Source organism: Agelaius tricolor, unplaced genomic scaffold, assembly GCF_023055355.1.
Source record: "Agelaius tricolor isolate 1412-34295 unplaced genomic scaffold, bAgeTri1.0.p SCAF_1, whole genome shotgun sequence".
Classification (NCBI taxonomy): Eukaryota; Metazoa; Chordata; class Aves; order Passeriformes; family Icteridae; genus Agelaius; species Agelaius tricolor.
The window spans coordinates 15,353,628-15,456,139 of NW_027269261.1; the positions used below are offsets into that span (position 1 = coordinate 15,353,628).

General features: G+C 44.0%; 2 protein-coding genes across 6 annotated transcripts; one reads left to right on the forward strand and one right to left on the reverse strand.

Annotated features, from left to right (window-relative positions):
* Positions 1-21,714: 21,714 nt before the first annotated feature.
* UGP2 (UDP-glucose pyrophosphorylase 2) lies at positions 21,715-42,781 on the forward strand. 4 transcript variants are annotated; one of them, XM_071424607.1, is made up of 10 exons: positions 21,715-21,845; positions 27,926-28,053; positions 28,582-28,689; positions 35,959-36,144; positions 37,609-37,742; positions 38,355-38,652; positions 39,648-39,845; positions 40,009-40,251; positions 40,658-40,762; positions 41,697-42,781. In XM_071424607.1, the coding sequence occupies exons 2-10, from the start codon at positions 27,940-27,942 to the stop codon at positions 41,802-41,804; spliced, it is 1,494 nt and encodes a 497-aa protein (XP_071280708.1). In that variant the 5' UTR covers positions 21,715-21,845; positions 27,926-27,939; the 3' UTR covers positions 41,805-42,781. The 4 variants fall into 4 exon arrangements, with proteins under 4 accessions (XP_071280708.1, XP_071280715.1, XP_071280693.1 ...); XM_071424614.1 differs by lacking the exon at positions 21,715-21,845 and adding an exon at positions 21,935-22,077; XM_071424592.1 differs by lacking the exon at positions 21,715-21,845 and adding an exon at positions 22,163-22,424.
* A 1-nt stretch (position 42,782) lies between these two features.
* Positions 42,783-91,332, reverse strand: VPS54 (VPS54 subunit of GARP complex). Of its 2 annotated transcripts, XM_071424580.1 has the most exons (25): positions 91,180-91,332; positions 90,752-90,835; positions 82,259-82,420; positions 81,311-81,416; positions 81,175-81,219; positions 79,650-79,728; positions 76,327-76,361; positions 74,860-74,917; positions 72,037-72,422; positions 68,076-68,202; positions 66,937-67,044; positions 64,526-64,581; positions 62,927-63,023; positions 62,149-62,486; positions 60,154-60,283; positions 59,541-59,722; positions 58,732-58,844; positions 57,371-57,434; positions 55,317-55,422; positions 51,491-51,578; positions 50,466-50,587; positions 50,281-50,361; positions 46,907-47,014; positions 45,952-46,046; positions 42,783-43,988 (listed from the first exon to the last, which is right to left on the reverse strand). In XM_071424580.1, exons 3-25 carry the CDS (start codon positions 82,392-82,394, stop codon positions 43,883-43,885), a joined length of 2,766 nt encoding a protein of 921 aa, XP_071280681.1. In that variant the 5' UTR covers positions 82,395-82,420; positions 90,752-90,835; positions 91,180-91,332; the 3' UTR covers positions 42,783-43,882. The 2 variants fall into 2 exon arrangements, with proteins under 2 accessions (XP_071280681.1, XP_071280673.1); XM_071424572.1 differs by having other exon boundaries at positions 74,860-74,991; positions 81,175-81,416.
* Between the last annotated feature and the right edge of the window lie 11,180 nt (positions 91,333-102,512).

Here is a 102,512-nt window from a genome sequence, read left to right on the forward strand (position 1 = left end):
AAGATACTGGTGACTGAAGTGCACAAAAACACTGGCAGAACCCCAAAGAGAGGTGACAGAAAAAGGAAATGTGTGACACTGTTAGAAAGACAACCTGGCCAGGAGGATGAGGACATTACTTCAACTTAGAAGGAGCTGGTTAAGTGGAAATGAGAGGACCCAGGCTGGAAAGAGAGCCAGGCTGGTCTGAGGGATAATCCCAAAAGCTACTGAATCTGGGAGAAGGGGTATAGTGGCAGAAATAGAGAGAATTTAGAGGAATGGAGGAAGAGGATGAATTAGCCCTGTGCTGAGGAGAAAGCAGATGATGAGATAGGACAGAAGGTGTTGGTGGGAGGTGGAAGTAGGACAGACAAGAGGTCAGGATGTGGACATGTCAGCTGCATGATGCCCCTCTCAGGAGCCGGCCCGCTGCTCAGGCAGGTGTGAGATGAGCAGCAGCAGTGTCACACCCAGCATGTCTCTGAGGGAGGCTGGCAGTCACCAAGCCCCAGCAAAGGCCACAAGGGCACAGCTGTGGAGCACGTGGCAGGGGAAGTGTCCGTGTCCATGTCCGTGTCGTGCAGTGCCTGCGCTGTGTTTGCTTTGGCGTTGGCAAGGCAAACGAGATCAAGCAGGAGAGAAGCAGAGTGCAGATGGCAGCCAGCATGGCTGGGGGTGGGCTGGGGGTGGACCTGTGAGTCCAGGTGGGCCTGCCTCACTGGACTCACAGCATGAGAGCAGAGACAGAGGGAAAAGTGTTGCTTGGACAACTCCAATCGACACTCCCAGGGAGAGGTCTGGGCAAAAGCCAACAACAAAAGTTGCTGGGAAGGCTGAGGAGGAAATTGTGCAGGTTAAAAAGTAAGACTCAAGCAGTGACAGCAAGAGAGCCCACAGTTGGAAATGTCCCTGGGTACAGAGGTGGGGCAGGGCTTATGAAATTTTCCCAAAATTCCATGAAAGAGGATATTCCTCTTGTCCCCACCAAGCCAGCTATTTCACAAAGCTATGTGCTTTGTAAGGAGCACATGGGATCTGTAAGGCTCTTGTCCTTATTCCCACGCAGACCTTTCTGTAGCAGGATCTGGACCTAACAGGAGTCCAGCACAGCTCAAGGTGAGAGTCTGGAGGGCAGAGGACAGGAATTTCTTCCCTTTTTGGGCACAGTTTCAGCAGCCAGCCAGCCATACCTCATGCCCGGTCCCACCCAGGTGTGCAGGTGCTGGAGGCGAGCGGGTGCCAGCTGGCTCCTTCTCTGAGATGTGAATGCCTGGCATGTCCTGCAGCAACCCTGGGGCTGTGGCTTGCTTGGAAATGCAGCCAAACCCCCCAGCAAATCTGCAGCAAAAAGAAAATGCAAGAAGAGGCAAGAGTCCGAGCTGGAGAAATTAGCATCAAGCCATCCATGCTGTTCCCATGTGATATTCTACCTTGCTTTTCTAAGGCAGACCCCAAGCACCCAAGTTAGGTGCTCTTGAGCACCTAACTAACATGGAGCAATCAGGAAGTGCTTCACCTTTTCTCCTGACTCATATCCTGCTGTGGTACACTGGGTACACAGAAGCAAAAGTTTGAGATATCTTTCAGGCCACCATCCTTTAGTCAGGTTCATCCGAGCCCATGAGTTGAGCTTCCAGAAGACTGGGAAGGAGGCAGCTCCCAGGGTACCACAGTTCCAGAAAACATATGCTCATTACATCAAATGGAGGCTGCACTTTGGTACTCAGACTTAAAGGCTTCTCTTCCATTTATGCCACTTTGACTGAATCAATATTATACAAAGACAAATTGCTTGGCCAAACCACTGTTTCCCTTCCAGACTCCCTGGGGTGAACACATTTGTGTTAGATTTTATACACAGGAACAAGTTTTTCAGAGATTTGTCACATTTACATGAGGGGCAGAAGGAAAAAGCAAATTATTAATCCACACCATTCCCATCTCTCTCTTGTCATGTCATGGAAAATATGATGGGGTTCTGAGAAGCATTTCCGCAATCCAGGTCTGTTTGTTCTCCCTCAATAACTATTTTAACACCCCCTCTCTTCATAGCTGTATAATTGCTACTAGATTGGAGCACTTGAAGTGGTCTTCAATTTTCATCCAAGCAGAAGAATGGGAAGAAGATCATAAGATAGAAAGGCCTTAACTATGTTTGCATCCAGTATCTACCAGCCCTTCTTTTTGTGTGGTTTCCTCCTGTTTTTTATTATTTGATTCCAAATTGGTATCATTTAAGTGACCATTTCACAGGTGAATCCAGATTATATTTGCTACATATAAAACTGGAAGTGATACTCCAATTAAGCGCTTTGTAAGAGTTTTAAGAGAAATTTTGTCAGCTTGGGAGAAAGGAATGGTTTGGGTCTCTCTCCCTGGAGAGTTTTATTCAAACAACTTTTCCCAAGCAGTTGTAGAGCAGACAGAAAAGAACTGTGATTAAAAAGAGCTTACAAATCAATCTCAAGGTTGAATCAGAGCTGGAAGGGTAGATTAGATGTTGTTATGTTATTTATGTAGCTATTCACCCTTCCCAAAATGGCAGGATGGATTCAGCTCTGCTGAAGGCTTTATTCATGGTCAGTACTGTGCATAATAACTGAGCTCCCACATTGCTCAGCTCACCATAACCACCACATTCCTGGGAGAAAGAGCATGTGTTAGATCCAGAACAAAGTGGAGGCACTGCAATAACTGTTAATATTTAATCACCAGGAGTTTTCCAGCCCTCTGGCAGAAGCCAGAGCTGGGGAGCACGTCCTCTGTTCACAGTGAACACACACTGCCCTGGTAACACAGAGGACGAAACCTTAAACTTCTCAAAGTCCCTTTGATAAGAGAAACTGAGTCAACCTGGGAGCTGTTGTTCCTAGAAAAAACACTAAAAAACACTAATAAAAGTGAGTTCTGCTTTCTCTGCAGTTGTCCCTCTTGATAATGAGCTGGATTTGAAGGAAAACCAGGGATTTCCATGGTTACAAAGAGAAAAAATCCCACTTTTTCTAACCACCTAATGAATTTCTAAAGCAATATTTAAGCTGAGTTGTGTTTATTTCACCTGGTCTCCCACTCTGCAGGGCTGCCAGGTGATGGGCAGACATGGTCATCCATGGCCATCTGGGAGAGGCAGATCAGCTGGAGCCAAGCCAGCCTTGGTTTCCAGCACTGGCATTTGCCCAGCCCTCGTCAGCTCTCACCTTCAGGAGAGACGTGCGATGGTGTCATGGGTCTTGTCTGCTGTCATGACAGCCAAAAATATGGGTCCTGACTTCCAATGATTTAGAGAAGGAGTAGACAACAGGTGGAAGACATAACGTTAGAAAGGAGAGGGTATTTTTATAGCTTCTTCTCCAAGGAAGCTGTTGAGCCAACAGGGATACATGATGAGATAAAAAAGAGGAGATTGGAGACACTTGGACAACTTCAGGCAATGAGGTCTGGACAATGGCAAATGTCACATCCCTGTCAGGAGCCTACCCAAGTCAGAGTGATATTTGGTAAAAAAGCATCTATGGAGAAGAGTGGCAATGAAGTCTGTCTTTTAAATTTACAGCCTAGGAACAACCCACTTTACAATGTGGAACACATCCTGGATTGTTGCTTTTAGGGAATCTATGTCGTTTTTCCATCTCTAATTCAGCAAATAGCTGAAGTTTCTTACAGAGCTTTTTCAAGAAGATGGTAAGTCACTAAATCATGTTGTCACATTTTCCCCTGCAAAACTCCTGTCCTCTCTGCCTTGTCTCTGCCAGCATGTGAGCATCTTCAAGGTCCCAGTGTCCCACACGACAAATGCCACAGCTGCTCCACCTCATCCTGTTTGTTCCGTTTGAAAAAGTGACGTTGGAAAATCGTTTGCCTTCCAGCATTACCTCTGAGAACCCACTCTGACAGGGCAGCTCCACATGCCTGTCTCACCCTGGGGCCAGTGATTAGCAGGTGTTGTATTAGAGCTGCTTAAGTGGGCTCAGCCTCAGAGGCTCAGCTCTATTTATAGCTGAGTTCACCACCAGGGCTGTGCCAAGTAATGGACACGCTGTGGGACGTCATGCTCTGAGGTTCCTTACAAATCCTTGCAGTCCCCCAAAAGACGTTGAAGTGCGTAAGCACAAAAAAAGACACCCCTTAGGACCCCAAATTATTGCTCTTGGTGCTCCCACAGAACCACTGCACTTGGCCTTGGGTGGTACCAGGTCCTTAGGTTTGCCCCCAGAGGGTGGAAGGGCCAACCCATGGGAGACTCCTGCCTGCAGCCTGTGGAATGAAAAGGTGGAAAGGTGGTTGCAGGGGATTGCCATCCCAAACAGTGAGTGCAAACAAGGGCACATTGGAAGAGAGCCTCCAGCAGGGTGTTATATGTGCCTCCATCTGGGTCATCTCTCATTTTGGGAGAGGTGGCAGGGCTCACTGCCACATCTCCCAGGAGCTGAAGAAAAGTCACACCAACAAACAAGGATCTATTTTAATCATAGCCCTGACAACTGTCCCTTCTCCACAGGGGTTTGAAATGTCACCTTAAAGACAGGGGACTTGGTACATGCTGTACAGCTTAATGAAAAAAGTCATGTGGAGCCTCGTGGATAGAAGTTTGCTGAAATATACTGGGAAAATTAAGCACAAGTCACCCTCTGTTTGGGTTTGGCATCAACACATTTATCATACTAAAGTCGTTTTCCATGTGGTGGTAGTGAAAGGCCAAATTCTGTCTCTGCGTAGTCAAACACATGTGCTGTCATTGAACTGGGACCCAGGACACTACAGATGGATTTATTTACTTCATCAGGAATTGCTGCCCCTTGGTAGCAGCACACAGTTCTTTAATACCAGCTGGATGTGAGCCCCGGTGGAGCAGATTTTGGTTAGTGTCCCTTGCAGTTTTCTGTGGGTACTTTAAAGCCCAGACATGCTTAGCCCCATTATTTCCCATTAAAATGGTGAATCTCTTAGTAGGTCTCATTAAAGTCCAAATTTACAGTTCAGTCTTGAAAAAAAATTATTTAACAGGAAAAATTCCTGTTAGAATTATTGGAAGGAAGCACTGGACTCTGTGATCCTTGTGGGTTCCTTCCAACACATAGAATATCCAATAGGATATTCTATGATTGTACAATTCAGAGAGGCAATGTAGAGTTTTAATCATCACAGCAGTTTAAAACTTAAATTCCTCTTGGTGTTCATTTTTTTCCTTGCATTTTGCCAGTTAACACATAGGAGCAGAATTAATTACAAAGGATCAACTTTTACAGGTTCAGTCCAAGTGCTGCTCATATGAGTACAATTGCCTGCTTATAGCCTTCTTCAGAGGATTAGGAAATTAAATCTCTTTAACTGAATAGCACTGGCTATCTAATTTCCACTTCTCATTTCATTGACAGCAACTGCAGAATATCAAAAGAACAATATATGATGGTACATATTTGGCATCTGCTCCCAATAAAGCATTTGGGGAAAATTGGATAAAAAAGGAGGTCAGGGACCACAAATAAGAATAGCATTTCTTAAGGACTGATGACAATAGATGCTCTGTCTCCTGCACTAGGAAAATGTACTGGTGTTTTACTGCTGTGTTTGTTATTTAACCACAGAGCAACTCACAGCCACTGAAAATATTCCACTGAAGACCTAGCATGCTGCTGAGTCCAACAAGTGTGTATTTTTAACGGGGAAAAAAAGCAGAATTGTCTTCTCCTCCCCACCTGAAAGGGGTACAAGAAGACCAACGCTGCAGGAGCCGGTGGGACTGGGGTGAGGAATGGCTCAGTAACCCTTCCCTGTCTCCCCTCGCAGCAGCCAGCGATGAAAGGCACACTCAGCAGCAGGGGCCATCAATGCCAGGATTGTAATGCAGCTTTCCCTCCCTTCCCGAGGTCCGTCTGCAGCCTTCCCGGCACAGAGCTGCCTTTTCAGCAGCCCCCGCTATTTCTGGTGCTTTTTAACCATCTCCTCATGGGACCGGCCTGGCTTCAAAACCCCGCAGCCAGAGCCTCTCCGGGAAAGCAAAATGGGAGTGCTGGATTGACCTGGAAGATGTGGAAAGCTGTGCATGAAGAATTACAAGCCATTACCTTATTACATTACCTTGAAAAAAGGTACAGAGAAGCCCAGCTAGCTGCAGCTCCACCCAAAACATGTGTGGGAAAGGTTTAATGGGAGCCATGAAGTGCCAAACTCCTCCCATGCCAGAATCCCTCCTTCCCAGCCCCGTTTTTCTAGCAACAAGCATTGCTGCCTTGCCTAGTGTTTAGCTCTGAAACATCCAATGCCCCCACAAAGGCTGTTATGAGCCTAATTTATATTTGCTGTTTGTGCTGGAGCATTAATTTGCCTGGCAACCATGGATATTTTTCCCATGCTGGTTTACTATTATTTATGTGCATTCACAGTGGCAACTCTGCTTTGTACGGGGTTTCTTGGGGAAGAGATTTGCTTGGTTTTCCTCCATGCTGGCTCCTCCATGGCAGCTCAGCTGGGTGCTGATGCACTTGTGGGACCAAATGCAGAGGTTCACCTAAGCCAGGGAGAAAAATGCCTCTATTCCCACTTTGCTTTTGCTCCACCTTGGCACTTGCAGATGGCTGTTTCCAAAGCACATTGAAAGAACCCTGTGGCAGATCCAGTCTGCCTTTCTCTCTAGGTGCCTGCCCAATAGCACCAGGGATCTCTTCTCTATGCAAAACACTCTCTCTACTCAGACACCCCTTTTCCCATCACAGAGCTAGAAGAGGTGCTGGGAATGGTTTGGGATAGGGGGGTGGCTTGGCCAAAACTGTTGTAGCACTGGTACAATATGACTACAGAGATGATAATTTGGGAATATCCCTGACTCCCTTTGCAGTGTTAGTACATGCTGCTGTGAAAACAGCCTGCGGGTCCAGGGTAGAGGTTTTGGACTTTTCCTCTTGGGATTTTGGGTCCAGACTGGGTTGATGGAGTGGTTTCTCCTGCAAAGACATTTCCTTTTCAAGGGGAACTGACAGCTTGCATCTCCTTGCCTTGGGAAACATGAAGCTGCAGAATATTTCTGGGGGCCAAGTGGCAAAGAGCAAGTTGTAAGCACATCCATTCCTTAGCCCCCAGGCACATCCCAGCTGCCTTGGAGGAAGGTCACCAGGCAAGCTGAGGGCTGGGATGCTTTGAAGGGCTGTGCTGAAGTCATGAGTGATCCACACCCCGTGCTGCTGACGTGACCACAGCAGAACTGCAGGATTCACAACAGTGGAAGATACAGCCCTGATAATTGAAATTCTGTTCTCGTGTTCTCTGCTTGCCAACTCACACATTGCTGGATGTCTCCGGGTCTGGTTTGGTTGGAGTCTCCACCTGAGCCCTCCTAAGCTTCAGAGGAGCTGGATCACAAAGAAGCAGCTGGGTCCCTACTTTAGAAGAAACCCTGGATCAGGCTCTAAGCACTTAATGGGAGAATTTAGACACACTGCTGATCATAAAGCAGAGAAGCAGAGAGCTGAGCTGAGGTCCAGCTTGCTAGGAACAGCCTTCCTGCAAAGGTACAGCTCACCTGGAAGTGCTCCCTGAGCTGCTCATGGTCCAATATTATCCTCTTGCATCTGGGACAAGGAGGGGATTCAGGACAGTGTCCTCCTAGCTGGTTCAGAGGAAATAGAGAGAGAAGAGGCATTGCAGCTGAAAAAAATGAAGCTACCTGGGGGAAACAGAAGGAGGGAGAGGGAAAAACATCATGGCAGAAGACAGTGGCTAGGGAAAAATTAGGTTTACAGTGGGAAATATCTGCAGATAGAAGTCATAGGAAGAAAAGTGAGGGATGAATGTGAGAAAATAAGAAACCACAGGTCACCAAAGTGATTGCAGGAAGGTCTGTAAATGTGCTTCTGTTGTGTTGGCTTCTGTGTCGGGAGATGATCCAAAAATGTTCCAAGATCCAACTGTGCTTACCCTTGGGTCTACTCTGACTCTCTCTCCCAGAACAGCATTTCTTCTGGACCAAATATTTGGGCAGGTGAGGGTAACATGAACGTTTCAGGACATGAAGAAATCTTTACATCTTTTTATTTGTTTTAATTTGAGATTGTTAAGTCCCATAAACATGTATTTTTATTTACATTGAAAAATGCTCATACACATACCTAATTGTATTTATATACAAGCATCTCTTCTCCCCATGCAGGTTTGCTTCTCAGCTCTTCATCCTACTTAACCATAATTTTTCCTTTGAGTGCCCTGACAGCAATAAAGCTCTATGGAATCTCCCTCTGCTTATGGAGAGAATGAGGCTGATCCCATCCCTCCACTAACCCACTGGGTGTGGGGCTGGCACTCTGTTATCCCACAGCTCATATCTGTTCCCCAGCAAAACCTCCCACTGCAGGAGAAAAGTCCTTCCTAAGATCTCTAATCTGCTGTTGAGCAAAAGTGGCCACAGAGTTTCCCTTTGCCCGAAGCGCTGGTGCTGGAAAGGGCAGGACACCTGGTGTGATGGAATTGGAGCCCCAGTTTCCCCAGCCATTCCACAGGGTCCAGGTCCCCGATACTGCCAGCTGGGCATACTGGTTTGGCTGGATTTTCATGTTCCTTTACCTATCACAGGTTACTGCTGAGCAGCACAGGACAGGGCTGATATGCCCTGGGAAGTGAGTGGGAGGGAATGCAGTGTTTTGGCTCCTCTCTCTAAGCTCCTGTGCCACCCCAATGATAGTACCCAGGACCTGGAGGTGCCTGGGGTGAATAGAGGTGTCATTCCCATGTGTTCAGAGACCCCAGCTCCCTCCTTCCCTCCCTCCCTCCTGCCCCACAGGCTCAGGGAGGCTGGGATGGGATGGTGCACACTTGCCAGCAAAACACTTTTCCTGCATTATTTTACTGGCAGGGAAATGTAAACCTTTGGCTGCACTTCTTTGCTGACTCAAAACTGTGATAGATGATGCTGTAATCCAAATGTCACCAGAGCTGTGACCTTACATCAGGTGACTGGGGTCGCAGGTCTCATGACTTCTGTCATATTTTTGGAGCTGTGCTTAGCCCAGGGATAAGGCTTCCCTTGCAGCTTCCTTTCTCTGCAAAGATCATGGCCTTTCTCTGCAAAGATCATGGTGTGTGCAGTCCTCTGCCCTGGGACACACCACTGGCAGCTTCTGGGAGATCCTGAGGTGTGAGGAAGGGGCAGCTCTTGGGCTGCTGGGGATGGTGGGATCCTCTCTGTTTGAAGAGGGCTCGTCCCTCTTAAAAAGCCAAGCACTGGCACCTTGTGCCCAAATGGTCACTTCCAGGCCACAAGTGCATGCCTGGCACTTTGGCTTCAAATGTTGTTCTGTGGAAAATCTATTGCTTTGAGTCATTTGAAAACACTATAGAAAGATTCTTTCCTTTCTCAGTACTACTAATACAGAAAAGTGAGCTCTTCTTTTCAGGTTTGTATGTTCAAAATATGTCTGAAGTTTAGGGAGTGTTCAGTGATGGAAGTTTGTCAGAGCCCACATTGAGGGGAGTTTTACTGGCTTGTTAAGGTTAAGGCACCCCTGGAGGGCACCTGCAAATGGACTCAGCAACATTTTTATTCTGCTTTTATTGAATCGATATCAGCCAGCTCTTCAGGTAGTTGCCTGAATATATTTTGTTTTGTTTTTATTTGTTGTGAAAGACCTGACTCTCTTTGACCAGAAAGATGCTTTCATTTCACCTGGGGGCAGATGAGGCCTTTGAGAGCTCCATCAGCCTCATCTGCTGGTGGTCTGTGATGTGTGCCAGTCCCTCCAAATGTGTATAGAGATCCCATTTGCTTTAAGAGCATTTTACATCCTCCCAGGGTATTTTAAGGCTGGGTCAGTGTAAAGTGGCTTTTGTATTAAGGAGTATCAGGCCCAGGGATTTTGTAACTCCACTTACTGCAATTCTCATAATCAGCTTGAAGTCTCTAATTAGCTGCATTAATGACTCAGCCCTGCAGACAACTCTTGAAGGTGAAGGGTGACATGCTGGAGCTGCTCTCTTATCTGTTAAAGGCTGAGATGTATTGTGTCTTTTTTTAAAAGGAGAGTTGAGCAGCCAAGAAATTCACCCTCTCCCCAGGTTTCATTAAAGGCATTAAAAGCCATTTGATATGTTCAAAAGCCATATCCACCTCTCTTCTGCTCAGATCAGGTGTCCTTCCAGATTAGCTTTAAAAGATACAATTGCCCATCATTTGAGCTTCCTGGAGGCCACTGGTTACATCATCATTTCAGATCCATCAGGTGAGGCCCGGGTTTGTTCAGGATCGTGGTTTTCCCCAGGGAATTGTGGCACCTGGAGTGTAGTGGGTGATATGCCTGGCTGGATCCAGCTCCAGGCTGGTACATGGAGCAGGAGCTTGGGAGAAGAAATGAGTCCATTCTGCACAAATTTAATTAAAGCCTGACAAGAGAATGGAGGAAGTTCTTGACAAAAGGGATGATGGAATTTGAAAGGAAAGCTGCTTTGCCGGCTCTCGTTGAGTGAATATCTGCTGGAGTTTCTTGGGTCCCCATAAATGGCTATAATTTGCTTTTCAACAGCTTCTACTAATGGTTTTGCAGAAGTATCTCATTAAAGTTTATGGGAGCTTCTAATCTTCCTGGACTCTAAAAAATGCAGAAGTTGCTCTGTGCCTTCACATGAATTGGTGAGCTGATCTCATCAAACTTCCATCTCCGGAAAAAAGTCCTGTGCTTATTTCCTGACAAGCTGTCGTGTTTCCAGCTCGGTGGCTTTGTGTCCCCTCTTCACAGACAGCCAGATGACATCCACTGTCCCACGGGGCTGCAACCAACACATGGTAGGGGGGACCCAAGAAGCTACAGCCTGATCCTGGAGGTGTCATTACTTGAGAATTCAGGATTTTAATGCCTGTTGCAGGGTTCTCTGCTGCTGGGCCAGTAAAAAATCATCTGTAGCAGCAAGGGTGCTGCTGTGCCCAGCCCTGCAGTGCAGACATTGCAGCTTTGGGCTGGCAGCACTGTGTGGAGCGTGTGGGGCTGTGCAGGGCTGCTGGGGGGTGGTGGGGGCTGCAGCCCCTTTCTGCCCATAAATCCTGGCTGTGATAACTGCATTCCTCATGGGAAGCCCCTGAAAGAGGGACCCTGGGCAAGCAGGGGCAGGGGGTGGTGCTCCCACAGCCCTGCAGGCTGCCTTAACCAGCTCTTGCTTTGCCATGCCAGCTTTTGGGATGTCTATCCCTCAGGGATGAGCTCTCCAAAGGGTCTGGCAGGTGGATTCTTTGCATGCTGGGGGACCGCAGCACCCCACTGCATTCCCGAGGGGCTGGAGCCACCTGGGGGCAGGGAGAGGTGGCTGTGACGAGGGAGGGTGGTGGCTCTGCAGCTGGAGGCAGGGTTGGGTGATGCCATGCAGCTGCTGGAGCACAGCCACCTCAGCACTGACACTGGGACAGAGGGCAAGGAGGACAGCTGGCACCTGGGCTGGGCAGGGCAGGGCTGCCACCAGCTGAGGACCAGCCTCTTGAGCTCCAGGCTCAGCAGGAACAGCACCAAGCAAAAATGCCACGTCCCCTGGAGATGTCATACCTGCCAGCTTAACCTCTAACACGGCTGCTTGACTTTCTGGTCTTGATTTTTACAGCCTATTTCCCTTTGCAAAAAAAAAAAAAAAAAAAAAAAAAAAAAAAAAAAAAAAGTGGTTTTTTTTTTTTGTTTTAAACTTTCTTCTCAGCCCCAAACTTCCCAAAGAGGCAGAATGACAAACCCTGTCTCAAAGCTCAATGTGGCCATATAGAACCCTATAGGGGCCCATATATATCCCTATAGGGGCCATAGGGACCCCAGGCATCTATAGGGGCTCTATAGGGGACCCCAGGAACCTATAGGGGCCCATATAAAATCCCTGTAGGGGCCATATAGATCCCCATAGGGGCCATAGGGACCCCAGGGCCCTATAGGGGCCATATAAAATCCCTATAGGGGCCGTACAGATCCCGGGGCTCTACAGGGGCCCCCAGGGCTCGATAGGTGTCCATATGGATCCCTATAGGGGCCATATGGAGCCTTGGGGCTGCATAGAGGCTACAGGGGCCCCTAGGGCCCTATAGGGGTCCATATAGACCCCTATAGGGGCTATACAGACCCCAGGGTGGATGAGAGCTGCCCAAGCTCGGGCTAGCTTGGTCACTTTATACATCTAGCTGTATATACACATACACACAGAGCATTTCCAGCTGCTGCCTGGCCCAGCACTGGGTCAAATCCATGTGGCTGACAAAGCCAACAGCATCGTCCCCTCACACACCGGAACACTGGCCATCACAGTAAATCAACTTGTTCCTTGCCTTATTTGAGGCTTCCAGCTGGCAACACTGCAGCTCCCTCGGCGTGCCCTTCCTAACAAATCGTTTCCCAAAGTCTTCTGCTGGAAGCTGCAGGATTTGGCTCCTCGGTGGTGTTTGTGTTGAGTGGGAGCCCCCTGCTCGGGCCGGCTCCTCGCACCTGCGATGTGGCGGTGCCGGCTCCGCGCAGCCCCAGCCTGGCAGCGTGCGAGGGCATTTCCCACAGCTCCGGACAAAGCTGGGGAGCCTGCCTGTGCTGCGGAGCTAGCTCCCCGTCAGTACAGCCAGACTCCGGGGAAAGCCTCTCCACTCAAGCAGAGAACTTTTATTGCCTTTGATAAGCTTGGAAAACATTTCTGGCTGCTTCTGGATTTCTCCGGCAAAGACATGTAGCAGAAGATTAAACTTGCTCGTGTTTTACCCCAGAGCTTAACAAAACTAGGGAAAAAAATTAAAAAAGGGGGAAAATGCTCTTGAATAGGTCAGGTGTGGTTTAGCTGTGGAGAAAAGCCTGACTTTAAAGCAGCCACCTTCATACAAAATCACACAATCACAGGTTGGAAAAGGTCATCGAGTCCCTAAGGTCATTGAGATATTAGATATTTTTTGGAGGAATTGGATCAGGACCCATTTGCAGAATGGGAAATGCTGTTGGCTTTCAGGAGTTGTTGATGGGGCAAAATGCAGCTCTTGGAGCACATGGGAATATGCTCCTGGGAATAAGCACAGCCCAAGGCAGTGGAGGCACCCCAGGTCTCCTGTCCCTCAGTAGCTGTGGCTCTTTCTGCTGCTGGAATGAAGCTGTTTGCTCCGGCTCCTCACTGGCCTCATCTTGTCATTCAGAGATCTGGTTTCCTATCCTGACCTCTATTTTTGAGGTGTTGAGCAATGATCCTTAAAAATCATTCTCTGTGCTTCCCTTGACAAGGGCTTTTTGAGTGAGGACCTTCAGGGCTCATCATATACCAACCCCAGTCGAAAGTTTATCAGGGTTGAAAATTTTAGGACACCTCCTCCGTGAAAATGTACCCAGGACAGAAAGGTCTGGCTTTATATCTGTGATGTTTCACCCTTCATGGCTGCACTCAAAGCACAGTTTCACTGTATGGGCTGCACTTTCAATAAGCATGTCCTTGGAAATGGATAAAACATTAAACATGTTTCACAGTTAACAGATTTATCATCCAACATTCAAAGAACAGTACTGGGGGCAAACTTCAACCCCCTCCACCCCGAGCTTGGTTGGAAAGGATGGCAGCTGATAGTGCCCCGGGAGGATTTGTCCTGCCACCAGCAAAGCCTGGACAGCTGTGAAGTCATCCAAAAGCATCCAAGATTCTGACTTTGCCATCAAAAAGGGATTTTGGTGGCAGTATCATGGAATCCTAGAATATTTGGCATTGGAAGGGACCTTAAAGTTCCAAACCACCCCCCCACTTGGCAGGGACACTGATGTGCAGTGGTGTGGACACAAGAAATAAATTGTTTTCTGATGTTTCATCTGGCTTCTCCATGACTATTTAGTAGCACGAAGAAAACATTTTAGCAGGGGTTCCAGCTGAAGTCTTTTGTCTCTCTAACTAAGGAAGGGAAACAAATATGGCCTTAAATAAAAGGATTTACTATGTGGGAGAAACCGTGAAAAAGGTCGTTTCACAGAGATGGGACTGGGAAGTCCAGTGTGGAGCAGGCAAGAACTAAAGGGATGAAATCCACTCATTTCCATTGGAGAAGGGGTAAAAAAGCAGGGCAGGCTTTGTGGGGAGTCACTGTCCTACCACAAAAGTCCTTGAGAACATTTCCAAGAGGCTCCTGGCAGTGGATGACTTGGCTAGAAGATGGAAGAGGTGAAAAACATGTCCATTTGTGGCAATAAATGCATCATCTTTCCCATTCTATTGTAAACTGTATTTTCAGAGAATGCTCCCAAAATGAGCAAGTCTAAAATTAAACCAAAGTGAAGGCAATGAGTTATAGATGACAACTCTCTGTTTTGAAATCGGTTAGCAGCTGGCACTCCCTGATTTAGGAATCTCTCTAACCATGAGCACCTGAAGGGACATGGGGGGTTCAACAGGACCACAGGTTCTTTGCAGTTTTGTCCCAGGGGCAGGACAGCTCCATGGAGCCAGGGCAACCAGGCTTGAGGCCATCCTGAATTTGGTCCAGCAAGAGCCTGCCAAATCCCACGAGGACTCCTCATCCCTGCTCCATGAAATGACTGCAGTGTGGCCTCAGGAAGGCTCTCACACCATGAGTTGTGTCTGGGAGAAGCAGCTGTGGAGAGCATTCAGCTGTTGGGAAGCCCCGCGTCACCGATGGAGTTTTGGGATGCAGCAGCTTCAGTCGTGGCTTTCCATTGGATCTTCCCAATCCTGCCACCCCAGCCTGCAGCCCACTAACACAAAGCAAAGCAGTGAGTCCCATTTGATCCTGCTGGCCCCCTCAACAGCAGCACTGAGGATGTTGTGCAGGGGAAAACCGGGAGGTCAGCACTGGCTCTTTGGGCTGCTCCACCCTCAGGGTGCTTGGCAGCACCACCATCATGGGATAGGCTTCTGCCAGCTGAACTACAGGCCCAGAAAAGATCTGGCGGCCTTGAGAGTTTTTTATATGCTTGAAACAGGTGATATTTTGTTCCTTACTCCAGCAGTGGTGCATATAATCCTCCATGTGACAGGGAAGGAGGCTGGTGCTCTGCTAGTAAGGGCTGCAAAAATTGCAAGAAATAAAACAGAAATTAATTTATTTTATGCTTTTCAGGGGGAGAAAAAGGATCACGTGGACACACTGGGGTTGGTCTTCTGCTTGGTTTTGCAGCATTGCAGGACTAGGAGTTGGCTGAAGAGCACCATTCCCTATCTGGGACAAACTCTTCTGCTGTTGCACACAGGCTTGTGAGCACAGGTTTAATTTTCCCTCAGAAACCAACTGGTTGGGTAACTGTTCAAGAAAAAATATTCAGAAATGTGGTGAATAGGAAAAAAAAAGTCATCTCTCTGGAGGGGACATTGGTGGGAAGAGAGTTTTGCAAAGCTGGGGCTGCTGCAGAAGCCTGGGCATGATCCCAGCACATGGGAGGGAAGGGCTACTGAACAAACAGAGCATTGAATGATGCCAGTAGGTCTTTCCTGTGCATTTCTGCTCCTTGTTTGCCTCAGGGATTCCTCTGTGTGTGTGTTAATAAACTCAGTAGCATTTAGAAGGAAGCTTAGATTTTGTTTCATTCTTGTTTTATTCTCTTTGATAGCACATGGTTAATACAGAATTGCAGGTGGAAGAAGTAGATATAGAGGTAGTTGTTAAGTAAGTATGCAGCCAAATTATTATTTGTGATATGTGGGGATAGGAGACAGACATTTTTAGTACAGATAAATTTGCTGTTCTAATTTGTGGATAAATTACCTTATAACCCTTATAACTAAGGGTTAACCCTTCTCTTTCACCTTAAGCCTCTGCTGCTGTTCAGTTCCATGAGAATATTACATATTTTCCTTCTCATCCAGATTCTAATGTTACCTTAAATTAATCTTGCTTTAAAACTTACTATTAAAGGTCAAAACAAAAACTAAAATTCTCTGCATCTTGTTGTATGAAGCATAAACTAGTGCCTTTAGGTATGTGTCTTTTAACTGCCTGAAGATATTCCCTGTTTTTATAATCTGAGACTTTGTATTAGGATGTGTCAGTAGTTTAAATTTCTCCCACATGATCAAGAACAGGAGCTATCCAGAGAGGATAACCAGAAATTTCAGCCCTAGAAAGGGTCCATCAGGAACCTCACCAAGCCCAGCAAAGGCAAATGCCAGAGCAGATGCAGGGTTGGAGGCAGGCTCTTCTCAGAGGTTATACAAGGGGCAGTGGGCACAAGGTGGAAGAAGAGAAATTTCAGTTTGATACCAGGAAAAAAAGTGGTTTCCGTGAGAGTGATCCAACAATGGAGCCCAATGAGGCTGTGGAATATCTGTCCTGGGATATGAAAACCTTGGCCCTAAGCAACCTGATCCAGCAGGAGTTGGAGGAGGGGCCTCCAGAGCTCCAGAGCTCCTTCCTGGCCTCTGTTTTTTTGCAGATCTATGACTCATTAGGAAAACCCCATGGTCTATTGGTAGAGAAACCTGAAAAATTACAGTAACTCTTTTAGTCTTGCTCTTAACTCACCTGTTTGGTGCTTTTCATAGCCAGGTTCACCATGCCCCAGTGCATGTCCTTTCTTTCTGCATGTCCAACATTTAAGACCCAATAACTGGCTGGTCAAACACCTCTTCATGCTCTGCTTGGCCAAGTGGAGTGACCTGGAAACCATCTCTCTCCCCTTGACTCCAGCTGCCAGGCAGGCACCAAAATCCTACTGAGCTGTTTCACCAAACCCACAGGAGGAGCCACCAGCAGTGTTAGTCCCTAATCCTCTGGGCTAGGAAGCTTTGGTGTCACCAACCCCAGCCAGCCTCGGCGGGGCAGCGAGGGAGGCTTATCACCCAGTGGCTGAGCCCCATCCCTTGCAGACCTCCAGGCCAGGCCCTCAGCACCAGCACGCCAAGGTCCACCACCATGGTCCTGGCTGCAGGGAACCTGCCTGACCACGGGTGCAAACCTTGAGAGGTGGATGAGCCAGGCTTGGTACTGCTAGGCTCTCCCTGCCTGGGATTGCTGAGTGGGCACACAGAAATCCAGTCATGGTCACTGGGTCTGAACTAGGTCCTGGATCCAGCCCTGGGAGCGCAGAGGAGGAAGGGGAAGGCTCTCAGCCCGCTGCAGGCGTAATGAGCCGTTTTTCTCCCATGTCTCCAGCACTTGGCTTCCAGCCCCTAAAGGAAGAGCACTGTGCCAAGAATTTCCACGGCTGTGTCCAACAGAGCAAGCTGACACCTGATTTGCCGTTAATTATAGCGGTGGGAATAGGTCCAGGGGCAAATGTGAAGGGGTGACAACGGGGTGGCGATAAGGACAAGACTCATCTGTCCTTCGTCATAAGGGCTTGTCAGGAGGGTTTTGTTTTCCGTGAAAAACCAGTAGGAAGACTTCCAGCATGCAGAGAAGCAGCTGGGCAGGACAGGACCTATAGGAACCCTGCCTTCCCCTTGGGCTGTCTTCCCCCCAGCACCTCAGAGCAGAGGGGGCTGCGTTGTTCCCAAACCCCCTCCCAGCCCCTCAGCGTGGTTTGTGTGCCGGCATGCCACCAGATGCCAGCCACCACAAAATTCCTGCAAGAAGAGAGGTAAAAATAGACCCTGTATTATTCCAGACCTTTTGTCCAGCCTATCTGTGGGCGAAATAATCCCCATTCCCTTGTGAGGCCTGAGCAGCTCCAGCCATTCCCAGCACGACCAAACTCCCTCCAAACCAGGATACCCTGTCCTTGCAGCCTCTGTTCTGTTCCTCTTTGGATAAGTTACTACTCAAGAGTGCTACTGCTCCAAGGGGGAGCACCCAAAACCTGTAGATAGTCCCTCCTGAGGTTGTTAACAGGAGATTTTTAGGTGCAACCAGGCTTTTGTGATTCAGTGGCTTTCAGCTGTTGCCCCAAAGGTGTGCTGTGTGTCCTTGCTTTAAGTGTGGAAAAGAGACAAAGACATAGAATTAAAAATATTCTCTTATTTTAATTTAATTTAATATTTTATTTTGTTCCAACATTGAACCATGTGGAGTTGAACAATGGCTATGTGAGCACAGCATGGGCAGGGAGAACCCTGTTTCTTAAACTAAGCTAAACTAAAATGAAATGAAATGTGGATTTTTATAATTTTTTTAACATTTGGGAAGGATTTCAGAAGGCAGTCACTGGTTTCTGCACCTCATGTTGAAGCCCTGGGGTATCACAGCCCGGTGCCACAGGGATATTTTTTAATGATGCACTTTGAAACCTTTTATCTGTTTGGTGCTATTAAACTCGTTAATGCTTCACGTCCTGCCCAGCCGATGCCCGAGCATGGACTGTTTGAACTCGGCTGCACCCCAGCCCTTAGAGATAATTGGAAGGGGAAGAGGAAGTGGGAGCGATGGTGATGAGCCTCGCTTGTTTGGGAAATACTGCAAATGGGTGTTGGTCAGGAAACAGAGCTCTGGAGCAACTGGGAATGTGTGGGGCAGCAGCTGCACTTGCTGGACAAACAGGAGCCGGAAGAGCTCAGGTGCAGCCGTGGCCGTGTGCCCCACCCAAGGGGCCCAGGGATGGCCTTTCACTGCTCTGCTGCCAGTCACTCACTGTCCTGTTCGGCCAAAATTCAGATTTAAAAAAGAAAAAATGAAAAGAAAAATTACAACATATAACTATATATATTATACGGGTTTTATAGACTGTGCAAATACATACATCCATGATATAAATGTATATAGATAAAATATATATAAATCTTTAAGTAATAAATATTTATGTTATATACACACACACACATCCTTGGGGATCTGTGTGTATCATGTCTACTTTGCTGGATGCCTGAATGCACCTGGAATCATATGTTATAATATAAATTCCTGAATTTATATTGTAGATAAAGTAGTAAATATGTATTTATATAATACAGAAAAATATATCATAAGTGTATAATACACATAAGATGTAGAAATCATATATACATATTACTACATATATGCATATCACTACATATATATTTATTATTGCATATATACATGTTGCAATATTATATCTTGAATATTTTGTATTATGTACTGATATCATATGTATATTATACATACATCTCTATTTATAGTATATATTACTATTAAATATATATAATTTAGAAAGAAATGGCCATAAAGCAGCTGTGTTACCATTTATATTTTTTGGACAACAACAATAACAAAGATTTTTCTATTCTTCCCTGTCAGTAAATTAAAATGTTCACACCTTGGCTTTCCAGCTGCCTCCCAGCCATATTTCCTAGGCATTTGCACTGTCTTTTCCCCATAAACACACAGATTTCTTTTATCTGTTGATCCTTCTCAGCTCAAACAAGTCAGTTCATTGGCAATAAATGAGGCGGCTGAAAAACAAAGGAGAGAGGGAAAATAAATATCCTCAGTGGGAAACTTAGTAAGGAGAGCTAAGGAAGAAATAAATGAGTGAGATAAAAGGGTGATGCTGGGTCTTCAGAAGGGCTTTTCCACCTCCCCTTATCACCACCCACCTGCAAGCCAGGAATGAGCCCATCCAAAAGCCAACTCTCCCAGCCAAAACCTGCCAGTGCTGAGCCAAAACTGGCATGGGGAGAAGGGCTGCAGTAAGGCAGGGGACAAGACCAGTACTTTTGGCAGCATCTTGCACTGGTGTAAACTTCTCAGTTCACGAGAACAAAAGAAATCACTACTCCTGTATTTATTTTATTTATGAGGCATATTTACAAGGCAGTTTATTTATGAGACATAAAACCAGGCAGTGCTTTGGGTTCGGTGCCTCTGTCCTGCTGTTCCTTTGTGATGCAGCCCCGGGTTCCTGGAAGATGCTGAACCCCCTGGCTGAGATGGTGACATCAGGCACTGGGGGAGCAAAAGGTTCTTTGTCATTTGGGGCATTTAGACCTCTCTTTGGCGTTCCTGTGTCCTCTTAAGCCAGAATGTTGGTGCAGGTGGATAGGCTGCCAGGACACTGCTCCCTGAGCATCCATGGCTGCTGTTGCAGGAGCAGCAGCACCAGGAACTGCATGAGCAGCTTGCCTGTGTGATGTGAGATAAAACCTTCCTGAGTTTAATCCAGCTCAAGAGCTTCACCAAACTTTGCTGGTTTTGGACAGATTGGTTCTGGTTACCTCCTTAGTGACACTGACTGACACCACCAGTGCTCAGTCTTGCCTATTCCCTTCCTTCCATAAAATGCAGTGAAGGAGGGAGTGTTTTCCCCTGGTTCCACTGCAGTGAGACAGGTTACTGGAATTAGTTTTATTGCTGGCAGATAAAAAGTTATCTCTGCTTATTACCCTGAAAGTCATGCCTGCAATTTTCCTTTCAAAGGACAGCTGTACAAAAGTTGACGCAATCCTATCCAGAAATTATCTAGGTTGTGTTTGGCTTGCAGGTGTTGCATGTGGCATCATAGGAAGAGAGAGGCAGGTTTAAATTAAAGCATTTTAATTAACAGTGGAAGGACAGGAATGGGGCTGATCTTGCATTTAAGATAACTCCCATCAATGTTTAGAGAAAAAGGATCAGGATTTTGCTGAAGTTCTGGAGTGAATCCAGGACTTTTTCCCTGGTGGACCCAGGGCATAAAGAGGAGGATCTTCCCTGATGTCAAGAAGGCAGCATGCAGAGAGCCCTGTACTGTCTGGTGGTACAAAATAAATAGGGATGCTCCCAGGTCCAGTGGATTGGGATGCAAAATTCACAGGGTCTTTGCATTTTTGGTTTTCTTAAAAGCCAAAGAACAGGCAGATGCAGAGGTGAGCCATCCCACCCCAAAATGGACTGGCTCATCCTGGTGGTTATCTGGTTTATCCCAGAGAACTTACAGGGAGCTTGAGCCAGGAGGGATGAAGATGAAAACCACCCTGCCCATCACAGGCAAGGCTGCACCCATCCACCTCTTGAGGCTGGAATTCAGCAGCACCCTGCCAATTCCCACAGCCCTCTCCTCATGGCAACAGGGCACTGTCTGTTTGACTGGCCTGCAGTTTGACTCTCTGTGGGTGTAGGGATTCAGTGATGCATTACATACGATTTATATACAAGCATGTGTTGCAAGGCCATATAGAACTGATTTAAAAACAAAAGAGAAAGTAAAAACCAGGGTGGTGATTTACCTGCAGGGATCTGGAGGGTATTTATGGCAGGCAGGGTCACTAGGGTTTCTACCATGACTGGCATCACCCCAGCACACAGGGAAGCCCCAGCACGGCTGGGATGTGTCTGCAGGAAAAAATAGGGAAAATAGCTGACAAAGAGAGAAATCACAGCCCAGCTGAGGCTTGGCCTCGGGCACCTGCGTGCTTCCCAGGGCCCCGGCACCTCCCCAGACCCGAATGTGGCCATGAACCCGGGGTGGAAAGCCATGGGTGGAGATGCTTTAACTCACGTACACTCCACAAATCAGAAATACTTAACAGAATCACAGAATCAGTCAGGTTGGGAAAGACCTCTGGGATCACCGAATCCAACCTATGACCGAGCACCGGGTCAGTCAGACCGTGGCACCGAGTGCCACCTCCAGGTGACTCCACCGCCTCCCCGGGCAGCCCATGCCAATGTCAAACCACCCTGTCTGGGAAGAAATTCCTCTTACTGGCCAACCTAAACCTCCTGTGGCGCAGCTCGAGGCCACGTCCTCTCCCAGGCGGACAGCGGCAGGATGAGAAGAGACCGAGTCCCACCGGGCTACAGCCCGGAGCTGTGGGGCGAGGAGGCCGCCCCGAGCCCCCTTTCAGCGGCGGCAGCATGCACACCCGGCCACCGCTCCCGCCCCGCTTCCCGCGGCCGCCGCTCGGGGCCGGGGGGCGGCTCCGGGGCCCCGCCCACTTCCGGCGACGGCGGCGGCGGCAGCGGCGCGCGCGAGGGGCCCGCCGGGATGGGCGCGGGCCCCGCCCCCGCCGCGGGGGGAGGGGGTGGGCGGGGGCGCGCGCGGCAGGCGGGTCCCCGCCCCCCGCCCGCGGTGCCGCAGGACGAGGTGGGTTCGGCGCGGCCGCCGCCGGCACCGCCCGGCCCGGGCGGGGGGAAGGGGCCCCGCGGCGCGGCCCGGCCCGGGGCGGCGGTGGGGCGGGGCGGGGCCGCCCCCGGCCTGGCGGCCGCGCGGGGCGGGCGGAGCGCGGGGCGGCCGCGCCGGCCCGGCCCGGCCTGGCCTGTCCCGTCCCATCGCGTCCCGGAGCGGGGAGGAGCCGCGCCGGGAGCTCCCCGGGGAGGTGGGCGGCCCGGCCCGGCGGGGAGGGGAGGGGAGGGTCGGGGGTGGCGAAACCCGGGGCGCGGCGGGTCCGCCTCTTCCATTGATGAAATTTAAATTGCTCGGGGTTCGCCGCCCGCCCGCCGGCCCGGGAGGGACTGCTCGGCGGAGGGGCAGTGCGGCGGGCGGGCGGGAGCTCCCAGCGAGGCCGGGGTCGCCGCCTCTCCCGCCGCAGCCTCCGCAGGGGCGGCAGCCGCGCTCCGGCCCTTCGCTGCCCACCGCGGGGCGGAACCTCCGAGCGAGGCGCTCCGCGTTGACCCAAGTGCTTGTTTATTTATTAAAGCGCGAAAATGTCGGCTCTCCTGAAAGGTAAGCTGACGCGCTGTGTTTTTCCCGGCCCCTCCGCCGTGCGTACGCGGGGCTGCGCTGTGTTTTGGGTCCGCGCTCCGGTGCCTCGGGGGCAGCCGCCGGGCTGCGATGTGCCCGGGCTGCTCCGGAGCCCTGCCTGTGACCCGGCTCGGCTCGGTTCGGTTCGGCCGTGCGGGCGCACGGGGGACCGGGCGGCGGGGCTGCGCCCAGGGCTGTGCGTGGCGAGGGGCTGGGGGATCCTGCGGGACCTCGCCAGCACAAATCTCCCCTGTCCGCTGAGCCGTCTGGTAAAGTTGTAGGAGGATGCATGCCGAGGTTGAACGTCTTCGCTTTTCTTCTCTTTCTTCTTTCGTTTCCTTTTTTTTTTTTTCTTTTTTTTTTTTTTTTCTTTTTTTTTCCCTGAGGCTTGAGTGTGGTTTTGGCGTTTTTTGATCCCGGTAGGCTCCGGCGCTCTCCTTTACTCCTCTCCGCGTGTGTGAGTGTTTGTGTGTACGTGGTCTGAGTTTCGGATTCCCTGTGAAACGGGGAACCAGCCCGCAAGAGGTCATTTTGGGAAGAAAAATTACTTTGGTGCATTGCCGTTGCAGTTTTCTTCCCCTGTTTTCCTATGTTCCTCGTGGTGCGGGTGTGCTTTTTTTTTTGTAATGAAATACGTGCCTATAGGGTTCCTTAATATAAATCCATGCAGGCCTATCAACAAATGGCATGCTGCCTGCAGAAGGAACACGAGTAGGTCGTTTGCTATACAGACTTGGGTGTTGCAGGCAACTGAGGGCCTTGGCAGGCTCTGGGAAATCACTGTTCATCACAGAGTGGATGTCCGGGGCTGGACAATTCTGGCTGTGTGGAGGCATCACCTGTCTACAAATGCCCTGTGACACCTGGGCAGAAAGCAGGCAGCTGGAGGAGGAAAGTGTTGCCAGCACGTTGCTCAACCGGCCACTGAAAGTCATCAAGATAAGCCCTTGTGAAGTTGATTAGGAAAATATATTGCTAATTGTTCTTTTAAAATAGAATTGGCTTATCTCAGACTACTGCTGAAGGTAGCCATGTTGCAGAGAAGTGCTGTTATTTCTGGAATAGAAAGCTGTCGAAACCTATGTAATGATCGCAATTGGTTTTTAAAATATTACCAGAGATTTGACAATCCTGAAAGCCTTAAAAAAAACCCCAAAACCATCCACTGTTTAGATACTCTTTTGTCAGGCCAATAGTACTAAAATGTGTTGTCATGTCAAATGATATTTTTAGCATGAGGATCATCTGCTAAACTGGGAAATTCAGCTGTGTCTGACTGTAACACCTAAATTCTTGGTGTGCGCAGCTGGCAGAGCAGCTTCCCAGGTTGCAAATTTCTGAGTTAGCTCAGGCTAATGTGCTCATCTGTCAAGAAGAGTCAGGGCATAAAGGTTTCACTTCACGTATGCTTCAGTCCAGCATGTGTTGGCAAATTTTGCCTCTGGTAGTAGGAAAATGTTTGTAGAGGCTGAGTGGATATGTTCAGTTCTAAAATTCAAAGTAGTGTTTGTTAGCATGCACATTATAGTGTGGGTATTTAAAGAGACAGACTTTTATCCCTGCCAGAGATAAAAATTGCCTTGAACTTTAAGTGGAATCATTGGAAGTTAAGGCATTCACTCTCTACCCTGAGCACAGAGTTCAAGGGTAGAGCATTTAAAGTTTAGCTGAGTGTTGTAACTTACTGGCCACCCTTCTTGGTTTTTATGCATTACTCTGGCTCCAGGGAGACCTAAATAATTTTCTGCTGTAGGTCTTTCTGTATACTTACTTGGATTGTAAAAGTAATCACAATTCATAACCCTCAGCTCAAGAGATTCCCTACTTTTTCATGAGAGAAGTTCTTGCTTGGCTTGTCCCACAACTCCCTCCTGTGCTGCCTCTTTGTAGTACCAAGGCAGTGAAGTTCTCTTCTGTGTGGATTAATGAACAAAATTAATCAATCTTAACATTTTTCTCTGCCTTTAATGTGGAATAAGAGGAAGGACAGCAGAAAGGAAATATGTGCAAGCCCCTCAGTAAGAGGTGACCACTGTTCTCTTCTTGTGCAGTTTTCCTGAGGAGATCTGCCCCTTGTATTGTTTCTGGTAGTGTACAAACTCCTCCTTTCTATTAGCTTGCTCTGATATACCATGATTTGTTTTTATTACATGTCAGTTATAAAATTAGGCATCATAAACCTGCCAGTACTGTTCTGTGTGCTGTAGCTTGTGCTGTGAGGGCAGGGGCCAGAGAGCAGAGCACAAAAGCCTGCTAGAAATAACAGTGGGTGGGGGCAGGAGGGTTGGAGTGAAATTCTCCATGCATCAAACACCACCATGAACTTGACTGAAGTGCCGTCCTGTCTCTGCTGCTTGGGGGAACACTTTCTACCAAAGGCATTAATGTGAGATATCTTGTGTGGTTGTTTTTGCAAAGCCCAGTGTTCTCCGAAGTCTCAGCTATTTAGTCATGCTCTTCTGGTCTGTGCTCATTTCCTGTGTGGGCAGGTCCCCCAAGAGTTTTCCACTACCTTATCCCACCCTTTTCTTACGTCTGATGAGTGTTCAAGAACACTGGTTTCATAAAAGTGTGCTTAGGCTGAAATATGAGGCATTGATTGTGAAATAGTTTGGAAGACGCATTTCTTTTTAACATTATTTGGGATTTTATAGCCACGTGTATCCTTGGAAATCTCTTCCTGTGGTTATCCAACCCCCCAGCCTCCATCTGATTATTAAAGGCACAGTAACTACTTTTCATTATGGCCTTAGGAAATTTTAGTTACCTGCAGGGAAGAATTGCTTTCAGATATGCAGTTGCACTGGCCTTTCAACTTCCTTGTTGCTGCTGGGTGGGAAGGGAAATCAGTCTTCACTCAGGCTGTGAAATTCAGCTGTAGTTTGTGTTAAAGGACTTCAGTTGTCTTTCTGCCAGCCATAGGCTGGGGTGTGTGAATACCACCTCCTTCCCAAAAGCTCTGAGGGGCAGCAGGAACAATGAGAGCCATGTTCACTCATATCATGCACCAATAATGCTTTGGGGAGCATATACAGAGTGCAGCCCAAGTCCTGGTGGTCAATTCCAAGATAAATGTTCAGAGCTCCTCAAACCTTCTGCCTCACAGTGGCATGTTAAGAGTAGAAGAGCTGTCACTTCTCTTAGTTACAATATTCTCATTCTTAGCTATGCAGAATAGATACTTTTCTTGCACCAGGCAAGCACGTGCTTTTATGGACTCCAGCCATATCCTTCCTCTCTCTCTTTCCCTGTAATAATAATAATTGGACTAACAGCACTAGCAATGCTCTGCCTGAGCAGCTGTGTCCTGACACACTGGGTCTGGATGAGGCTGAGAGGTCACAGTAGTTGATAAATGTTAAATGCAAAGCCTAAATATCCCTCACTGCTGATGAAGGGTATGGCAGTGGCAGCTTTGGCAGGTTGGGGTTCAGTAAGAGCTGTCCCATCCAGCTGCTGCTCAGCGTGCCTGATGCCTGGTATTGGAAAAAGCATCAGGTCTGCTTTGCTTTCCTGTGAGGATGTTGGTGATCAAACGTGTTTAGCATTTACTCATTCAGTTTGTGAAGAACTTAGAATATTCCAGAAAAAAAAAAAAGACCCCTTAACCAGGACATTGACATATATTTACTTTTATGATGCCTTTTTATTTCTATTTGTTTCTGATGTTGCTTAGTCTCTAAGTGCTTTTTTCTGCTAGACACGAGTTTTTGGCTAATGTGAGCAGAACAATCTTTTCCTACTTCCTTGGCAGCCCAGGGAGGCTGGCTGTGCCTCCCTCAGCCCCAGTGTGTTCCACAGCATGACTGAAGGTCTCTGCTGAGACTCGGGGTGTGCAGAGTTCCTTATAAGATGTGTTGCATCACACTGGGAAGTTCAGATGTTTGTCAGGCCGGCCAGAAATGAGACATGGCCACTGTTGTTGTTGTAGCAGCAGAAGTGGTGTATTGTAACATGTTGCAGGGAGGATTGGAAACATGTGAAAGCTTCTCCTTGGCAGTTGTTTCCGTGTGCATCACCCCAAAGGGAGGGAATGAAGAGAGTACTTGTAGCAGTTTGGTATTAAGCATGAAGCCAGTACAGACCTCCTTGTTTTTCTGTAGGAAAAAGTGCTTCCTGGTGGAGAGCTGCCTGTGTTTTCACACATTTGACCCGGAAAGATACGCCTAACAGGCTTTCAACTCTTACCTGCTTTTACTACTAAATGAAGCATTTGATTTAAAAAAGGACCTATTGTTCAGTGTACTGTTCATCTTGAGCTGGCGTTTTCCCGTGTTGCACCACACATACTATGTGCACTGCAGCACTTGTCTGTCTTTTTTTTTTTTCTCTCCCTCCCCTACCTGCAAAACAGTGCAGTCAGGAAAATGGCTTCTGTGGGCTTCAAAGCAAGGATTAGATACTGTCGCTGAGGCTGTGGAATACTTTGCTTAGAAAAATAAAATAAAATCAAAATTGCATTAAAATGAACCATTTCTGGTTTTCTTAGACATTCTCAGTAGAAGAGCCTTTTAATGCATGTTCTCAATAAGTAGACTTTAAATGCAGGTTCCTCTTCTAACAATGTTTTCTGTCAGTGTTGCTCTGTTCACTTGTGAAGTTCCCTCCTGTCCCTCTTTTGCACTAGTATTCAGGGTGTTTCCAAAATCCAGCTATATTTGGCAATGCATCACTCTCTGTGTTACAGGGAAGTGATCACTCAAGGGATTTGGCAGAAATTAAATTAACTGAGGTCTTTAGAGAACATACTCAGAATGTCTTTTGAGAATACACTCGCTTCCAATGCTTTCTGCTGGAAAATAAAGTCGTGTTCTCTCCTGGTTCTTTCTGCAGGGTGGACTTTATAGCATATTTGTGTATTTAGTCTTTTTCACATTTGTGGAGTTTATCACTCTCAAAAACAAAACAAATGCTGAAGTGATAGACAGCCCAATTTTCTAGGTTGCTTAGTAACTGAAATGCATGCTGTAGTGTGAAAATACTCATGACAAAGTAAGGGAATGTTTACTGGAACAAACAGAAGATCCTGTGAAAGTGCACTGTGTAAATAATTAAAGCTTATGTTTATATTTGCTTGTGGAGCAGAGGGATACCTTCAATCACAGTATTCTACATAACTTTTCAGTGAGAAAATTCTTACTTTTCACACTTCTACTAAAGTGTGTTGGTGTGGTGGGATGTGACTTCTCTAGTAAAAAGTGCAATGCTGCAGATTTTTGGATACTTCTTGAGATGGACCATTGGTCCTTTAGGGTACTTTTGAGTTTTGAAAGAAGGGTCATTATTCTTTGGCCCAGTTTAAGATCTGTTCCCCAAGTAACTAGGAACAAAAACTTTAGATTCCTGGAATGCTAACACAGTGGTAAAGCAAGACTGGATTTTATGAGTTTATCAGTCTTTTTAAAGAAAATTGAAGGCTGTTTGTAGTCTAAATAAGTTAGTTTGGGTTTTTTAAAAATAATTTTCTTTTATTTTTATTCAAGATTTCAGCCAAGCAATGTCTCAAGCTGGCTCCTCACAGTTTCAGGAAGTCATTCGGCAGGAGCTGGAGTATTCAATGAAAGTAGAACTTGATAAGATCCTTGCGACCGCGCACTCAAATGAGATAGAGGTAAGGAGCATGGAGTGGGTGCTGCTCAGAGCATGAGAAATGGGATGCAGGACACTGAGGCAAATCTCAGAAAGGAGATAAATCACAGATTTTCAGGTCCTTGTTTTTAGGATGTGTTCTGATCCTGTATGGAAGAGTAGCCAGGATACAATGTCAGTAGGAGACTTTCGGTTCCCTCTAGACTGGGTGACGGAGTTATTAAGTGTTTAATCATCTTTAGTTATTAAAGGTTCTGTGTAATCTTCAATGGATTACAGAAAGGGGGGGTAAAGCTGTTATCTTAAATGTTGGGCCAAACTGTAATGACAAAAGACTTGTTGTGTATCCAAGTTGGTTTTGTACTCTGAGTTTTAGTGAAAATGAGCTTTTGGTAACTTCTGGAATTCTACCTAAAGTTTAGCATGTCTACTTGAGTGCTAATGAAATTAATCTCATGAAGAGACTGTACATCAATTTGTAGAAATGCTTCTGTGATTGAGTAGGTGTGCATTGAATGCCAGCATTAACTAATGCATTTCTTCTATGTAGCACACTAAAAAGGACCTGGAAGGATTTAAGAAGCTATTTCATAGATTTCTACAAGAAAAGGGACCATCTGTGGACTGGGGGAAGATCCAGAGACCTCCAGAAGATTCTGTAAGTTGTGATTAAGCGACAGTGTGTAAGGAAAATAAAACTGATAATTGCTACTTAAGGCAAATGATGTATTCACCATTGAATGGGTCTGTCTGCTATGGTTCTATAAAACCATGTAGGACAACACTTTGGGTTCTAACTGAGAAATAATTATTTGTTGACATATGTTGTATGTCTTCCTGAACATCAGGTTCTGCTTACCATATGTGTCAAGTTCTTCGGTATTATTTTGTTAGCTGTTCTGGGAGCAGGGGAACGAAATGGGACAGATGCCATCTCACCATTTGGTGCCTTCTCTGGAGGAAACCTGTGTTAGAGGGGAAGTAGGGAGGACCTTTGTTGTTCCCATTTCCCTCCTGCCTGTAGAAGAGGGTTGCATCTCAGATGAGACTGTTTCCAGCAATCCTTTATGTTTAATAATTTGAAAGGGACATATGGCAAGTGGGCTGGGTAATAGAGCTCATTTAGCAACTTCTGTAACCTGCAGCAGCTCAGCAAAAGTGAGGGATCTGGAACAAGGAGTTGACTGTACGGGGTTTTGGAGCCTGATTTTCTAATGTTGTCTATGTTGTTGTAACTTATAACCTGTAATTTGAGCTGCTGCTGAAAAAACACTATGTATTTTTTCAGCGCTGTTTAGTACTGAAATAAATACTTCCTATTAAACCTAACCTCATTTTACTGATTCATCAGTGGCCTTAGGCTGTCCTTTGACTCTTGTGTAACGAATGGTGTAGTTGTGCTACGAATTCTTGCTTTTCCCAGCCTAGTGATCTTGGCATATTGCAGGAGCTCTGTGTGCTCCCAGGCCTGTGGTTTCTCTGAGGCTCTCTGTGTGCCTCAATCGAGGCTCTGTTCCCTGTGAAAGGCAGGCTGTCCAGTCACTTCCAGAACAGATGCAGGGCTGCTCTGTAAAGCGTTGAAGAATGATGCTGTTTTAGAGCAAGTCTAGGGTTTTTCCAAGGTTGAGTGTTTTCTTTTAACTTCAAAAACATGTGATGTCTCTCTTTTCTGTACTGTAACAGTGAATGAAGTGTTGCTCTGGAGAGAGAAGTCTGCCCTTAATGAAGAGGCCAGGGTGGGAAACTGGAGTTCTAGATAAGATGACTTACAAGGAAGGCTGAGGAAAAGGGAATTTCTTTCAGTGTAGGGGGGCTGAGACTCTGGGGGGATGATAGGTCTTTTAAATATGTAAGAAGGTAGTTAGGACAATTAAAGGAATAAACTATTCCCTGTGCCAAGAGAAGGGATTAAATTACAGAAGTTTGATGTGAGTGAATGGGTGCTTTGTGGAGAGGAAGAGCTGCTGTCTATTTTTCAAGTTTTGCACACCTTCAGTGGAAAAACTTACAAGTTTTGTAAAGGTCTGAAAACCCAGGTAGGACATCTGGAGCAGATGTCAAACTGGAGGTTGTGGCAAGGCTCTGAAATAGATTGGGGGCATATTCCCAGGCATGGGGTATTCCCAAGCATGGCAAGCTGCTGAAAAAGAACTAACTTAAGGTCACAGAGGGCTGAGTGGTGAAGGGCAGAATTAGAAAGAATATCTCTTATTTCCATATGGCCTGTAATGCTCATTCTCAAATGTGTCCCTGTGCTAGGTAGCAAAATAGCTTTTGATGAGAGAGAGAAAGGGAAGAATTCTGCAAAATCAGTGACCTGCAAAATCAGGTGACTTCTGGTCTGATAAGATGCATGCATGATGGGAAGTGAAATTTTGCTTCCTAGCATGAACTCTAAATCATGTAATCATGCTTGTTGGTAAGTGCCACAGAAGAGAGCTGGGGCAGAATATCTGCTAACAAACTTCCTTCTATGCCTTCTTCACTTCATAGTAAATACCCCTTTCTCTAGGGATACTTGGACTTCCTGATCTGACAGGATGTGGGTTTGAGTGCTTATGAAAACAGAGCAAAGATAAATTTCTTTATTTTTTTCTTTTTTCCTTTTCGCTGACCATATGATTTCTATCTCTCCCTGCTGTATCCACTCCCTCCTTTTTAATGCATCAGTCATGTTAGGGACATACTGTGGAAAATGAAAAGGGTTCCTCATAAGACACATTCCAAGGGACCTTCTCCCAAATTGCTCCTTACTGAGGAGTATGAAATATGGAATTATTAAATAAAAGTTGATTTCATAAAGACCAGAATTTCAGAATTACTGGTCTAGCTAGTATGGGTAAGAACAGTATGAGCTTTTAGAAGGGCTAAAGAGGGATAACTTCTGAAGGGCTACAGAACTGAGTTCTTTGGGACAGGTATCCATCTGTGAACACATATTTAGTTTGAGTGCTTCAGTTCCAATTGAGTTTTCTTTTCCCATAACACCTCAGAGCATATTCTCCTCCTGCTCTTGTTACAACATCACAGGGGTTGGTGCATAGAAAAAGTGTTTGCTGGTAATCTTGCAAGTCCTTTATAATTGCAAATGATTTATAATTGCCTGTAGGGATGACCTTGTTTTATGAGGTGGTGGGATGCTTGGCTGCTTGGACAATTTCACACTGCAAGGATCATGGCCTAGAAAGCACCAAATTCTTTGCAGTGTGTATTTATTTGCCTGTGATTGTTTTGGAGACTTGCTTTGCTGCTGGGAATTCTGGAAGGTCTAATCTTCAGCTGATCCCTAGTAGAGCAAAAGGAAAATGTTGAGGTATCTATGTGCCTCTGTGTGTATCTGTAAACAGAGGCACACAAATAATCTGCCAAAGTGTGGGTTTGTTGCTTTTTCATTTATTTAGCAGCTTAAAAAAGTTCATGAATGTTGTGCAACTCCCCAAAGGGTGACAATTAGCATTGACTCCATGATTGCAGAAGGCTGATCAATTGCTTTATTGTTCTATCTTCTACTATACTGTACTTAGTAAGAAGCTCCTAACCCTTACAGACAGTGCCATACAGCTTTGACCTAATTGGTCAATCAATCCAAACACCATCCAGTGTCCAATTAAGAAACCCCCCTTTGGTGACAATCTCCATAAGACATTTCACATGTGCACAACAACAGGTGCAGCAAGTGGAGATAAGAATTGTTTCTCATTCTTTTCTCTGATCTCACAGCCCTCCCCAGGACAATGCCTGGGGAAGTCTGTGCCTGCTCTCTGTGGCCCGAGAGCTGCTGCCACACATGAATAGTTTATTGGATATATGGCTTTGTCCTTTGGGTGGGGAAGAGTGTTTCAGGCTTTTGCCCAGTACCAAGGGACAGTGCTGTGAGTGCTGTGCAGAAGCAGAATTTCTGATGAGACTTCTATAGGCCATCTAGTGTGTTATCTGTTGTATTTGTTCTCTGAATGTAGCTTCTGCTTCTTCCTGAAGACAAGTAAAGTCTCCTGTCAGTAATTTGAAACAGAAATTATTGCTCTGTAGTATTCCTGTTTTTCTCTGCAATGGGAGATTCCATCCCTGACCTCCATGTTTTCAGTGTAACAGCTTATACTGATGATAGTAACAGAAGATTGAACCCATTTCACACTATATTGGTAAACCTCTGACTTGTTTTTTCCTTCCAGATGCTTTGCTTTCATATGTCCAAAGGCTTACAGTGATAGCTCGCATAGTTAGCACCCATTACTGTTACAGTCTCCAGAGAAGAAAGTTCACTGAGAGTGCCAGTTAACAGGGAGAGGAGGTAAAGAATGTGGACATGGCAAGTGTAACTTAATCCCCTCGATGTAGATTACAGCCATCTGTTTGTTTGAATTGGAAGCAATAGCAAAGTCCTGCTGGGAGGCCTCTGAGAGAACTGCAGTGATCAAGTTAACCTCAGAACAGCAATGCAGAACCTCATCTGGGATGTAAAGAGAGCATCTGAAGCAATGTGAGTGTGAAAGGAGCTTGTCTATTAGAGCCTTTGTTTTTTTCTTCCCCAGAGGTTGGATTCTTGTCTGCAGCTCAGGTTGTCACCTCAGTGAGCTATATCATGAAGGAAAAGAATGAATGTTATGCCCTTACTCAAAAGCTAAATATCTTCTTAATCTTGAGTTTTGGAAACAAGTTTTAAGGGTTCATAGAATTGTGGAATGGTTTGGAAGGGATCTTAAAAATTGTCTTGTTCCACCCCCCTTCCCTGCACAGGGACATCTTCCACTAGACCAGACTGCTCCAAGCCCTATTGAACTTGGCCTTGAACACCTCCAGGGATGAGGCAGCCACAGCTTCTCTGGCTGAGCTTTTCCTCTGCTTTACCACCCTCAGAGTAAAGAACTTCTTCCTAAGATCTGATATAAACCTCACCTCTTGTAGTTGGAAAGTATTCCCCTTCTCCTGCCCATATCAGCCTGTGTAAGGAGTCTCTCTTCCTCTGCAAGCCCCCCCTAGGTGCTGGAAGGCTGCTGTAAGGCCTCCCAAAGCCTCCTCTTCTCCAGGCTGACCACCCCCAGCTCTCCTCACCCTGACCTCACAGGAGGACTTTTCTCTCTCTGATCACCTTTGTGGCTCTCCTCTGCACTGCTCTAACAGGTCTGCAGATTTCCTGTGCTGAGGACTCCATATCTGGGTGCAGCACTGCAGGTGGGGTCTCATGAGGCCAGAGACCTCTTAACGTGGTGCTATTTCTAGGACTGTCCCTTGGTGCTGAGTAAATGTTTCCTCAAGCTGTAAGTACATATTAACTAATAGGGGCGTCCTCCTTTCCGGTCTGCCCACGATGACAGCCCTGATGCTCATTTTGTCTGTCTCTGACAAACTCTTGCAAGCCTCCTTGCAGTAGGAGTAGGCTGCTGGAATCTGTTAGTCAAGCTCCCAACATTGCCTCATCCAGGCTGTTCCAAGAAATCACTTCTGTGACATTGGCTGAGAAACAAAAGAAGCTGCATGTGTCATCTTAGAGCAGTCCCAAACCAGGGCTGCCAGACTGTCTCAAGCGAGTGACACTGCAGCCATGCATCTGGAAGGCATGGCATTCCTGCCCCTGGCTTTTACTGAAGAATTTCCCCACCAGCACTTACTTGTCAAGCACACAGTTCCAAACCCTTAGAGCAAGAATTGATTTTTATTGCTGTGGAGCACTTTTCCAGTTGTGTATAAGCTTGCAGGCGATGAGGTATTTGTGCATATTAGTGCCTGCACATGGCTGGAACTACTGGATTGATAGCACCGGAATCCAGCAGTCCTGGTGCTGCAACGTTCCTACTGGAACTTGACTTTTTGACATTTGTTATTCTCTGAATTAAAGACCCTTCAAGATCCAGGGCTTTATTGCCAAGTTGATGTTTCCAATGCCTGTGCCAGAAGAAACTGAAACATTTAGTGAGGCTGAGTAATAAATTTTGTGTTGCAACTGGTGAAACATCCAGTGAACTGAGTCCTTGATGGAACTGTTACCTTCTTCAGGAATTCTACTCTGAATGTTCTGCAAAAGCTGGTTTCAGGGCATGATATTGAAAGCATCAAAAAGTAGTTGGCACTTTAGCAAAAGCAAATGATTTTTGAGGCAGTCTGGCCCTGAACTGAGTGTCAGACTTTCTGCTTTTTGTGAGTGATGCAAGAAGAACATAGTGAGACTTAAAAGTTGAGATAATTTTTTTGGATGTTCAGACAGTGTCAGAACATCATGGATGTGACTCACATCCCACCCAGCTAAAGCTTGAGATGAGATGTTTTTAATCCATGTACAAGTCCAATGCAGGGTGTTCCTGACCTTGGAGTGGATGGGAAGCAGTAAATCTCAGCGTAAGTCTCTGTATGTCTTGCTGGTAGCAGCGTGTTCATTGAGCTTCCCGATGCACCTCCAAGACATTAAACCCAGGATTTATCATCTCATTGTTAATGAGAAGAGCAGTTGTTTTTCTGGGTGCTTCAGCCTGAGCATAATCTCTGTTGACAAAGCACAGCAAGAGTCCACTTTCTGTGCACTTCTGTTCCTGAAAAGTTCTTGGTGATTTGGAAGGAAGCTCCTGCCTGTGTCCTCATGAAATGACAGTGATTGTGGTGCTGTTTCTGTCCCAGCCACGAGACCTCCATGTGGAGTTATCTTCTCTTGCAATGCATCCTATAGGTTTTCCAGATGCCATGGGCAGAATTTCCCTCCTGTGAGGGATCTGCCCTGCTCTGCTGCCCATGGTGTCCCGGAATGCTGGAATTGCGCAAGGCGTCCTCTCTACCCCTGTGTATCCCAGTGAGAAACATGACTCTTGTTCCAGGGCAGTGTGAATTTCCATTTAAACCCCAGCCCTTGCCCAAAGCAAACACAGCTCTGAAAACTACTCTGTATGGATTTGGTTTTGGAAACCAGCTGTGGATCTTACACACCCCTTATCAGAATTAAAATAATGTTCTAGCAGCTAGAATGCTACAGCACTGGAACACCAGGGCTTTTCTTCAAAAGAAAATCTCTAAAAGGGCAGGCTAAAAGATAATTGTATTGATTCTGGTCTAACAGTTTTGCAATGATTCTTACTGTGGCATTGTTACCATTATTTCTTTGACTTAGGTGCTTTTAGTAAGGGGGCAACAGTACCTAATGGGAGGCACACTGTTATTATGAGTCTGATTTTGCTCTCCATCACGAGCCCCAAATGCAGCCTAGACTCTGTTCTTAAGACTGTAGGAAACAGCTGTCAATGAGGTAGAAGACTTCCTGTAAGATCTGTTATGAGCTGGATGAACACATTCTGAAAAGAGCAGAATAAGAACTAGGAACTCTCTTTCACTCTGTATCATGCTGTCAGGAGAAATGAATTGTATCAGAGTAGTGGCTGGAGTAAGAATCAGTGTAGACTGAGTTAAAGAACCAACATTTTCCCATTTTCCCAAGAATGTTGCCTTTGACAGCCTCAGAAAAAAAAAAATCTATGAGTTTAAGCTGCTCAGGGAAGGAAAGTTATATGCCTTGCATATAGAGCCTGGTTCTTAAATTGTGGCCTGACTGGAGGAGGAGAGGGGCCATCCTATGGAGCAGTGAGTTAGATGGTCCCCAAGAAAACCCCCTGCCCTTCTGCAGGGCAGGAACAGGGTTGTGACAAGTGGTGTAACTGGCCTGACTTCTCATCTGAATGAAGCTAATGTTGCCTGGTGTCACAAAGTCTTTAGAATCTCTTGAGAAAAGAGGTTATTATAGTAACAAACCAGGTTATTTGTATCATAACAAAACAGTTACTGTAGACTCACTTTGCAGATGTTCTTTAGTGTCATAAGACGTGAATAAATGTGGGTTTTGTCACCATATTGTAAGTTTTGAAAGTTTTTCGAGAAAGCAATTTCTTTCCAAATATCTGACTGCCGGGTTTGGGGGTTTTTTTCTTTCTTTGTTCATTTGTTTTCCCAGATCCAGCCCTATGAGAAGATCAAGGCCAGAGGCCTGCCTGATAACATTGCTTCTGTCTTGAACAAGCTGGTGGTGGTGAAGCTCAATGGTGGCTTGGGCACAAGCATGGGCTGCAAAGGCCCCAAGAGCCTCATCGGGGTGCGGAACGAGAACACCTTCCTGGACCTGACAGTGCAGCAGATCGAGGTAACGCTGGATGAGCTGTGCTCACTGCCTTGCAGGAGGCAGCACACACTGAGCTGCTCCTGCATGGCTTGTTAAGAGGGATCGAGTGGAGGCTTGCCAAAAGAAAGAGGAGAGGGAGACGAGGTCTGGTGCTGGGGTGAAGCAGAGAATTCTGTTGAGAGAACAGACACGAGAGGGGCGGTGTGGTCAGCGACTGAACTCTGTGCCCCTCACATGTGTTAGCACAAGTGTGATCCAGGCTGTGCACAGCAGCCTGGACAGGGGGATCGTGCCCAGGAACACAAGCAGTCACACTGTAGAGCTTGTCTGGCTTGGATAACTCCTGGGCTTGTTTCTGACTCCTCCAGCTGCAAGTTTATCTTTTCAAAAAAGGGATTTTTTAATGTGCGTTAGAACAAAGCTTTTCACAGCAGCTCCAAGTTCCTTCATGCATTTAAACTCTTGCACTGGAAAAGATTGTTGGCATTTTCCTCTGAAGAAAGAGGAGCAGAAGAAAATAACAGCTGCTGGTGTTGGGAGAGGACATTTTGGCTTATGTTTTTAATGCTGAATATTCCTCTTAGAGCAGATAAGGAAGACAGACAGTTATTAGAGTGGGAGGTGGGGTGTGCCTGCTCCCTGGTTTCTGGAGTGCCAACAGTTTTTGCCTCAGTGTGATGTTGTTTGGAGTGGCTCTCCCATGTGTTAGATGGTTCTATGACAAACTCAAATTTACATCCAGCTGATGCAGCCCTTTCTCCAAAGCATCACTGTGGAAGTCTCTGACTCCACCAAAGTGTAATGACCCCAAATGCTCCAGCAGAGGAGGGTGAGCTGATACACAAAGCTTAAAATTCACTCAAGGGTCTTTCTCTTTTCCCCCTGCCCCTTCTGTTTTCAGTGGAACTGCTGTGATCTCCGATTTTTTTTTTTTTTTTTGCATTTATTGCGCACATGGAAATGTTCTTATGTATTTCAGCTCCATGCTATAGATTCCCAAATAATTAACATGGTGACATTTGATTTATTATGTGCTCTTGATACAATTTCCCATCTCTGTCTGCTAAGAAAATGTGGAAGTGCTTCCTGTGCAGAGACAGTGTGGAAATGTCACCTTGACAGACTGCAATGATTCGATGGAAAATAAACCTTTTGTAATCAACAGTAGCTATATCTTAAAGTGATCATTTTGTGGCATCGTGGTTTCAAATTTTAGACCTCAGTGCAGGTTTAAAAACAAAGATTCACTAATTAAAGATACATTAATTAGTGTGGGTCTTATCTTTACAACTAACAAAGATTTATTTTCCTTTACCTGATTGATTATTCTTTTTGTAGCATAAGTGCATCTCTTTTTTTTTTTTTTTTCTTCATGCATTCATTATTTCCAGTCTGTTTCACCTAATTTCTTTCTCCTAAAATCTCAGGTGTCAGGAGTTAAAGCTAGTAATACATGCTGAATTTACCATTTATTTTCCATCTCAGCATTTAAACAAATCCTACAACACCGATGTTCCTCTGGTTCTCATGAATTCCTTCAACACAGATGATGACACAAAGAAAATCCTGCAGAAATACAGTCACAGCCGTGTGAAGATATATACTTTTAATCAAAGCAGGTATCAAAAAACTTCTCCACTTTGGGTAGAAGAAAACAGCTTGATTCTTCATAGTCCAGATGGGGTGGATTTGAGTTTGAGGTGTCTTCTGTACCTGTGTTCAGTCTCTTTTGGGCCTCGTGCTGAGACTGAAACACCAGGGGTTGGGCAGAGTCAAGGGCAATGTATTAAAACTGGGGAGAGGGGGTGTGTGGGCCCCAGTTTCTAAGAAATGTACAAATAGTGGTGTACTGGCTGCTGGCCCCTTGATTCCTGAATTTGCTGTTAGTATCCTTGGGCTCTGGAGGGAGACAGACCATGGTTCCTTATGAAGAACAAACTCTAGTCCAGGTGGCTGTTGGGGTCAGAGGAGTGTTTGATATGCTCTGGACCTGCCTGTCAGAGGAAAGCTGGTTTGCAGTGTGGCCTGAGAACTGTGCCTTTACATCCTTGAGTAGATTGCATTCTGTAGCTTCTCAGTGACAGCTCAGAATGTGGGAGGGTCTTTCAGTTCAGAATACTCAGGAAAAGCACACCTCCAGAAGCCCAGGGAGCTGCACCTTAACTGTAATATTTTTATTTTATGCTATTCTGACGCTGGTGAGGATGTAACAAGACCCATTGTCCTCACAGGTACCCCAGAATTAACAAGGAAACTCTGCTGCCAATAGCCAAGGATGTCTCTTACTCAGGAGAGAACACGGAGTGCTGGTACCCTCCAGGCCATGGAGACATCTATGCCAGCTTCTACAACTCTGGGCTGCTGGACAACCTCATTGCAGAGGGGAAGGAATATATTTTTGTGTCCAATATAGATAATTTGGGTGCCACTGTGGACCTTTACATTCTTAACCACCTCATGAACCCACCCAATGGAAAACGCTGTGAATTTGTCATGGAAGTCACAAACAAAACCCGGGCGGATGTGAAGGTAAAGGGAGATGGGTGAGAGTCTGAGTGTGTTGGTGGCCATCTCCAGCCTCCTCTGAATCCATGGATTCAGGCATACACCCAGTCTCCTCATAGCTATTTTAGGCACCATTTAACACATCAGCTCAGATCTAATTTGAGATGCACAAAATCAGCAAGTTTAGAAAGTTGTAATTCATGGAACAGATTTGATCTGTGCTCTGGGCAGCAGCAGATGAGGACAGTCTGGGCTGGCCTGGAAGCACAAGGGATGTGCAGGGTGCAGGTCACAACCTCTGCACCTTCTCCAAACTGTCACATACACTGGGGGCAGAAGCTTGAAGCTGGAAGCTTGAAAACAGCATTGAGGGCTGGGATGCAGCAGTTGTGTCTCACAGAAAACTGCCTGAGCCACTTCCCAACCCTGCATTGCACAGCTCTGTGTGGCACAGCTGCCCACCTGCTCCTGCCCTAGCCCCTGGCTTTGTACCAAGTCCAGAAGTGGCATTTCTCAGAGGTTTATGACATGTATCAAATACTTGTAGCCTGCAGTAATTTGTCCTGCTACTGTGCTCTGCTTCTCTTCTTTTGTATGTGAGAATGAGGATTTGTATTTTCTCTGTATTCATTTGGGAAGCTCTGACTTAGCCCTATAAAAGCACAGCAATGCACTGTAAGAATACCTAGATTTAATTTACCTTTTGCTCCATCATCTGACAAAGTACTGCTGAGGGTGATTTTTGACAACAGCAGCATTTGCAAAATATTCTCAACAACCTTCGTTAAAGGAATGAACGATCTTGGAGTGCTGAAAGATGATTGTTGGGCAGTCCTGACTGTACTTTAAACATGCTCTATAATTAGTAACCTGGTAGCTGGTTACTAAAAACAAGGAATGTGTTTTCTCTGGGGTTCAACTTCAAATGCCAACAGACCAGTGCATCTGCCTGTGTTGAGGGGAAGATTTCTCTGGCTTCTCATGAACAGGACTTACACCCTCTCACTTGCCCCTTGCAGGGTGGCACGCTGACACAGTATGAGAACAAGCTGAGGCTGGTGGAGATAGCTCAGGTCCCTAAAGCACATGTGGATGAATTCAAGTCTGTGTCGAAGTTCAAAATATTCAATACCAACAATTTGTGGATAGCTCTGTCTGCAATTAAAAGGCTGCAAGAGAAGAACGCCATTGACATGGAGATCATTGTTAACCCAAAGGTAATCAGCTGGCAAGGGTTTAGAGAACACTGACCCAAACAAACTTTTAGTTTCTGGGTGGGTAACAGGCACTGCTGCCTCACAGAGCCAGGCTGGGGATGTTGGGCTCCAGTTCTGAGTGCCAGGACCTGCTCCATGTGTTCACGTGAGTTTTCTCTTCCAGACTCTGGATGGAGGCTTGAATGTTATCCAGCTGGAGACCGCAGTTGGTGCTGCTATCAAGAGTTTTGAGAACTCTCTGGGGATAAACGTCCCTCGTAGTCGTTTCCTGCCTGTGAAGACCACCTCGGATCTCTTGCTTGTGATGTCCAATTTGTACAGCCTTAACGCGGGGTCTCTAACCATGAGCGAGAAGCGTGAATTCCCAACAGTGCCTCTTGTCAAACTGGGAAGCTCCTTCACAAAGGTAAACACCTGGTGTTCAGCTCTGAATAAAGACACAGCTCATAACAATAACTGAATGAAAAGTGAGGTTTGCTTTATCTACCTCTGCCCACCTGGGCCTTCCCTTTTGCTCTTTGTGAAGGCTGTGAGAATACAGATACTGGCGGTGCATGCTGGGTGCTCCTGCAGTCCTCAGATGAGCTGGCTGTGTGAGCTCCCCAGAGCTCGCCCAGCCTTGGTGGGCAGCCCCCCTACTGTTCTCACACTTGTTTCTAAAAGAAATCACAATTACAAAGTAGCAACTTTTATATTGATGCAGATGTAGGTTATGGGAAGGTTCCCGAAGAGTATTCAAGAGGCTTCTCCCATACTTGTCTTAATCCAGAGATGACTTTAATACTGTTTCTTTTATTTTCCCTTTCCAAAAGGTTCAAGATTACCTGCGGAGGTTTGAAAGTATTCCAGATATGCTGGAGCTGGATCATCTCACGGTTTCAGGTGATGTTACATTTGGGAAGAATGTTTCACTAAAGGTGAGTGTGCAGTGGGGATGCTGCTGCAATAAACCTGACTGATCTCTGCTCCTTGGCAATTGATACTGAGGCAGTGCCTGTACACAGAGTCCATAGGAGCACTCCTGGGAGTTGGGTAACTGGCCCAAAGATGGCAGAGGCCATGGCTGGACAGTGACCCTTGTGATGGAGTGCAGGATGTTGCTGCCAGAGCTGATGCTCCAAGCAGGCCCAGGCTGAGAGGAGGTTTATTTATGAACCTTGAAAGCACCACAGACGTCACATCTCTGTTCAAACACTGCTGCCACCTCTGCCCTTTGGCTCAGTCCCAACTCCCTTCCCAGGCTGGCCTTACCAGCCCTTTTCAGGCCCTTTTGCATCGCTTTGGGGTTCTTGATTTATTAGTAAATGTTGGAGCTGAGCAAGTTTGTTTCTCTCAAATTCTTCCTTAGGATCTTGCCAGTCCTGGCAGCACTTGCAGTTTTCTAGGGCAGTTTGGCAGCTGCCAGGGGTGGAAGGTGGTGCTGCATCACCTGGCACAGGCTTAGGCTGTGGGCTCTGAGCTGTCCCTCTGTCCCCACATTTGCTGTTCAGCTGGAATAGGAGCCTTCCTGGGACACACCCAGGGTGGGGGAAACATTTTTCCACTTCAAGCAAACAGAAAAGACAAGAACCCTTAAAGCAACCATGTCTTCAACTAAGTTACCAGTTCTGCTTGTAAGCCAATAGGCTCTAGCATGGTAATTACAGAGGTTCCAGTAATGCTTGTTTAAAACCTTTGTTCTGGGGAGAAAAGACCCCCAAATGTGTATGCAGAAACAATACAACTAAAAGCATTCAGGCTCTGGCTGTGGTACAGCTGCCACTTGACTGCTCCTCCAGGCAACCTATGCCCTCCTTCCACGTCAACATATAACAGGTTTCTGAACCCTTGTTTTTTATTCTGTCTCCCCAGGGAACAGTCATCATCATTGCAAACCATGGTGACAGGATTGACATCCCAGCTGGAGCTCTACTAGAGAACAAAATCGTATCTGGCAACCTGCGGATCCTGGACCACTGAGTCCAGGAGAGGGCACGGTCAGGGCTGGGGCTGCTGTGCCCGACCAGCCTCGTCGTGGAAGAACCTTTTAAGCATTAGAAATCTAAGTACACAGAGGGCCTATGCTTTGTCATCTTCACAGTACCCTGCAGTATTAATTTAAAATTAATTTCTCTTGCTTATCTTTAAGCAGCCACATAAGCGCCATGGATGTGCGTAAGTAATGCTTCAGTCCTAAAGAGATTCTGTAACTCAGTTAATTTAACCTTGAAGTGCAATACTGTTTGTCTTGCGGGAAGATGGACAGATCCTCTTTGATAAGAAGTTCAGAGGCTCGCCCTCGACCATTCAGTAGTTTTGAATTGCTTGTAACTGCAGAAATAAAGCTGTGAAGCAATACTGGTGGGACAACATGGTTGGCAACTCCTGTGACATTTTAGAAAGGCACAGTTGAAAACCAAAAGTTTCACTACTGCTAAACAGGCTCTTAAAACCCTGTATTTCATGTGCTCACAACCTGTAGCCCTCTTCAACCCCCCCAAGCTACAAGTGGGATGTCCTATCCCAGTTGTACGTCGAGGTACTGGGGAAAGGCTGTCAATACCTCCATTTCCGTATCGTGAGAGTGGGAATCATCCGTGTTCCAAACTTGCCCAAAGAATCCAATACTTGAGAAAAATGCCTCAGTAGCCACGTGTGGTGTTTGCTTTTTCACATCCCATTTAAGACTGGATCTCCTGTTAATATCCTAATCTTTGATCTGCCCTCTTTTTTCAATAAATGGATCACGTTGACTACACCTATGTTCATATTGTCACAGCCATGTATGTTAATTTATCTTCTCTTGAGTTTCTAAATTTGTACAGGAATTGAAATCCCTGTCCTGATCACTATTGATTTCTTAATGTTTCTCTTGTATTTACATGCAGACAACTTTATTTTATAAGCTTAGTATAACACTGGTATGTATCATTAAAGAAGTTGGTCTTTAAAAACAACTGTGATTTTAGAGCTTTATTTTGACTGACAATGAATGACACATGTTATGCTACCAGGTCAGCATGCCTGGCTGAGGGCACCACAGGCACACACACACTGCAGCAGAGACCATTCCATCAGACATGATCATCTCAGGGTTAGGCACTCGACTGGGGTCAGGTACAGAGGGGTGAGGTGAGAATCACAGGCACTTGTACTGAGTACTGGCAGCCTCCAGTCTGTTAAAGGTAGGATTAAAAATTCCAAAAGAGATGGATTTCAGCTGCACTCTCCTTAATGGTGCAGCCTTTTATAAGCAGCCTAAAAACTTAAAAATTCGTCCTGCCCCGTTCTTTGTGTCCCTGTCCCTCCCCTCTGGCAGAGGCATTGGGCAGCTGGAGGTGGCTATCCTTACACCAGCTTTTTTCCCCACCTCCCAGTTTCCCCAGGAACCCCACTGCTACCCTGTCACTGCCAACCAGGGTCAGGTCACTCCTCTCCCCCACAGGAACAGCTTTGAGGAACTGGCCCTTGCTTAGAAAATCTTGTCTTCAGATTTTAGGTCCTGAGAAATCCCCTGGAACAGGACTGCTCCCTAACAAAGCTGAATCCTATATGCGAGCAATCAAAAGACATTTATTTATATAAAGTTCTGTAAAAAAATAAATTTTAGAACAGCATAGTTTCATAGAGAAAAACATTTTCTACAGAGTTCCAACTGCAAGATTTTTATATTGTACCATCATTAAATAAGGTGGGACACCATGTGAATTTCATTGCACTAGAAGAAATGCAAAGCATCTTTTTAATATAAAGATATACAGAGCATTCTAGACAACTACAGCTGTGTTACAGCTATGTGTTCTTTTGGATTTGGTCCAAAGAAACCTGAGTCTGTTTCCAGAGAGAATGAAAAAACATTGCACAGACAGCTGATCACATGTTTCTTGCTGAGGACACTGGAAGGATCTCTCCCTGCAGCTCCCTCTGAGTCTAAGCTCCCCCAACTCTCAATCCTGCCCTTTCTGGGGCTCTGGGCTCAAGTATTCACCTCACCGTCGTCACACTGCTTAGAAGAGTCAGTCTGTTGTCAGAGCCAAGTGACTGCTCCCAGCGGATTATCACCTCTTCTGCTCCCAGATTTCAGCCATGTTTAGATCTAAGTTGTTAAGGCCTTTCAGAGCTTGAAGGTTTCCAGTGTAAAAAGCCACATCTGAAGTAACCAACCTGCAGTGAAACACACAACAAGATTAGAATGTGACCCCATCACATCCACCTGGAGTGCCTGGACAAGCAGACAGAGTTTGTCGAGGACTTTGGCACACAATTGCTACAATACATGTTCAAATCCTATGCCTGGATTAGATATTTTAACTATCAGTTCAAAACTCAATGCTATGGATGTGGTTTATTTTACAGCAGTGATCATCCATAACAGGATTACTGCTGGGTGTAAAACTAGTTCTAGGGAAGGGAGATCAAACCATGAGTTCAGAAAACTCAGCAGGAATTAGGCATTTAAAACTTCTATTCTCTTGCTGTAATCCCAGGCTTATCTAGACTTAAACCCCCCATTCCATTCCAACTAAGAATATTAATTATTGCAACATTAACTTCTGTATTCTAGAGGGTAATAATTCTATGATTCTAGCATTAATGTAAAAAGCAACTGAACAGCACAACAGCTGTATTAACAGTTTATACAGAATTAAAATCCCTCAGATACTGTTGAAACATGTCAGGGATCATGATGCTTCTTGCTAGTAAGATGTAGGAACAGAAGCTGCATTTACATAGCAAAAAAGTTAACCAGGATTCACAGACCTGGATTTTTACTATTATTACAAAAACAAGCAGTTTAAAGAGAATGAGGATCAGAAAGCCATGTTAAAAACCTGGTCAGTGAAGACTGCTGGAACAACAGCAAGTGCCATCCAGGGTTTGATGTTCCTCTTGTCAAACAGCCCCAGCTCCCTAGGAGATGTGTCTGAAGTACAAAACTGCTGCCATCAGACAGTCCTGGGCCAGCTGAGACCTCCTGACTGCTGGGAAACACCCTCAGCAGGTCACCAGGAACACCTGCCCCAACCCTTCTAATCCAAAAGGGATCCAGGCCATGCAGCCACAAGGACAGAACAAAACCAGCAGCACAGGATGAAGACAGCACAGCACCGTGTGGGACTGGAAATGCCAGTGAGAGAGACCCTGAGCACAGCCAGGGCCTCACTTCAGCTGGGGCTGCAGTGGATACTCTGTGAGCTTGGTTACAAACACCTTTATAAATACCAAAGGCAATGGAATGTCACACCACGAGTACACAGAACCAGTTCAGATAAACTCTTGCACAAAGTACAAGGAGGAATGCACATAAACAGGAGAAGCAACAATAAAATGGAAAGGAACAAAACTTTCATTCCAGTGACACTTGAAGCATTATCAACTTTCTTCTCTGACTTCTGCAACCTAAGACAATCTCTTCATGCATGTGGGTAGGCCCATGAGTTTCATTCACCCTTGCTACACTGCAAACACATCATAGCCCCCAGGTCATCAGGAACAATTAAAAACTCCACTATTTCAGGGGACAATCCATCTGACAACAGAATTCAGCCTGCAAGAGGCTTTTCCTGTGAGGTGGGGACAGCAGGCACAGCCAGGCACCCTCTCTCAGGACAGGTACCACTGACCTGTTTGGGGATGGAGTGGGATGTGGTAGGGAAGGGGAAAAGCTCTGTGAGCATAATCTGTTTCAGATCTAGCTCTGCTCTAAATACCATTCCTGCAGAGCTGCCCACTGCACAGATGAAATGCTGCTTTCTCCTATTTTTACTTTGCCAGCACCATGAGTCACCATCCACGTTTCAAAACTGCTTCAAGAATCACACAATTCCTGCTAATTAAACTGTGGCTGCTGTTTTCACACAAAGGGAGAGAAAGCAATCCATGAGCTGAGGACAGCTACCAGCAGGTTTCCAGTCGGACAATGTCCAGTTCCCAGTCTGTTACCAAGTGGATTGCACTCCTAGTAACTGTGGAATGGCACAAGTAATGCCCTTTACTGTAAGCAAGCTCCAAATGGGACATACTAAAACATGGAGCTGTGATTCTGGAATCATGACTTCCTTGCAGAAGATGCCCTCTCAGTGCCTGCTTATTTAATCAGTGAAAGGAGAGAAGAGCCCCAGCTCACCCGTTCAGAGGTCCTCCATCATTGACCACATTGAGGTGGGCCAGCTGCCTCTTCAGGTGGAGTTTGTAGCTTGCATTAATTCGTAAAAACAGCATCTGGAAGAAAGCACAGCAGCAGAGTAAGGAACTGTGCCCATGCTCACATCGCTGCCTCCAAAGGCCAAACACACTGCCTCAGTCACTGACTTTTGGTTTTGTTTCTGCAGCTCACATGGTTCCTCCTTCTGCCAGTGCTTCAATCTCACTCTTGGCCACACACAGTGCGTACCACACAGGACATCCTCACCTACTCACTGCGTGTGGCACTTGCAGGACATGTTCTTTGGAATGTGAACTTTTCTCCTTTGATGTCTGAAGTATCTAGGAACTTGTACTAAGCCTAGAAGATAACAAATCTCTTTCCTGTGCTAGAAGGGACCATTAAATTCAATGTGAAAGAGAAATGACAACTTGTATTTGATGACTAAATCTGTCCTTCCTGTCCTTAAGGTTTGCAACTCTGCAGTAGCAATGACTGCAGCAAACTTCTGCAAAAGCACATCTGGTAAAATTTGGGCGTGTAATACATTTCGGGACTTTTGGAAGCCACTGATTCTGAGCAGTGTTATAGAATAATCCTCTCAGAGGGCTGCACTCAAGCCCAAAGTGTTGCCATTTGCATAGCATTTCAGCACTAATTCCTGGATTGCTATCTCTAGACATTAAAAAGCAGCTCAAAATCCTGAAATCCATTCTTTTTGTGTACCTCATTGGTCTCCCTACAGATTGGAACACTTCCTTGTATTCTTTGTAGTTCGTTGTAAGCTGTCCGTGTGACTGCTGCCAAGCCCTTTAATGTGTGGGTTTCACCAGGACTCAAAAAAGAGTTCCCTCTCCCCAGATAAAGTCTCTCTTGTTCCCAAGGCCATGTGCATTTGCAAGCGAGCTGTGAGATGAAGCTCAAAAATAACATTCACCTGAGTTTGCTCCTCAGGAAGGAGATCATATATAGCTTCATGCATCTTTGCCATTTGCTTGCAGATATTCCTGAAGCATGCTGAAGGAACAGGGGCTTTCACTTCATACTGGAAATAAACACACAACCAGTTAACTCCTTTCTGCCACTTTAAAATGGTTTATGTAGGAGAGCTCCCAACAGCCACCTGGGGCTCTGCTTTGCTAATAACATCAGGAATCAAGATCCATTTAGCACACCACAAATTAAAAGGGTGGCTGGCCATGATCTGATCCAGCCAGGAACTGCAGATGCAGGTCCTGTGGATGTGAGCTGGCCCTCTCCTTCAGACTGGTACGAACCAAGGACAGACAAGCACTTCTGCCTCTGAGAAATGTGCCCCTTGATACTTCCCCAGAGAAAACTGCTTGTCTAGGATCATACATATCCAAATTTCTGAAGAATCAAGGAAACCATAAAGAAATGGAAGCTCCTGAAATCTCATCTATCTGCCATTAAAAAAAAAAAACAAACCCAACCACATCACATCACAACCCCACAAGAATATTGCAGAAATACCTTGGAAAGCAGAGTAAAAAAAAAAAAAAATCCCTCCTCCCAGTGCCTGAAATCCAAGAAACAAGGCACTGGAAAACATCAGATGGCAAGAGATTTGCTACAAAGGGAACAAAATTCTTATGTTCCCACTCTGGATAGGGAGGATCTGAACAGGATTTCAGAAACACTGAAAACCCGTCCCAGGAACAGTGAAGCCAGCTCTGCAGTTCCAGGTGGAGAGGCTGTGCTATCCACAGGCCTGGGTGACACACTGGCAGGTCACCTTTGGGACGGTGACACTTCCCCAGGGAGCACTGCACACTTCAGGAAAGAACCAAATCATTGTAACTACATCATTTACAAACAGACTGGAGGAGATGTCTGCTTTCATGCAGGCCTGAATTGCAAAAGAGAACAAAGCTTGTCTGAGCACAAGAGAAAAAAAGAAATGTTGAGTTTTGAGAAAGTCTTTACAGAAAATCCAAACCAACGACCTAATTCTGACAGGAGAAGTAGCAGAAAAATAATGCTTTCTGTTCCAGGGAACAACCACCCAGCATGAGGGATCAAGCATACCTCAACACAAGGAAGTTAAGCAAGAAATTGTTTCCAATTTCCCAGCATGTTGTTAAACCAGAGGGAACTGGAAGGCTGCAGCAGCGGCTCTTGCATAATTACAGCCACACCCAACTCTTCACTGTCAGGGGGAAAAGCAACAGCCCCGGGAAGAACCCCAAGATCTCCTGGCCATTTTTATGTGCAGCTGAGGTCAACAGCTTTAAAACCACAAGGGATCAGAAAGAACCTCACTGCTCTTCTGCCCAAACAGTCACAAGCCAGCAAGTTCCAAGAGAAGCTCAGAACTCATACTGGATTTTTTCATTTATGGTAATGAATGAGCCTTTCCCATTTGCTGAATTTATTATTTCCATTGTTCAATATCCCCATTCCTGTTGTATTTCCCTGACAAAGACAGCTGTTGGGAAGTGTCCATGCTGCTGTGAACTGCCTTGTCTCAGTGGCACTAGGTGAGGACACCTCCCATGCCATGGAGCTGCCAGGGGAAGCACAGCCTAGAAATGCAGGAGTAACTTGCTTGCATTACCCAGTGCCAGGTCAACATCCTGTCCACTGCACCAACTGTTCATCTCCTACAGAGCAGGAATTTCTGGGTTTGAGGTGTGCCAGGCACTCACTGCTATGGAACTCACTTGTGCAGATTTACACACCTCATAGCAGGTGACCACTTCAACCACAGGACACTGAAACAGCTGGACTCAGAAAAACACCTAAATCCAGAACACACTGGCATGGTTGTACTGACATGCCTATTTGCAAAAGTCCTGGGTTTATGCCCTCCACAGCCTTCAGTACCAAGATTTCATTTTTTTGGAACATGATGAGCCAAATGATGGCATGTGCTAGGAATGGAAGCAAATCAACCACCCTTTGGTCCTGGGCTCTGTGGACTGCATTCATGTGGAGCAAGCACTGCCCCTCAGCCTTCAAGAACTCTAAAGTCCCAGTTTACATCCTGTGTCAGCTCCCAAAGGAACAGTGGGCTGTGAAGATGGAGGGACAATAAGAGATGAGCTCTTACTAACTGCCATCAAGAACATAAATTGTATTCCTGCTTTGTTGTGGGCTACACTTGATTAATATCAATAAGGTAAATTCTTGCATTTGTCTTTTATTCTCAAGAGAGACTGTGGCCAAACAGCCATGTTACTTCACATAGCAGTTACTTTTATGTGGGACAAAACCCCCAAAAACCAGCAGACCATTTTGGTCTTTAGAGAAGAGCATAAACACATTTTTTTTTAAAGTAAACACAATAGGAGTGGGAAATCCCAATTTAAATGCTTTTGCTTTTTTTTTCCCCCACCCTAAGTTTAGGCAGCACTACTTGACAGACCAAACAAACAGATGAAATGAAAAAGCACAACATAAAGTAGCAATAAAATAACAGAAACAGCAAGGAAGACAGAAATGGTGCCTGTTGCAACTGCTCCACTACAGCTCTCATCAGCCTGTCCCCAGCCTGTGCTCCCGTGCTTCTCATGAGCTCCTTGAAGGAAGATGTAGGCCCAGGCCAATCAATCAAATTTGTCACTAAAAAATGAATTCATGCCTGTCATGAAACAGCTTATTTTTTTCTCCAAAACCCCAAGATCAAAGCACAACACTAAGCTTTAAAAGGTCATGTACTTTATGTATCTGTGGGTCAAGGATGTGTGTTCTACCCTGAAGTGACCCAGAGTAGATCCAGCCCAAGACCACACTGTAGCACTGTTTAAACACCAAAGCACACCAGGAGTACTAATGCTGCTCCAGAGCAGGAACTGCTGAGCACAGACCTCCAGTCCCCAGGCCTGCAGCCCAACAGATGGGCTGGTCCTTCCTCTCCAAAACTCTTCCTCCTCAGCACTTTCCTGCTGTTTCCTCAGGTGCTGCGAATGCCGCCCTCGCCATTGGAAAGAGCAGGAAACGGGATCTGCTGAGCCTGGCTGCACACAAGAGCTGTCAGTGGTAGGAGAGCACTTCAGCTCCTGAACACTTGAGCATCTGTGCCAGCTACAGCATTGCCATTCCTGCTGAAACAGCCAATGAAACACTTCATTTTCCTGGGAGTGAAGGTGACTGACACCCAGGTGGCAAATGTGAACACAAGACACATTCATGAGAACAGCACAGAGCTTTCCATCTATATAATTCAAAGAAGTTCAAACAAGGCCTCGTTAGGAAAGTTTAAGGCTCCATTTGAAACATCTAGACTGTATACAATGAGACCTCCAGTTGCAATTTAGAGAGTGTATAATTATTTCCATAAATCATTACCTTGGATAATAGTTTGTCAAATAAGCTATCCATTATGGCAACGAGCTTTGCTGAAATTTCAGCTATGTGGTCGTGATAATCCTGTAAGGGAAGAAAGCAGGTTTCATTTTCTAGTGGCATTCATGTTCTTCAGAGTACAGTTGAAAAGCAGAACTCTGTGTTTCAGGAAATGCCAGAAGAGTTACCTTTGTGATGTGGTCAAAATGCCTGAGCATGCTGAACTGCTTCGGCTGCAGCCGAGCTTCAAAGTGAGCCCTGATAATGGGAATGTAGTGTACGATGAGCTGGAGGCAACGTGAAGAAAGGGCTGTGAACCCAGGAGGAGAAATAACAGTTATTACACAGAAGAGTCCCTTCTGTATGGACTGTGTCTCCTGTGACATACGTAACAGATCTGACACAATTTCACATGGTGGGCTTTGGTCTGTTCTGAAAGCATGGAGGTACATGTTTGTTTCCCTGGGAGCCCCCACCCCATGAAGATGCCAGGCTGGTACCTCGCAGCTCACACCCAGCCTGGTAAGATGGGATAAGGGACTGATTTTCCAAGAGGCTCCTTGAGTGTTTACTCGACATTTTGAGCCCTGAGCACATGCAGACATCGGAGAGATCTCTAAAGACCTGACTCATCAGCTACTTAACCTCAGCAACCACATTCTAAAGGCAGCAGTGTTTCTGCTGCAGTGCTGTACAAAACACCCTGCTCTGCCATCACTGACCTGCCCTGAACCTGCTCCTGCTGCAGTGCCAGCAAGATCCCAAAAACCAGGCTTCTCCCAACTCCAACAGGGCCTGAGCCAGCAGCAGGACACACACTGGTGCCAGTGTGGTCACCACACTGGCCTAACATTCTGCAGCAAAAACCTGACCCAGCTGCGGCCCACTGGCTTCTCAACCCATTCTTATCAGGCTGTTCCCTTTCCAAAAGGGAAATGCAGACTGGTCATTTCACCAGTTTCTCAGCCTGAATCATGGGAATTTTAAGTTTAAATGCCTGCCCCAACCCATCAGTCAAAGGCTCTTAATTCCAGGAGAAAGTTTAAAACTACACTCCAGGCAGGTAACTGGCAAGGTCTTACCACCCTCTGTGCCCACGCACAGCCCCACAACTCAAACACAGCTTATCACAGATATTTAGGGCTTTTCTGCACTTGGGTTTTTTAATAGACAGGGCAACAAGCTTTGACATTTTAAATACAGAAATCCATACCTAAGTTTTTTGTAGTGATTGTTTTCAAGCCAACAACTTGTAATGCACCGGCTCCAAGCACTAATTGGCAACTTCTAGAGTTGAAATACTGTGAGAAAAAGAAGGACAGTGAAAATGCATGTTGACTTTTTATCATCTACACAAACCCACAGTTTAGAAACACCATCAATAGAATTTTGCAAGATTAACTAAGTCATTATGAAGGCCAGTTCCAGAGTTTCACTAGTTTTCCTCAACAGAGTAGCCACATAATATCAGAGTGGAAAACATCAAGGTAAAAAATTTCTGCTCAGGCTCTTGGCCTTCTCCACTGCTGATGTTAAAGGAAACTTGAAGGCACTGAAACTCCCTCCTGCTGAGGTGACTGAATCTATGTTTGTAACACTATGAAATACTGGATTTAACAAACAATGCACAGAAGATGAAAAGCCAACTCTGTAAGAATTCCAGGTATAGTGGACAACTCATGCTGAGACTTTCCTAACTTCCAGGAGAAAAGAAGTTATCATTAAAAGCACACAGGCCAACAAAGCCTCTGGACAGTAAGACAGTTGCTATCAGCAGGTTCTCTCTTACACTGGAATTCTGCTTCCTCACCCAGCTTGAGACACCAGATATTCCAGACTGGGCCTGGGTGATGCAGCAGAAAAGACACTGCTGCTGTCCCAACTCCTGCACTGAATGTAGAGCAGAAATCCCAGGGCTCATATTTGAACAGAACTGTCTGTTGACATTGAGAGGCAAAACTTTAGAGAGACCTGACCCTTTCTCATACACCTGAAGATGCAGAAGGAATTGTGACAAGGCTGCCCTGCAGCTTGTGTCTGCAACACAGAGAATTGCCCTCACAAAGACCTCCTTTTTGAGGGCAGGGGCATTATTCTGCTTCACAGGTCTTTCTTCACAATAACACAAGAACAAAGCCAAAATTTCAACCCTACTTGTGTAAAAAGGGGAAATAATTTTCTGCCTGTTGCCTGGTGTCAGTCACAACATGCAGGCCCACAGAGAGAGGCACCATGAACCACCCCCCAACTCTGGGCTGCCAGAATGGTGCATCCAGGGCTGGAAAAGCAACCCAGACCTCATGCCACAACTGACCCAGAGCCACGTGTGGCCCCTGATCTGAGAGAGGCAAAACCTCCACTGCCCTTGGACAGGGCAGGGCTGAAACTGCCTCACATCCTCTTCATCTTCTCCAGAAAGCAACAACTTTTCTTATGCCTCTGTTTGGACTTTAAATAGAACCACTGGGCCAAAGGTTCAAATTTTGGGAGATTTTTTTTCATTAAGATTCTGGGGATTTTTCCTAGATTTTAAAAAAATATTTTCCCTCAAATATTGTGTGGTTTTCCTGGATTTCTTTGGAGATTTTCCCTAGAATTTTGGGGCTTTTTTTCTAGCAGATTTTTAAGGCTTTTCCCTGGAATTTTAACCAGATTTTTCCTAGATTTTTTTGGTGGTTTTCTGGAATTTTTGGAGTTTTTAGTGGGATTTGGGGATTTTTGCTGAAGGTTATTTTGGGATGTTTTTCCTGGAATTTTGGCCCTTTTTCCTTGATTTTTTCAATGTTTTTCTGGAATTTTCAGGGTTTTTTCCCCTAAAATTTGGAGGATTTTTGGTCAAACTTCAGGGGTTTTCCTGTAATTCTGGGGAATTTTCCCTCAAATTTTGAGAGGTTTTCCTGGAATTTTTTGGAGATTTCCTCTCCACACATTTCACACAGGCTAAGCTCCTCTGAGGCATTTAGCTCAGGTTAGTGTTGCCTGTGAGGCAAACCATCAAAAACATGGTCTGTAAAGGGTGCTGGCCACATGTACTGTCCCTTGCCTTTTGTGGCAATGACTGCTCCCAGATGGCCTGGTGCAGACAGAGCAGGGAGGGAGCCTGGAACAGAGCAACATCTCCTCCTTGTGCCTGCTGGGAGGAAAGCATTCCCGCACCCAGTAGGAGCCTTCTCTTGTCTGCACCACCTGAGCAACCCCAGTAATTCCAGCCACGTGTGCCTCTCACAACACTGAGGGGCTGGACTGTGCCCAGAGAAGGATCTGGAGCACAAGTCTGATGAGGAGCAGCTGAGGGAGCCAGGGGTGCTCAGCCTGGAGAAAAGGAGGCTCAGGGAGACCTTTCTGCTCTCTACAACTCCCTGACAGGAAGGTGTAGTCAGGCAGGGGTCAGTCTCTTCTTCCACAAGCAACAGGATGAGAGGAAACAGCCTCAAGCTGGATAGTAGGGATAATCTCTTCACTGAAAGGGTTGTCAAACATTGGAACAGGCTGCCTAGGAGAGTGCTGGAGTCACCATCCCTAGAGGTATTTAAAAGATGTGTAGATGTGGCCTTGGCAGTGTTGGGTAAACAACTGGACTGGACTGATCTTAGAAGTCTTTTCCAATGTAAAGGATTCCATGATTTCTCCCATACACAGGTGTCATTTCACTCAGGCTGCAGTCACAGCTCAGAACCAGGAATTTCATTACCTGGGAATGCTTTCCATTTTCCATTACAATCAAGTCTAACTCTTGCTACTCTCAAAGTTCACTGGCTCTGACAGCTGTCAAACAAAAAGTACAGTGCCAGGACACCTGGAGTAGCTCTATTTTGTTCAAAGTGTAATAAATGAGCTTTTGTTTTTTCTAGCTGTTCTTGACATCTCTCCAATTGATGGCACCTTGCTGACAGATAAAAAATACAGCAATTAAACTGCACATGATGCTTGAATACCAAGAAATAAATCACAAATGACAGAGCTAAAATGAGATAAGGTGAGGGAATTAACACAGATATGCAAATCTGGCCAAGTTTGATGCATCCACTGCTATTCTACCTGTGAAAAGGTCCTGCAATTCCTGAGGGAAGCAGCAGCTGGAGAAGGAGACTTGAATAGGGGCAGGCTCAGACAGACTGATTTGCCTTGGATAGTGTTTTTAAAATGGAAAATTTGTAGATGAATGAAAGACAACTGCAGGGAGCAGTCTTCCTGCATCTGGTTATTCAAATACCAGCTACCAATAGGACAAATATTTAAAGGTCCATCTCCTAGAGTTTCCCCTCCCCTGCCCCACACCTTATGTAAAATATCCTTTTGGAGAGTGAATCTGTTTAGCTTTCATTGATTATGCTCATGTTCAGAACTCAAATACCTGATACGACCTTTGTGGGCAAAGGTACAAATGAACACCTTGACATAAATTAGCTGCTAAGCTTTGGAGCCTGTACAGACACATATCTATGTGTGTATGTATGTGTATATATATATATCTGACAGTTTTAAGGTGCATTAATGTACTCCTTTTATTATTGATTATTTATTTTACCTTGCAGTGCCTGGGCTTTACCAGCTTTCCTCTTCTCTAGGACCAAGAGGTCCTGGTGTTTCATCACCTTTACATTTTACTACAGAACCTTTATCCCATACTATTTTTCATGCTTCTACTGACTATACCTCTACTGATTTGTAAAAACCAAGGGACTTGTTTCCTTCCTCAATACACATATATATTTCTGTGGCATCTGGGATCAAACTGCTTTTTTTTCAGCAGCATTAATTCTACACCCAGCCTGAAGGACAGGCAGCTATGTTAAATGCTACTAGATAGGATTTCCAATATTCCAAGTGAACAGCCAGAGTTAATTCCCACAACAAATTACATCTTTAATGCCTTTGGCTTGAAGGCTTTCCTTATGGCACAGTGGCAAACACAATGATTCTAGATAATTTTTATAATTTATATGAAATCCCAAAAACACATGCGCATTACTGAGAGGAAGACGTTCTCTGCAGCCTGGCTGCCCCTGCTGGGCACTGGGGCACATCTGGAGCCATACCTTCAGTAAATCTGACAGGCGGGTCAGCATGTCAGTGGTGATGGAAGGAATGTTATCCACACACTGGCAGTACTCCAGGATTATTCTTATTAGCAGCAATACTGTCCTGAAAGAGAGGAAACAGCCAAGTACGTCATCTCAGTGCACAAAAGAAGCTGAAAAGTCAAACACAGGCCAGTCATGTTGATAGAAAGCTACCCAATGCTAGAGACTATAGCATTGAATAAATTCACTAACTGATGTGGAGCAGAAGTGCAACATAAAAGGAGATTTACATAGAGATAGTTACAACCAATACCCACTCCACAGGGTGGTGTGTGGAAGAAGTATTTTATATGAAAGAAAATCTCTGAAAAATACATAAAAAATGCTAAGGAGTCACAAACAGAGAAGGCAGCTGTGAAGAAACAGCACCAAATATTCAAAGATGCTCAACACCTGTAATTTCTCCTGAAGTCAGCAGGCACTGGAGAATTTGGGAGCTACTGGATGGAATTAAGAAGGCTCCCCATAGAGCAAGCATGCCTCCTTAGAATTCAAATTCACAAAAGGCAGGAAAACTGATGAAAGATCAAATATTCAGAGTAGATATTTTAAAATTTTGAAAAGTTAACACTTTCTTGTTTAAGGCAGTAGAGTGCAAAAAGATGACGACAAGTCAACTGAAAATAAACACCTGGAGAATGTTTTGTGAACATGAGGCATTTGTAATGAATGCATTTTATTTGATTAGATGCAGTGAAACTGGATGTAGAAGTGTGTAGGAATGAAACAAATATTTGCACTGTGAAGCTCTCACTTGCTTCACAGAGCTAAATATAACAAGCTTCAAGTGAGCAGAGGAATATTATCAAACACATCATATATTAAGCAAATTTTATCCTTTAGAGCAATGCTCCTACTCGACCTGAAATGCTCTTCAGCAGTGATATCATTTGACTGGCACAGAAGTTCTCAGCCATCAGATTCTGTTTCCAATTGAAAAATGACACATAATCATGAAGCAACTCATAAAATGACAGCTGGTCCAAGACATCCTGTACATCACACCTTTTAAGTTTGGTGCAAATTGATGTTAGAACTCTGGGGAGTGAGATCTTCCAGGCTTTACTCCCTCTCCAAAAACACTGTCATACATAATTAATGCTCAAGCCTCACAGTCTCTGGAAACACAGCATGCTTTTAAATGAAAGAAATAAGTGAATATCATACATTTTAAAATGTCTCTGATATAACCAGCTTTAAGAAACCACTTTCCAATTCAAATCAGCCAGGATACTAAGAAATAGCATATGCAGCTTCTGAGAGGGCCCATATCTTATTCTGAATAAGATAAGCAACCATTCAGTGCTGGACTCAGGTCTTTTGGTGCTGTCCAGCCTGGAAAGAAGAGGGCTCTGGGGAAACCTTATTGCAGCCTTTCAGTACTTACAGGGGCTTATAGGAAAGATAAGGACAAACTGTGAAAGGACAAGGAGCAACAGACAGTTTTAAAGTAAAGCAGGGTAGATTCATACTAGACACAAGGAAGAAATTTTTTACAATGAGAATGGTGGAACATTGGTACAGGCAGCCCAGAGAGGTGGTGGATGTCCCAGCCCTGGAAACATTCAAGGTTGAGTTGGTCGGGTCCTGAGCAAGTGCAAGGTGCCCCTGCTCACTGCAGGACGAGATGATCTTTAGAAGTCTCTCTCATCCCAAACCATTCTGAGAGCCTACAATTTTTGCCAGAGATAACCTAGATTGCAAGAAATAACAATGTGCTCAGAAGACAAACCTGTATTTTCAGGTATGTGTTTTCATGAAATAATTGGAAAAACCATTGAAATAAAATTATAAATTAGAACCTAGCCACTCAGAGAAAAAATGGCATTTTAATGTAGCTAAGAGCTTGTAGTGTTTTATAACTGTTGGGATTCAAAGAGCAACTAGTCTGTAAAAGAAGAGGGATTTTAAATTTAAATATGATTGCTAAAGCTGTTAGCATTCATCACAGTTCTACTCCAAAGTTCTTGCCAACTAACCCACTGCTAAAAGAAAAGAGTGCATCTTACCCAACTGTTGCATATTTTTGTCCTTCAACAATAAGGAATTCAGCTGGCTTTCTTTCTTCAGTAGCTAGATATTTTAGTAAGACAGGAAAAAGAGTGAGTTGAACTAAAAACAAGTGCAAAAAATGCTGTTTATAAAAATTCAGTGTTCACTTGATAAGGTTTGAAAAAACCCACAATTTTTGTAGCAAGCACTTCTGTCTTTTACAGTATTTATTAAATAGTTGATCACCCATCAAAATTGTTATGACCCACAAAATTACTTCATTATCTGCTATGATTTTAGATCAAAAAAATCTTATAGTCCCACAGTCATTATGGACTTAAAAACTCCAAATACAACAGGTTACAAATAGAAAAAAGGCAGAAAAAGCCACTAGGTTTTCTACTATACGTTCTCAAGTGATTTGCTGTGTATATTAATATTTTAGCTTCAAATCACTTTTTCCTCAGGCTTCATAACAGAAGCTCTTACTGATGCAGTTTTTCATGCTAAATTATCTGCTCAAAGGAGGCTGCAGGAGGTTATTTTACGAGCACTGCGTGACAAACATATTTTGGTGTCATGTTCCATAACTGGAGTGATTATTGCTTTAATACACTCTCTGTTATCTGCTATGTTCCTTCTGGGAGATCAGGGTTTCTCCACCATGACATCACTGTATTTTCTTCCTTCTAATCTCTTGCCATTTTTCTCCCCCTCTCTGCATGCTTTCTTACTCTTCTGGTTATTCACTTCCCCTCCACCCCTGCAATACTGGATAAGTATCCCCACAAGGTAAGAACACATTAAGCATTCCCACTGTGCACATGTGGAAGTGGGGAAGAAGGAGGAAAAAGTGACTTTTCTGAGGTCAAATGAGGTTTCTGTGGCAAGGTAAATAATTGAATGAACATGAGTTTTCCTTCCATGAGCAGCCACATGGCATGCTGCCTTTCATTTGAACTGGCAGATGAAGTAGTGGGAAGGAGCAGGCTTTGTTTCACGCAAGGAGGGCTGAGCACATGCACGTGCTCCTCAGTCCCTTGCAATTCATTAGTGGTACCTTGTGGGAAAAGACTGAATTTGTGCAGAGGCTGCAAGCCTCTACACTGGGAATATTTGTATAAAAAGGGCAGCTCTCTCCCTGTGCTAACTCTTCTGGTGTTTCCAAAAAATAAACAGATAATCTTTCAGCACAAGATATTTCAACACCAGTAACAGAAAAAAATAAAAAGATAAGAGAACAGCTATCAACTTCCCATCCCCCAAAAGGACAGAGAGCAAACACAGATCCAGCGTGTCATCAGAATATGTCCATCAACATTCAACAGCAGAATTTGCAGATAATAAATTCATTTCACAGCAGGACTGCAAGACACACCTGTAGGTTTTTTTTCAGGGAGAGAAATTCTGCCATCTGACACTGAATCAACGAGGTCCTGGAACTCGGCAGGAACTTCAGCTTGCTTCCAGCGCTCATTGTCCAAAAGCAGGCTGGGACAAACACAAAAGAGAGGAGGCTGAGAAAGAAATACCTTGTCCTGACAATTCTGTTGGCTGAAAAACAACTTTAACAAAAACCACTGGCCCAAGATGTCATGCCAGTCATCTTCATGAGAAGGAGGCGCCCAACAATTGTCAGCAGCAAAACAGAACAACACTGTGCTGGTCTAGAGATCTCACAATTCATTCATTCAATCTGTGACAGGGGACCAAAAACTACACCAGGCAAAAAAGGTATTTATGAGATCACTGCCAATAAAATAATGGATAAATACTGGAATTTTAACAGCTTTTGAGGGATGAAGAGCAAACAGACTTGATGGATGTTACTGGCCAGGCTGTTTCTCTGAGAGGTTTGTTTTAGAAAACAGCTGAAAGTGAATTATTCTTAAACCCCTGAAAGAGAGCAATCCTGCTCTTCAAAGCTAGTTTTGTGTAATTTCTGTAGCCATTACTGCTCTTATTTAGGTAAGTGTAGAACAATCCAGTTTGAAGAAACCAAGTTATGAAAACAGTAAAAGTCTAAACCAACTGGAAATAATTGGGGTTTAACACAGTTTTTTCACCCCCTGCTTTTAAGTATAACAAGCTTACTGATGTTCTAGGCAACAAAAGACTGTGTTCAGCTGGCATATGATACAGAAAATTATTCATGGAAGAACACAAATATTGTCTACCCAGAGGTACCTTAGTTTTGTCTTCCTCTCCTCATGAAACCTATTCACAAATCTATTGGCTTGACTCTGAAGAGCTCCTCTCAAAGACATGCTTTTCCTGCCACAGATCTGCTCAGTATCCAAGATAAAGCCTTCCATCAAGCGAGAAAGAGTAACGAACTCGTTGGAATTCAGCTTCTCTAGGAAGCCATCCTGCATGCAAAGAAAACCACTGTAAGGAGACATACCACCACAAAAATCCAGAGACATAGAGAAATAACTAGTCAGCATGTCTGAGGCCTACTACAGTTTGAAGAGGCACATTATTTAACCCTACATGTGACAGAGTAGACTGCAGTGCAAGCTGCTACCTTGTCACAGACACACATTCTCTGCATGAAGCATCAAAGACAGCAAATCAAAATATTAAAAAGAGAAAGAAATAGGTAGAAGAAACCAACACTGCCTTGCAATGATTTATGTTAACACTGGTGTGCTCTGAGCATCACCATACAGAGCCTGTGGCAGCAGGAACAGCTTCCTTTCACTGATGCCACTTCAGAACCCTCATCAAAGCAGTAACCTGGAAGCAAATGCTCACCAAGCATGAGGCACCACCAGCAGTTCTGACTCAAGCTCCTCACCTTTGCTCTTGCCATGAGGAACTTGACTGAGCGATCGTGGCAGACATCAGAGGCGTTATAAAGTAACTCCTGGATATTGTTTGCCAGCCTGACCAGCTCCAGGTCAGTCAGTTTCATGTCCTCGCCGATCCTACAAATGACAGAACCAGCTGGCTGAGCATCAGTTTATGGAGCAAACAGTATTTTTGCACACAGAAAGAAAAAGCCTTGCAGCAACTGTCAAATGCAGTCAGTTAATCACCAAAGTCACTTTATACAGATGAGATCTTCTAAGCTGCTGTCAAGGTCCTGTCAGCCCCTCGTAGCAAGGAAATGCATAACAGCACATCCTTTTCCTTTTTTTTTTTTGATTTTGCATTCTAATTGCTATTAATGGTCTAAGAGTAAACATGATATAGCCATTACTGACACAATAAATGTAATTAACAATTTACTGAGTTAAAATTGACCCAGCTCCTGTGAGACTTCAGCATCACAAGCATATGACAAATAAAACACAGCACTTTTCTTCCGATGCAAGTGTAAGGCCTAAAATAGATACTCTGCACTCCCCACAGCCTAAATCTACAGGCTGTCATTCTATTACCTCTTTAGACTACAGGCTCTTGATACTTTTTAAAAGACCTTGTATGGCTTGTCTACTTTTCTGAGGCCAGCACTTAGCACAGCTCTGCTGCTCATGGTTCATGTCATTAGTGAAGATCACAATCTTCTGGGCCAGCCCAAGGACTGACAGCACGACAGAAGAGAACTCAGAACACTACAGAGCAACAACTGGGCCAACATTGTTCTGTGTATTTTTACTAGCCTGCTCCAAACACAGAGCAAAGGTGCAAACAAAACCAGAAGAGTGATGAAGTAAGTTCATTTTAGAACAAAGTTATGCAACCAGCCTCAAAACAACTTTACTCCTCAGAAGCTCTAGCTGGATGGTGTATTTTTAGTAAACTTGGCAAAGTGCTTCAGACTAGCTTGGATTCAACCCCCTTCCCTTTTCCTGCTCTTCCATGTAACCCTGGACTCCTCTTCACATTCCATTTCTCTTCCAGCACACGACAGATGTTCAGACATACAAAGGCCTGTGTTTTATGCACAGCATAACTATTTAAAATCTATCTCCTTCAGCCAGCATTGTCGTTGGTGGGGAAGGTCTCCATCAAAACTAACACCTGTTTCAACACCTAAATACAGATACTCAAGGACCAAGCAGCAAGAGCAGGCCACTTGCTGTCTTCCATCTCTCAGAAGGGTAACAAGTGGTATTTTCAGTTTTGCTTCATATAACTCTGTATCCAGACATGCTGGTTTTTGAAGTGGTTCATGCCTGAGTCCCACACACATTATGCCCGGTTCTTTTCAAAAGATAGCTCTGACTTGCAGCCACAAGTAAGGGGTGCATAAAAGGATGCCAGAAGGTTGGAACTTTGGAGACTGGAGCACCTCAGGGCAGCACTGCCTATGTAACCAAAGCACTGAGATGGATTTATTTATTTATTTATGCAAGTCAAATAGGTGATGACAAACAGAAGATTATTCTCTAGAATTTATCAAGGTGTATTCTATGAAGCCATCTTAACAAACCAAGCAAACAAAAAAAAAAAAACCCCAGGAAAAATAAGCATAGGAAACATGGACAGGGAACAGAAATGCTTCTGCCTGCTAAAGGCATGACAAACAATCTGTCTTCCAGGGACTCATATCTCTCCTGCTTTCTACACAAGCCACCTCCCAAAAAAAACTAACGGAGAAGGGGCTCTTTTCTGGAAGAAGTGACTAAATCAGTCCCTGTACCACTACATATGGAGGTGAAAAAAAGGCAAATGTAACAGTGCACTCTGATGGCAGTCTCTAGGGGGAGAGCCACTACACTTCACCTACCTAAAAAGCACATTCCTCCAAAGTAATTTTTTTAATGTGTGACCAGAAACAATCGCCTGCACCTCACCCTGGTTCTGGCCACGCTGCCAGGCGGAGACAGGCAGGGAGTTCACTCACATCATCTCCACTCCTCCTGGAGTGACAGAGGAGGACATGTGCTCCTTGCTGGACGAGGAGTCGGTGGTGCACTCGGGCTCCGAGACGGAGTCGCTGCTGCAGGGCTCGCTGTTGGGGGACGTGTTCCTTTGGGAGGCCGAGTCGGCCGCTCCAGCCGGGAGCTCCCCGTCACCGAAGGCGTCGCTGATGAACATCCCCTCGTGGGTCAGGTAGGCCACCTCGCTGTCCACCAGGCTCTCCTTAGCAGAGTTCTTCTGCAGCGTGTCCTCCAGGTCTCTGGTTTTTTGGTTCTTGTCTAGAACCAAGAAAACCACGCTACGGATAGTATTTAACGTTGCCTAGAATGAAATATAATTTTTATTACAAAAAAACACCCCAAAACCCAGTGCCACAAGTTTGTGCTAGAAAGAGATTTTCTTTGTTGTGTAATTAGTATTTAGAGGCAGATCCATTTGTCTGATGGCAACCAATATCTGATGTTTCTGAGATAGGTGAAAGAAACCTCATTTGGAGCAAACTAACACATACAAAAGTCCTGTCCTAATCCCTAGCAGCTTAGAATAGAAGTAACAGAGCAAAAGAGGTATTATCTCTTTGTCACTGCTCTCTTTGTTAGCACTAATCTTTTTTGCCCTGGATGCCAATATGCACATCTCCTTTCAATCAGAAGTTTGAACTCTACAAGCAAAACCAACATCTTAAGACTTCAAATGGAAAAACAACTTCATTCCCTTTAATGGCTGAACTGAATGAAGTTCTTTGTAGATGAATGTCTTACCTTTACTCTCTTGAGGAAGATAGTGAATTTTGAAAAAATATTCTTCAGTAAATCAAACCACTGAGGAAAATTCATCATCCTCATCTGGTCTGCAAGCCTAAAAAAAGAGCAGTATTCAGCAAACAGCAATTGTTTGCCGGCCATGATGCCTACTGGCACATAAAGGAAAAGAAAACATGCTTTAAATGGAATTGCAAATATAAGGAAAATTGACTTTTATATAAGGAATATAAGGAAATAGACTTGTACCTGGCAAGCGACAGACACCAACTAAACAACAGTCATGATCAACACAATGCAAGTGGAGAGGGGAAGGAGGGATATAGCATTAGATCATACTATCAGAAAATGAAAGCTTCACATTTACCCTTTAGCTCTTTCCTGGGCATAATGTTCTCTTCCCTAGGATAAATATGTGTTACCTACAAGGGGTGAGGTTAATAACACTTTCACAAACCATGTGGGAGGAAAAAAAAATTTACAAAAAATCTACATGAAAATACTTTTCTAGTGTTAAAAAGCTGTGTTATTAAGCCCATATAAAGGCTCTATTTGCAAGGCATTGCAATGAGACCATGTCTGCTATTAAAGTACAAGTCAGCAGTTTGTGGCAAAAGAGCAGAAAAATCATTGACAGAACAAAAATTAAACCCTGTAATACACAATTAGGACTCAAGAGCAGAAGACTAAACACTAAAGAATGGTGACCAAATATCCAATGTGTAAAAATGACCCTGTGCCCAGTCATTTCTCAATCTGGGTATGAATTCCATGCAGGTTTTGCAACTCACTTTGCTTTATCAGCTGGACTATTTTTATTATCTTAGGGTAACACTTTGCTGAGTCAAGTGAATCATAAAGCCATAGAAAAAACAGAAGCTGGCAGGGGCCCCTGGAGCTGGGGCCTCTGGAGCTGCCTTGGCCAAGCCCTGCTCAAGGCAGATCCAACTGCACAGGGTTGCTCTGGGTCAGTCAAAGCCTGACCATGTCCCAGAACACAGATTGCACAGCTTCTCTGGGCTGTGTTCCAGTGTCTGACCAGCCTTCTGGGAAACTGATTCTCCCTACCATTCAACTGGAATTTCTCTTCTTCCACATTGCCCTTGGGGCAAACTCTGAGAAGAGTCAGGCTCCATCTCCATCTCTGCTCTGGCATTTGCCTTTGATGGGCTTGGTGAGCTTCCTGATGGACCATTTCTAGGGCTGAAGTTGTCTGGTCTCCCCTCTGGATAGCTCCTGCTCTTGATTATGGGGAACTTAAACTCATGACATGTTTTAGTACAAAGTCCCAGATTATGGCAACAGGGAACACTTTCAAGTAGAGATGTATTCAAGAAATATATGCTTCATGTAGTGAGATTCACAGAATTTTAGTATTTATTTCAAGGGTAAATTTAAGGTGACATTAGAATATGAATGAGAAGTAAAACAATATCCACCCAGAGGTGGACAAAAGCAGTGTCTTAGGATGCAAGAGAAGAATAATCCTTAATTATAGGGAAATTTAAGCAAAAATTAGAACAGTAAATTTATCTATGCTCAAAATCATACTATCCCCACCCACCAGCACCACAAAAAAAAATCTGGCTGCATACTTACTTAACAACCACTTCTGTGTCTATTTCTTCTATCTGCGATACTGTATTAACCACACACTGGCAAATTTTAAGGGGGGAAAAAAAAACAAAACAAAAGAAGATCTTAGCTTCTTTCTAACCACTGCTGAGTGTCATAATAAACACATTAATCCTTAAGTTAAATAAGGAAAAGTAAAAGAAGAAAAGAAAGAGATACTTGTATCACTTAACAACTTATTTCTCTAAAAACACACCAAAAAAAAAAAAAAAACCCCTCAAAAAACAATCAAACCCCACCCCCTCAAAAAAACCAAAAGAAACCCCCAAAACAACCAGTGCATACAAAACTGGCCAGCTTCTTCAGGTCTCCAGTACAATCAATTTTCATTCCAAACACATCTACAGTTCTACAGCCATTTCATTCATCTCTTTTTCCTTTACTTGTAGGCCTAAGGTACAAATCAACTCCACTCAGACTGAAAAAAGGCTTTTCCCCCAAATGCCAGTCAATAAACTGAACAAATGAGTAGCAGAGTGTGAACTCATCTTGCCTTTAAGCAAGTTTGTACAATCCCAATGGTGACTGAGGGCTGCCATCTCAAGTTACACAGGTTTTACCTCTGTTCTGAATAATAGTGGTCAGTACCGAAGCTTCTGAAGAAGAACACAGCCTTGTTCTTGAACCATGCAGTGTGCTCAGTGCTTACAAACCTCTGCTCTTACACTTGCCTGGCAACAAAAACCTACTAAAATTCACTGACCAAAACAGCCCAGCAATGCATTTGAAGAGGAAGCACATTTGAGGTGTGGCAAGAAAAGAGTTTCCTTTATTAAGGAAAAGTACCCCTAAGAGTTGAGACAATGGGCCACCATACAAAAGCATTGCACAAACCACACCGGAATTACACAAATCCTGCCTATTTTCCTTAATGAACAGAAATTTACACTGGAATTTGATTAAACATTATCTACTATTAAGCAGAGGGGAAACCTGAAAAATCAAACTTAAATTTTCCCAGCAGAATGGGAAAAGCATTTTGAGACTGAGAATGAGCAGAAAAACAGGGAGTGCTACCTGTCTATTATAAGATCAAACAAAGAATCTGAAGGGAAAAAGAAGTCTCCTAATGACTGCTGACAGAGGCAAGTGAAAAGCCAGTGGAGACTGCCAGGCAGATGAACAGCTTTATCCTGGTGTTATCCATTAATTCCTTTTTTTTTAAATTTACTAGCAATATGGGCCTATCCACCCTGTACAACCAGAACAACAGAACCATGGGGCTGCAATGTGAAAGGGATTGGAACAGCCAAGTCTGGCTAAAAACAAAAACCTTCAATTAAGAGTATTAAAAAACCAAATCCAAACTTTTGAAAACTAGATTCCCAACCCAGCTCACAATACAACTGTGAACTGCAGACTATGCTATGAGGACAGGAGATGCCCAACGCAGCACCTATCTCCCAGCCTTTGAGATACAAATCAGAGGGAGTTCATAGCATATCAGAACATAACTCTAAAAAATCACCTGGCTCTAGGAAAAAAGAACCCCATTCTTACACAGTATTCTTACATATGTGGGAAAACAAACAAGATGAGTAAAACTGAAAGTACCACACACACCCCCTAAGTTCAGCCTGAGATCTGTTTGCAAACAAGTCTTCATGTCACTATCCAAATTACCCAATGTATTTCCCCCAAAGCAAGAATCTGAATTTTGTTCAATTATTCATTTTAGCTGGTTTTATCAATAAGGTTTTTTGTCTTGAAATACTCTGCCCTAAACGGCAAACCACCACACCAATGCAGAAAAGGATTTGGGGCTTAATTTAAGTTTTTTTTAAAGGTAAGCACTTCTACCTTCTCCATTACTTCACCTTGCTCTCTCAGAAATAGGCAAGGATATTTTCCAACCTTTTATCATGTGCCTGTGCTAGGTCTGTGTTAACATAAAGGCAAGAAGTATTTTCTGTACCATTTGCTGGGAATTCATTTGTTTAAACTGGCAAGTTCTTTGATTCTCCTTTATGTGTTTACACCAAGAACTCCCGGGTTTTGCTTTACAGTGTGTTGGGAAGGAGAGGTTTTTAGTGTGGTTTTGGAATGTTTGTTTTGTTGTGGGTTTTAATGAAATGTAGTGCTATGACACAACTCTACTATTTCAGAGAGCCACATGTTAAGAGAAAGGGAAGTTCACAACAATGTTAATTTTACACAGAAAACAGGGAGCTTATGTTACCTGCACCTCCCAAAAATTATTCTGTAAAGACCTCTGTGCTTCAGGGAGCCCTTTAAGTGTCTGCAAGCTCAGCTGCTCTAACTGAGAGACCATCAGCCACCCAAAAACTTAATCAGACCTGTTATTAATGACTAAAAAAAATATTTGCAAGGGGTAGAAAAAAGCTTGTCAGGTACATTAGAAATATTTGTCTTACCTGTTTAATTATATTCTTTGCAGTATTAATCATTTCATCTCCATATATTTCATAAAAATTTAGTTTCCTTTGTTTTAGAAGTCCAAATACTAGAGATACAAGTCTCTCCTATCAAGCAAAAAGAAAATTAAAAAAAACACACATGAAAAATATCAAAGTGAAGGCAAGAAACAATTTTAAGAAATTGCACAGCAGTAAGAAAGTTCATGTATCAAGCACACAGTGAACAGCATTTAGGTCAATCCAATTCCTCCAGACAACTGCCAAGCTTTGCCTATACACAAAAGTTCCCTGTGGCAATACCAGCTGAGTCTCTTCCTCCCACCCCTTTTCCTGCCAATTCCTCAACTGGGCTGACTCACAAGTACTTAAACCTGTGGATATTTCTAACCATGAGTGAGTTTCCTGAGCCTGAGCAAGGCTGACAGTAAGCACAGCCCAAGTGAGAGGCTGCAGCACAGAGGGCAAGGAACCACAGGGCAGAAAGGGGAGCACTGCAGTGCTACTGCCACCCACTACATCTCATAAATGGATTAAACAAGGCTGAACAGGTCATAGGCTCTAGCAATTAATAAAGAGCCCTACAGGCAAAATCCAGAAAAATCTTTTCTGGGCTAGAAAGCAACCACAATAGCCTAATCTTTGTATGTTTATGATCTTCAGAGGAATGAGGAATATATATCTATATATACTGGGAATGAAGCATTCATTCAGGGCAAGCATATGCTTGGTATAAGCACCCATAAAAGCATGGGGAGACAGAATGAGAACAACATGCAAATATCAGCTTTCATTGCAAAACTTAAATTTTTACAACCAAGTAGATCAGAGTCCATGTTCTTTTCCACTTACATGCTTAGGTTCATGAAGTGAACTCAGTATACATCTAATCACAGAAAAGAGAACTGATTATTTTGAAAAAATGAAGTGGGCCTCGATTGCAGTTCAGAGTTTAAGTAGAATTATTTAATCTTATCAAGCACAAAAATAAATGGGCGGGGAGAGGTGTGGATGAGAAGTTAAATAGTCTAAAATTATAGTGTTGCTACTAGAGACCTGAGTGAATTACTTGGTGCTAATTAAGTACGTTAAAGATGCAAACATATTCATGAGACAGTTAATTTCAATAACAGACATACCTCTTCTAGAATTTGGCAATCATCTTCTAGGGGTCTATTTAAATCATTGCGAGCATAAGTTGAAAACTCTGCAATCATCATTTTATCTATCAGCTTTTCCAGTTCACAAAGCTGTGAGCCAAGATGCCTAAGAAAAACAGCCATTGAGATATGAGCTAAATAATCAACCTGAAAACGAATCATTAGTTCACAGTTGAAGAAAATAACCACCCAGCAGGAAATTTCCATGCAATCAAACACTGGCTTAATGGGAGGCTCCAATCTTTCACTCCTCAGAGCAGCTGAAATCATGCATTTTTCAGAGGCACTGTCACCTAACACCAAAACATATGGACTTGAATATTGATGGAGGATAAAATTTGGAAGTAGGGCTTTTTTCTTTTTTTGGAAGGTGCCAAGTACCTCTTTGCCCAATGAGGTGAACCAGAACTAAGAATACTCACTGCTTGTCAGCATAAAGGTGTTAAAAAGAAGGAATACTTCTTTTGCTTGTTGAGTTCCTCAGATCATCAGTCCACAAGTTCTTCTAATTCAAACATTTGAGCTTTTGATGTGATCACAGATTAAATTCACATGACAGGATTGCTTTCAAAGAATACATAGGAGTTTTTAAATTTGCCATTTTTATGCTACTCTAAATGAAAAATATTTTTCTCAAGTATGGGAGATTTTAGACTATATTTTGCAGACTGTTGTCATACAGAACCACAAGGGAATTTCTCACATCAGAAATGTCAACCACCCTTTAAAAGTGTGAACTTCAGAGATGTCAAACACTACAGGCTTTTCAACTTCCGCTAACAGCTGGGAACAAATATCAGGAAAAATCATACTGCCTTTTCTTTAACAAAAACAAACAAGCACAAACACTTTGCAAATGAGAATTAAGTGGAGCTGTGATGTTTTAGATAAGCCTAGATACAAAATGGGGGGGATGAACATGGCTTTCATTCAGTGCTGGTGTAGCTGGATCCTTTGCTGTCATGACTCCTGGTTCCTCTTCCTTGCAGAAACCCACATAGCCAGCACTGAGCTGAAGTCCAGGAATCTTGCTGGATCTGAGCTGAGCAGATTAACTTACTTATTTTAATTTCAAGATGACCAGGGATGTACCTGCTTTTGAAATTGTTCAGTAACTCATTGGAATGGACAAAGCAAACATATTTAAAATATCTAACTTAAACAAAAATAGCTGTAGAAAATCTAAGTCAACTGCATCATGGGCACTGACTGCAGGACTAGGAGCCACAACACAAAGGCTCTTACCGAGGTAAGCATGAAGATGCTCCTTGGTACATTATTTCTGTGCTGAACTGCACCAAAACACACCGAAACCTCTCCTCTCAAAACTCAGCTATGGAAACATCCAACAACAGCTCCCAGCACTGGCCCTCAACACTTTGTCCAAGAGGTTCCAGACCCTAGCAGCCACAAAAATCCCTCCAAACTGAAACATTCAGGAACAAATCAAACCTTAATTCACACTCTAGAAAAACACCTTGGTAATTATCTCTTAACAGGTACCACTGACACATCAGACCCTTTCAATGAATACTGAATATGACAACTCTATCATGGAAGATGACCACTTCAGGGTAAAGCTTCTTTTAAAATACACAAATGAGAACTATTTTTCCATGCATCAGCTTTTACTGAATAAAATACTATAAAAGTGTGGTTTGCCAGCATACCTGTGGGAAAAAAATCCTCAAAACACAAAACAAAAAACCAAACCACACTTCCCCTAACAAACAAAACCACCGTATCTCCATCACCCCAACAAGGACTGTGAAAGCAACGCAGAAAGTGTTTTCACAGATTTTTAAGTTAGTTAACACATCAGCTTTCTTTTGTAAAATTAAAAGGGTGAACTTGGAAAGGTTAGAGCTCTAAAACTTTAATCCTATCCTAGAGTAGTAGCAAGCAGTTACAACTGACACATATCACTGGTGACATTAACCCAGACTAAAGACATCAATGTATTACTTCACATAACCTTTATGATTTCTTCATTTATTGCTACAACTAGAAACAAACTACATTCTTCTCTGCATACAGTGTGACAAGGGAAAAACTGATGATTTGAGTCATTTTCTTACTGCTTTATATTGAATGATTCTGGCATGACTCAATTGAAAACATCAAATTCTACAAGCTGCCATGGCAACACTAAAACAAGATGTTGGGAGTTTTTTCATCAGATATTTAGTAAAAAATAGTAATTATTTAGAAAATATGTTATTGCTTTAGAAGTATCTTGTTAAAATAAACTGGGTATTTAACTTGACAACTGCATCATTCTCGCTCAGAATAAAGCAAGAAGATACCTTTGGTATTTCTTGGGAAAAGCTGAAGAATATGTGCTTGCCACCAAGTCAGATTTTTTTTTTTAATTTACTTCTTTTTAGAAACACTACATTCTACTGAGAAGTTTTATCAAGACTTCCATCTTTCCACTGCACATTATTTCTTCACAAAAGCTATATACACAGGCCACTGTGAGATTTGGAAACTGTGCAGGGCTTCTCAGCTGCACTTGAATTTCTGGTGGGGTACATGACTTAGATAGCTCTTAACTCACCTTTGTGAGCCTTTACTGTTCAAAGCAGAGAGGCCATTTCCCACACACATCACTGTCTGTAACTACCAAAACAACCAGCTAAGCTTTACGCACAGAAATTATTCTTTACAGACAAGATAATTATCTAAATATGTTCCACACCTGAGGGTAATTTTGAAACAATGGCACATTCTTGGGACATCATGTCAATCAATGACAAGAGAATGGCACTCTCTGCTGACAGAGCACACAGGTTACCCAGCTGCAAAACACAGCTGATTTTGAGCGATGCTGTCACAGGGCTGTAGAACTGCACTAACTTGTCACCAAGGTCAATCCAAAGGTGACCCAGTCAAGGGCTGTGCACCAGAATCAAGTGATTGATAGCACAAACACTGAAGAGGACAAACTGCACTGAGGCATCTGAATAGAGACAAGTTACACTTTTTAGAGGGTCTGTTTCTAGGTTTTTTAACAAAAACATGGTAAGTTTACCCCAATAGTTTATTAGCTCTTTTAATTTTTTTTTTCATTTTTAATACTTTTTCTGGGAGTTTTTCCTGAGATCTTTTCTACGTAAAATTTGAGGTTTTTCCGAACTAGCTAGAAGATGTGTTAGGAACTTGACAAAAGAGGTGGACAAGAGCAGTAATTATATAAAGTTCTGAACATTCATGTTGCAGGTACTGAGCAGCAATCATGTTTCCATTAGGCATGCTGTGGACCACTGAGCTGCAGGAACCACAAAACCTCTGAACAAAGCACCCCTCACCCAGCACCAACTTAGAAAACTTAGCACACAGCTCCTCAGCTGGCTGATGCAAGCCTTGGAGCTGATTTAACCACACACTGCTCCTGCCAGCATCATGCCACACTGGCAGCTTTGCATGCACCACTTTTAAAGTACCTATATCTTATGACAGATTATTTTACATCAGGTAGAAGGATTCTACTGTGTTAATATTCCTGCATGCTCCTTTTACAACTCCAGCCCAAGTCAGCCACTAAAGACACAGGCCCAAGGACCCATCCCTGGGGTGCTGCCTGCAGGAGGATCGCAGACCCCCACGTGGAAAACACCTCTCAGCTACAAGCCATGCAAGATGAAAGTCCAGCCACAGCTTTGCTCTCATCTCTGCACCCCTAAAACGTCTGTAAACCAGAACAGAGGACAAAGCATTTAGATGTCAAAATTTCATTCCACTCCAAAAAAAACAACCACCCCATCTCTGGCAAAGGCATTAGTCACACTACGTATGCCACACTTACATTTTATACCTTCTGTATTAGGTCCTCTAAGAATGAATGAACAAAGGTGGAACAAATCCTTTCAGCCAACATAATGTGCTCAACACATTCCAGCTCTCTTGCATTTTATGTATTTCCTACATGGTTACCTACCGGAAACTGTGAATACCTTGAAGCTCCTGCTGTAACACCTCTTGTGTTGTTGCTATTAAGTCCAAAGCTCCAACATACTCCGAAGTGGAGAGCAGCAACTGTACTGTGGGCTGTGTTTGGTGTACAGTAGCCATTAATTTCAGTTTATTGTATGCTTTTATACAGTTATTTCTGGTGAGTGACAGTCTTAAAACTCGAAGCGATCCTTCACACATTACTTTATCAATTTTAGAGATTTTCTCTCTAAGCAATTTTACAGCCTGGGAGGTTTTCCTGAGGTAGTCCTGCAACTCATGCTGAGAGGTCATTGCATGAAAAAATGCTTCTGAACGGAGAGAAATCTGATGAGCAATATTGACTTCCACGATGTCCAGATAATGGCTCAGCTGGGAAGAGGAAAAACCAACATTATTGTTATGACCTGGAAGCTTTATCACCATGCAAATACACTTTCAGAGTATTTGTCTCATTGTATCACAAGGAAATTTTGCTAATAAGAGTTAAATCCCTTTGTCATTGTGGTTTAATAACTTCTTTTTAAATTAACTCAAAATCACTGCGAGAAGATGGATTTAAGCCTTTCCTGCTTGAAAATAAAAAGTTAGAAAAGCAAATAAATCTAAAATATCCCAAGTTTTGTACCACATGGTTGCACACTGGCCACAGAATGTGGACAATAACCAGGAGACAGCTCTGGATACTGGCTTGCAAGCAACAGTATATATATGCAGATAAGCTATGAAATTTGGGTCACTGAAGCTGCTAAAGTTGCAGCCACTATATTTTGATGACACACCACCAAAATGGCTCTGCTTATTTAAAAAGCTGTAGTACCTTCTTTGTACAAAAATCTCCAGGGTATCTCTGGCTGCAGTTGTACTTTTGCCAACCAGCTGGAATTAGTACTAAGCCTTTTTCCTGTGTGCTGGCACTGTGGGATTCCCAGAGATAGAGTACACCTACTTGTTCAGAACCTGAAATTCAAATTCTCTATGTCCAACAGTTACCAGACCACTGTGCTGGTCTGATTCTTTCACTGTAATAGCTCTGTGTTTTGGCTTAGGCTGAATATGCAAACTCCAAGGACTGAAGCTTTAGGATGCTCATCTGAATGTTAATGCTCAGATGACCTGGTTTCTCAGAGGTGCCAAGCATTCAAACCTCCTGCTGAATTCGAAAAGGCCAACCAGAGACGGAAAGGAAATCAGCTGGAGAATGTCTCCTTCTTGGAGTTATTTTCATACTGCTTCCCACGGATACACTAAGGATTTATACAACATACAAACCCACCTTTTTTGTTCACATCTAATTTAATCAGAAGCATCCTCCACCAACCAGCTGTGACACACCTAGCCACAGGGAAAGCCAAGACAGATTCTGACACAGGGATCAGAGAAAGGGCTATTACAAACAATTATTTATGTGATTGTACCAACCAGATGCCCCAGGTCCCTTCACTATGCTCAACAAGGTAGAACAAACAGAGCAAGCAGCACCTGCCTCAGAAAGCTCACAATCCCAATGTAGGGCAACACATGGGAGGAGGTAAAGAAGAAAACACCATGAGGAAATTTTTAAGTAGATCAACAGCAGTCCAAAAGATCTTGCTTTAGACAAGGTTTACAAAATCCTGTTGGAAAATGGTGCCTGGAGCTAGGGACAATTACGGCAGCAGGGTGCATATTTACACGTGGTAAGTGTAAACCCCGTGCAGTTCAGAGGCTTTAAAAAGTAAAACAACAAACGTGGGCTCATTTCAGTCATATGAAGCAGTATTTTCACTCCTCTGCATCAGTGAGGGCTCTGGGTCTGCTTCAACACAAGTCCGTTCTGAGCGTCCATGCTGTTTCCAGGCACATTTTGGGAATTTCACAGCATATGCCAGACACTGCTTTTTCATCTTCAGACAGCAACTGCCCCAAAAAACTCCAAAGAAGCCTTCCTCCAACTTTAGATATGGAGGACAACCTAACAAACCTTTGAGTTAGCCTCCAGCAGAACCTGTCACTTCTTCCTGAGTTGGCAGGAGAGGAGGAAGACTAATTCCCAGAAATTTGGAAACACCTTCCAGACAATCTCATGTTATTTTTTCCTAAGGTACCTTATTTTTTCCTAATGTACCTCACTACTCAGATTTTCTAAAAGCATTTTATGGGCATTTGTACTGCAAAGATGACTCATTATGAGATTTTCTATATTATGACTACATAACTAGCAAAAAAAAGATAAAAACAACCAAGAAGAGACTTCTGTTTCCAATATAAAAGAAACCGCTCTGCTTTCATGTTCTTCTTTGTGAAATGCAAAAACAGACCAGTGCAGACAACAACAAAAGAGGAATCTCCTAAAACACAAACACCAGAGGATTTAGTATTGCTTTTAGCATAGAAACCACAGTGCCTTGAATCTGAAATTTTCCTGAAATGTTGGAAAATAACAGTCTGACACAGTGTACAACCTGTGCAATCCAGCATTCCCTTCTACGGAACTGCTCTTCCTCCCCAAGAAAACTACTCCACACCTCTGAAGTTCTCCATATCCAGCTGTTTCAGTAAGTTACAGCTGTTGTGAAAAGCCAGTTGTTACATAATACACAGATTCTTTTTTTCCACATTTGACAGATTTACTGAGCAGGGAAAAAGAGCTCTCTTCCAGCAGGATGCTTCCTGCATGATTTCCTAACAATCTGCAGCCTGATGTAAAATGAGAGATAGCAAAGCCCACAATGATGCCTCAAGAAACACTACACAGCAGCAGCCATGGAGTTCCTTTGCAATATCCACCAGCACTGATGGATAACCATAACTTGTGTCAAAGTTGTACCTTTTCTTGAAGTAACTTGGAGGAAGCTGCATCACGATTTCCTTTTCCACCAGCGGTACTAAAATGAGACCATGGTAAAACGGCATTAAATGTTAAGGAATCTTCCAAGGCAAAATCTGGTTTCATAAAAATCTGAAATAGAAAAACAAAAGAAATAAATGTGCCTCACTCACCCCTATATTTTTGCCCCAGTTAAACATATCTCCTGTCTCATTAAGCTAACAGAGACCTTATTTGTTGATTTCAAAATCCAGATTTTCATTTATTCTGGCAAACAAATTCATTTCAGACCTTACAACCAATGTACTTTAAAAGCTTCTGTTATCTGACAGTCACATCCTCCTGAAAGTAGAAGTCACAGCTCCAAAATTACATATGGATTCAACCACCTGAGATGACCTAAACATGCCAAGTGTGCAAACATAGGCAGCTTTGAAGTGCAGGTGGGCCTTCTCAAGGATCTGAGCAAAGCTTCTTCACTAACAAGGGCATCCTGCTGCTATCTGCTCATTCCTGGGGCCACAGCTCCGACCAGGTTGATCATCCAGCTGGCTGTCAGGGTGCAGCAAGTATTTCTCTGGGAGGGAGCAGAGCCTCAAGCTGACATCCTTTAGGCAGGATGTAGCAACTGTGCTGGGCACAGGAAGAGTCAGTAACACATAACATTAACCACACCTCCTGGAGAATTATTAGTCTAAAATTCTCTCAGGTAACATTATTTATACTTGACCAAACCCTGAGCTTACAGGCAGGCAGTAGAACTCTCTTCCTTTTATTTATGAAGTGTAATTTTAAAAGGTTCAACGCAGACTTTAGCATCACACCACACTCAAGCATTCTTGTTTCCTGGACTTTAAACACTGCAGTGGCAACTACTCAAGTCACAGCCTACACAACTGGCACAGAGATGCTGACCCATGTTAATACTCTGACTTCTTACTGTACCTATAAAAAATTATTCAGACTAAAATGGAATCTGGAGCTGTGTCTTTTGTGTCAGCCTGACACAAAAATCCACATCATGTATGCTCCATGCTTATACGCAAGTGAGCTCTGATCAAGGATTCAAGTAGTTAAACCTAATGTGGAGTTGTACACTAGGCAATATTCAAGCTTTTCTCAAACTCTTCAGTTTTCCCTTCCTCCTAGATTGGCTAATTCTGCTCAGTTTTGACGTCTTAACTTCATTTATTTAAAGATGAAAAAATAATGGTAGTTAAATTATACTTTAAGGGGAAAACTGAGACCATGGAAACAATGGAAAAAAAAAGACAAAGCAAATCATCCTTAGTCTTTAAATTCTGAACACTACAGATCCTCTTAAGAATCAACCCAAGTCATCAGTGAGGACAAAATTTCTACAAAGAACAGAGTACATGCATATATCCAATACTTTGTGTGAGAAAGCCTTACAACAGCTCCGGCTTGCAAGCAACAGTATATATATTCAGTGCCCAGAAGCCATACCTTAGGTACTTGTTCCAGATCTGTCCTGGATTTATCTAAAATTAAACAAAACACAGGTAGTCATTCATGAGCAAACAATAGGAAACAATTCCCTTGAACAAGTGAATCCCATGAGGAAGTTTTCAAGACAATGGTGCCATGCTCCTCACAGAGGGGGAACATGCTTACTTACAAACTGAAATGAAACTTCCTGACTGAACATGAGGAGAACCTTGATGATATGAGGACAGTCAAGCATTGGAGCAGGCTGCCCAGAAGGGATGGGTACTTCAGAGATCTTCCGGATATATATTTGTAGATACTTTCTGGATATTTCTATTTTTCTTGGTAAAGCTTTGAATGGCTTGGTCTGACCTCACAGCTGAACTGGCTTTGAGATGGCAGTTGCAATAAAGTCCTTCTGAAGTCCCTGCCAACCTGAAATATTCTGATTCCTTGAAGTACTCTTTGGTCCTTTGCAGTTCAGGTCTCATGCCCAGACTACTCAAGGGAGCTTGCACTTGGCTGCTTTGGCACCGTCAGTGATTGTCACACAAAGCAATCCACTTAGCACTTCACATTCATTAGTGCACTGGCAAGGGCCAGTAAAAGGTCCTTCTAACATCATCCCAGTTTTAATGCTTCAGACTGAAGCTGCCCATATAATCACTTTTGCACAGCACTTGGAGATTGGATGCACAAAGACTGGCAACTAGGGCTCAGGCCAGAGTCCCAAGCACTGACCAAGCAGCACAGCAGCACTAATTCCCATGGAGTATGCTGACCTGACAATTGCACAGGGTGAGAACACTGAGCTGGGAAAAGAGTTAATTCATTGTATCCCAGCAGAACTTGAAGAAACAGCAAATTCAGACTTTTGAAGTTCAGCCAAAATCCCATGTCCCACCCTTACTCATTACTTTAGTGGGCATTATGAAAAAGGGGCACACTGGAGGACAAAAAAGTCGAGGAATTGACAAGAAACAAGCCCATATCTCTGCTGCACAGTCTGCTCAACCCTGACAAACATGGCAAGTGCTACCCCAGCATCAGCTCCCATACTGCTCTCTTTGGTTTTTACTTCATTTGTCTCTTATTTGTATCAAAGTACAAAAGGCAATCTTGGAATCATCCTGCTGTCCTCAGCCTTTGCACAGACCAGTTCTTACAGGAGCGAAAGGCTAAGTCTTGTGGGATGGAGTTAGAGGAAGACAGGAAACAGTAACAGCAGAATTTATAGAAAATCACAAGCTTCAGTCTACCAAATGATGCTTCTACTAAGAACTGTCCAGCTACACAAGCAGCTCCCAGTTACTTTGGTGACAGTAACTTTCTCTTTTCAAAACACTCATACTCTTTTAAGATGGATTAAGGTAAGACTGAAGAAGGCACTTTGATTTTGCAGTATTGATTTATTTAAAAAAATATGGATATTGATCTAAGACCAATATCCAACTGTGACAGACAAAGACTCTCTAACAGTTCAAAGTTAGAAAGTGTATGTTTATTGTGACTCTGGGCAGCGTGAGGGATAGCTCCCAAATACACACCACAATTTACAGGTGATTACAGAGCCCTTTTATCTACACAAGTATTGAATATCCAAAATACAAATGCATACTCATAACTTTGGTACATCCCATTCCCTGCTTCATATGGTAATTAGTTCAAAAGCTATTAAGCATGTGTAGTTTGTTCCTCAAAATGAGTCAGTGGTCCCTTTCATGGGGAGGGTCCCAAAATGAGGAAGTAAATGAAGTCTTCCTCGTTCTGACCTTTCTACCTTTTCAATGCAAATATGACAAATGAACCCATTGGTAGAACTCCCATTCCCCATCTTCAATTGGTTTCAGAACAGAGGAGGCCTACAATCGTCTTATGTTCCGAAACACTATTTATCAATCTCTATATTCTTCATTATAAACCCAGCTAACCAAACATTGTGTTGACAAGCAATCAATTATTAGTTAACTACTAACTCCTAACTTCATCAAGGCCTACCCACTTATTTTAATTAACTCCAATAAAGCTTATCTCTAACTAAAATCTTAGCTCCTCTAAAATCTCTAGTTTATGTCTCAGTATGCAGCACAGACAGACTCATTCTGGAACAGCTATTCCAAAGTAACACCAATAGAGAGAAACCCCCAAAAGGGCTTCCTTTGGCACAGAAGAGGAGGAAGAAAGCAGAAATAACTTGATCAGAAGGAGTAAACTACTGAATCCTTTTTGCTGTATGACCTGTAGACATTGATATAGATAAAATTTATCAAGACTGATAAATAAACCCTTTTATGCTAATGTTTTTGAGAAAGTAAATTAAAATAAATAATAAAAACTTTCTCCAAGTTATGAGTGCTTCTTTTATGTATATTTTTTTCTATTTTTTAATTTTTATTTTGCCCCTTGCCTTCCTTCCTGTCTAGTTTCCTACTAGTTGAACTATTTCCATGAAGTCCTGAAATTCAGCCTTCAAGTGCAGATTTAAGCGCCCCAGCACAAGGCAGACCTAGACATTCTGGAATGAATCATGTCAAGAGCCACAAAGATGATTAAGAAACAAGAAGGAGAGACTGTTTAGACTGGAAAAGGCCAGGGAAGGTCAGTGTGCTTAAAGATCTGATGAGGGGGTGCAAAGAACACAAAGTTGAATTTTCTCAGTGGTGCCCAGTGCCAGGACAGGAGGCAATGGGCAGAAACTGATACATGAAAGATTTCATTTGAACACAAGGAAGTATTTTTACTGGGAGGGTGGTAAAACACTGAAACAGGTTGCCCAGACAGATTGTGTCATTTCCATCTGTGAGATTCACAACCCAACTGGACACTGTCCTCCCTGGCTTGAGCAGATAGTCTAGAGTAGATCATCTAGAGATATAATTTCCCACCTCAGCCATGACATGACTTTCATGGCAGAGATACAGGAATGGCACTGCAGTTCTTCACTGAGAAGCCAACAGGTGATACAAATTTGATGCACCAGTTTCAATGGATCTTTAAATAAAAAGCAGTTAAAGAAAACACTGCCAGGGCCACAATGACCTGTGACAAATCCAAACGTGCCAAGAAAAAGTTTAAAAGCAGGTATCATTAATATTTTGACCTACAAATGTCAGCAGTGGTCATGAATACCTCTCAGCCTACCACATCTGAGTTTTTAATTCTTGCTTCAAAGAAATCATCGGCTATTATTGTACATGAAGATCTCAAGCAAATAACAGGGACAATTAGCACATTATAGAATCAATGATGAGTAACATTTATAACACTTGCTACTGATGTTATAACATACTGATACAAAAAATACACCACTTTTTAATGACTAAAGGAGGCTTTGACTGTACCGTGAGTGTGTAATAGTGTCCTGTCAAAGGTATCTTTAGGAGTACAAATATTCTTGCACCTTTCATGAACCTTCTCTCTCTGTAGAAGAGAAAATATATTAAGAATTATTCTGATGCTTAAAACCAAGATTTTTTTCATTTGAAGCAAAACATTCAGTGAAACACAACTAAATTATGCAAAATAATTCTGGCAAGTTCACAGTATTTTCTTCCTCTTATAAGCTCAGACAAAGTTCGTCCAGGTGAAAGGTACTAAAAACTTCAACCTGTAGTGGATGTGTTGTTTTTTTTCCTGTATCTTTACATCTCAAGAGAAAATGAACACAGACATTATTGAAGAAGTGTAATAACTTCTCTACATAATGATATACAATTATAGATCAACTGTAATTACATATACAAACACTTATTTGCTGACTAATCCAGGAATCACACTAACACACAAAGAATCCTTTTTCATTGCTAAATCAAATTGGACGTAAGTAGAAATTACTTGCACATATTACTAATGAGTGCCTTGCTGAAACTACATATCTTGTTTCATCATGCTGAGCTTCGAATTTTAAACACCACCAGAGACCATAGTGGTGATAAATTATGTTTCTAAAGAGCATCAATGTTAACTAGATTTCTGCAAGAAGATACATCACAGCTCAGGTCCCAGTTTCAAAACCTTCCTTCATTTAGCAGTCACTGCATGAAGTACTAATTTTAAAGGATGAAATCTTAAAACATTTTAAATGCTGAATATGTGAGTTAAAGGCAATAGTTCAATTGTAGTTCATTTATAAACAATTCCCTTCTACAGTCTTTAACCATAATTACACAAGTAACATTTCCTGCAGCTAATTCTGAACTGACAAAAAAAAATAAGGAAGTTACAAACCAAGGAAGCAGAGAACAGCAGGAGACTTCTACATGTTCTTTCAGTTAAAAAGAAAATACTACATACTTACTGACACTTGTATTTTTAAGAGATTGTAGAAGTCTCCTACTGGTCCTGGTGTCCTTAGGTGTAGCTTACACTTCCCTGTTACAAAAGAAATCACCAAGACAATAGGCCTCTTTATAGTTTAAGAAGTCAATGTATAAATGTTTCAATGTTTAGATTGAAGACTCCTAAAAAATATTGCCAATCCTTGCAGCATGTAGTCATTTGATCCAAAGGTCTGAGAATGCTATGTTGCATTGTAGAGCCCAATCCTTAAACAATCCTTACAGGAAAAAAGGATTAACAACCAGAAAGAATAAATATGAACTGCAAGCCCTGGTGCAGAGCTTGGTACTCAGAAACAGAAGTTAAAAATAACATGAAATTGCCTCAGGACAATTCAGAGAGCATTTTCCACATGATGGGTTCTGAGATTATAAAACCAGAAATGTCAAATGAAGACCCAAACAACACTGAAAAAGCAAATTAATTATCAACTACCTGTACAGTGGGCTACTAGCCAGGATAATCTAATTAGAAGAAGCATCTCTTTCTGGTTCCTAGGACTATGTGCACCTAATTGGGAGTTCTTACCGGAGTGATTTCCTGTTGGTATAATGCAAAATGTTCCTTGGTGATCTGTGGGAGGTAGAATGAAGGCGTGACTTCAGTGTCCACAAAGTCCACTCCCCATGTTTTTGTAAAGAAATCAGATTCCCTTTTTGCTAACCTAGGATCATTTAGTGCTGCTGGGAGATTGACTTTGGAATGATAAATAGTCCATCTTTGCTGATCCACAACTAGAGATGGGCTGTCATGTAAGCTATTGGGATTGCCTGCAGCACAAAAGACAAGACAGTTTGTTAGGGTGAGAAACAAAGCTGTAAGCTTTTGTTAAAATGTGGTTCTTAAGCAAACTATATTTTACCAATTACATACTGATTAGAATTATCTATGCAAACGACTGATGATATTCTCCTGTAACATTTCACCTTGCATTTCTTCTATGAGATTAACCAACTCAAGTTTTGGACACAGAAGTGGTGTATTGATACTCATTAAACAGATTTCATTCAACATTAGTTTCTACTGAAGAGAAAAAGATCCCAACCACAAACATATTTCTAATAATCTGATCTTGATCAGAATGAGAGCTGTAATTTGTTAGCATTATATGTCATAATTCTTAAGATCCCATCCCACCTACTCCTTTGTGTAAACTAAGCTTCAGTGCAACACAACAGCTAGAACCATGACTAAAATCTGGTTTAACAACAGCACCAGAGACTTAGTACTACAGACAGGTGACTTGCTTCTTCCTGCAGAAGGGCTGGGGTATCTCCCAGAAGGAATGCAGTCAGGCTCCAAGCACACTGGACATGTCTCCTACTAGCTCTGTCACACTGCACCCTCTTCTTACATGGAGTATGGATCATAGCTGTAATGTGGAATGATGCAAGCAAAGTCCCACCTAAAATGGGGACATCTTAAAACAAGCTGCAAATAGTCTCTCCTATTGCTCCAAAGGGACACTGGGTGGTATAAAAAAGAATCACAGCATGCTTGGAAGACTATGGCTTAGTACACTACACCAGTATACAAGAAATATTGACTGGATAGCTGGCAATGGTTCAGCAAATGGAGCTGCTTTGTCCCTCTGCCCGCACACCAACATTACCTGTGGGTTCCTTGGGACACACGTCCGGCAGGGACTGCACAGGGCGAAAGCGTTTCGTGGCGTCCGCTTCTTTTTTAAAGAAAGCATCACTGCTGTTCGACTGAGGCACTGGTGAGGAACTGTGGCTTGATGCCATTGCATAAAATCACCACTTGATAAAAGCTAAAGAGGAAACAATAGATATCAAGGCTTTAATAAAGCTCTGGGGAGACACTGTATCAAAACAATGACACTCCAGTATTGTTTTTAACTGCAGTACTTCAACTGACACATTTCAACAACAGGAGAAAGTTTACTTTAAACACAAAAATAAAAGGCAGAATGTAACTTCATAGTCTGTTCTTCACACACCTGCAGGTTTGGAGGATAGCCTGTTCCTGTGCACTGCAACAATAAAATGTTACACTTGAAAAAAAAAAGTAAGTCTTTCAGGCACTTCTTCCTTTTTGCCATAACTATTGCAGCCACAGTGCATACATTCACAATAGAATTTCCTGTCAAATATCAGGAAACCTTGTACTTGAATCAGGAAAACTGACAATTCAACTCTTATGGCTGCCTAGTAGAGTAGAGTTTGTTCCAGCATAATGTATTTGCACAGAGAAGACAATTAAATCATAGATCAAAAAGCTCCAGAGTAAGGAAAGTCCCACTAATTTTCAGTTCAATTTTAAGATCCCAGTTTGAAAATAAATAACCTTAAAAATTTTACACCAGGGCTGAACTTAATGAATTCTTTCCATCTGTAAACAAAACTGCATTTCCATCAAAGTATCAGACAGTAGTACACTGCACAACTATTAGGGTTTGAGAGTTTATTAAAACTGCACAGCTCAAGGAGTGCCTGTTCAAAGGGACTCATCTGGATCCTCACCTTTAAGGAGAAATTAAACACACCTAGCAAGATCTTAGCATTTAACTACTAACCCTTAATGGACACTTAAATTCTCACTACCCTGTGAAGGAGCACAAAAAGATTAAAGGCCAATTTTATCTTCAAGTGCTAAAGCAGGCACCAAGGGATGGCTGTATCTCACCCCGTCGGCTTCCAGCAGCATCACATATATTACAAATCTCATTCGGAAAATAAAAGGAACAGGTTCTACTTTGTTAAAAGTGTCCTACAAAACAATTCTAAAAGAGATGCTCAGCTATAACAGAGCATACCAATGGAGAGGTCCATAGTAAGGAAAACTTACTAGCAGAGAATGGGAACAGTCAGAAGTAGTCAGACAAAAACCTTTCCAGACATCTGACAGATCTTCCTTAAATATCATAAAGCATTAATCTCTCTCCCCCAAAGGCCCCACAAAACCCTTTTTCTCTACTACTTTTATTGCTTATGTTCTTCCCTTGACATTTCCAAAGTAACTTCTCAATTAAGTTCTTCTCAAATGTTTGGGGTGGTTTTGTGAAAAATCTAGTATATTATGATAAAACACTTATTTTAGCATTCTTAAAAAACACATCCAGTGCTATGTTGCCATGACCAAGTCTCCTAAAGGCATACAATGAATTTATCTGCACTTGGAACTGCTTCAAAGTGCTGTATTTGCAGTTTTTCTCCTGAAAAAGCCTCTGTAATATGAGCCACAGTCTGCTCTAGTCAGATGTATGAGCAACTCGAGCAATTTGTAGAAAGCACTGAAATCTTGTAACTCTTGCAAGCCATTCATTAAGCCTTTCTGCTTTCCCCACAATGAAGTACCATCTCAAAGAATTGTCTAGGATATGAATTGTCTCAACTACATAAATCTGTGTAAAGAAAATGCTATCTGTGTGATGCTAGCCAAAGATTCAAAACTAATTTCAAAGACAAGTTAAGACTGAAGAGTAGCTCAACACCTCAGCATTTCAAAAACAAGCTTGGCCACCTACTCTTGCACAGGTATTTTCATTACTTATCATCATGAAATATTTAATGACAAATCTTAAAATAGAAAGGAAAGAGTACAATAAAATACCAGTGCAAGCAGTAACCTTCATACTGTTGAGTGGATTTCAACAAGATACAAGGCTTCATAGGCAGAGGCTTTCTTAAGTGGCACGCAATCTGATGCTGTACTAAATTATTCATAGCTAGCAGCTATTCTAGTACCCTCATAAGTTAGGACCTTATGGATAATTAACCCAAATGAACAACCACATTTGTACAGGAAAAAACTCATCTCTGTACTGCCCAAAACGAGACATTCCTCAAAATGTAGTTCTTAAATTGACCAACAAAGTATAACTTCAGAAAGACAAAGAAAACTGGGCAATCATACCTGAATTAAATCCACATTACAAAGGAATATGTGCCAAGCCCATATAAAGGCAAAAATCCTGCCCTACACTAATCTCTGTACAATAACCTTACCCACAATTGAAAAACTTAAATTTGTTCACCAACAGAACAGCAGCTCCTTGTGCTCCACTAATAAACATTTTATAGACAAATGAATCTATAACTAGCCCCTAAATCAACATTTTAAAATACACAATAATAAACAAATTTGCTGATTTAAACATACCAAAAAAAAGAAACTCAGTGTTAACACAGAACAAAAGTTCTGCAGAGTATTTTAACTCATTCTATTTTCCATGCAAGTGAAAGGCAGGTAAAAGCAGTTAACTGCACTAACTGTGCAAAATGACAGGCAGGTAAACGCAGTTAACTGCATTAACTGTGCAGAGTCAATTATGAAATGGTGAGTCCCCTGAGTCTCTTACTTAGAAGAACATATGGCTGTAGTAAAAATATGTGACTGTGTAACTTCATGACATCAGTGTTTAAATTATATACAATTAAAATGGTTTAGATCAACTGTGTTCTCTCCAGTAATCACCATAATTTGCTCACATTTTGTCTAGCAATGTGTATTAAACTAACACAATTAAGAAAACGTTTAGAGGTTAGACACAAAAGTAGTGATGGAGCCTGCAACCCAGGATTATGGCTCTACTTGCAATATGCCTTCAATATATTACATCTGTTTTGCACACACTGTATTAATTTCCTTATTTAAATATATTATATTAAATTACACTGTCACTGTAATGACTTAATACCGCTGAAGTTAAACTAAATCAGCCACGGCAACAACAAAAATAGCTTTGATGATCTGAACTGACAGTATTCCTAGAGTTTGAGCACACAAAGACTTGCATTTCAACTTACAGCCTCCTCTTTAAAAACACTCTTGTTCAGTAACATGCTCAGCAAGTACAATATGACACAGCTGTACAACACAGCATGGAACAAAACACTGCGGTGACGAGAGCAAGAGCCACAGGCTTGGTACTGCACAGTCAGCAAAGAGCAGCTCTGTGAGGCAGCACTGCATTAATCACATGAGGCTATTTCTGAGATGACTGCGCTGTGACTCTTGAGTTTCACACCCGAGGTTTCAGCTGTTGGAAGAGAGCACAACAACAAAGTGTATTACTCTGAAGTGATTGCACAGGGTGGTTGTAACTCTGGAGAACGTGCTTGTTTTTCTAAGTAGCAGCACTTGTACAAAAGTTCTTCACAAACCTCCTTCCCATATTCTGAGTGTAATTATTCACATGCTTTGTTTTTCCAATATCATTTATAGAATCTGCTCTCCAAATTTTATTTCAGCTTCAAAAATAGTGACACCTAAGAAGAGACAGTCGGCACTCAGGGGGAAGAGCCCTCAGGGTTCCAACTGAACATGCAACACTGAGCAAGCTTTCCTTCAAGCATTCCCCACTGTCCACAACAAGCCACACTTGGACACCAGCAGGCACTTTTCAAGGGATATGCTCTGCATCCCAAAGGTAAGGCAGGAGAAGTTTCTCTGTGAACACAAATGGCATGCTAAAGTCCCTGCTGCTTGTCGAGGCTTTGGCAACAACAGAGTGAAATTAAAATATTTCAAGCACTCTTCTGGCTACCCAACATGCTTTGGAATAGAAAACTATCAGAAGCCACCCACAAGTCAAGCTAAAGCAAGATACTGCACCATTTCAGGAACATATGATAAATACTGAAGATATTTATTAAAGAAAAGCATACCTGAAACTAACAAAAAGGTAAAAATACACAAGGGACTCCTTCCAGGACCTCAACAGCTAATAAATGGCATGCTGTTATTGGCCTAATATATTTACTCTATCCTCAAAAGTTGAGCTTTCCCTATGTATTATTACACAGCTCTAAATCAGCAGGATTTCATGCAGTAACAGGGAAACCATGGTACAAGCAAAGTACACAGCACCTTTGTAAGACAATGTGAGCCAGACTGCACTAGTGCAAGCTTTCACTTTTTTTTTCCAACCAGCTAATTCCTCAGGCTGAAATCTCCATGCTTGTCCCTGGTGCCCTGAGACAGACATCCCTGTTGCAGCAGGGGAGCCAAGGTCAGCTTGAAGCAGAAACATTTAAGCAGTTTCAGAGACTGAGGTTAAAGCTGTGGGAGCTGTTCTGCTAAGCCAAGCTCTTCCTGAACACCTACTTCCACCCTGGGGTTTCAGGGCAGGAAGATGATGACTCTCAGAGCAATGATGAGGCCAGAGTCAGAGGAGAGCAGTGACATGTCCCCATGGCAAGCCACCTGCATTTGGAGCACACTCCAACATAAAACCTCTTCACATAACTTAGAGAGGAGGCCATATGAGCCTGGCCTCTCTGAGAGCCTAATAAATACAACTGTATTTGTATTCACAAAAAAACTCCATGTATTTGAGTGCATTCTGCACACCCCAACATTATCCCCAGTCTCATGTTCTCGCACTGAGGGTGTACCCTCTCTGCAAAGTTAGCATCACTGATGACCGTCCAGGTTAGCCTTGCTGGGATGAAATCAACCCGACAAGAAAGCAATGTACGAGTTATCTGCATTTCCCATCAGCCCTGCTTAACCACACATGCTGTTATGCTTCAGCAGACTCTGTAATTCCTCAGACTGTGCTACTTTCCCACCAAACTGCAGAACAGGGGCTGTGGAAAAGCAAAAGCTCTTGAATAGCCCAAAGAGTAATGCCACCACCCTCCCCTTGAATTGTCTCTTTCATAAGAACATCTCAAAACACTCTCCTCAAACAGGGAAAGAGGCAAGAAAAAACAGTAGTGACTCCAAAGAAAGAACAGAACAGCTGCATCTCCACTGCAAAGCACCATGGGTAGCCTACAAGGCCAGGATAAAACAACATCTGACTTTCATATTATCACATTTTGTAACGGTTTCTTTTGCCCTTCCCAGCTGTAGCCACATGAACAGCAGATTTAAGAAAAAAAATTTAAAAAAAAGCTTTAGCTGAGCTTCATTTCTTTAAACACAGGAATAAAATCCTCTGAAAAGAATTATCCCAAAATGTCCCATCACTGAACAAAATCTTGTTATTTAATAAAATCCACAAGTGTAAACATTTTGTCAAAAACTGGAAAGCTATTTATCTCCTTTTAGACAAACTATCTGGAAAGTAATATTTCACTTTCATTCAGGTACCAAATAAACAATTATACTAAACACTTGTGGTGTACCCACTGTAGCAAATGTACTTCCTCTCACCTGGAAACCCAACCTCCCAATGCTGAGCACTAATTTGAAATCAGAAGGCAGACTCTGTGCTGGAGAAACAGACCTACCTACAGCTATTTATGTCGTTATGCACCCAGTTCTTCCACACCAGAGATGACAGAATCGTTCAGAAACAATCATCAAAGCAGTAAAAATATGTGTCAGAAAAGGCCCTGTGGTTAGTTGCCCACACTATCACACAAGATGAGAATGAAGTCTCTTTGTACCCTTTTTTCCAGGCATCATCATTACAGTGTGCATTATCCCCTTGGAAAACAGTGAAATATGAGCATCTTACAGAGCTCCAGAGAGGTCCACAGAGCTGAACAAAGACCAAGGAGCCCCAGCAGGCATTCCTGCTACAAGTCTGTTAAAGGTAGACACTGCAGAGCAGTGACATGTGGAGAAAAGGCAGAAGAACTGCACGAGCCCCAGCAAAAAGCCCAACACCGAGGTCCTGATGTGACAAAAGGAGTCCAACAGATGCTCATGGCAATTTGTGTCGACAGCACGATTCCCTGTACAGCCCCTCCACTTGCCATCTTCAGCAGGACCAGGCTCTTGTTCATCAGAAAATAACTTCCTAAAAATATGAATTTTCATGGGAATCATGTGTTCCAAAGCCTTATCCAAGTCCTGAACCGGAAGTGGCTATGAGGGAGCCAATTAAAAATATTTCACAGTTTGACATTGTGCATAAAGCTGCAACCAGACTATCAAAAAGCAGGCCCAGTGCACCTCACATCAAGTCCTGACACAGGATGCCAGTCCACTGTCACTCTACAGGGCAGGTACTCTGCAAACAAGAACATCCAAACTTTAACCTGGTGAGCAACGGAGCATGCCATCCATGTTTGCTGACAGTCCTTGTGGTATTAATACCTGCCCAACAGAAGATCAAACAAAACTGATCACCTCTATTCACATTACTTCCTTTTTATCCCTTAAACAGCTTCAGTTGACAAAAAGAATAAAAAATTCCATGGCATAAACCCAGTATGGTCATGCTACACCTAGAATGCCAAAAACCAAAAGGAAGGTCTTACACTGCTGTATAAAGTCCATACTGCTGTATACAGTCTTGCAGTGACTGTATAAAAATGATGAAAACTCTCTAACATATTGCAAAGTGCCAGACATGCTACCCCAATTCTAATAATCTAGCCCTAACACATACCCACACACATCCAAAAGAGCCCCCCTTTTTTTTTTTAATTTAAGAACCAGATTGATAGAGAAAAAGCTGGGATATTTAAGCTATCAGGTATGAGTACCTTGGAACACCTGATCAGTACATGGACCTGTCAGTTTTGAGTATGAAGGAGCCACGTTAACAATTCTTTACCTTCTGCTGAGAATATTCAGTTTTGTTGGTTTTTTTTTTTTTTTAATCTAGCACCTATGTGAGGTGGGTACAAAAAGCTAGAAATATTAAGACAAATCCTAGATTTGCTGGTAAATATGATTTGGACTTACTCATATGAGGTGCCAGAAAAATGTACGTAGAACATCCACACTCATGCTCACCTGCTCACTCTTTCTGCTCCATTCATAAAACAAGACAAGAATAAACAAAGTGTGAAGGGGAAAAAAAAAAAAGGAAACCAAAGAGAAAATGTGGGCCTCTCAACTGGAAGGACAATATGATGTTCATGGGCCTTCTCTCTTCCTCAGACTCACAGCTCCTCATGTTCCCCAAACTCTGGAGAAGGAAAGCAGAAGTGGCTTCTTCACAGAGCTGCTGCCCCAAAAGAAGAAACAACACCTACATGATCATGATTCCATTTCCCAATCTCTTCCTGCTCAAACTGCCAAAGAGAAGCCTGCAGTCTGCTTTCTCCACTCATTTCTAGCGGCGCCTGACATTTTCCAGGCAAACAATATCTCTGTTCAACATTGGAAATGTGCATCTCCTTCTCCTCCCATGAAGTTTGTGCTCGTCAACAAGGCAAGATTCCTGCACACATGCCAGACTCCCACTACAAAGAAAGATGGTGCTGAAGACAGAGGGACACTTGGGACAGATCTCGTTACTGGCAAATGGGATAGGAGAGGTAGAGATGCTTCTCATCGTGCAACCTTCTGGCCTCACTGGTGAGGCTGCCCAGTGACTTTTGCATAAACAGCCGTGGATCTCCTATCTATCACCCATTTTAGGCACTGTTCTCCTACCCAACAGATACACCAACCTAATGCCCAAAGCATTTCAAAACCTTTTGTCTGCACTACAGTCTGTCAAAGAGTCACACTGACTCTCATGTCACAACAGTAATTACTGCAGCCACTACAACAATTAACATACTGCAGTTGGGTTTTTTGAGTAAGAGAGCAATTTCTTTTTGAGTAAGAGAGCAGGGTTGCACAGCAACAGCTGCACAAGTCCATAGGACTTCTTATTCAGGACTTCATCAGTACAGGTAAGACAGGAAAGTCAATACACCACCTATGCTAGAAACGAAAAAAAAAAACCCCAAAACAAAACAACAAAAAAGCAAATCTGTAGCCCAGTAATTACTTTGATGAACTTTAAAATAGGCATTCTATATTTTTTTATGCTGGATTGTGATAACTCTGTGTCCTGTAACAGAAATCCCAAGTATTTAGACATTATAAGAATAATGGAGAAGAAAAAGGGACTTAGCAACATACTAAGGCCTAAACTGGACAGTCAGAAGGGGAAAGTTTCTGCTGGGATTGCAGAAGGTTGGTATTTTATACCCCCATATGTGTATTTCTCTCAACATCACATACCGTCTTTGAAAAATTACAGTAAAGAAATGCAAGAAATTAATCTCCCCATCACACAATTTTAGGATCATCTACAAACCCAGGAACCATCGCATTCCTACACGGCTTATGGAACCAACAAGCCCTTTTAGCGCTCCACATCCCAGTCTATCCTGGCTGCCATGCGCCGGAGGAAAACACTAAATACTTGCTCTAGACGTTAGCTCCCAGCCGGCCATACCTTATGGAGAACACGCCAGGAGTATCTCCCGGAGGCCGTCGTCATATCTCTCCCCGTGGCATCGTCGGGAATGCTGCCGGGGACCTGCGGGACAGTGACCGCATGAGGGAGGCCCAGCCTCACGCCGACACCTCCGCGCCCTCCCCGCGCCTCCCGCCGGGCACCGCCCGCTGCCCACTGGGGGTTACCATGGAAATTCGGAACGGGGAATTGCAGGGAAGGAGGGAAAGCGGGCCGCGGGCAGCCCCCCCGCTCCCACCTCCCCTCGCGTCCCTCCGCTCCGCCGCCCGGCCCAGGCCGCCCGGGCCGCCCACACAAAGGGCACCCGGGGAAATTAAACTTTCCCGGCCGCTCCCCGGGGGAACCCCGGCGGCGGGCGGGGGCGGGAGGCGGCGGGGCTGGCGGCGGGAGGGCCCCCCGCGCTGTACCTGAGGCGCCGGGCGGGATGCGCGGCCTAGCGCGGCTCCTCCGCCGCGACACGTCGGTGCCCCCGCGCAGGGCGGCGCAGGAAGGGCCCGGGCGGCGGCGGGAGGAACCAGGCCCCGCCTCTGCCACCGCCCGGGGGAGGAGCCGCGGCCGAGGCCGGCGGAAAGGGCCGCGCTGCCGCCCGCGGTGGGGTAGTGGTGTCGGTCCTGTAGGCGCCCGCGGTGCCGGCATTTGGGAACCCTCGTCACCGAACTCCTCCGCGAGTGCTCCGCAGCCGGTTTGACTCAGATTTATATTTTAGGCTGCAGTCCTCCCTCAGGCCATAGAGGCTGCTGGAATAGAGGGGTGCGTTAGGTGGCACTGAAGCAGTAGCAGCCTCGTGCCTGGTCGTGCCTTAAACAGGCTTAAATTCTCGGCCGTAGCGCTGTGCCAGTCAACAAAACACAGGGAACCTCTGATTAATTAACAACAGCGATTCCGGCTGTACTTAATAACATAAGCGTGTGGCCATGGGCACGAGTGTGGAAATCCATGGGTTACACGGGTTCACGCCTGGGCTTGCAGCTCAATAACTCGTGTTTGTGTCTGGTGCTGGCCCCAGACAGACTGGGCTGAAGATGTTGTTCTCTCCTTGGTGGTCAAGGTTGGCAGAGTTTGGTTCGGTACAACTTGTTCTGCAGACTCAGCCAGTAAATCCCAAATGAGTATCACCAGGATCAGGAACTCCTTGATGACTTCCTTGAGAGATGTGTATGACCTGACCAGTGCTCACCCTTTATAAAGTTGAGTTTAAAGAGCAAAAAATGTGACACTACCAGAAAGAAAGACTAGTTTAATATTACTATTACTTCATAACCGTGGGCTTCAGCGTCAGTGACCATTATACCTTTCATAGACATGCTTTAGAAAATAAAGATGTATCTTCTCATGCTTCAGAATTCCATCCTTGGCTTTCTGGAGTTAATATTAGCACAGCTCAAAAAGACTTCATAGGAAGCTAGAACAGCAAAAGCAGTCAAAAAACACAACTATGTTAAATATTAAATGCTTGTTAGGAAGCCAGTGGGGATTTCCCTCCAGCAACCTGTAAATGTCACTCACAATATTTTCATAGCATATTTTCCCCTACGCAGCAAAGAAATCTCTTTGTGCCTTACAGCCTCCAATGTTCTCAGACGCTCCTCTTGGGCAAAACATGGTGGATTGGGCTTTTTCTGGGTTTTTTTCCCCTTGGGGGTCACATTAGTTGGAGTCTGCCTGACTCCTAATCTCTAAAATATGACACAGCAGCAATAAAGTGAGCAAAGAGATCATGAACATAATGTAAAACTGATTGCTGTGTATTGATCCAGACGGCAGAAGGACTGAGTTTGCAGAATTTAGTCCCGTGGATAAAGGTAAGGAAATTGTAGAGGCTGTAGGAGGGAGGTGGTGTTAGCCCTGTCCTCCCCAGGGTTCTGCTTTATGTTACTTCCTCTTGAGCCAGAAAAAAATCCTCGGCTGTGTGGGTTGAGGATGGCATTCCTGCCTCAGCATTGCTGCCAGCTGGCTGGGAGTGTCTCCATGGCTCCTGCAACCACTCACAATTGAGTTGGAAAGTTTGGATTTGCCCAGAGTTCACAGTTTGCTTTAAGTAGTCTGACCTTCTGGAATTGGACCTGAGAGTATCTATATAACCTCTTTCCACTAGCAAATAAACAGATGGGAGGGGATGGGAAGAGAGTGGAAGGAAAAAGGAAAGGGAATCCCCAGCAGAGAAGCAGCTGTATGTGATTATTAACTACAGACACTGGTTTTGAGGGGAAAGCCCTTCCTACAAGCTTAGTGGTAAACCAATTTTCCCCTCTTTAGTCCTATGAGTCAGCCTGAGGCTGAAGGTGAGTCCTGCAGCATGGATACAATTTTCCATGCCTCCCTTTTATGAATCATGGGTTGATCCACTCACTGCTGAAATGTGTCCAGTCCTGGTCAGCAACTGAGCCAGAGCCAAGTCCAGCTGTGCAGGACTGACCTCAGTGCTCAGCTGTTGAGGTTCACAACACTGTTCTTGCAGCATCTTCACTGAGTCAGGGAGCTATCCCACTGGGTTCATCTCAGTGAACTGGTCAGAGCAGCTTTAAGAAGAAATTTTGCATCAGTTGCTTAGCATGAAATGACCTTTATGTAGAGCTGGCTTACCCCTCAGTTGACATTTGCCCAAGGAAGCCCAGAAAACCTTGGGTCTGTGTTTCTCTTGCACCAGAGAGGTACTTTGAAAGCCAGTAATTAATTGTGTCAGAGACGCAGGGGAAAGCCATACTGTCAAAGTGACATTTGAGCCATGCACCCTCCCATGACTTTAATGTTTTCCAGTTGCATTGATAAGAGTCATGTTATCTGCTCATGCAGGGAAAGTAACAAACTGTTTGATTTTCTACCTTATTGACATTATCTCTGAGCTAAATGTTGTTACTGTTCTGCTGCATTTTGTATTAACAGCAAAGCCCTCTGTTCCCCTTGGGAAAAATAAACTAGAGCTGCATCATCTTTGTGGATCAGAAGGAAAGGATGACAGCCATGAGGTTGCCTCCTGCTGCTTCCTTTTCTGACTGTCACCTTTCTGTTAAACCCCGTGGTGGCAGTGACAACGCCAGTCCAGCCTGAGAAACCTCCTCTCCTCCAGACTGTAGGAGACTCAGTGGGTGATTTCTGGAGACTTTGAGAAGAAAGGCTGCTTTAAAGCATAACAAAGCTCCCCAAGGCACGTGGTGTGGCTGGGCTTGTGAACTGTGGTGTTCACAGTCTGGATCGCTGTGGGTAAGAACAGCCAGCAGAGCTGGTGAGGTGAGGAAATTGTGAGTCAGTCAAGCATAGTTCACTTGTTCTGTTGTCAGTCTACCTCCTCACGTACAGCTTATGTCCACAAAGTCTGCTTTTATGGGAGCATTTCAGTTATCTGTGCTTCCTACTGATTGCTTAGGGCCACGTCAGCTCTGCAGGGCAGTGTGACTCAGCCCAACAAACACCCTTACCCTGGGCACACAGGACATAGTTCCACAAAGGCTCTTCCAGGGAAAAACTCCAACCCCAAGTAGCTTTAGCCAGGAAAATCTTTCTACTGCTGCTTTTTCATCTATGTGAGTTAAACTGGCATTCTTATAAAACAACAGAAATATGACAGGGTTTTTTCCTACACTCACGCCAGCTCAGGAGTCTTCGGTAGAGTCTTCCTGGAAAAGAAATGGGAAACAGTGAGTTTTGTGCTGTGGAAAATAAACAGTAAAAAGAACAAAGTAGCTCAATGTTTTCTCAGATACAAGAGACATTAAAAAAATAAGGAAATGTTTATTACTGCTCAATGGCATAACTTGCAGCCAACTGTTGTAAAAGCTGGGTCATCTCTAGGAATACCTGACCTCCTTCCTTGAGATGTCATAGTGTTTCAGAAGGTCTTTGCTTACAGGATCCTGGTACCACTAGCTTTCATTTTTCCATAGAAAACCTTTGCTCAGCTTGCTAAAAACTGAAGAAGGTACTGCAATCCATAGGGAATGTGAGGGAAAATAGTGATTAAATGTAATTAGAGGGGCAGGTCCCCCAGGAACCCTGAGTGTAGTGGGTAATCTTGTCTCTAAAAGGGCAGCATTAAGCAATGATAGGAACAACCAACCTTCGAGGAAAAGCTCTACTTGGAGGAAGTAAGGGATATAAAAGAAATATGTAAAGTAATGAACACTGCAGAGAAGGCAGATGGAGAGCTTCTGCTCTTCTTGTCTCAAGTGATGTGAAGGGATATTAAGACTGAATATTTCATGCCAGTAGCAGGGAACATATTTCCAGACCTTGTTTAAGTGGAGTGTGGTGCTCAGTGCCACAAGAAACCTTTTGACAGGAGCTTAGGAACATGCAGAATGGGATGCCAGTTTTATAGGGCAACTGGCTCTCAAAATTAACACAGATGACAATTTTGAAGATTATTTTTATCATGTCAACCAAATGCTAACTGGTGGAACTCAGGTTCAGACCTCTGACTGGCCCACCTCAAGGGCTACCCCTTCCCATGGCTCTTTCCAGGATAGTTTCTTAGAAGATGCCATCAAGACACTGTAATAACATAAGGATGACCCATAAAACTGGGATGCCAAGTCTCTCCTGGTGCTCCTGAATGCCCTGGCATGTATTCCTCCATGTCTGCAAGGGTAGCAGCGCTCCTCCTGGCTCCAGGTCATTCCTCAGCACCTTAGACATGTTGCAGATGTGGCTGCATTTCACACAGTTCTTGGTTTCTCTTGGTCTCCAGTAAAGAGGCCACATAAAATTAAAAGCTCTTTCTTCTGTATCTGGAGTGAGTCCATTTTATCAGATAACTGTTTATTCTGATGGAGTACATCAATACCTGAGTCATCAGGAGCTCTGGCTTTCTTTATGTCAGCTTTCCAGGCTAGCTTGTTATATGCACTGCTCCCTTTCAATCCAGCCATGGCCACTCCAACATTACAAAAGGAGGATTTCTAGTGAGGTGCTTTCAGGAAAGTGTCATGGAAAACAGTCTGGTCCAAGCAGCACCTCAGGCAAGCAAAAAGCTCTTGTTTCTGAGAATACGTGTGAGTCAAAATGTGTAGTTTCAAAGCAAGTGATGGTTGGGAAAAAAAAAAAAAGAAAAAAGTGCAGAAAAAATGGACCATATTGGTACTGAGGGAGTAGAGCTGGCATCTTAGTGACTTTTAAAGAGAAGAATTTGATTCTAGGTACCACAGGGCTCAGTTTCATTTTAAAGATCAGAGATAAAGGCCCTGAGTTGTAGATGTTTTTAGACTTTGCTCTTGTCTAGGTTGCAAGACCTGTGGGTAGAGGGTACAGCCAAGTTCACTCGTAGCTAGTGTAGGTGTCACACACATACTGCTGAGAGGAAAACCACACACCTTTCTGCATTTTAAAACTCTGCAACTGAGAGGCTGTGGAATGATGAGGGTGCCAGATTAAACTGAGGAAGCAGCACCTTCACTGCAGGCTGGCCCAGCCAGCAGCTTTCTGAATTCTGCCTCAGTTCTGTCTTTGACCTTGACTGGAAATCCCAGGGATTAAAGCAGGTCCACAGGGAAGATTTTTTTCCTCTAAGGGCATGCTAGGTAACAGCCATTATTAGGAGAGGGATCTGTGTGAAAAGCATCATCAGGTCTTTGAGGGCACAGTTTGCTCATATCCTGAGCTCATCTCAGCTTCAGAGCTACTGCTGGGGTTTGATTTAAGTCAAATGTATTTCCAGCAACCGCTCTGCATTACAGCAGATGGCAGCCTTTCCCCAGACTTCCAGAAATGAGGAGTACCTGGATTTCAGACAGTCGTGTCTTTTCTTGTTCCCTGGTGTCTGCGAGCGGCAGCAGAGGCATCTGTAGGAACCAGCAACTGATTCAATGCAGCTAGAGATAGAATCAACACTGAAATCTCCTCCTTGCATTTGGAGAGCTTGGCTTCTCACCAGAGGGTGATCAGCTCTTGCAGCACATCTTTATTCATCTAGGATGATGTTTCCCTTTCAGCTTATATCAGAGTTCAACATTGAAGCAATTAAAAATCCATGCTAATTCATTTCTTCACCTTGACAACAACACATAACAGAAAACACATCATCCTTGGTGGGGAGTATGTCAAAATCAAAGTGATATTTCTCAGCACTTGACATGCTGTATTAAAAAGCACCTCTGTTAAGAGACCTACGCAGCTGGCTGAATAAACTGTGGTGTTGGTGAGGCCTCAAATTACTTCATCTGCTGGTGACTTTTCAAAAGAGACTCAGATATGCTCTGTGGATTCACCCAGCCCTGAAAAGTAAGGGGGAAAAGTGATCAGCACTCTTCTGTCCTGCCCCTTTTTGTTCCAGAAGAGGAATGCTTACTGGGACAGGGGTGTTTGAGATGACCATAGCCAAGCTCTTTCTAATACCTCCTGGATCCTTGGAAGCATTTCTTATTGCCACATAGCAACTCTTGTCAAAAAAAAAAAAAAAAACCAACCAAACTTGTCCAAACTGTGTTTTTATACCTACCTGACTGGGATTAGTCAGGCCTAGGGGTCTGTTTCACAAGCATGAGAAAGATGCAAAGATATCTTCTTCTGGGAGGTTGCTCCTGATGGAAACACAAAAGAACACAGATTTACTTCTACATAGGCTCTGCTTTCAATTTCTACTTTTTATCCTGCTTCTGTTCTCACAAGACATGTTAATGGCATCCAGATGCTTATTAACATGCTTCATAGTAAGAACCAGAGACAGGAAATACAGGCCAGATGAGGAAGAGAAGAGCTTAAACAACAGTTAAGAGAGATGAGAGAAATCCAGACTCAGCAGGGTCAAGTCAAATTTACTCTGGAACCTTCAAGAAGCAGATCAAATTGTGGTCAGTTGAACGATACTACAAACTCCAGGGAACAGAAGAGGTCCCACAAGACAGAGAACCTATTAGCAATAGTTAGGGGGACATCCAAATACAGCTTTAATTAATCTTAAAGACCCACATAAGCCTTAAAGCAACTGCTAGGGGCTTAGAAAAAAAAACAGGCCGTGTCTAATCAGCTCCATTCCTCTCTTTGATAAGGCAGCTGGCCTGGCAACTGGGAAAGGGAAGTCACGGATGTGCTGCATCTCCCCATGAATCGTGCAGGGTAACGCAGCCACCCAAGGAAAGGGTGCAGACCGTGTTGCTGTGAGCTGAACAGGCAGGGCAGTTGTTTGTGCTCAAGGTGTAACATCCATCATGTCCCCAGCTCTGTGTGCCACATCAGCCACTGCCATGGTGGTTGATCAGCTCCTGAAGAGCTAGGAGCTGGATTTCTGTGCAGATGATACCATGTGGGATAGGAGACCCAAGGAGACAGAGTTAACTTCACACAGGAAATCACCATCAGCGAGGAAATGACCCCAATTCCCCATGCTATACTCAAGGCATCGGAGTTCAGGAGCATCTTTTCCTTACAGGACATGCGTACAACTCACCCTCAGTTCAGCTTTTAATGAAAAACCACTTAAAATACTCTTCCACCAATGTAGGCAGTCCACAAAGCCTGCTGCAGACTGCTGCTTCCAGCTGCCCTCTTCTTTCCCAGTTCTGTAGAGAAATCTGGCTAACGAGGAATCTCAAGGCCATTCCACTGCTCTTCTCCCGTCTTCCTGGCTGCATTCATTATTAATAAAGCCTCATTAAATTTTAATAAAATGAATATCAGGGGTTTACAGCTTTGTAGGCACCTTTCCTCCTTTTTTTTTTCCTTCCAGGTCTATTTGTTGGACAAATTTATTCAATGTCACACAGGGGAAGGTGCCAATCGATACGTTTTGCAGGAAGTTGCTTTTTTGCTTTATTTCCAAATTCTGCAGCAGTGCCTGGAATATGAAAGCTTTTGCTTTGAGTTGTTTCTTTTTCTTTAAGAAAGCAAACCCTAAACAGTAGGTAGATATTTGGTCCCAACTTGCTCTTCGGTTTACTTTAGTAGATACAAGTTTATGAGTTCTACAGTTTTAGAGTAGATCTGAGTTTATGAGTTCTATAACTGAGCCATGGACCAGGCTGCCTGGAGACATGGTGGAGTCATTACTGCAGATTTTGAAAGAGTAAGGATGTTAAACACTTGGAAGAAGTATTTGGGTAGAACCACCCTGCCACAGGGCAGACAAATGAAGGAGAGGACATTGCATGGATCTGTAGTTACACGATGAATAACATATTTTTAAATCAGCTGGTGCAAAGAAACTTGCATCTCAAACTTGCAAAAAACTTGTTTGATGTAACCTGGGAACTCTTATTGGTAGTTGTTGTTTGTTTGGGTTTTTTTTTTTTCCCTTTTAAATAGTACAGGAACTCCAGACACCCTGATTTTTTTGAGTATCAAGAGCAAAGGTGGATTAAGTATGCCCCATCCTGGGGACTCCTATAGCTGCTCTTCTCTTTCTTGGATGTGTCCTGGGGAAGCCAACCTCAGACTACCACTTTTATACCTTCTATTCTGTGAATGAGCCCCTAAATTACAGTCTGAAAGATTGTTTGGAGCCAGCAGATCCTAAACTTTTTGCATGATACTATTCAACGTATTCTTTGCTGCAGAAGCATAAAGAGAGCCTGGCTTTATTAACCATTAGCCTACAAAGTTGTAAGTATAACAAAATGCAGACACGCATGGGCTATAAATATATTTATGTTGTTGTGAGGAACACTAATCCCAGGCCTCTATAGTATGAAAAACTCTCCACTGTATGAATAATGTGTATTTGGCAATATTGGTGTAAGGCCCAAGGGGATGGGTTGTTGTCTGGGGGTTTTAGAGCTGGCACAGGCTCCAGGCAAACCCCACTTTTGTGTAGTCATTTAGCCTGCTTTGGTGACAGCTTTCCCTGGCAGTCAGCAGCCAGGAACTGCCAAGGACTTTGCCATGAGCATGATTCATCATTGCCCAAAGGTGCCTGAACACACCTTCTGCTGCTCCTGCTCCAGAACAGGTGGAGTGAGATTTCCAAGTGATAACGAGTGACGCTGGCAAAAATTGCTGAGTAACACTGAAAGCCCCTGGAGTGATGGTGAAGCTGAGGTCATTGGCACTGCTGATCCTGCCTCCTCAGGAAAGCTGCTCTGGATCCACTTTTAATGTATTAAAAGTGAAAAAGTATTAAACATCCATGCCCTGGGTAGTTAGGTGGCATTTAAAGGCCTGCTGATTCCTTTAGCTCCCCTTCAAAAGTGAAACAAGCTACTTCAACAGCTTTGCTGTGCAGAGCCTGGGCCCAGCAGTGTCCAGATGGTCACTGTGTCCACAGGCTGTGGGGAGGCCCAAATCCCTGTGACCCATCTCAGACAATGTTCATCCTCCAGCAATGGTCAAAGGTGACACCACAGCTTCATCCTGGGCTGGGATCCATGGACATGTCCCCACTACAGAGCAACACTCCAGGGAAAGGCAGGCTGGGCAGGAGAGCTGCCTCAATCATGACCTCTGAATCTACGGCAGTTTAGGGTCTTCCAGCCCCTCTGAGGTTACAACTCAGGGGATTGTCCAGGCAACGCTAGAATGGGCACACCTGCAGCACAGTCCTATGGAGACTTTGGAAACTGCCACCCCTGTGCCAATGGGAAGCACAGGACAGAAGGGAAAGAGGCCAGTTAAGAAGCCAGGCTACCTCTGTGTTGCTTAGGGCACACTGAACAGATGATGGCATCACTGTAAGCTGCATTTGCTTTTAATTGTCCTCATTCCACTGAATAACTAATTCTCTCCTCCTCCCACACAACAGCAAAAAAAAAAAAAAAAAAAGCAAGCATGGGATTTTTGGAAAGGATGAGTTGACTCAATTCCTTTCATCAAGCGCATGACAGCAAGCTGCAGTTTTTAGCTTTGCATCCAGGCAAGTTTAGAATATTGCTGCATGCATTTGTTTTGTTTCAAATCTTCTGGGATCAGCTAAAAATATTATTTTGGAGAGATGTAGATATGGAAGCACTGAAGGCTACATGTTCATCCAGCTCTGAAACTGCAGCCAACCAAAGGGAATGATGGGTAGATCCCAAGTGTAAGATGGTTTTATTAAAAAGTTATTTTACAGAGAGCTGGGAAGTGGGAGGCACTTGGAATCTGAGCATGATCCAGGGAAAGAAGTGGATCCCTTCAGCCCAGAGTGTTTCCCAAGAGCCCAGGAAAGCCACTGTTCTTCTCTCATCCTTGACCAGCTTGTTTTCCAGCATTTTCCAGGACAGACTGAAGGGAAACCCTATCTAGGCTGAAAACTAGGTGACCAAAAACACTCTCAAAATACATTTTTCAGGTCCTGGGTCCAACCAACATAGTCCAATGCATTAAAATTCACATATTTTAATAGAATCACTTAAGAAAAGGCATAATCACAAGGAACACGACTTAGAAACTTTCAGATAAATATTTGCAGAGAAAAGTGAAATTAATTTTTTTTCTTCAGGGGGTGTTGAAACAGAAACAAATATAAGGGTCAAGACAATTGTATAAATAAGCAGACAGGTAATTTTGGGAGTGAGTAGCAAAGAAAACAGACATAAAGGAGTTTTTCCCACTGGTTTAACTGTATTTAACCACACTTAAATCTGACTGACAACATGAACTATCATGTCCTCCTTCCTCTCTCTGTGCCGCTCACGCTCCGTGCAGCCCTCACAGGGTATCCTCAGGAGTCCATGTGCCATGCCAGGGCTGGAAAAGGGGAAGGCTTTTCAGGAGACCTTTCCACTACAAAAAGGAAAAATAGACCAGCCTGGCATGTGTTTCAACTCCAAAGAACTGCACTCTCATTGTTTTTATGGAAGGCAGCAGATCTCCAATGGCAATCTCAGCACAGAGCTGGTACTACAGATGTAGACAAGGTAGAGGAAGGAAGTCAGAGCAGATTAATTATTTCCTCCTGCCTCAGAGCTGTTTAGTGGTCCAAAATCAAAATAAAAACATTACAATATTGCAGGTATTGCCAAATTGCAGAGAAGTTTTCTTTGCACCAGGAAAGTCCTTCTTGGAGTTGATCTTGAGGTCATTTGTACTCCCATGAAATATCTCAGCCCCCTGCATGGGAGCAATGGGCTCTCTGCAGGGCTGGCAGAACCCAGGATTTGCTGGTGCTTTGCTGCTATCACAAACATATCCTCACCAGCAGAGCCAGGCAAACACCACAGCCAGCAAACAGTGATGCTGGTGCTGGTTCCCATCCCCTCCTGCCAGCCCTGCAAGACGGACAGTAGGACAAGGACTGGGAGCTGGGCACAATAGCAACAAACCCAAGAGTGGCAGCGAGTGGGCAGGGAGCTCCTGCCTGCCAGAGCTGGCACTTTGCCTCTGGTTACTCATCTTCCCTGGAGCTTAGCCTCGAGGAATGCAGCCCCAGGCGATGCATTCCTGATCCCACAAGGGCTTGTGCTGGGCAAGGCAAACAGGACCTGCTTCTGCAGGCACCTGATCACTGTGACTGAGGAATGGGCTGTATTGCCAGGGCTGGGAGGCACAGGGAGGATGGGCAGCAGCATCGCAGGAGGGTCCAAGGCAGAAACATAAAGATTCAGGCACTGGGGTTTACAGCTAATGCCATTCCCTAAGGCTGCACTGATCCCAGCCTCATGTGCATCCAAGGCCACAGGTCCTGCTGTGGTTCCCAGAGGCTGGGTTTGGCATGGCTGCTCTCACAGAGGCACCTAAGGCTTGAGGGAATAAAAGCCCATTTTTTCTGCTCTTTAAATCTGCCCCCTTTTGCTTTCAGATATGGAAGTGGACCAAGAACCAGAGCTGAAGGTGCTGGCTGCTCTTGGTGCAGTAGCACCCATTGGTGTTTCCCCACTGGAATATAGGAGGAGGATGA

Bases quoted from the DNA above. Each gene is read 5' to 3' on its own strand.
- VPS54 (XM_071424572.1), bottom strand. From the start codon at position 82,394: ATGGCATCAAGCCACAGTTCCTCACCAGTGCCTCAGTCGAACAGCAGT. The intron at 51,579-55,316 runs GTATGGCTCCAG...TTTTTCTCACAG, and splicing joins GCCTGTCAGATTTACTGAAG to TATTTCAACTCTAGAAGTTG. The intron at 43,989-45,951 runs GTGAGCTGGGGC...GTTTCACTGCAG, and splicing joins GATGGAGGACCTCTGAACGG to GTTGGTTACTTCAGATGTGG.
- UGP2 (XM_071424592.1), top strand. The intron at 36,145-37,608 runs GTAACGCTGGAT...TTTCCATCTCAG, and splicing joins TGACAGTGCAGCAGATCGAG to CATTTAAACAAATCCTACAA. The intron at 39,846-40,008 runs GTAATCAGCTGG...TTTCTCTTCCAG, and splicing joins AGATCATTGTTAACCCAAAG to ACTCTGGATGGAGGCTTGAA.